Source organism: Oryctolagus cuniculus, chromosome 7 (assembly GCF_051225735.1).
Source record: "Oryctolagus cuniculus isolate XC-2025 breed Fujian yellow rabbit chromosome 7, ASM5122573v1, whole genome shotgun sequence".
Lineage (NCBI taxonomy): Eukaryota > Metazoa > Chordata > Mammalia > Lagomorpha > Leporidae > Oryctolagus > Oryctolagus cuniculus.
The window spans coordinates 54028144-54171236 of NC_142873.1; the positions used below are offsets into that span (position 1 = coordinate 54028144).

At 50.4% G+C, this 143093-nt stretch overlaps 1 protein-coding gene, 1 long non-coding RNA gene and 1 other non-coding gene across 3 annotated transcripts; 2 read left to right on the forward strand and 1 right to left on the reverse strand.

The window, feature by feature from the left end:
* Window positions 1–990: 990 nt before the first annotated feature.
* On the reverse strand, window positions 991–80276 carry PTGFRN (prostaglandin F2 receptor inhibitor). The gene is made up of 9 exons (XM_008264605.5): window positions 79937–80276; window positions 47220–47588; window positions 44187–44600; window positions 37123–37503; window positions 23895–24320; window positions 19135–19554; window positions 11021–11128; window positions 6600–6905; window positions 991–4415 (listed from the first exon to the last, which is right to left on the reverse strand). The coding sequence occupies exons 1-9, from the start codon at window positions 79983–79985 to the stop codon at window positions 4249–4251; spliced, it is 2640 nt and encodes an 879-aa protein (XP_008262827.4). The 5' UTR covers window positions 79986–80276; the 3' UTR covers window positions 991–4248.
* On the forward strand, window positions 80214–81343 carry LOC138850566 (uncharacterized). The gene is made up of 2 exons (XR_016237101.1): window positions 80214–80372; window positions 80928–81343. It is a non-coding gene; the product is annotated as an uncharacterized LOC138850566 (transcript).
* An 8278-nt stretch (window positions 81344–89621) lies between these two features.
* On the forward strand, window positions 89622–94882 carry LOC127493687 (uncharacterized). The gene is made up of 2 exons (XR_007924137.3): window positions 89622–89869; window positions 93857–94882. It is a non-coding gene; the product is annotated as an uncharacterized LOC127493687 (long non-coding RNA).
* Window positions 94883–143093: the final 48211 nt, after the last annotated feature.

Here is a 143093-nt window from a genome sequence, read left to right on the forward strand (position 1 = left end):
CACGGCGCAGTCTAAGAATCACATCGTGAGCGACTGTCACAATTCCGCACTGGGGCCTACCCCCATGTTGGTTTCTGGCTATGAGATCATCTTACAGGTATCTTCATTTAGCCTAGAAGGGAGAGAAAGTCGGGGGGTTGGGAGGAGAGGGCCTGAAAGAGAAGTACAGGCAGACAGGTAGAAAGAGGCCCCCAGGCAAACAAAGGGGATGTGCCAAGGCCTGCAGGCAAGTAAGTGAAGGTCACCTGTGCCTCACAGATTGTGTGCAAGTAAGGCTTTGTGTTGCCATTTAAACTGAGGCAGGGATGAGTTACACAACAGGCAGGGGATTGCTAAAGACCAGCTCTCTGCATCAGCATTTCAACACAGACGGAAGCCTCACGATGCCGGTCAGGGTCATTTCGCACAGCAGGGCACTACCTGTGCGTCTGTACTGTGCAACTGCTTCGCAGTTACCGACCCAGACAGCCGGGACACAAACGAGGCCCAACAGGAGGCAGCGGGGAGCTGGGGCTTGGGCACCCACTCCTGCCTGGACCGCTGGAGCCAGCCTCCTGGGGAAGAGCCTTGGTCTTCCTGGAACAGGGGCTGGAACCTTCCAGACCGGTTTGGCCCCAGCCTGCACCAAACACCTTTCTGTCCCACTCACGGAGCAGTCATGGAACCTTGAGATTTGCTTACTCCTCTATTCAAGGGGACAGTATCGAACTGCTCTTTCCTGGAAGGAGGCCTACCGGGTCCTGAGAATTCTGACAGACAGGGAATCTTCCCGGAGCAGCACCCTCCCAGCCCCCACCTTTCAGCTTGGTGGGGACTCCACCACCGATCCCCCCGAATGCATTCCTCCTCTCATCATGAGCACCTACAATTCTCCCACAGGGGCTCAGGGGGATCAGGAGGTGCTAAGGTGACACCTGCGATTCAGCCACCACCACCCCCATGCTGGAGACCAAGGGATAACAGGTGCCAAGATCAAGCTCCTCACACAGGTTCGATTTAAATTAAACTTCCTTTAATGAAATAAAAAACAAATGGTGCATTGCATAATATCTGTGGTCACAGTATAAAACAATACAATTAGTTCATATAACATCGGATATGGACAAAAATCCACAAGACCCCTTCTTTGTCTACGGAAAATCCTGCAGATCCTTATGTGCCACACTAAAAAAGAAAGCAAGTCAACCTTTTTCTCCTTGTGATCTGCACACAGATTTCTCACTGAGAATTTGGTCAAACAGCAGAGGAGAACTTACCCAAGTCCCAGCTCCCTCTTCCTCTGTTGTCATCGGTGAAGCTAAAAAAACCAAACACCCAACTTTTCAGAAAGTAGCAAGTTACGTAGTATTGCTTATTATTCCTGCCAAAAAGGCTCAGTCTTTGGCTCACAGATGTCGGTGACAAATCGTGGTTGCAGGCAGTCTGCAAAGCAAGAAGCAAGAGCCACCAGGGAAACAAGGGTCCGGGCAGGAGGGGCCTCCTCTACCCCAGAGCTCAGGGAGCCACGTGGCTGGGGGGGGAGGGGAGGAGGGAACACACAAATAAATACATTTCTAAATTAGGATTTAATCCAGCTGGTGAGTCAGAGTTCCACCGATCCATGAAAAATCTGCAAAGTTGTTAAAAAGTCAGTTTGCATTTTTCTTTTTGTTAAAAAGTGAAACGTGGATGTAAACATCGTAAAGTAAACAATTTACAGTACAGTCATGTGTCGCTTAACGACGGGCGCCCAGTCTGAGACGCGCGGGGCGCTCGCCCAAGCTCGGACGCCACGGTGTCACAGACGATGCCAGCACGCGGGGCTGCCCCGCTTCCCCGCGGTCAGGGACCCAAACGTCGTTACGAGGAGCATGACTGTCGTTTTGAGGCTTCTATCTGAACGTGGGTGAGGGTCTTTCTGGAGGGGAGGGGAGATATTTTTATGATTAGAAAAAAACCCCAAGCTTTATAGATAAAGTTTCTTTTCGTTAAGAAGTGCAATTTCGTCGCGTGAGGCCTGGCCAGGTCCATCCTGCATTCACACCAGTGCCGCTGGCCTCTTCCGGAAGAGCACTTTGTGGGGGGAACCCTATTTGGTACAACGAAAGAGTGTCACACTCACACATCCCAGGCCACGTCCCTGGAAGGGGTTACATCCTTGGCACAAAGCCCTGGGCTTTCTCCCCTTTGCCTCCCAGCCCCCAGGTGACTCGCAGTGGCCACAGACCCAGGCTCAGGGTGGAGGTCCATGTCTCCACACCTCTAGCCTTGAACTGTACCATGTTTGCAAGAAGGTACACACGGCGTGAGCACACATCACTTTCACCATCCAGAGTGCCTGGTGCGACTCTGCCTTCGGATCTACCCACACCAGGGGCCGCCTGGTCCCAGCCAAGCGGAAGTACCTTCTAGGATGGACCTGAGCTATAACAGTCCTGAATCTCCTTTTACCGGAAGTGTGGTAACAGGGCCCCGGCTGTTACTGATAGGGCACCTGTTGACACCTGTCCTCTCACCTGGGATGTACCTCCTCCCAAAAAGCGTGGTTAGAAAATGCCCAAATGTGCCACCACTGAGGCTGCTGCCTCCTCCTCCTGCCGCCACACTCCGGGCCTGCAGCGCCTCTGTGCTGAGCCTGAGGCAGAATGTAGAATTTCCAACCCACGTGGGCATCTCGGTGGGCAGAGCAGGGGAGCCCCGGGGGAACTCTGCCTCGGGCGGTAAGTGCAGAACCAGTGGTGGCCAGCAGAGAGGGGCAGGGGCAGGAGGTGGCGAGCCCAGCAGGGAGCTTGGTTCATCCAGCCCCGAGGTGACAAGGAGCCACCCGTGAATGGCCATCATGTTGCATTACTTTATTGCTCAAAACAAACGGACTGGGTGGCGCTAGATGCTCTGGGGCCAGGATGACAGCTCAGAGGGTTGCAGTCAGGCACCAGCGAGCCTCAGAGACCCTGCAGGGCCCCCAGTGTGGGACAGCACAAGCCGGGGCCTGGGAAGGTGCTCCTGCCTGCTGCCCTGTGCCTGGCTGGTACGGCCGGGCCGGTCGGCCTGCTCTCAATCCCACTTTCCAGGCTGGTCATGTGCCAGTGAATTGCTGGGTCTCCCTCGTGCTCCCAATAGGGAAGCAAACACGCCGCAGAGTACACCCTTCCTCGCTAACCCCTGCGGGGGATCCTAAAGAGCCCTGAAGGGCAGAAAAGGTCGAAGAAGACGTGGTTCTTCCAAACAACGCCAGATTCCTGGAAGCCCGCAGTTTTCTGCCTTTGTGCTAAGGGGCAGCGCATGCGGGAGCTGACCCACTTGCAGTTCCTCTGCCTCCCACAAGGGGCACCCGAGGGGAACTCCAAGGTGCCCCCACACTACTAGGCCTCTGCTCAAGCTCCCGAGGGTCCCCCCTGGCTCCCCTGCAGGCTCCCCCACCCCGGGGCCCAGGGCCTCAGAACTGTCCACGTTGGGTAGTGTCTGCTCCGCTCCTTGTCTCCAACCTGCCCTTCCTCGCAGACCTTCTTCCTGCCCTGGGCAGAGGTGGCTGCGTATTTGTCTCCATTCTCTTTCTTAAGGCTAAGGTGGCAAGATAAGGTGCTCGGTGGAGAGCCAAGTTCTGGATTCCAGGGCCGCCGTTTCAGCACTCGCACAAAAAACAAACACAAAACGAGTGGCCAAGGGGCAGAGAAGCGAAGGGGTTGAAAAAAAAATGCATTTGGGCTCAATGAGAAGTTACTTACTCCAAGTTTAGATTTCCAACGTTGTCTAAACCCCTGAAAATAGGGGGCGGGGCGGGGCAGCACAAGCCATGCCTCCAGCTCCGTACTGGGTGGAAGCCGAGCCCCAATCCAGCCCCCGCCGCCCCCACTGGACGGCGACTCTCGGTGGGCAGGTGCCTTCCCACCCGAGACCAAGAACTCCCAAGGCCTTCACCCCTTCCCTCACCGCCACCTCTCGCAACGAAAAGCTCTAAACACGCACAAGTCAGCGGATCTATAAACCAGTAGGAGAAGAAAAAAAAAACTAGACGCAGGTTAACCATTAGAAAGCCGCGCTCGGGAAACACACTGGACTCTGTATTTCGGAAAGTGAAAGTGCCGTGGGAGGAAGAGCTGTGTGCTGGTAACCATGTCTGCGCTCAGAACTTGACATGCGGCAGAGAGCGCGCGCGAGTCCCACCTGAGATTAGAGAGGACTGGTGTTCCGTGTCACACGCTTCGTTTTCCCAGACCGCGGTCCTCTTCTCGCCCCGCTGCGCCCTGAACGTCCCTCCCTCCCCGCAGCCTAGTCCATCTCCATGGACATGAGCCGGCGGCGCTCCCGCCGCGTCTCCTGCACCTCCTTCTTGCAACACCAGTGCGAGCTGCAGTACCCGATGAGGCAGGACAGGAGCCCGATGACGGTGGACAGGCCCACGCCGATCAGCAGCGGGTACTTGAAGGCGTTCAGCACTGGCAGGGGAGAGAGCAAATGGGGAGCCGGTTAGTGGGGCTTGCATGCCCCTCGGCCTCCCTCCCTCCCTCCCTCCCTCGGGAGTGGGTGCTGAGCACCTAGCACGGCCCTGGAGCAGCTCAGCCTTTATATGAGCAAATGTCTTCCTACCCAGTTCTCTGTGTGTGTACGCAGTGCGAACCCGCTGGGGGAAGGGGTGGGGAAGCAAAAAAGATTCCACTCGAAGCCTTTGAATGTCAACCTGCTTTTTAAGGTTTTGGCAGGAGATTGATTTTTAAAAGTCAGGATAAGGGCACCGCACATTCGGCAGCAGATGCATCCTTTAAAAAACTGCATAAATCAATTCTATGCATCAAATAACTGAAGTGTACTAAGGGAGCTATTTTAAGTAACACTATAGTAAATTATCTAGCAAAGTGAATAATCACTCCCCTACTTGTTTGGGAAATCTGGGCTCTCATATGGAGTCGCTTCAAGCAAGGAATTTCTCAGATGCAAATACGGTATTATAGTCGAGTGGAGTTTCAGAGGCACAGGATCTTTCTCGGACAGGTGCAGATTCCACCCCCGAAATCCCGTCTTCCTTTCTCCGTATGGACCAATGCTCCTGCTCCCTGGGTGATCACTGACCTGTGCTAAGTGCCTTGTATTTACTATGGCTTCATTTTCACAGCAGCCCAGGAGAGAGGACTGTACCAGAGGAACCAGATCAGAAACGCGAAGTGGGGGCCGGCACTGTGCCTCCACCTGGGCCGTGGCATCCCATATGGGTGCTGGTTCATGTTCTGGCTGCTTCTCTTCTGACCTGCCCTCTGCTTGTGGCCTGGAGGGGGCGGTGGAGGACGGCCCACGTGCTTGGGCCCCTGCAACCATATGGGAGACCAGGAGGAAGTTCTGGCTCCTGGCTTCAGATGGGCTCAGCTTTGGCCATCACAGCCATTTGGAGAGTGGGCCAGCAGATGGAAGACCTTTCTTTCTGTCTCTCCCTGTCTATAACTCTGCCTTTCAGATAAATAAATAAATAATCTTAAAAGAAAAGAAAGGAACACTAAGTGACCCATGGAAGAGCTGAGGCTCCAACTCCCTTCTGCCCTAAACTGACAAATCATTAGAGAAACAGACTGCAAAGGCCCTGGTACTCCTTGGAGGCACCTGGACTTGAATTCTCTCCGTGAAATTATTTCAATTCACATTTACTTTCTTTTTTTTCCTTTTTCTTTTTCTTTTCTTTCTTTCTTTTATCTTTCTTTCTTTTTTTTTTTTTTTTTTTGAAAGGCAGAGTGGAGAGTGAGAGAGAGAGACAGAGAGAAAGGTCTTCCTTTGCCATTGGTTCACCCTCCAATGGGTGCTGAGGCTGGCGCGCTGCGGCCGGCACACCGCGCTGATCCAAAGGCAGGAGCCAGGTGCTTATCCTGGTCTCCCATGGGGTGCAGGGCCCAAGCACCTGGGCCATCCTCCACTGCACTCCCAGGCCAGAGTAGAGAGCTGGCCTGGAAGAGGGGCAACCGGGACAGAATCCAGTGCCCCGACCGGGACTAGAACCTGGTGTGCGAGCGCCGCTAGGCGGAGGATTAGCCTAGTGAGCCGCGGCGCCGGCCACATTTACTTTCAGAGAAGGCATGTTTCTCGGGAACCAACAGCTGTCCCCACCCTGGGAAGCTCTGGGAACAGAGCTGGTGGTCCGTGTGGGCCAGCAAGGCCGAGGGTCACCCTGCTGTCTCTGGCTCCATGGAGCCAGACACCCACATCTGCACTAGCGACCGCAGGAGGAGCCGCCCTTCTCTAAGAAGCACCGCCATCAGGTGCGCATGAGGGGCGGGTGTCTGAGCTTCAGCCCTGCCTAGAGACCTGTGCCCTCCCTCTCTGCCCTGTTCTCTGCCTGCCCCGAGGGATCTGTGCCAACCCCAGGACACAGCAAGGTGGGCTTCTCAAACACTCTTTGCAGCAAGTCTTAAAAAATCCTTTCCAATGGTGCCTGCAGCACACAGTAAGAAAGGCAGGGAAGACAGGGAGAGCTGCCTGTGCCCCTTCTGGGGACAGGCGGAGGCCAGGCCTAGAGAGCAAGCAGGACGGACTGTGGTGCCTTCTCAATGCCCTGGGAGCCGGGCTTCTGCCAGCTGCAGCAGGGTACACAGAGACGACCCCCGCAAACACCGAGAGGCCGACGTGCGTGTGGCGCTTACCGTCCATCTTCACGGTGATGAAGATGGGCTTGGACTGGATCTCTGCCTCCTTCTGCCAGGAGCCCGTGGGCGACTTCACCCACGGCGTCACGGAACAATAGTAGTTGCCGAAGTCCTGGTCCTCGGAGCCGTGCACCTGCAGCAAGAACTCCAGCGCGCTCACGCGCTCCAGGCTGAGGTCGCTCTTCCAGTCCCTCCGGGCTGTCGTCACAATCCCCTTCCGGTCCAGCGAGGACAGCAGGATGGGGGCCTTGTCCAAGCCGAAGGAGTGCACAGCAAACCAGGACACGTCGAAGGCCATGTCATCTGCAGGTTACCAAGCCAAAGGCCTGGGGTCAGCGCGGTGGGCAGCGGCGACACAGACACCTCCCACGCATGAGATTCCTGCTCCAGGCCAGTGCCAGCGCCACGCCTCAGCCTACAGTGAAGGCGCTGTTGCGTTCCCTCCTGCCCCTGGGAGGGCCTCGTACCTTCCTCAAGGCTGCACAGCCCAAGGAAGCCAAGGGTACAGCTTGCCCCAGAGATCTGAGCCCTCACCACTGCACCACCACCACCCGTAGCCTAAGGAGTCACAGGCAGTCAGGGCAGAAGGGGACTCCCACAGAGAACACCGATCATCAGGCTGCCATGAAGTGATACTGCAACTGACACCTCAGGCAGAGGAACCCAGACTGGAAGGATACTAACGCTGTGCAGGACAAGCACCGAAAATGAATTGCACAAAACTTACAGTTACACTTTATCATTTACTGTGGTTTTTTTTCCCCTCTCCTTGCCAAAGTGCTTAAGTTCAAAACAAAAGAGGAAAAAAAAATGTCAAGCTGAGAAAATTGAGCACGGTTTAATAGTCCCAGAGAGTAACGCTGCTGAATGGCAAAGTGCTCTGTGAAATTAAAGATTCCAACAGCCGCAAATAAATTTGTATGGGCCTGAGAGAAGGGAGACTTTGGCACAAGCAGGGACTGTAGAGGCTGTGAAAACGGTGCACAGCACAGGCCCCGACCCCTGCTCGGGACCAGGGTCAACCACGTTCAGCTGTGTCAGCTCTGGGACTGCCGCAGTGGCCAAGAAAGGCCCAGGGCCACAAGCACTGTTTTACCCAAAATCCTCCCAAGAAGGGTTTTTATGTGAATGTTTGATGAAACAATTTTTCCCAACAATGAAAAACAAACAAAAAAAAAAACCAGCATTCATTCATTTAGTAAAAACCCACTAACAGCCTCGGAAAGCATGTCACAAATGAATTATGCCCAGATGCTTCCATATTAAAAAAAGAATGTCTGTTAAATGAAAGCAAGAATTAACGGAACCATCCAGACGGTAATTCCTTTTCGGCTCAGTCTAAAAACCATCGTCTCTTCTTTCTCTCCCCTTCAAGCCACTGTGGCCCTGGAACATGTTTCTTCTTCCCAGAGTGAAAATCCTCTCGCTCCAGGAAGAGCAGCTCCCCTGGGGGCAGCGGGGCCGAGTGGGCACCCCGCTCACGTGTAGGTTCGCCGTGAAGGCCCCACCCAGTGCTGGTGTCTGCGCCCAGCTGCTCCCGGAAAGCACAAAGTCACCATGGAAGCCCCTTCCTTGTGTGAAGACTGTGGCCCCTGATGCCAGCTCTGCCTCCCGTGTGGTGCTGGGCACCCACTGCCACGTGACCCGGGTGAATCACCAAGTTCTCTGGGACTTGGTTCCCTCCTCCGTAAAATGAAAACAATAGCACCCACAAGTTAAATGTATTATAGTTACTAAGAAAAAAAAATGCTTAGAACAGGTCCTGGCGCTTAGGAAGTGCTCAGTAAAAGTAGGCCAACCACGCACTTTATCATCCCTACACTTCAGCATCTGTGGTCCCATGCAGATGCCACGCATGGGAAGGCCACGATGCTGTTGAGGCTCTGTCTGCACTAGCTGGTGCACTGGCCTCTGCCTCTGCCCCTACAGGCATCAGCCACTGAAACTCTCACTCCTGTCCCTTTCTCCAGGGGACTGGGGCTGCCTCAGGCAGGCCATGAAGCACCCTAGCTGCTCGGCCCTCCCGCCTCAGGACAATGACCCCTGAGGGGCTGTAAAAGCCCAGTGCCCTCAGCTCTGGGTGGACCACCCGCATTCTGCGACAGGCCTTGCGCTGCAGCACCCGCCTGGGGAGGGAGGCTTGCTCCAGATTCACTCTGCCTGTCCTGCAAGGCTGCTCCACTGCCTCTCAGTGCTGGGTCTCCGTGAACCACTGGCAGGCTTGGGTCAGGCTTCGTGTCTAGGGAACCCGACCAAGACGCCGCCTCCAGAGGGCCCCTGCCCCACCCTGGCTGCCGTGGCCTTGGCCCTTGGAGCCCAGCTGCACTGCGTCCTTGCCAGGGGAGCACTCTCCAGCCCCTAGGAAGCATGAGGACAAACTGAACCACAGCTGTGTTTAATTATTCAGAATCTTCTCCCCTGACATAGCCCAAGAGTGCAAAGTTCTGGAAAATTGTGATCTGCAAGATAACAGCCACCTATAGCTTTGAAATTACTCTGGAGGAAAAGACTTCCATATTGAGGGCATAGCCGGTGACCCGTTAATTTACCGAGAGGCAGCACTTAGAGGATTTGGTTGTGCGTATCATACGTGAGCTTTAAGGGTGAAAATGGCATTACCTTATACCGGCTTTTGGGGAGCATGTCCCGCCCCTTTCCCGGGCGGTCTCTTCTGCTGCCCCTTCCATTTCACTTCTGAGTGCTACCTCCGTGTCCTCCATCCATCTACACAGAGGCAGCTGAGTACAGGAGTGGCCGCTTACTCAAGACCCAGGCTCCGGGGGCCGGCACTGTGGCGTAGCAGGTAAAGCTGCGGCTTGCAGCGCCAGCTTCCAATACAGGCATTGGTCTGTGGCCTGGCTGCTCCACTTCCGATCCAGCTCCCTGCTAATGCGCAAAGCGGCAAAGGATGGCCCATGTGTTCGGGCCCCTGCCACCCACATGGGAGGCCCAGAAGAAGCTCCTGGCTTTGGCCTGGCCCAGTCCCAGCTGTTGCAGCCATTTGGGGATTGAACTAGTGGATGGAAGATCTCTGTCCTTCACTTGCTTTAACGCTTTCAAATAAATAAATAAATACATCTTTAAAAAAACAAATCCCCAGGCTCTACATTTCTTTAACTAACTTGATGGGTTTGATGAGTTTCTTTCGTTACATCTTCCACAAATGCGTCTTATTCCCACCTCTGAAGTGTATGCATGTCCAGCTTCCCGAAGACAGTCATGGTGGGTGTCACTCAACAGTCCAGGCATCAGCCAGCTGCAGCCCTCAGGCTGGACCCAGGCCGCCGTGAGCTTCTGTAAATAAAGCCGCGCCGGAACGCAGCCCTGGCCGTTGGCTTATGTTATTATCCACAGCCGCTTTCATGCTACAGTCAGTGCGAGGCGGAGTCCCTGCAGAGCCTGCCTGGCCCGCACAGCCAAAAGTACTTCCTGCGAGGCCCCTTGCAGAAGACACTCGCTGGCCCCAAACCGGCGGCCTCCCTGCCAGAGCCTGAGCGATGGGGCCACCCAGGCCTCTGCTGCCAGCCCCCGGCCCGGGGCGCTCGCTCTGATTTCACCGCTGGCCATTTGCCCCACGCTTTCTATGCTCTCCTCGCCTGGGCCACACCTCAGCCGTCTCTACACAGAATGCTGGGACCAGGCACAATGTTCAAGGTGCCACCTGCTGGAAGCCAAGGCTTTGCCTGTGACAGGGTGGGGCGGTACAGAGTGCTCGGGGTCCGAGTAGCAGAGGTGAAAAAGCAGCCTGGGATGAGCCAGGTACCACGTGAAGCCCCTGGGAAAAGGCAGAGGTGGGCGCAGTCCTGGTTGGCAACACACAGACACCCTGAAGGTGGTCAACATTCTTGCAAGCCCTCGGGGGTAAGACCGACGGGTCCCCTGGCTCGTGGGCATCCTGTTGGGCACGGCTAATATTTTCTACAAAAGAAAGGCCTGCAGAGATTTCCTGAGAATTCTAATGGCAACAGCGCCCGGGGCGCCCCTCTGCTGCGCTCCTTCACCACGCTCATTGCTAAGGGATGCTACACGCTTAGTTCTGGCTGGTGTCTGTAGCTGGCTCGCAAGCTTCAAGCGCTCCGCATGGCACCGTCCCCAGCATCTGCAGCCGCACCTGTGCATTGAAGGGGCTCAGGTATATCTGAATAAATGAACGAGGCCCACAGGTCAGCAGTGGGACCTGGCGGGCCGAGTCAGACTAGCCCAAAGCAGGCCCGGAGGGACCTGCTGGTCACCCCGACAGCTCATCCATCCAGCAGCTATGAAACCCCGACACGGTACAACGTACAAGCCAGGCAATCGCGGGATTAAAGAGACCATCCAGTACCTGCCCCTGCCATCTGTGTGACACAGTGGGGATGAGATGGGGGAACAGTCATAGAAAGCCACATGGGGACAGGGTGTGGGGGGGAGATAGGTACCTGGATCCAGCACGGCCCCCTCGACGGTGACGATGCAGAACAATCTCACCAGGTCTCCCCGGGTGACTGACGGTGTTTCCGAGTGCACAGAGGCATTAAAAACTGGACCTGGAAGAAGGCACACCAGCATCATGACCCTTTGGCGCTTTTCTGAGATTTCATCACTGATGCTCGTGTGGGCATCGACACGTGGGGACTGGTCCAGACACGGACAGGAGCCGTGTTCTCCGGCCGCCTTCTGCTCCTCCGAGACAGGGGCGTTGGGTGCCTCCATATGAACTTCCTCTCAAGAGTACAGCAAAACAGAACCATCCCAAGGAATTACTTCTACTTCTGGCTTTTTTCACCTGCCCATCTGAAAGCCGTGGTCACCAGGGGAAGGCCGCCCCGACCCCGGCACAGCCTGGCTTCGTTCTGGTTCAGTGTGGGGACTGCTAGGCCAGGGCGGCTTGGAGATCAGCCGGACAGGGACTGGCCCAGGGATGCTTTTGGTCCCAGTGAAGCAAGTGGCCTCATCATGCTGTGCTGGCTGATGGGCACAGAGGCCTTGCTGTGTGTGGAGAGGCTGAAATGCACGGAGACACTGCTAATGTTCCCATAAGTGCAGGGGAGCACAAAGCATGGCTCCAGGCCACCAGGCCCTACTAAGGCAGGCTGGCTGCTCAAGTCGGGGAGGCTGTGCTTATGCGGTCAGGGAATGTATGGGAACACTGCACTTTCTGCCCACTCATCTGCAGTAACTTAAAACTGCCCTTTAAAAAAATCTAGGGACTGGCACTGTGGTACCGCAGGTAAAGCTGCTGCCTGCAGTGCCAGCATCCCATACGGGCGCTGGTTCGAGTCTCGGCTGCTCCACTTCCAATCCAGCTCTGTTATGGCCTGGGAAAGCAGCAGAAAATGGCCCAAGTCCTTGGGCCCCTGCACCCACGTGGGAGACCCAGAAGAAGCTCCTGGCTCCTGGCTCCGGCCATCTGGGGGAGTGAACCAGCAGATGAAAGGCTCTCTCTCTCTCTGCCTCTCTTTAACTTCACATAAATAAATAAATCTTAAAAAAAAAAAAAAAAAAAGTCTAAAGCTGAGCAAACAAAAATCCTCTATCCATGTAGAACTTGTCTTGCATTCCTCCCTGAGAACACTATGGACATCATACCTATGCACGGGGAGCATTTCATAGCTTTAAGCTAAGCGCATCTAAGAGTTCAAGGTTTAATTGATCCCAACTGGGTTTCCTGGGTAGCAAAGAGAGATGGATCTGGGCGGTGACTGTCAAGTTCATTAGAAGAATTCAGGTGTGACTACTTTCTCGTTCAGCTCGCCAGAAAGGAAAAAGTACCGCAGTGCACTTTTTATAAACTTGCAGATGAAGTGACTATGAGAGAGACAGAGAGAGGGAGGAGAGGCAGGCAGGCAGGGAGTGGTGGGAGGGGGCGGACACAAGGCCATGGCACTCCCGGAGGGAGTCACTGAAGTGCCTCATTTCCATTTCACCATGATAACTACTAACGGGTACCCTTACTGCATTGCTTTCCCTACACCAAGTATCTGACAGATTTGTTTTGCTGGGAGAAAGCTGAAGGGTGGTTGTAGAACATGGAACCCTGTGGGGTCAGGCGGCCCTGGGTGGGTCCTGCTGAGGTTTCTGATTAGCCCTGGAGCGCGGGACTGGGGGCATGAACTCCAGGCAGAAGGAGAACACAACAGTCCCAGGAGACGCAGAGAGGGACGGAGCACGAGGGCAGGGCATCCTGAGCCACTCTGGACACCTCCTTCAGTGCGCTCAGCTCTGGCCCCAGCTCCTTCGGGCCCCACCACCCAGACCTGCCCTGCAGCTGCTCTGAGCCGGCCGGGCACGGGTCTCCGGGTGGTTCTTTATGCCTCTGATGGCCACCTGGGAGTGGGTGCAGGATGGCAGCAACAGGGTGTGCACAGTATTATCATGGATTACAGATGTCACATAATAAACAGAACTACACCAAGGCCCTTTCTTAAGAGAACACAAAATGACAAAAGATTAAGAAATCTTCGGGGCCAGCACTGTGGCGTAGCGGGTGAAGCCACCGCCTACAGTACCCACACCAGTTCACGTCCTGGCTGCTCCACTTCCAACCCAGCTCTCTGTTATGACCTGGGAAACCAGTGGAAGATGGCCCATGTCCTTGGACCCCTGCACCTGCGTGGGAGACCCGGAAGAAGCTCCTGGCTTCAGATCAGAGCAGGCCATTGCACTATCTGGGGAGTGAATCAGCAGATGGAAGACCTCTCTCTCTCTGCCTCTCTAATAAATAAATAAATCTTTAACAAAAAAAGTAAAAAAAAGAAATCTCCATAATGGATTCTTATTTTTTATCAAGTTAATTTGAAACAGCAAAGAAAGGCTTACCCAGATGGGCTATAGTTCACTTTTCCTTTATGTTCCCAAAGAACACCAGTGCCTGTTGGGTCACGAGTGACAGTTCCTATACTCCCTACCAGCCGTGGCTGTGGCAACCAGGACAGTGTCCGTGCTGTGGCCCAGAAAGTGGACATGGCCAGGACGAGGCCTTCGTGTGGTGGGCCCTTCACAGCAGGGGGTTTCCTTCCAGCACGGTCACAGCTTGCTGGGTCGCTATCCCAAGCTCAGCAATATTTTCACGACGGTCACTCTCTGTGGTCGTGCTGCTACTGTGAGGGGATCTGTCTGGTCAGCCCCACAGGTGACAGACAACGGCACACAATGTTTGTGACCAACCAGAGTCACCAAGGGTGCCCGATTCCCAGCCTGCAGAGTGCACAAGAACCCCTCAGCTTTTAAATACGAATGCTGACACAAACCATGTCCTAACCCAGCTTCTAAAATAAGTGTCTGTCAATGGCAGTCTTTTTATGAAAGCAAAAATTGTAGATCATCTGCCTGTTTGTTAAGTAGCGTAACAATTCAGCAAATCCTAGTCCATGGAGTCACTGAAGCTGGTATTTACCTAGAGTTTATTCTAACACCAACACTGCTTATCTTATAACATTAAGTGGGAAAAAGCAAGCTATGAAACAGTGTATATGTTCTAATGTCAAAGTCATGAGGAAAACACACCCAGGAAATGAACACAAAAGAATCATCTCAGTTTGCAGGATTCTCTTCTTCTTCCTTTTACTTTACTCTATTTTCACATTTTCTGTATTAAGGAGAAAAATTGCACTTTTATTCTATTAAAAGGCCCAAGGTTACATCATTACCTTTCTGATTTCCTAATTTCCTCCTGACACTGGACTCCATCAAGAGGCCAGGGCCCTGAAATCGGGACGGGAGGGTGGACACTGCAAAGACCTTCTCATCCTGAGTCTTAAAACATGCTGCTGAATTTTAGGAAGCAAAGTCTCTGCTTTCAAGTCCATGTTTGTTGGGGCTACTCAGGGCTACAGCGTTGTGCTGGGTGAATGTGATGGCAGCTTCTCCTACTTAAAGTGTGAACTGACCATGATAACTCCACGGATTAAATAAAATAAAAATCTTAGGCAGTCCATTCAATCTGGAAGCTGCAGGCAATTTATCTGTTAGGCTAAGATTTTGAAAACTGAAAAATAAGATTCAATATGCACTCTCCACTCAGAAAAGCTTGGAAAGATTTCATGTCTTCCTTCTTCTATGTAACAGATTAAAAGAAAGATTAAATAAAAATGTAAAACAAGATGGAATTGATGCCTTTAGCTACACAAATTAAGGATATGAATCACATCATCATCTCATCTCAAGGAACACCAAAGCAGAGTCAGACAACACCCAACAACTCTCCAGAAGAACCCTCAGTAACTTCGGAATCAAAGGAAGCTCCTTCAGCCTGCTAAAGGACATCTATGACAAACCCTTGTCTGATATGATACTTGGTAGTAAAAGACTGAACGCTTTCCTCCTGCCATCAGCAACAAGCCCAGGATGCACACTTGTGCTGCTTCTATTCAACACAGTCACGGAGGTTCCAGAACCTAGCGCAGTTAAGCAAGAAAAACAAATGGAAGGCATTCAGCTCAGAAAGGAAGAAGCGGAACAACCTCTATTCACAGGTGATATGATGTTGTCTTTAAAAGCCAGACATCCGTAAGACAGTGTTAGAACTAATAAATATGATACGGGGCCGCCGCTGTGGTGCAGTGGGTTAAAGCCACCACCTGAAGCACTGGCATCCCATATGGGTGCCGGTTCTAGTTCTGGCGGCTCCTCTTCTGATCCAGTTCTCTGCTGTGGCCTGGGAAAGCAGTGGAAGATAGCCCAAGTCCTTGGGCCCCTGCACCCGTGTGGGAGACCTGGAGGAAGCTCCTGGCTCCTGGCTTTGGATCGGCCCAGCTCCGGCAGTTGCAACCATCTGGGAAATCAATCAGTGGATGTAAGACCTCTCTCTCTGCCTCTACCTCTCTCTGTAACTCTTTCAAATAAATAAAAATAAATCTTTAAAAAATGATATAAGACCAACATAGAAAAATCTATTGTGTTTCTACATAACTGCAATGAGCAAACTGAAATGTAAATTAAGAAAGCAATCTAATTTACAATAGCATCAAAGAGTCTAAAATATTTAAGATAAATTTAACAAAAGACGTGTATTATTTCCCAGTGTACACCACAAAACACCACTGAAAGAAATTAAAGAAGTCCTAAAGAAAAAGAAAGACATCCCACATTTATGGATTGGAAGATGATACCGTTAAATGACAATACTCCCCATATTGTTCTATAGATTCAACGCAATCCCTATTCAAGTCTCAGCTGGTTGGTTGGTTTGCTTGATTTTCTGCAGAAATGAGCAACCTGATCCTAAAAGTCACAAGGAAATACAAGGGATCCAGAATGGTCAAAACAATTCTAAAAAGAACAGAATCAGAGGGCTCACACATCTTGACTTCAAAACTAACTTACAGAACTCAAACAAAAACTGATATTGGTATAAGGACAGAAATACAGATCAGTGGACTAGAACTTAGAGTCAAGAAATATGCAAACCCTTACATTCATGATTAAATGGTTTTTTGACAAGGGTGCCAAAGCAAGTCATGGGGGAATATGGACTCTAACAAACATTGCCAGGAGAGCTGTATACGTTCATGTAAAAGAATAAAGTTGGACCCCTTCCTCACAGCACATACAAAAATCACCTCAAAGTAGAACAGAGCTTAAGAGTAGAGCTAAAACCAGAAAATCCTTAAAAGAAAATACAGGTATAAGCTTTGCTGACCTCAGATTAGACAATGATTTCTTTGGACACCAAAAGTACAAGCAATCAAAGAGAAAAAACAATAAACTGGACTTCATCAACATTAAAAACTTTGTGGCTGGCATTTGGCCTAGTGGTTCAGATGCTGCTAGGGAGGCCTGCATCCCCTAGGGAGTGCCTGGGGTGGGGTCCTGGCTTCACTCCATTCCATTTCCTACCAATGCACACCCTAGGTGGCAGCAGGCAATGCCTCAATCCTCCAGCCCATGTGGGACACGTGAACTAACTTCCTAATTCCTGGCTTTGACCTGGCCCAGCCCTGACTGTTGTGGGCATTTGAGGATTAAACCAGCAGATGGGAGGTCTCTGTATGTCTGTCTCCTCTCTGCCTTTCAAATAAAATAAATAACTTTTTTTGAAAGAAAATTAAAAATTTTGAGGCCTCAGGGGACAAGAAACTTTGATACTTCAAGGGACAAAGAAGTGAAAAGACCACCCAAAGAATGCGATAAGATATTTTCAGATCACACACATGGCAGCATTATTGTAATAGCCAAAAAGTGGCAATAATCTACATGTCCACCAGTGGATGAACAGAAAAACAAAATGTGCCATGCTCGTACAGTGGAGTATTATTCAGCCATAAAAAGCAATGAAGTCGTCATTCATACTGCTGGACCTGGAAAACATTATGCCAAGTGAAAGAAGCCACACACAAAAGTCCACGTACTATATGGTTTGACTTGTGTGAAATGTCCAGAAGCAGCAAATCTTGGGAGATAGAGTGGGTTAGTCTTTGCTAGGGGCAGAGGGGCGGGGCTCGGGAGTGGCTACTCATAGGAACAGTGATTAAAACTAATGGAGTTAGCAGGGATGGCATGCACTAAAACCACTGAACTGTATGCTTTAAATGAGTGGCTTTTGTACTGTAGGCACTGCATCTCAGTCTAGTTCTTACTGAAAACAAATAGAAAACATACACAGCAGAAAAGACCTGTTCTCTCTGCTCTTCCCATCTCTACCAGCGTAAATCAATATTCCCCCTGTAGCAATTTAAAGGTTAAGAGAGGCTGGGAGACTTCACTACACGCTATAAATGGTTATGATAATATAAAATAGTACTAATAGAAAACAAACTTCATTAGAGTCTAGTTTAGCTTTAATTTAAATGCCAGTAATCCAACAAATATTTGCATTCATCACACTGATTCAATTCATACCTGAATTTTTATAAATAAGTATAAATTTATACATTCAGAAACTGGAAATAGTGAAAATATTTACTCTTAAATTCACAAATGATAATCCTTTCTACTGATATTCTAAATAAGGCTGGGGATTAAACTTCTCAATCAGTGTCCTGCTGGAACACACACAGTCTGTCTGAGGATCTTAATGAATCACAAGATGAGGAGGAAATACTTCTATTCAGGAATGTGTCTCTGTACCTGTACCATTAAAAAAGTGGACCTTTCCGCCTTACAGCGAATAAACATCCTATTTACCAAATATAAACTAATTTTAGAACAGACATACAAATGTGCGTGTTTTAATTAACTTTCCCATGGATGACTACCACTAATAACCATTCTTAACGAATTGAGCCAACAGATATATTCATCCATATCATGGCAGTTCTGGCTACTTGACTATTTAACAGGGAATCTTTTTTCCATTCCACACGCACGGTGAGCAACAAGGTTGGGATGATCACCCCTCTATGGAAACACGGCTCTCGGGGGCGGGGCCAGGAACAGTCGCCAGCACCTTCAGTCCTGGAGGTTCACTAGGGTGGAGGGGTCCTGTGAGTGGGTAAGGCCGGGGTCCCAGCTCTCATCTCCCACTGCTGACAAGTCATGCGGGCCCTCGGTACGCTCACGTCCCTCCTCTCTGTCCTCATGCTCTGCCATGCTCCCAAAGGATCTGAAGTAGCTGTTTGTTTATCTCTTAAAAATGAGGTCAGAAAGGAACATCTATGTGCTCACACAAGAACCTGTTCACAAATGGTCACAGCAGCCTTATTTACAACAGTTAGGAACTGGAAATATCCATCAAGCGATGCATGGATAAACAAAACGTGGAGCAGCCACACAACTCAATGTTAGTCACAAAACGGGGTGGAGGGGTAGCTGGTAGAGCCGCCACTCGTGATGCCGGCATCCCACACGGGCGCCAGTTCCAGCCCTGGCCGCTCCACTTCAGACCCAGCTCCCTGTAAATGTGCCTGGGAAAGCAGCGGAAGACGGCCCCAGTGCTTAGGCCCTTGCACCCACGTGCAGAACCTGGAAAAGCTCCTGGCTCCTGCCTGGCCCAGCCCTGGTTGTTGCAGCCACCTGGGGAATGAACCAGGAAGTGAAAGACCTTTCTCTCTCTCTCTCTCTCTGACTTTCAAATAAATAAAGTTTGGAGTGCTGCTTCAAGTCCAGGCTGCTCCACTTCCAACCTAGCTCCCTGCTAAAGCACCTGGGAAAGCAGCGGAAGATGGCCCAAGTACTTGGGTCCCTGCCACCCATGAGGGAGACCCAGGTGGAGTTTCAGGCTCCCCCGTAATTCTGCCTTCAAATAAATAAATAAACCTTAAAAACAGGCCAAAAAACCCCCTGGGGTCAGGGCAGGGTTTGGCCTAGCAGTTAAGATGCCGGTTACGATGTCTACTTTCTGTATCAGAGTGTCTGGCTTCAAGACCCGACTTGGCTCCTGATTCCAGCTTCTTGTATTACAGACCCTGGATGGCAGCAGATGGCAGCTCGAGGAACTGGCTTCCTGCCACCACGTGGGAAATCTGGACTGAGTTCTCATCTCCCAGGTTTGGCCCCAGCCTGGGGTCACTGTGACCATCTCTGGGGTGAACCAGCAGTTGGCAGCCGTCTCTCAAATACCTAAAACTTCAATTCCATGAACCCCTCTCCCCGAACCTGATTCAACAGGGCTCACCTGAGGTTTGGAAGTCAATCTCTATGGGATTGGAGAGACTGGTCGCTGCTTCTCGCCACAAGCTGCCACCAACGGGGGACCAGGCTGTCACCACGCAGCGGTACAGCCCCGCATCGGAGACCTGAGTTTGGTACATTCGATAGCGAAATTCATCCTCTTGCACTTTCTCTAACACGACGCCGTCCACCCGCGCGGTGTCTGTCCAGTTCTCCAGCTTCACCACAGAGTCCTGGTTCAGGGAGATGATGTACCTGGTCTCATTGGCACTGGAGAGGTCCCCCACGGGCTTCTCGGCCGTGATGAGAACAGAGTAGCGCGGCGACCTGATGTTCTTGGAAGACACTTTGCAAGTCATCTCAAACGTATTTCCTGCAGCAAAGAAAGGCTTTGGCTGCCTCGCCTTCACCACGAGCACCGACTCTGGAAAGAAGTACAGAACGAGGTGACTTCCAAGAGGATCCGTGGAAGTGGGTATGCACCTAAAGACGAAACGCAAGGAAGCAGGGCTGCGTCTGCAAACTGCCCCACACTGGCACCTGGGGGCATCTGGAAACTCGGAAGAGAATCATGTGCAGCCGTGATCAGGCTGGGAACCAGCATCCTGGGAGACGCAGTCAGAAAGGATTTCATGGGCAGTGGGCGTTTTGCCTTGAAAGGCCCACATTCCTTATCGGAGTGCCTGGGTTTGAATCCCGTCTCCGCCTCTGATTCCAGCTTTCTGATAACGCACACGCTGGGAGGCAGCAGGTAATAGCTCAAGTAGTCGGCTCCCTGCCACCCACACCAAAGACCTGGAGTGAGTTCTTGGCTTCCAACTTGGCCTGGTCCAGCCCCAGTCATTGTGAGCATTTTGGGAGTGAACCAGTAATGGGAACTGTCTCTCTCTTTCTCTCAAATAAACAAAAACTTTAAAAAAAAAAAAACGTATTTAATGGGTACAGGGGGAGAAGGAATTGATGGTGGAAACTTGTTGGTTTTTTTTTTTTTTTTTTTTTTTTTAGGACTTTCAAGTCCTTGAGAGGTTTCACTAAGGGAAAACACTCGAGAGGCTACTGGGCCCCAGGGATGCGAGGTGGAGCCCACTCGTGGTGAGCTGGGGAATGCAGTGCTGAAGGTGGCAGGCGCCAGCCTGCTGGCCAGGCCACTGCTCTCCTGCCGCTGAGCATCTGCTGAGTGCAGACAAACGACTGACTGCTAGCGAGCCCAGCCTGCCTGGAGGGGCGGGGATGGGAGCAGCGGCCTCTCCCTGTTGAATCACGTGAGCCTAACACCACAGAACAGATCTACTACTGAGAGGTCTGCAGCATTTGCATTTCCACTCGGTTTCCACTTTGGAGAGCCCGACTGAACATTGTGAGCAAGTGTACACAGTAGCATAACTTCAGGTCTGAGCGCATTACTCTGCTTCTCTGTCAAAACAGTAGCCGAAGCACACACACACTAGAAGTCCCCTATTATAAGGGCTCAGTGTCACTCTGAAGCTACTTCAATATTTGCTGAACAGAGGAATACAAGAATTAGACACCCTTCTTTCCTCCTTTGGTAAGACAGCTAATCCTATAATCTGTCTTGGAATACAGGAGATTTGGGCGTTGGGCTTTCCCCCCAAATCCGCCAGTAGAACGGATCTGCTACGCCACTGTCTCTCTAGAACCACTTTTTTCTGACGTTGCAGTGAGCCAACCACATCCTTCCTTGATTGTCCGGCGAGACTGCACACCCAACTGTTGATTAAACAGCTACTTTCTGAATTTCTAAATTCTAATTTCTAAATTCCAGGACCTGGGAGTACAGCAGTAAACACAACATCCAGGAGAGGAAGACAGAGTATAGCAGGTAGGATGTATGATATGGTCAGATGTTGATACAGGGCGCAGAGAAAAGAAACCAGGCAAGGAAGGGAGAAAGCGTGGGGTGGCGGTGGGGTGGGGAGTGTTATGACAACCCCAGACAGAGTGGCGAGTGAGGGAGGGAGGCCCTCATGGAGAAGGCAGTGTTGGAACAAGGACCTGAAGGCAGACAAGGAGGCAAAGCACGCCAGGCAGAGGGAACCACGAGCAGAGCAGAGGCCGTGAGGCAGGAGCAAGCCGGGGGCACATCCGGGGAGTGGCTCAAGCAGAGTGGGCGTGGGGTGAGTGGCAGGTGAGGCCAGAGGCAATGGGGCCAGCTGGCGGAGGGCACCCAGCACTCCTGGAAGCCCTCTGCATTTTGCTCTCACTGAGAAGGCAGCTGTGAAGGTTCAGAGCCAAGGAGTTTCATGAGCTGCCTGGTGATGCCCAGGGTTGCTCTAGTTGCTGTGTGCAAGGACAAAAGCAAGGAGATGGGTTAGAAAATTATGGTCTACAAGTAGCACAATGGTGCCTGAGAAGGTTGGGAGAGGAGAGCTGGCTAAAGCTGGAGAGGCCACTTTCAAGAGAGGTTCCAATACGAACTGCCTCAAATACTTTGGTCTCTGCCACTCCTGGAGGAGATCCCGGCTCCTGGCTGCAGCCTGGCCCATCCCTGTCTGTTGCAGGCATTTGGAGAGTGAACCAGGGGCTAGAAGATCTCGTTCTGTCTGTCCATGTCAACTCTCTCAAATTCATTTTAGAGGAAAGAAAAAGACAGTATAATAATATTGTATCTCTGGAAAGAGGTTAGGGTCAGAATGTAAATTTGGGAGTCACTGGTGTCTAGATGATATTTAAATTCACGCAATTACCAAGGGAATAAAGGTTAAATAGGAGTATAGGACTACATCCTGAAGTGGTCTAATGTTTGAGGTCAGAAAATGAACGTGAACTAGCTAAGGGGCTGAGAAGTAGCAAGTACGGCTGGAAGAGAGCCTGGTGAAGGCAGCGTCCCATAAACCAAGGGAAACACCAAAATACCTAGGCGACCCCTATGAAGTCAAGTGAGACAACTGACACCTTGACACTGGATTTTGCAATGTGTGGATCACTGGTCATTCCAACATGAGCAGTAGGAGGAAAAGACCAGAGGAAGTACCAGAGAGTGGGGGAGAGAAATTGGAGACATCAAGTATAGATAATTCAAATACTGTGGCTCTAAATGAAAACGAACAAGAGAAGATGAGGTGGGCAAGAGGAGATGCGGAATAGAAAAGCAGACGAGGAGGTGGGATCAAGATTAGGTGAGCTTTAAAAACCAACACATAAAACGAGACCTAACAGAATGCTGATGGGCCAATGGAAAAAATTTAGAAGAGAGGCAACCACTAAAGACTTAGAGGAAGAGCTGGGTGTCTGAGTGGTCAGAGGAGCTGGCTTTGCCAGGGTATCAGATGAGCAACACGGGCTCAGCTACTGGGGGAGAGTGCGGGTGAATTTTCCTGATTCTGTTTTTCTTGAATGGAAATTGGAAGAAGGACTAAGAGTTGCAGGGGTGGGAGCTGCTGAGAGAGAAGGCCCCGTGGGTAATAATCATTCAGGAGCACAGGCAAACAGATGAAGGAAACGCAGTGCTCAGAGCCCACTGCACATAAATGATCACAGACTCAAAGGGAGACCGGTCAACATGCCTGAATGTTTCTTTCTCCAACCACATTTACCTCTATAGATGCAGGCAGGGAGGCAGCAGGGAGCTGGCTTTGAACTACGTTGTGGTTTAGGTGGAGTATAAACGCAAACCAAGGGCAGGACAAGGGAGTTACAGGTATGTGCAAGGGAGTGATTATGAATGACGGGGATCTGGAAAACACGTACTTGATCCCCACCTCCCACTCCTGGACATATGTAAGAATGAAAGAGTCCGATGGCAGGCACGGCAGGACGAGTCTAACACTCTCCTGATAAACGATCACACTGGGAAGAGAGAGGTGAGCGGACAGTGGGGGACGAAGGACAACAGAAGGTGGTGGGATGAACTGACCATTAGCCCGGCAGGGTTGAAGGGCGGTTGCTGGTGTCCTAGGGGACTAATCTAGGAATAGGAGATGTTTAGGGAATAGGATGCTTGGGAGTGGCTCCAGTTATTAGAGCGACATGGTCTAATGAAGGGTCTAAGCATGGGAATAAAGCAGATGGGATAAGGAACACAATGACTGGAGAGAGGCCGACAAGAGACACAGGCTTACACCTACAGCAGGCTAGGTGCACCTGAAAACCGCCACAGGAGCACTAAAAAATTCCAGTGTTCACACTGAACATGGAATACATCGATTAAAACAGAATTTTAGTAGGACCCAAGCACCAGTATTTTCTTTTTTTTAAGCTCCTAGGATGATTTCAATTGCAGCCCAGGGCACTGCCTGGATACTGAAGTCAGGGAGATAGGAGCAGTACTAGAGAGAGTGGCCACGAAACAAAAGCTAACAGCTGCCAAGAACGGAGGACGGAAGAGGTCTGACGACTCGAGAGTCTAAGATGGAGATTTTTCGGGGTGAGGGAAGCGATCTGCAAGCTGCGTGAGGACTCAGGAGAGCACCTGCCCCCCACCTCTAGGCCTGGTTACGGCAGGGAAGAAAACACCACCACTTCGGAGGGCTCCAGGAAAGCTGGTCTCAGCAAGCGAGGTTGATGATGTTTAATGCGAGATAAAGAAAGAGGAACTGTTCAGGGAACAGGGGATTCTGGTGCTGGCAGTGAGTTCCAGAAGGTTCTCCAGGGCATGGGGTATAGGGGTAGTGGTGCTGAGTACAAAGAGGGTGTAGAGGATTGTAGAGTGGCGAATGGCTTCCTAACGTGACCTGAAGGCACGCCCTGGGATGACTTCAGCAAAAACCATACCAAAGCAGATCATGAACGGAAGGAAGCGCCTACCTTCTGACGCCCAAAATATGTTGACAGGTTTGGAGAAGACATCCTTGCTCTTCACCCAGCTGTTGTTCCGCTGCTTGGTCCAGGCAGAAACAACACAGTAATAATTGCCCCTGTCTTCCTCTGTAGTCCTTTGAATCCGGAAATTGAACGTGTCCGTGTGCTCCTTAGAGAAGATGAACTCTCCGTCCTGGGCCCGCTGCCTGCTCTTCTCGCCGTATTTCAGCGTCCAGTCCCCGTCCATGACTGCAAGCAGCTCGCTGGTCACCACGTCGTCACTGCGGCGGTTCATTCTGTAGTACCACGAGACCGTAAAGCGGACGCCCGCCTCGGCGCTCCTCGCGTCCACCACCCGGCATTCCAGCTCAGTGGGGTCATCTGAGAACCCGGGGACCTTGGACGCATTCAGGTATACCTGATAGCTTGGTTCTGAAGGGGTCAGGGAGAGAGGCCAGGATAAAACACAGTCAGACAGAGCAACACAGCGAGACTTTGCAGAAGCAGCGAGACAGATCGTGCTCTTGTGCTGCCAATTAAACACCTATCCCACTGACAAGAGCCCGAAACCAGAGTCCTTGTAGTGGATGGAACACGAGTCCACTCTGTCGCTCTAACAAAACACCAGAGGCTGGGTACTTTAGAAAGGAAAGAGGTCTATTTAGTGCACAGTTTTGGAGGCTGAATGTCTAAGACTGGATAGCCCTATCTGCTGGGCCTCTGCTGGGGGCTCCCTTGGCCATGTCACACATGGCAGAGAAGGAGAAAGAAAACCGGAAGTGAGCTGAACAGACCAAGTGCGTGGGGCGGCCTCATTTGCTAACAACCCACTCACTCACTTCAAAGGACCAGTGTTCCTCCCTTCCAAGGGCAGTGTCTCCTGTGACCTCATGGCCTCTACCAGGCCCCAATCTTAAAGGTAGACCACAGGGGCTGGTGCTGTGGCGTAGCACCCCATATGTTCATGTCCCAGCTGCTCCTCTTCCAATCCAGCTCCTTGCTAATGCACCTGGGAAAGCAGCGGAGGATAGCTCAAGTCCTTGGGCCCCTGCACCCACTTGGGAGACCCCAGGTGAAGAGCCTGGTCACTTGAGGAGTGAACCAGCAGATGCTTCACCCTACCTCTCCCTTTCTCTGTGTAACTCTTTCAAACAAGTAGATAAACCTTTAACACCCCCCCCCCAACCCTGCCCCAACTCAGCCTCACCACGGTGGGGACCACGCCTCCAGCCCAGCAACCTGTAGGAGACAAACCACAGCAGACAGAAGGGGTCCCAAGAGGGGGTCTCTGTAAAATGCGCTTCCCATACCCCACCAAGAAAGCCTCTCAAGGCCAACGCCAGGAAGCCACTTCCGGCTGGGGGTGGGGTGGGGGACTGTGCCGTCAGTTTTCCCAGCAGGCTGGAGTCTCCTGCGAAGGACCTGTTGGGAAGCTGTGTTCACACTTTGCGGAGACCGTCTACCATGCCAAGCAAGCCCGCAGCCCTGCAGAGTGCCCAGGGGAGCAATGCTGGAAACCCTACCCCCAGCACATTCCAGGAGTCCAGGCCCGTGGATCCCACAGCGGCTTGGGTCCCTGCCCTCCCTGGCCACATTCCAGAGGCAGGCCCTCGGGCCATCGCTCCCCCTGCATATTCTAATCTGCACCCCCCCCCTTTTCTCTATCTCTATCATTTCGTTCCTGTGAGGCTCGCTGCATCCACTTCTGCACCTCCACGTTTCTGTCCTCACTGGCAAAGATTTCCTGCACACTTGCCGAGGAAAACCAGGGGTGGATCCTCTCCGTAGCCTCCTTTCCTCCCCCAGTCTCCTCTGTGGGTTTCGTCTCATGACCTGAGGTTCCCAGGCCACGGCAGCGGCTGAGTCACCCAGGTGCTGAGTCCCAGGGGTGACGCTCTTCCTCCGTGCTCCCCTGAGCTCTGTTTTCTTGCATACCAGCCATCCACTCTGGGGCCTCCTCCCCGAGCTCCAAACACGCTGCCTTCTTTGAGGCAGGCACTCAGTACGTGTCTGCTGCCTCCCTGCTACAGCCTTTAGGAAAGACCCCGTTTCCCTTCCGTCCCACTTAGCCTTCTAGGAGAAACACAAGTTGACCTATCAGAGCTTCCCATTTGCTAACACCGTCTTTATCTGCATCACCACTTAGTTTTATTTAGCGTTGCTTTTATTTATGACTCACACGGATGATAAACCGCTGAGATCAAGGAACTGTTCTGGTGTGATTTACACTCCTAATGGAATTTATAACATCGTGACTTCTCCAAAAATGATTCACTGGGCCGAGATACAGAGAGAACTCCAAATCCTAATTCCCTCCGATGTCATCTTTGCAAGCATTTAATTACAAGCGAGCTTGGACTCTGTGCCACAGAAAGTTAACCCAACGCAGCCCCTGCCTGCCCACAGGGGCACACCCTGCTGGAGAGAGGCCCCCGGCTGCTGGGGCATCCAAGCTGGAAGGGACCTGAGCAGCCATCCAGGCGCGTGTGCTGAGGTCGCCCCGCTGTGGGCACGGTGCTGACCCTCCAAAGGCCCCCTCCCCAGCAGCAGCTGACTGTGGGACACACATTGCCGAGATGTGCTTATACCAGCAAGCGCACAAGACAAGAGACATTCAAGCCACCCACACCCAAGCTGCAGACTTGAACACAGACCCTGGACAACCAGGACAACCACAGGGGAAGGGTGGATTTGAACCAGCTGTGCGCGAAGCAGGCGCACTCTCCCTCGGTCCCGCCCAGACCGAGCTGTACCGGCCCCACGCCAACCGCCTCTTTCATAGTCTCAACTCCATGTCAGGCAGTGTCAAGACCATGAACTTGCACATGCTAGGATGCAGAGGCAGCAGCAGGCAAGAGCCAGGGCTCTGGAATCAGACGGTGTTCCAACCTGGCTGTGCCTTCGGCGTGCTGTGTGACCCTGGGCCAGGTTAACCACTGCAATGCTCCACCAGGAACAGCGGGGATAAGAGCAACTGGCTCAGAACATTACCGTATGTAAGGAACTAAAACAAACAAAGTTCCTGGTGTGCGTCTGGATTCCTATCCACACACCTCCACAAGTGCTTGGGAATTACCACTCAGGGGCCCTGGTGCACTCTAAGGAGAAGGAGCTTCAAAGAGGTTGACAAGTTGGCCACACAGCTGCAAAGTGGCGGCTCTGAATCTAGGGCCGCGTCCTTTCCACCACCTTCCCAGCACATCCTCATCTCTCGGATGAGCCAAATGTACTGCCCTCTAAGTTCTGTGTTTCCCACGTCCCACTGACTGCCAGAACGCCTGTTAGAAGGCTGGGTGCAGTGCTGGCGGTGACACGGCTAAGTTACTGCATGGGACTCTGGCCCAGGAGACGGGTCTCTGTGGGCCATCACCTCAGCCTGACCAACCAGCGCAAATGGAAATGCCGGGAGTCCTCTCCTATCACCTCCCAGACGGACTCTTCCATCCGCCAAGGGTTACTTCTACCCCCGGGCACATCCTCCCAGAGCTGTACCCTCTTAAGGGTGTTTTGTTAAAATCATGATGAGGGGCCGGTGCTGTGGCACAGCAAGTAAAGTCCTGACCGAAAGTGCTGGCATCCCATATGGGTGCCGGTTCAAGGCCCAGCTGTTCCACCTCCAATCCACCTCCCTGCTAATGCACCTGGAAAAGCAGTGGAGGGTGGCCCAAGTGCTTGGGCCTCTACACCCACGTGGGAGACCTGGCTGAAGGTCCTGGCTTCAGCCTGGCCCAGCCCTGGCTGTTGCAGCCATTGGAGAGTGAACCAGCAGATGGATGATCTATCTGCCTCTGCCTCTCTGTAACTCTTTCAAATAAATAAATATTTTTTAAAGATTTGTTTTTATTTATTTGAAAGGCAGAGCTACAGAGAGGCAGAGACAGAGACAGAGGTCGTCCATCCGCTGGTTCACTCTCCAAATGGCCGCAATGTGCCGATCCAAAGCCAGGAGCCAGGAGCTTCTTCTGGGTCTCCCACATGGGTGCACGGGTCCAAGGACTTGGGCCATCCTCTACTGCTTTCCTAGGCCATAACAGAAAGCTGGATTGGAAGTGGAGCAGCCAGGACTTGAACCGGCGCCCATATGGGATGCCGGCACTATAGACCGGGGCTTTAACCCGCTGTGTCACAGTGCTAGGCCCCTAAATAAATTAAAAAAAAATAAATAAAATTATGATGGAAGATAGTGGCTGTTTACATTATTGACAATAGCCAAGAAAAGGAATCAACCCCAGTGTCTATCAACGAGTAAGAAAACTTGGTCTAGGTGCACACGGAATATGATTCCAGCATTAAAAGGATGGAGACAGATGAACCTAGAAGATGATATGTGAAATAAACTAAGCCAGGCACTGAAAGACATCAGATACCTGATGATCTCACTTATAAGTCAAAGGACCTCAAGATGTCAAACCTGGGCTGGCGCTGAGGTGTAGCAGGTAAAGCTGCCGTCTGCAGTGCTGGCATCCCATATGAGTGCCGGTTCAAGTCCCGATTGCTTCACTTCTGATCCAGTTCCCTGCTATGGCCTGGGAAAGCAGTAGAAGATGGCCCAAGTCCTTGGGCCCCTGCACCCACATGGGAGACCTGGAAGAAGCTCCTGGCTCCTGGCTTCGGATTGGTGCAGCTCCGGCTGTTGTGGCCAACTGGGGAGTGTACCAGCAGATGGAAGACCTCTCTCTCTCTCTCTATCTCTGCCTCTCCTCTCTGTGTAACTCTTTCAAATAAATAAATAAATCTTTAAAAAAAAAATGTCAAACCTACAGGAGCAGAGAGTAAAAAAGTGGCGATCAGAGCCTAAGGGTTGGATGTTGGTCAAAGGACATAACATCTCAGGGCAGCCAAGTTCTGGAGAGTTGCTGTACAACAAAAGTGACTCTAATCAATGACGACACATTGTATCCTTGAACACTGCTCGGAGATTTTAAACGTCCAATTAAGTCTTCAATGCTCCCACCACAAAAATATATGTCAGGCAATGGATATGTTAATTGCCTTAATTTAGCCATTCCACAAAGTATGCACATATCAAGACATCATGCTGTATACCATAAATATACATAATCTTAATTGTCAACTAAAAATAAAGAGGAGGGCAGAGAAGTGATGACTTGATTGACCCATTAGCAAAAGGCAGGCAAGGTGAGGGCCCATGTCAACCCCCAGGGCAGCCTCCCCACCTCATGCCCCACAGCCCAGACATTCGAACCCAGTGGTCCCACGCTGCGGTCCAAATGCCTCCTGAGGCTCCAGACCCAGCAGAGGCCCACAGCTGAGTTCTTGGCATCTGACTGGTGTCTCCATAGCACCTCAAGTAAGGCACATCCGCAGTGCAGCACCCCTTCCTCCTCCACACCAGAACCAACTCCAAATAAACCCACTCCACTGTCTGTTCCTGCAGCCACATTCCAGCCCTGCAGACTCCTGGTCACCTCAGCCTGAAGCAGGTGCCGTCTCCCACTGTCCCTGTCCCTTGCTGTCCACCCTCGAGGTTCCTATCCTCACACATCCTACCCCTCGGTGTCTTCATCTCTCTTGTTCCCAGGCACTCTAGAAACACTTGGGAACAGAAGTGAAAACTTCACAGACAACCCCTTCACCCTGGCCCTTACTGCCTGAAGCCAAGACAACCTCAATGCCACCCCTGGGCTGATGGGACGGCCTGGCCACCTGTTCACTTGACCTCCCATGACCTTTCCTCGCTGCCAAAACTAGGAGCACAGCCCCACCCTCCGCCACGTGGGCCCAGCCCCGCTGCCCACTGCCTTCCCCACATTTGGGCAGCACCTCTCACTCTCAGCACCCCTTCACCGCTAGGCCTCCCTTCCCGCTGGCCCCTCAGCCTCAGCACGTGGTACACCTGCCCAGCTGCTAAATGACTGAGCAGATTCTCCTGATCTACTCTATCTATTTAAACAGTGGATCTGTTTAAACCCAATGGCTCCAAATGTAGAGACGCGAGAGTCCCAGGGAGCTGCACACTGTGCAGTCTCCCCAGTCCGGCAGGGGAGAAGAGTCTCTGTACGGACTCCACTGGTTTGGTCTCATCCTGCTAAAACCAACTGCAGACCCCAGGAAACAAGGCCTCAGTTGCAGACAGACAGACAAGAACAAGTGGATTCCTAGCTTGTGAACCGACCAGCCTGGTGGGTCAACTTTAGACTTAACACCCCTAGAGCAGATAAGATTCCACTGTGTCAGACTGGCCGGAGTATGGGTGGGTTCTTCCTTATTTCTGTTCAGGCGCATGTGCAGAAATGATCCTTTAAATGCTATTTTTACCATTTAAAAAAGTGGTCCTCAAGGCCCATCACGCGGACACCTCTCTGTGTAGCCTTTGCTACTTAACAAAGAATGCCTCCTTTGAACTCGCTCAGCATATCACACCTCTACTTGTTATTCAACACACGTGCACAGCGCTCCTACTACCTGCCAGGCTCCCTGCTCTCCAAGGATTTTATCTGAACACTGCCTTGGACTTTGGTTATTTGTATGGATGTCTTATACACCTCTACAGGACTCTGTCCAGAGCCTGGGACTTTCTATCTCATTCATCTGCACCTGCTACGCACGCAGTGCCTTGTACATGAAAGACATTAACATACTTCCTGAACTAAGTTTAACGTTTTGCATAAAAATTTGCTCATCTTTGGCACAAGCATTTCACCACTGATTACCACTACATTCTGCTTGATCTCATCAAGAAATCAGCTAAGAACGCAATGGTGGTTATGCTTAAAAAAAGGCTTATCAGTCAAAGATGCATACTGAAGTTTTGCACAATGACAAGACATGATGTCTGGGTCATGCTTTATACTCCTTCCAGAAAGAAAGAAAGTGTACGTGTGTATTCAGGAGAAGGAAGAGAGACAGTGAGATCAGTAAAATGTTAGTAATTGTTGAATTTGCTGGTTATTTCTCCTACTGTCATTGAAAGCTTCAAGCTGTAACATTAAAAACCAACAACAGTCTGCACCGTAAGCCTGTTCACAGGACACTGAAGCTGGGCCCGGTGCAGCGTCACTGGTGTTCTCAGAAACAGGGATCCGCCCCCGAATCTGCAGCCCGGGAGTGTCGGCTCAGGAGGTGACCCTCTCCAAATGCAAGATTTTTTAAACACTACAGGCCTCTCAACTCCTCTGTTAGAATTTTCCAGCCATGAAAAGCTTTCAGAACCCTTAGCTCGGTTGTAAAAACAAGGATTATGTGCCCTCTGTGTGCAGGGACCTGACCCAGAGGTTTCCACACAGATTCCTCCCCTTTCCTGACAGCTCTCCAAAGAGGGTACCACTGTCCCAGTGTCACAGAAGAGGGACCACACTGGCACTTATGGAGGGCTGTCTACATGTGCCAGGCCATCTTCGCTCCTTGTTATTTTCTCTTAATCTGCACAACAACCCAATGAGACTGGCAGTATTTTCATGTTGGTTTCCTAAAGGAAAAAATACAACAAACAAACCCCAGCAAAAAAAACACAGCCCAGCAGAGCTAAACTAGCAGACTAAGCCCCTGCGCGGCACACGTGAGCAGAATTACAGGAGGCTACAGAGCCACGGCCTGGCTCCCACTATGATCAAACTGCACCACCCTGTTACACACCCAGGTTATTAACCCTTCCTCAAAGTCGGGGACATCTGGGAAGACAAGCGGGTGGTAAAAGCTGGCGCCTGGGTTCCATGCGGTGCGCAGCAGGGCTGTGTCCTCAGCTCTTCTGAAACTTAGTGAACCTGGGGCAGCTGGTTAGGTGAGCGGGCTGCGCGAGAACTTACAGGACACAGGAGGGCGCCGTCTGATGATGACAACGGTGTGGTTTATGATCTTTAACAGGGCAGGGCCTTTAGAGGCAGCTGAGTGTAATGACTAATTGTCAAAGGGTTGCACGAGCTTGCACAATTCGATATTCTCCAATATTTACACAGGGAGAGCTCTAACTACGGAGCTATGTTTGGACCCAGCTTGCAGAGTCATTACAATGAGAGTGTATCCAGCATGAGCCATTCCAGAGCAGCAGACATACCAGGAGAACACAACACCTATGCCCACACCCCGAGCAGCAACACTCTGCGTACTCACTCCGCCCAGAGAAGGAGGTGGATCTGCAGGCTTGGGGCAGGCGCAGGTGCTTCCAGGACACACATGCTCCAGTTCCTCACCCCGTACCCTCCGAGTAGGGTAAGAACTCGGTGAGGAAGGGCCTCAGCAGTAATAAATTATCATCTCTACCAAGAAAATGTGCCGGGCACTTGACAGGCATCATCCCACTAAATGAAGCACACGGAAGCTGAGGCGCGTGACGTGACACACCCCAAACACAACCAGTTGGTGGAGCAGGACTCAACACGGGTCTCCTTGCCTCCACCGCTTGGCCACACTCTCCTGCCTTCGGGAATAATCCTGGACACACGGCTGATGATAATCTCCCTACAGAAACCTTCAGACCTAAATTTTATCTCCAATACGTGGCATACAGAACCCTGCAGTTTCTACCAAGTACTTAGCAGATTAACAGCTCCTTTTAAAGAAAAAATAATTACCTTCCTCAACAGCACACTGCTGGAGGAGGGGCGGGTCCTCCAGCAGCAAGGAATGCAAATCAGGCTCTCAAGCCTGAAGAGAACTCAGCCCTGCTTCCTCCCGAGCCTGCAGAACCTTCTCCAATTAACACCGCAGAAGTCTGATACTCCGGGCAGAGAGCTCAACCATGAACTGATTAGTATCCAGCTCTTGCCAAAGGCTCATTTAAGACATCTGATAGCAGGGAGAGATGGCTTAATATGCAGATTAACGAGTCATTCCGCTAGACTCTCTAAGTTTTCGCCATCTACTAGATTGGTTCAACACAAAGCAACATTTGTCCCCTACAGTAATTCAGCTTCTTACAGAAACTCCTTCACACACTTAAGATTTATGCCCACAGCTTTTATAGAGAGTGGATCTAAGAAGCATCCATTTAAACAATCACGGAGGGGCTTTTGTAAAACGGCGGCTGAAAGCACTGTCCATTATGTCATCCAATGCCCCTAAAATAAAAAGCACATGATAAATTCAGTGCCAAGAAAAAGTTTGTGTCTCTGCAGTTTGTTTTCCCTCCTCGGTGGAGAAGCTGTAATCTCAGCTCTGTTTAAACCTCTCTTCCACTCTTCTTAAACCTCGGAGGCAAACTCAGTGCTCAAGGGCAGTAACTAATTTGTCCCAACCACCTTGCGATATCTAAGATTTTTCTTTACCCCTTTTGATCTTATTTTTATGACTCTTGCTTTAAATTGTGCTCCATTTTGCAAGCCAACTTAAATCTGTTTGTTTTCCCCTCTCCTTCAAAGTAGGACACAAATCCTAAGTGGAAGAGACTTTTTCTCAGCCTCTAAAATTTTTTACTCATCACGAAGCTCCTGACTGCTGTGCGGGCTCCTGGATTTGCCAGCCACATTCACACCCCGGCCCTGATGTTTTCCGGGTTGGTGCAACAGGCACTGGAGAAGACCCCAGTCGGCTTCAACACACTCGCCTGCCTCCATGCGGCAACCCCAAGCAGAGGAGGACAAGAACTGCCCGGCTTCTGCGACTCTGTGCTCTGCAGTCTCCTAGGTGAAGCGGATCCCCAAGGCTGAAAACACTTGACCTAAGATGACAACAGGGTGGACAGACTGGATCCTGGGCTGTCATTCTCTCCCAGCTGTCCTAAATGTCAAACCACAGAATCAGGCATTAACCTGTAGATTCTGTTTTCCAAAGACGGCCATGGCCTTTCCCATTCCATGTGCCCGTCTGCGGTGTGACCTTGCTGCCACAGAGGGGGCTTCTTTCTCCACTCCTTTTGACCCTGAGTGGACTCCAGACGGATAGGACTGATAGAGACCAGCAGAAGTGATCGTGTATTGGTCCCAGGCACAGTCTGTAAGTGGGCCAGCAACTTCCGCTTCTTGCCCTTTGGGAGGCACCTGCCGTGTAAGATATGGGACCATCCTGAGAAGATCGTGCTGGGAGATGCCCAAGCCACGGAGTGAGGGCCTGGGGGAGGAGATGCATGTGGGGCAAGGGAGGCCTGGGAGCACAGTGCCAGGTGCACAAGAAAGCCATCGGGTAGGGGCATCCGCAGCCCCAGTTGTCCCCATGTGTATAAGAGATGGGGTCCTTTCTTAATTCCTGACCCTCAAAATCATAAGCAAAATAAAAGATACTGGTTCTCAGATGGGGACAGAGTTGGTACCGGACTCACAGGGTTATTTATTTAGGGCAAGTCCTGAGCCTAGTGCCTGGCACACAGTAAGTGCTCAGGAAGTAGCCTACCAAGTAGCAACATCGAGTGGGTGTGTCACACCTGCCTCCTTCTCAAGCATTCTTCTGTGACAATATTCCATAGTCGCATAACCTAGCATGGCACACGACCTACACAACAGAGTGCTTGGCAGGTCACCTGTCTTTCTGCCATTTTTTACCTCTTCTCAGACACTGCCCAGAGGCCCCACGTTGTGTCTGGCCTGGGATTCACACGCACATCCATATGTTACACACTTGGAGGCCGCAGGCTAGTGGCAGGCCAGGGCCCTCGGTCTCTTGGGGGGCCATGCAGCAAGGTCTGCTGATGAGCCTCCAGCCAGCGCAATTGTGCGAGTCACAGGCACGAGCAAGGAAGAGATTTAAGAGGAACGGAGGAAAAGAAAGCAGGTTTTCCTACCACACACACACACTCCTGGAGGGTTTACCCACGGGCCAATAGCTCTGAGTCATCTACGAGTCAAATATTCCTGCTTTCTTCATAATTCCGGTTTTCCTACACACACATCTTACAACGCAATGCATGTGTCGATTCTGGCTGATCTACCCATTCAGCCAACACCATCGAGTGCCTATTCTGTGCAAAGCACCAGGGAGCCAGGGTTCTGAGCTTGGCAGCCGCAGTGAGAGCCAAACACATGGGTGACTGGCACCACAGCGAGCCAGGAACTCCTGGGGAAACAAGCCACGGGGTCCTTAGGATGGGAACGGAGCCCCTGCCACAATTTAGTCTCTCCATTTCTTTCCACTCTCTGGAGAGCACAGCCCCCGACAAACCCCTTCTAGTTAAAAGAGCCCACCCCCTCCCAGAGCCCCCCGCTGCTGACAGTCCCTGCATCTCCCCCAGGGTACGCCCCGATCAATGCACCAGTACTTCAAAGAAGCCCTCAAATTGGAGTGCAGGCAGCACTTTCAAAAAAAAAAAAAAAAATCCTGGAGCTGGGATTCGGAATTGACGGCGGAAGGGTGCGGGGAGCCAGCGCTGGGCTTTGACAGCGCCACACAATGCACAGAAGATCAGAGCTGTGAGGCAGATTCAGCTCCAGAGATGAAAACTCCTCTTTTGGTGCTGACAACATCTGTTTTATTTTGAAGGTTGCTAAGGAGAGTTCTGGCTGGGCCAGCATTGTTCCAGTTCAGTACTTCATGGTGAGTCTCCTGCATGGGATTTAGACGGCAGGAATAAAAGCTCACCAGACAAACCCGCTCCTTCTCCTTTCCACCTATCAAAGGATCACTTTGCTAACAGGAACCCTCACATCCTGCCTGGTCTCCACTGCAAAACGGGCTGTCTCTTCTGCTTATTTTTTTTTTAGAATTTGTTTTTATTTATTTGCAAGGCAAGACAGACACTGGTAGATCTTTGGCTTATTGGTTCACTCCCCAAATGCCCACAACAGCTGTGGTTGCACCAGGCCAAAGTCAGGCCTCTAGAATAGTATTTAAGCGACCACCTGCTGCCTCCTAGGGTGCACAGTAGCAGGAAGCTGGACTCAGAAGTTAGGCCAGGTCTTCAACCCAGGCACCCTGACAGGGGATGCAGGTATCCCAAGGGACAGCTTAACCTATGTGCCTGCCCCACCTGCCTTTTTTCCCCCCTTTTTATAATTTATTTCCTTGAAATGCAGAGTTACAAAGAAGGAGAGACAGACAGAAACATCTTCCATCTGCTGATTCACTCCCTAGATGGCTACAACAGCCAGGGCTGGGCCAGGCTGAAGCCAGGAGCTTCTTCCGGGTCTCCCATGCGGGTGCAGGGGCCCAAGGACTTGGGCCATCTTCTACTGTTTTCCCAGGCCATAGCAGAGAGCTGGATCAGAAGAGGAGCAGCTCAGCCTCAACCTGGCACCCAAATGGGATGCTGGCACCGCAGATGGCGGCTTAGCCTGTACCAGCCCTTCCACTTGCCATCTTACTGTTCCTCTCCCTGTCCCCTCTGGTCTTACTTGCAAACTCTCCATCGTTGGCAAACCAAGGCTGACTAGGGAGAGCCGGCCAGATGGGGCAGACACTATTATCTCCTCAGCACAGATCCCAGTGCAGAGGTGAGGCAGAGCTGCGGATGAGCTGGAGTTCACGGTGGGAGGTCATTTACCATCAGAGGAGGAAAGGCCTTCAAGATCTGTTCGCCTCCCAGTACTCAGAGCAATGCCAAACGCCTTCCTCAGGGAAGACAGAGGAGTGCTGATTGACAGGCCTGTCCCATCCCCACAGTACGGCTGGTGGGAAGTGAAGCTCTCCTCACCCCGCTGGACCCCAGCCCTCCTAAGTCTACTCACAACGACACAAAACAATTAGGAAAAGGTGGTGACAAGCTTGCCCAGTGGGCAACCAAGTGGGACAGAGATGGGAAGACGGGCGTGGCGGGGGACAGAGCAGCCAGCCATCTTCACAGACACGACGCGCTACCGGGCGGCTAATCCTGAGCGAACCCCTGCTCCTCCCCGGGGATCATGTCCGGGCTGAGCGCACCCAGGAGAAGAGGCCCCTCCCCACAACTGGTGTCTGCAAACACAATCATCCAGGGATTCCAGGGTATTAGTGGAAAAAATTCCATCAACCCAAGGAATTCTCTTTCCGAAGCGGCCTTGGGAAAAGCACCAGCTCTGGTCAGGGAGCAGCCAGGAGTCTAGGAAGAGGAGGGAGGAACGGCAGATTCTCTGTCTAACAACAATCCATTCCCCAGGGCTCCGAACCTGCACATCTCAACAACAAAGGATGCTATATCCTCTCAGATGAGGGTGTTGAGACAACTAAGGCCTTCTTATCTGAACATCTCCCTTGCCTGCCGGACTCCGCTGCAGCCGGTTTCACCTGGGATTCAGCTGAGCTAAAGAATGCTCATCCTGATAGAGCGAATGCCCAAATAACACACAACGCTGAGTGCCCAGAGTCCTCCGGAAAGCACAAAGGCCAGAGGCAACTGGCGAGGAGGCCAAGAGCCGTGCTTCGGACCACTCACCTAGCCAGGTCACGCCCACAGCGGCTGCAGCAGACATGGCCTCTGCCACCTTGTGCCAGCTCCTGTTGTGGCCTGGTACCCAGAGTGCCACATGGCAGAAATAGTAGCCAGAGTTTTCTTTGCTAACATCTCGAACCAGTAAATGGTAGGAGCGTGCGTCCACGTGACTCAAAGCAACGTGAGGGGAGCTGTGCGCCAGGGAGTCGCGGTCCAGCCGGGCCAGCACGCGGGGCCCGGGCAAGGTGCTGTCCGGCGTCCTGCTGTAGTACCACGTCACCTCGGGCCGCACGTCGTCTGCTCGGTCCGTGGTGATGTTGCAGGTCAGGTCCAGATCCTTGCCTTCAGCCACAGACACGTTCCTGGGCACCGATGTTCGGAGAACTTGGAAATGAAAAACAAATACATCTAAATGATTGGGACGACATTTTCCCCACCCACTTTCCTTTTCAGTTCCTGTTCCTGGCACCAACATTAGAAGGTTTTGGACAGCTGTATTTGCAAGATATTTAATGAATAAATTCATGAAGCATATATTTTTTTCTCAAAAATGCTAACAGCAGCATACACTTATATACACCTACTTTACGCCAAGCAGTATTCTGAGTGCTTTAGAACGATCAACTCTCAAAGTGACCTTTGAGGTGGGAACTATCATCGTCTTAAAGGAAACTGAAGCACAGAAAAGCTAAGTAACTTCTTGAAGGCGACACAGCTAATACACGGTAGGGTTGGGGTCCGACTCTAGGCTAGCTGCTTCCAGGAAATATGCTCTTGACCTTTTTTGTTTTTTAAGGATTTAATTTTTTTGAAAGACAGAATGACAGAGGGAGCGAGAGAAAGAGAGATCTTCCATCTGCTGGTTCACTCCCCAAATGGCCGCCAGCAGCCAAGACCGGGCCAGGCTGAAGCCAGAACCACATCTGGGTCTCCCACGTGGATGGCAGGGACCCAGGCACTGGGCATCCTCCACTGCCTTTCCAGGTGCGTTGGCAGAGAGCTGGATGGAAAGTAGAGCGGCCAGGACTTGAACCAGCACTGTGGTGTGGAACATGGATGTCGACGCTGCATGTGGCTGCCTAACCCACTGCACCACAACAGTGGCTCCTGCTCTGCCCTGTATAAGTCTGCCGAACATCACGAAACTGAAATTACATTTTCTCTGTGTGCATGATCAAAGCGGGTGATTTTGCAGGAAAAAAGGGCAATGCAGTTCTTTTAAAAAATGTTTTTATTTCTTTATTTGAGAGACACAGGCCCAGACACAAGGAGAGATCTTCCATCTGCTGGTCCACTCCCCAAATGCCTGCAGCAGCTGGAGCTGAGTCACACTAGAGCTGGGATCCTGGAACTCAATCTGGGTCTCCCATGTGGGTGGCAGGGACCCAACTACTTAAATCTGCTGCCTGTCAGGGTGCACGTTAGCAAAAAGCTGAAATGGGAGGCAGAGCCAAAACCAGGCTCTCCAATATGGGATGTGGGTGTCCCAAGTAGTGGCTTAACTGCTGTACCAAACACCAGCCCCGACAACTTAGTTCTGACTGTGACCCACACATGGTGTCTGCTGGGGCCTGGAAAACAGGGAAGGAGGTGCCAATGAAACCAATTTACGCATAAAAAGGGAAAAGTCCTAAGAGAAGGGCCAGGAAAGTAAAATCAAACAATTTTCCTTATGAACAAGTCTTCAACATGTAATGTATTTGGAATACCATTTATTTCAATAGACATACCCACCTAAAAGTCAAGCATCTGACATACATCCTGAAACCAAAACACAATGGTCTTTGGATTATCCATGCTACTGCTCTCTCTCATTAGCGTGGATAATTAAAAGCCAACTATATTTAGACAAAGCACTGAAGTGTTTGGTGTCAGAGACTCAAGGCAGATCTAGTTTCAGCATTCCCCTGTTGAAGCTTTTTACATGGAAACATTTTCCTCTATTCAGAGGGTTTTGAAAACGAAGTTGAACATCTGTAATCAGAGTAGAAAAACATTCAACTCGTGATAATGGTGTGGGAACAATTACTTAGGTGTTGAACAGCTAACACCTCCCAGAGGATTTAGGTGGAGGTGCGGCCCTGGCCTTCCAGCAAGAGCGGTCAGAGTCAACCACTGCTCCACGGTGGCCCAAGGACAGAGGCCGGAGCCCAACTCAGAAAAGACCTTTCACCTGCCTGACAACATTTCAAGCCAAGTTCAAGAATGCCCTTGAGAGGTAACAGAAAATGCAATGGACAAAGTATTAGAGAAAGGAATTTAAAAGTCCAATCTCAAAGTTGGTGCTGTGGCATAGGTTAAGCCTCCGTCTATAGCACCAGCATCCAATATGGGCTCCAGTTCAAGTACCAGTTGCTCCACTTCCAATCCAGCTCTGCTAATGCACTTGGGAAAGCAGAGGAAGATGGCCCAAGACCTGGGGCCCAGTAACCACGTGGGAGACCCAGATGAAGCTCCTGACTCCTGGCTTCAGCCTGGCCCAGTCGGGCTGTTGTGGCTGTTTCGGGAGTGAACCAGGGGATGGAAGATCTTTCTCTCTGTAACTCTGCCTTTCAAACAATTAAGTAAATCTTTAAAAAAACAAAGCCTAATCTCTCCTTTCACCCACCCTCCAAATACTTCTTCCTCATTCACCATTTTCAAGGGGCCAAAAGTAACCTGATGGTAGCTTTTGAGAAGATTCAGAATGGAAGCTGCTGCCCAGAGCTGGGTTCTATAGCTTGAACCACTCTACACACAGCCCCTGTGGTCACGTTGTGGGGTGGCTGGGTCCACATTCTTGTCTTTGATGCAAGAAGGAATTCAAGGATGAGACACAAGTAAAGGGCAGCAGAGAAGCAAGATTTATTCATGAGAGCAAGAGCGAGAGAAAGAGAGAAAGAGAGAGAGAGAGAGAGAGAGAGAGAGAGAGAGGCACTCAACAGGGTTTAGATCCATCCCTTTAAATCACTGGGAGGCATAGAGGGTGGGCGGGGCTTAATTGAATATTCAAAGGGCAGAGTTTGGCATAGGGCTCTAGGGCTGCCCATTTCCTTGCCTTTCTTTGGAAATCTCATAAGTTTCATGGCATCAGGTGCATCATGGGAGCGGGAGTGTCAGCCAGGGTCACTTTAGTAGAGCAACATTAAATGAACTAAAGGTCACTGCAGGGAAGCAACTGGCAGCCATAAAGGATATTTTTAACCAGTGAAATTGCAGAAGATGCGGTTTTCTGCTGCATGGAAAGAGGTGGGTCTGGACAGGAAAGGCAGGGCTGCAGGTGGGGGCCGGCCACCTCAGCTCCTTCCTAGCCACCTCCCTGCCTACACCAGAGCCCCCTGGGGTCCTTGCTGGAGTCACCTCTACTGGGCTGACAGTTTATGGAAGGAAAAGATCTTGGGAGGGAGTGGGGCCAGTGAAGAAGCCGTCAACATGCAGCAGTGGCCTGTGAGCTTGGAGACAATAGTTTTCAGGTTCTAGAAATACAGGCAAGAGAGTCTCTAACCATGTAGTGCACCTTGTAATTTTCTCTGTACAAGTGGCTACACATCTGCTGCACCCCTAGCCATAGGTCCCACACATCCTGGATTCAGGGGTTTACTGGTAGGGGACAGGATGGAGCAGGCTGAAGGGTAAAAAAAGAACCAGTCTAAGGATCTGTAAATGCAGCAGGGGCATGAGACAAAGGCGCCAGTGGTGCAGGCTTTCTCCCACGGACTGTAACTGAATTCATAAATTAGGCAGCAAGGTCTGCAACACTCAGACCACAGGTAACACGGCTTTGTTGTTTCAGGGGCTCTGTGCTACTGATCTTAACAAAGCGGTCAGGACACAGGAACAGCAAGGTAGAGACGGTGCAGACGCTGACAGGAAGAGAACACCATAACCTGGTCCACAAAGAGAATGGGGGGAGTCTGTGATCTTCAGTGGACGACACATAGGATCCCACCTTTCTCTGCATTACCCTTACCTGCAATACAGCATCTGTTCTCACTGTGAAAGCAAGAACAAGCCAGTGTAGCGTTACCTGTCTCTGGGACTCTGTCCCCAAAAGAAATCACACACATCTTCTCATCACATCATAGCTGTTGCAGACGCCCTGAAAAGGCGTTCCCATTCCCTGCTGCTTAGAAATCCCTCTGGTGGTTAGGTCTGCCACTGTATCTTATTACGAATGCATTAACAAAGAAGCATAACATTACTAAAAGCAGATTTGTCTTAAAATATTTTGAGAGCTAGTTCAACGTGATTGCTCTCCTTTGCTGGCTGTGTATTGTGCTTTACAAACTACAGCATGCTTACTCTGAGACAGGGTCTGTGGGCCTCCAAAGACCATGAAAGAAATCCATGGCACAAAAGAATTGGGAGCCCCCCCACCCCCCCACAGGTCTCGGGTGAGAGCCAGACGCCGTTGCCTGCCTACGTGTTGCCCAGTGCCCCAGTCTTACAAAAGGATATTATGGGCTTTGAGGTGTGTTCAAAATGGGGAAAAACAAAACAAAACAAAAACATCTTTACGACTGAGATTCCTGCACAGGAAGACAACGCGCTGCAGAGCTGCAACTCTGAATCCCTCCACCTCACTGAAAGCGTCTCACGCAAGCTGAAAAGCTGGAGCTTTCTCAGGGCGGGTTCCAGGCACATCACCATGCCAAGACAGGCAGCCTGAGCCCACCGGCCAAGCGGTTTCTGCATGTGGGGCCAAGACTGACCGCCACTCTCTGCGATGACCGAGCACTTAAGAACTGGCTTTCAGCACCCACTTCTACCAGATACAGCTCCTGTGCGCGCAGGACGGTGCAGCCTACAGAGACCAAACGCTCGCTGTGCACACTGTTTCTGCCTTTCTTTTTTTTTTTTTTTTTTTATTTTTGACAGGCAGAGTGGACAGTGAGAGAGAGAGACAGAGAGAAAGGTCTTCCTTTGCCGTTGGTTCACCCTCCAATGGCCGCCGCGGCCGGCGCGCTGCGGCCGGCGCACCGCGCTGATCCGATGGCAGGAGCCAGGAGCCAGGTGCTTTTCCTGGTCTCCCATGGGGTGCAGGGCCCAAGCACCTGGGCCATCCTCCACTGCACTCCCTGGCCACAGCAGAGGGCTGGCTTGGAAGAGGGACAACCGGGACAGAATCCGGCGCCCCGACCGGGACTAGAACCCGGTGTGCCGGCGCCGCTAGGCGGAGGATTAGCCTAGTGAGCCGCGGCGCCGGCCTGTTTCTGCCTTTCTTCCCATCTGGGCAGCAGAGCAGCCACACGCACATTCCTCTCAGGAAGTGAGTCCAGCCAAGGTCTTCCCAGTTGCAGATACAGGAGGCAGCCGCAACGGCAGCAAAGTACTCTGGGAGCTGAAGAGACTGGACTCCCAGGACACCCGGCTCATCCACCCAGCCCCAGCAACGACACTGCCCTGCAGTGGTCTCGTCACACTTTGTCTCTGCTGAAGCTGCAAGCTCCATGGGGCCTAGGAATGAGACTCCAGCTCCTGGGATCCCAGGGCCCGGCACAGAGCTGAGCCACAGGAAGTTCTCCATCAATGCCTACTGAACAGTGAGTCCACAATGGCTTCAAGTTCTTATTTGTTTAAGTGTGTTTTCTAAAATGCATTTTCTACTTTCTTAATTACTTCTGCAGCTGCAATGGGGGGGGGGGGGGTTTAAAAAAAAAAAAAAGACTGAATCCCAAGACAAAGAACTTCTTGTAGAAACCCCAAGCCCTGGGGCCAACACTGTAGCACAGCAGGTTGAGCCGACGCTTGAAATGCCAGCATCCCCTACAGGTACCAGTTCAGGTCCGGGTTGCTCCACTTCCAATCCAGTTCTGTGCTAATGCACCTGGGAAAGCAGCAGTAGATAGCCCAAGTGCTGTGTCCCTGCACCCTTGTGGGAGGCCAGGAAGAAGCGCCTGGCTCCTAGCTTTGGTTTCAAATAAACAAAATAAATCTTTAAAAAAGAAAATAAAGAAACTCCAAGCCCGGATGCCTCTGGGGTGTGGATGACACAGCAAAGCACCAAGAGGCCCAGCCCTAGACAGCACCTCACCCAGCAGGGGAGGGCACGCCTAAAGGGCCCCAAAAGCCAGCCCAGAGGATCTTGGTCATGTGAGAAGCTTTGCAGTGAGCACGGATCAACCAGTGGCTGCGGGCAAAGGCAGATGCAGGGACTAAGGACAGCAAACAGATAAAGTTGAGGGGACAGCGTGTGAACAGACACACCTCAAAGCCCCTCTGTGCAGCAGGTGGGACCTCACTCTGGTGCAGGGACTGATGGACATGACCTCTGGTGGAAGGCACTGCCACAGGGTTACCGGGGCACTGCAGAATGTCTGCAGAACACGGAGTTAAAGCAGCAGGCAAGGGGCAGCAGTGAGGCTGCTGCTCGGGACGCCCGCAGCCCCCGTCAGAGCGCCTGGCTTTCAGCACCAGCTCCTCTGCTTCTTATCCAGGTTCCTGCCCCTGTGCAGCCTGGGAGGCAGCAAATGATGGTTCAAGTACTTGGGTTCCTGTCACCTGGGCTTCTGGCTTTGGCCTGGCCTCATCCCAGCTGTTGTCATTTGGGGAGTGAATCAGCAGATGGAAGATTTATGTCTTTCTGAGTGTCTCTCTTTCAAATAAATAAAAATGAGTAATCTTTTTTAAAAAGGCAAGTTTTTTTTTTTTGGTTGTATAAAACAATTTTCAAATCCATGCATTCAAAGAATTCAAAAAGTTGATGGAAGTACATGTTATGAAAAAATTACGCATGATTTCAAAAATTTCACACCAAAACAAATGTACTTTTTAATTACATTTTCCATGAACTTTCTGGCATACTTTCACATATGAGCTACAGCTCCCCACGGGCACAAATTCAGACAAAAGCAGCTGCAAAGCAAAACTGAGCACATAGCACAGAACAACATGCCCCTCACCAAACTGCAGAGAACAAATGCACCCTTCACCAAACTATCAGTACCACCCGGCTCCTTGCACTGTCCACCGGAAGTGGAAATAATCACTGTCAGAAAAAGATGGAGCTCCCTGGCTAGTTCTTCACCCCATCCATCAGTGTCACCAAGCAACACACAGTCTGCAGTACAGCCTTCCCAGGCGCTCACCTGTTGGCTGCATCACCACGGTGGCTACCTCCACGGCCTTTTCCTGGATTTCTTGCCAGCTGCCCTGCTCTGCAATCCACTCGCTGACAACGCACCTGTAGGTGCCCTGATCGGCGGACAGCGCTCGGGACACGGAGAGGCGGTAGGCGTCGCTGCCGGCGGTGTCTAGGCGCACGTCCCCACTGTGATAGCGCTGCTCGTAGCCGGGGCCCGGGCGGAACCTGCCCTCGTGGGTCAGAGCCAGGACGCTCCGATGGGCGGGGCCGCGGTGCAGCTCCCACAGTACCGCCAGGTGCGTGTGCAGCGGCGAGGCGGAGGAAGCTGTGCAGCGCAACTCGAAGGGCTCCCCTTCCCGCAGGCTCAGGCTGGGGGCGGGCCTCGCGCTTGGGCCCAAGTGCAGGGCGTCGGGTAGCACTGCGGGGAGAGAAGAGTATGAGCCAGCTGCTCACAGCACCCCTGCAGCAAGGGCCACACCTGCCAGGACGTCCTGGCCGTCAGCTATGACCACGGCTGCAAACGGAGACAGACTCCTCCTCTTCTACTCATCTGTGATCTCAACTGACTTTCTGACTTGAAGCAGGACCAAAAAAACCAGACGCTAATAAAACCCCCTGGCAGCACAGGATGGCAAAGACTTCTTTTGAGGACGTCTCTTCACCCCTGTGCCTCACCCCCGTGCCTCAGTTTCCTAAAAGGGACTTGACAGCCGGACAGTCCTCAGGGAGCTGCTGTGAGACTGGAGGGTGTCAGAGGACAAGGTGTCAGGATGGTGGCCGGCACCTCGCAGTCATGATAAAATGACAGGGTGGGACAGCCAGACACCCCTTGTGTGAGGACACAGGACTGCGGGAGGGAACCTGCCCGGTCTGCAAGTCAGGAGTTAGGACGGCGGGAGCTGCCCGCGGCTGGAGGCCTGGGGCAGGCACCCGCGGGGCAGCGGCCAGCCAGGGAGAGCACAGGACTCTTCGGCCTCAGAGCCTGGGGAAAGGCAGCCTCAGGGAGAGCTATTAGGAAGAGAAGTGGGGGCCGGTGCCGTGGCTCACTAGGCTAATCCTCCGCCTTGTGGCGCCGGCACACGGGGTTCTAGTCCCGGTCGGGGCGCCGGATTCTGTCCCGGTTGCCCCTCTTCCAGGCCAGCTCTCTGCTGTGGCCAGGGGAGTGCAGTGGAGGATGGCCCAAGTGCTTGGGCCCTGCACCCCATGGGAGACCAGGAGAAGCACCTGGCTCCTGCCATCGGATCAGCGCGGTGCACCAGCCACAGCGCGCCAGCCGTGGCGGCCATTGGAGGGTGAACCAACGGCAAAGGAAGACCTTTCTCTCTGTCTCTCTCACTGTCCACTCTGACTGTCAAAAAAAAAAAAAAAAAAAAAAAAAAAAAGGAAGAGAAGTGGGAAGTACCCATCCTCAGACAGCCAGGGAGGGGGCCTCTACCAAGGGCTGGGAGGATCTAGGGGGCTGGCCTGGCAGCAGGGTGAAAGACTCCTCAAACACCGCTAGCCGCTACCTCTTGGGTTGTTCCCCCGTTCCACCCCCAGAAACCATCTCAGCGTCTGGGCAAGAGGAGCAGTTAAGACCCATAAAACTTGGGACCATGCACAGAGCCTGCCAGAGACTCCCCCTGGGCAGCCAGCCAAGCTCTCTCATGATCACCCACCTGCGTTCATGAGCTAAGCCTTGCTCCTCCTCCTTCTCCCAGAGACTGCAGAAGAAATGGAACCACTCAAGGGGTGGGGGGAATTCTGCTGCTACTCTCCCCCTCCAAAGATGGAGATCGCAAGGGAAGACAAAGGCACATCTGGCCTAATAGAGGTGTGACATGTTGCATTATTTAACGCCAATGTGAGCAGGTCTTATGGGACTGTTTTATTAAAAACATACTCAGGATTCTCTACAGCTGGGAGGGAGCAGTCACAGAGGAGATCTGAGGTTTCCAGGTTTTAATACCTACTGAACAGACGTGGCCACTCTGTCCCCTCGCCTGCCCAGTGAGCGAACAGCATCTGAGAAATGGGAGGGTTCAACAAATCGCTACAGAGGGAATGAGTGCCCGGACCAGCACTGTCTTTTTATATCATCATGCGCGTTTTCTGCATTCCTGATAATTATATCCATTGCTACCCAGATATAATTTTCAGGGGGAATACGGCAAGGCACAAATAAATGCATAATTGGGTAATAATAATAATCTTCTATTTTGTCAGCCTCCAATTAAAATTCTTTGTTCTTGCTCATTCACTAGTTAGCTGTGTGATTTTGGGCAAGTAATTACTCTATGTTCTTTCATTTCCTCGTGACTAAATCATGGAATATCCTGACCTTACCTTCTTTACAGGGGTTTAGAGAACTGAATGTGAACTGAACGTTCAGAGAACTGAAAGTAAATCTTAAGAGGACACGGAAAATGGCAAAACCAAAAGCAAACCCCAAACATCCCGTACACATAGCACGGTGAAGACAGCAAGCTGGCCATGACCATGTCATGCTCTCTCTGCAGAACACATACGACATCTGGTAGAAACAGGTCCTTAAACCAGGAAGGTCACAAAGACCTGCACTTCAAAGCATCTGTTCTGCCCATGAACCTGAACATCAACCTGGGCACCCCCTCCATCAACCTGGGCACCCCCTCCTTGTCACCCCTGAACACTTACTAGGGCTCTATGCGAAGGCTTTTGCACCTTACCACTTCTTCACAACCTTGAAGGTGGACACGGTGGCACAGGGAGGAAGCTGAGGCTGGTCATGCTCATGGCCACACAGCTGACAAGTAGTCTGGCATGCAACTGGACTCAAGAGCATGAACTACCAGAGCTGGGCTCTCCAGCCCCACCCAGGCTATTTCACTCCTTGGCTGTGAGAAGCTGCGGGGTCACACCAGGCCCTCAGAAGTCACCTGCCTTCAATTAGGCAAGCCACTGTGACTCCATCGGACACGGGGAGGGGACCCAAGCCCCAGAGGAGTTCAATCAGCCGTAGGCAAGTGGCAGAGGGAGACCTGGCCCTGGGCACGGAGACCCCTCTATAGTACTGTACCTTTAACCTGCACGGTGTCCTCATAGTTGCCCTGGACAGTGGCATCCGTGCTGGGCGTTGAGCACTTGTAGTGGCCTTGGTCCGGGGTCTGGACGTTCCGTATGTGCAGCTCCACGGCGTCATTGGCCGTTCGCCTCAACAGGATGTCGCCCCTCTGCAGCCGCTCCCGGTACGGCTGGGCTGGGAAGCCCGCCTCCCAGGTGCTGGCCAGCTCCACAAAGCTGCTGCCCGAGGACGAGAAACTCCAGTCGAAATTCTGCTCGCTGGGGCCGTCATAGTCGCTGACGTTGCAGGGGATGATGAGCTCGGTGCCCACCACCCGGACCAGGGTCCCCGCAGGGACTCTCACCACGCGCCCCCGACACAGCGCTGCAACGACAAGAGAACAGAGGCGGGTCTTCCGTCACAGAAGGGCTTCCCAGGATAAAGGCTGCGGCCCCGTGGGGGCTCCTGCTCACAGGCACAGAAGCACAGAGGCGGCCGGTGGTGTCTGTGCGGGAGGAGGCTAGGCCCGTCCCTAGGAGGATGAGCCGGAACACAACCCTGAAATGAGCACCTCTCACTCAGCCAGCTCCCTGGGATTGAAGGGGAGGTCGGTGAGGTATTAAAACAGGCAAAACAAAAAAACCTGGCCAGCCTCTCCTTTCTGCTGCTGTCCAACACGGCACATCACTTGGGCTGATGGAGAACTGCGTGTGCAAAAGGAAAGCACACAGCTAATCCAGGGGTTGCATGTCTGCCCACCCTGCATCAACCCTCAACCCTACAGACCACTCCCTGCGACCTGCGAGACCAGATTCACAAGAATAGTCGCCAATTCCTAAACCCCAGAGTGGCTTGCTGATAAAATGATTTAACTCCTGTTATCTGACATTGCCTATAAATTACTTTTAAAATATGATGATTCTACCAAGTATTAATTCTCTATTTTCTGGCTCATTTCCTTCTCTCTACTCTTCCCTCTGATCTAAACTCAGAGGGAGACGGGGCAGTACAAAGGGAGCGAGCCTGGCTGGCCGCTGGGCCTTGTGAGCGAGGCAGTGCTGGCTCCCGGGTGTTCCCAGGCACAGGCCCCTCTTGGAGCCCTGGGGACTGGTGACTGCGAGTCCTTTAAGATGTCCTCACCTCACGGCAGTGAACTTCAGAACAATGTCACGGTGCAATTACTGCCTAACTTTACATTTCAGTTAGGACCAGAAAGAGCACTGTGGCTCCTTCTTGATGCTCAGTGCACACCCGGAGCGATAAGCCACCCGGGAGAAGGCGTGGGCTCCGACACCAAGGAGACCTGTGTTTCGATCAGACAGCTTCCTCAGCTCTAAGACGGGGCAAGAAGGCTTCATTTTATGAATGTAATAAAGTGCCTAATTGAGGTTCTGCCGCGTAGCAAGGGTTCAATAAAAGAGGAACTTTCTTTTCAGTCTTGAGTTTTTTTTTTAAATCATTTATTACAAATGCAATAGTGTCCCCTACCCAGAATTCAGACATGGAAGCCCAAGCCCCAGGACCTCGGAACGGGACGTTGGGAATGGGACTCTGAAGGTGTAACTGGCTGTGATGAGGTCACAGTGGAACAGGGTGCGCCTCTAATGCAAAGTGGCTGCCATCCTTAAACAGGGTGTAATGGGCACAGACATGCACCCCAGGAGAACACCTGTGAGGGTGAAGGCAGAGGCGGCGAGGAGACTGCAAGCCAAGGAACACCAAAAACTGCCCCTGCCGCCACCAGGCTCTGGGGCGGGTAGACTGCCGACTCCACCATCTTCAACTGTACAGAAACAGAATTCGGTCCTGTATGTTCCCCTTTTGTGGGACTTTGTTGTAGCAGCTCCAGCCAATGTCTTAATGCTGCTTGGTTTTTTGTGGGTTATATTCATGTTTTTCAAACTCTGGGTCGTCACCCTTCTGAGGGCTGTGAAATGAATGTGTAATGGTTGTGACCAGCACATGTAAGAGTTCCAATGAAACTAAATAGAATGGAAAGTGTTGGGGTGCACCGCCCTTAGCAAGGGGTACATGCTGTTTCATTATGATTTATTAAGTAAAGAAAACTATGTGTGAATCGGATTACCATGAAAGAAAACCTCATATCTTGATTTGGGTCAGGGTTAAAAAAAAAAAAAAAGTTGAGGAGCACTTTCTTAAAGCTATTTCTGGCTTTCTTCACCCATGGCCATTCACCTTGAGAAGGGAAAGGAAGTGGCCATGCAAGAAAAGAGCGTGGGAGGATCATATGCCTGCTGAGCATGGGGCCCAGCTGGGGCCAGGGCCAGCCTGAACTCCAGTTCTAAGAAAAGCTGCAGAACCCTGCATCACAGGCCCTCCTTACAGATAGTTGCTGCTGGTGGTAACACCGCTTGTGTGTGCAGGCCTATCTCCCTGCAGAAAACGGAGCAACGAAGCCCATATACTGTGGGAGAGCTGCTGGAACAGGCTACTGCTCCCTCCCCTCCCCTCAAGGCAACACCCCCGTCCCCACGCCTCCCATTCCCACTTGTACCCTGCGACAGCACTCCCTGTCCCTCAGGTGGGGCTGACCCTACACCTTCTATCCCAGAGCCAGAAGCCAGGAAAATCAGACATTCCCCAGCTCATATATGCTGCAGCTTCTGGTCCAGACACCTCCACTTCCGCTAGAATTGAGGCTCACTCGGACCACGGGAGCCATCCACATATCAGAGACCCAACAGGGCCAGAGAGGGGGACGGAGTGCAACCCACTGACCCGATGCAGCTTCTGAGCTGCGGGACCCAGCCACTCCTTCTGGACCATTTCACACACACACACACACACACACACCCTCTTACCAAGGACACTTCAGTTTCTTCCAATTCTACTCACACCCACCCTTCCCGCTTCATATTTTTAAAGCTCATTTCTGTCACTGGTATCTCAAAACAGCACTGAAGTAATATGACAATACCTCAAAAAGTTTGTGAAAAATGGTAACATAAGATATATCTGGGGCCGGCGCCGTGGCTCACTAGGCTAATCCTCCACCTAGCGGCGCCGGCACACCGGGTTCTAGTCCTGGTCGGGGCGCCGGATTCTGTCCCGGTTGCCCCTCTTCCAGGCCAGCTCTCTGCTGTGGCCAGCGAAGGCAGTGGAGGATGGCCCAAGTGCTTGGGCCCTGCACCCCATGGGAGACCAGGAGAAGCACCTGGCTCCTGCCTTTGGATCAGCGCGGTGTGCCGGCCGCAGCGCGCCAGCCGTGGCGGCCATTGGAGGGTGAACCAACGGCAAAAGGAAGACCTTTCTCTCTGTCTCTCTCTCTCACTATCCACTCTGCCTGTCAAAAAAAAAAAAAAAAAAAAATATATATATATATATATATATATATATATATATATATATCTGGGAGAATTAGCAACGTGGCACAGCAAGTAAAACCACTGCACTGGGAGGCTGGCATCCCATACTGGAGTGCCAGTTGAGGCCTAGCTACTTCATTTCAAACCAGCCCCCCTGCTAATGCATCCGGGACAGTGGCCCAAGTACTTGGGCCTCTGCCACCCACATGGGAGACCAGGATGATGCAGTTCCTGGCTCCTGGCCTTAGCCAGACCTGGCTATTGTGCCTATCTGGGAATGAACCAGCAGATAGAAGATCTCTCTCACCCTCTCCTTTTCTCTTTCACTCACCTTCTCACCTTTCAAATAAACATATCTTTAAACACACACACACACACACACATACATTTGGGATGGACACTGTGGTACAGAGTGAGTTAACACTGCTTGGGATGCTTGCATCCCATATCAAAGCGCTGGTTTCAGTCCCAGCTCCTCTGCTTCCGATCCAGCCCCCTGCTAATGTGTCTGGGGAGCAGCAGACGATGGCTCAGTACTTGACGTGCTGCCATCCATGTGGGAGATCCACATGGAGTTTCAGGTTCTTGGCTTCAGAGTGGCCCAGCCTCAACTGTTGCAGCCATTTGGGGAATGAAGCAGCAGATGGATGATCTCTGTCTCTATCTGTCATTACACCTTTCAAATAAATACATCGTTAAAAAAAACTGGTACAAAATGTTGCAATTCATGTGTATAGTTTTTTCATGATACATATTTTCCACACCCTTTTTGAAGACCACTCATATGAGTACTTAGCACCAGCAGTGATCACCTCTCTGAAGTCATCATCATCATGATTCACAAAGAGATGAGCACCTATTTTACATTTCCTTTATTTGTAAAGCAGAAAGAGAGAGAGAACACTTCCATCTCCTAGTTCACTCCCCCCAAATGCTGAAAATCGCCAGGGCTGAGCCAGGCCAAAGCTGGTAGCCAAGAACTCGACCCACGTCTCCCGCGTGGCTATGGGTGACAGGAATCCAGTCCCTTGAGCCATCACCTGCTGCTTCCCAGCATCTACTGTAGCAGGAAGCTGGAGTCTTGAGCCAGAGCCAGGCATCAAACCCAGGCACTCCAATACTGGTCGTGGGCATCTTACCAGCAGGCCAGACCCTGCCCCTGCATTTACTTTTAGAGAGGCCTAGGCAAATCAGTCTCCCCGGGAGACAGCCGGGAGCATCGTGGTGGAGCTGCTTCAGAGGCCACACGGCCCAGTGTTTCATCTCCTCATGCGTGAGTCTCCTCGGCTGGGAAACGCAGACCTGCCGGGAAGATGGAGGCAGCTACTGCGCCGACAGCACTCACGGCTGAGCCCGCCGGCACGTGGCAGGGGTCTGCAGCTACCCGCAGGGAAGGCTGTCCCTAGAACTAACCTGTCCGCCACCATTCACCCTGCTTCCTGGGCCAAGGTTCCCAAAGGAGTTTCCCAGCAGGTGAATCTGCTCAATGCCCATCCCTTGCCAAGACGCTGGCGAGGGTCGATGAGACTGCCTGCAGGACCTCCAAGCGTCAGCCAGTGCAGCTCTCGTACTGTCTCCATCTTTATTCTTAGAGACCGCAGCTTTGGGAACTGACCCTGCCCCTTGTCTCAACTCTTCAATCCTCCTTCCACGTGGCTGCCAAAATCATCTTCTTAACACACAAATCCTACATCGCTCCATGGACCAAGCCTTTCACAGCTCCTTCCTTGTCACCTGTGGGGTCCTCCAGACCCCTGACTCAACACCCTGGGCCAACCTCCACCCTTCGAGTCTGCATGATTTCAACAGCCCTCCTCACCACTCAACACAACAAAGTCATCTTTTTATTCATATCTTTGAGAGACAGAGAGAAAGAGAGAGAGAGAGATCTTCCATCCACTGGTTCACTCCCCAAATGGCTACAATGGCCAGAGCAGGGCTGATCCGAAGGAACCAGGAGCTTCTTTTAGGTCTCCCATGGGGCTGCAGGGATCCCAGCACTTGGGCCATCTTCCACTGCTTTCTCAGACCATAGCAGGAGCTGGATTGAAGTGGAGCAGCCGGGACCTTAACCGGTACCCCTATGGGATGCCAGCATTGCAGGAGAATGCTTAACCTACTAAGCCAAAGTGCCAGCCCCAACAAAGTGATCCTTTAAAGACATGACTCCTGGGTCAGAACTCTCCAGTCACTCTACATCTCATCCAGAAAGAACCCACGATCCTCGCAGAGGCCACCAAGCCCCAGAGGGCCAGGCCCCCTTTGCTCCTCTCTCTCTCTCCACTACACCCAGCCATATTTTCCTCCTCTGGGTTCAAGGAACCCAGAGGACCCACTCCAACCTCAGGGCCTTTGCATATTGCCATATTGCCTCAGCCCAGGACATTCTTTTTTTTTTTTTTTTTTTTTTTAATATTTTTACTTATGTATTTGAGAGGTAGAGTTACAGACACAAAGGGAGGTCTCCCATCCACTGGTTCACTCCCCAGATGGCCGCATCAGCTGGAGCTGAGCTGAAGCCAGGAGTTTCTTAGGGGTCTCCCACATGGTGCAGGGGCCCAAGGACTTGGGCCATCTTCCACTGCTTTCCCAGGCCATCAGCAGGGAGCTGGATTAGAAGTGGAGCAGCGAGGACTCAAACTGGTACCCATATGGGATGCCAGTGCCACAGGCAGATGCTTAACCCATCAGCACCAGCCCCGTGCCCAGGATATTCTTAAGACATCCACCCCACCGTCTCCGATCTTTATTCCCAGGCTGTCTGCTTGGAGAGGCCTTTCCCAACCATCCTAAAACGACAACCCCCCTCCATTCTTGCCCCTCTCGAATTTTCTTATCATTTATCACCCATATACTACATGTGCATTTTGGTATTTTTACTATTATTGTCTTATTTTTCCCATTTAGAATATAAGTTTCATATAAGCAGTGACTCAAAAAAAAGAAAAAAAATGTTAGCCAGCGCCGCGGCTCACTAGGCTAATCCTCCGCCTTGCAGCGCCGGCATACCAGGTTCTAGTCCCGGTCGGGGCGCCGGATTCTGTCCCGGTTGCCCCTCTTCCAGGCCAGCTCTCTGCTGTGACCTGGGAGTGCAGTGGAGGATGGCCCAAGTGCTTGGGCCCTGCACCCCATGGGAGACCAGGATAAGTATCTGGCTCCTGCCATCGGATCAGCACGGTGCGCCAGCCGCACCGCGCTGGCCGCGGCGGCCATTGGAGGGTGAACCAACGGCAAAGGAAGACCTTTCTCTCTGTCTCTCTCTCTCACTGTCCACTCTGCCTGTCAAAAAAAAAAAAAAAAGTTTTCATTTTATTTGAAAGGCAGGGAGACACAGAAAAACATCTCCCATTTGCTGGTTCATTCTCCAATGCCTGCAACAGCAGCACTTGGCCAGCACAAAACCAAGGACTTGGAACTCAAATCAGGTCTCCCACAAGGATGGCAGGAATCCAAGCTTGAGCCATTACCTGCTGCCTCCCAGGATGCAGATTAGCAGGAAACTGGATCAGAAGAAGAGCCAGGACTGGAACCAGGCACTCCAATATGGAACGTGGGTGTCCCAAGTGGTGACTTAACCACTGTGCCAAACACTCGCTCCATATATACTGGCTTTTATCTGTTTATTCACTGCTGAAGTCTGCTGCTTGCAAAGGGGCTTGTACAAAGTAAGTCTACATATTTCAGTAAGTCCTTACTAAAGGAATGACTAAAAGATACACACGATCGTCCACCACCTGGCCCACGGCCACGCTCACAGCCAGCATCCTGCCACTCCCTCCTGCTCATACTTGGACAAAGGGAGCCCTTCACATTCTGGAAACACCATGCTCCCCTGGGCTTCCTTCAACTGGCCTAGCCTCCCAGCACTCCCTCCTCTGTGAAGCCTCCCCTCTCCCTTGGGATCATTTGGGTGCTGCTTCCTCCACGTTCCAACTCAGCCTGCACAAGTACCTCCGACAATGGCTACATTATAGTGCCACTGGGAAAGTGGAGCAGATATGAACAGATGCTTGAAAGATCAAATTCTAATCGGAAGACATAAACCTGAGCAGTGTCTTGCATGCAGAGCGGGGATGCTGCCTCATCCATGCAAATCAAGAGTTTAAATTTTGGTAACAGAATTCCAGTTTGCCACAAACAATCTGGTATTTAGCGCAGACTTCCTTTAATATGGTTAAATAAGAGCTAATGATACTGAAAAATAAATATAGCTTATAAAAAATAAAGCATATGGTTCTTTTCAAATCAAAAAGAATATCTACATAGTCACACGTTGCCAATTTTTTGTCAAAACCTTTTGTAACAGTTGATAACTGAGAAAAAAAGGAAAGGAAAATGTTCCTCTAGTTTTTCAAATACTCCCAGTGTTTGAAATGGAGAGCTTAATACATTTCTGTACCTAAACTGTATTAGTTTAGCACCCCATAAAGATGTCTTTAAGCAACAATTTAATACTATGACTTTATTTGTTTTCAGGGGTCAATGTTACAAACCTTCATACAAAAACCACTTCTCAACCAGCCTTAAAAATACTATTGAAAATACTAGTTTTGGCGGCCAGCACTGTGGCACAGCAGGTAAAGCTACTGCCTGCAGTGCCGGCATCCCATATGGGTACCTATTCAAGTCCTGGCTGCTCCACTTCCCATCCAGCTCTTTGCTATGGCCTGGGAAAGCAGTAGAAGACAGCCCAAGTGGGTCCCTGCACTTGTGTGGGAGACCCGGAAGAAGTTCCAGGCTTCTGGCTTTGGTTTGGCACAGCTCCAGCCATTGTGGCCATTTGGGGATTGAACCAGCAGATGAAAGACCTTTCTCTCTCTCTGCCTCGGCCTCTCTGTAACACTGCCTTTCAAATAAACAAATAAATCTTTTTTTAAAAAAACACCACTATGTTGTTCAGTGACACAAGAATCCATGATAAAATCCATTAAAATTTAATACCAGAAGTGCTGATGCTGTGGCATAGCAGGTAAAGCTTCCACCTGCCGTGCCGACACCCCATGTGGGCACCGGTTAGAGTCCCAGCTGCTCTACTTCTGACCCAGCTCTCTGCTATGGCCTGAGAAAGCAGCAGAAGATGGCCCAAGTCCTTGGGCCCCTGCACCATGTGGGAGACCTGGAAGAAGCTCCTGGCTCCTGGCTTTGGATCGGCGCAGCTCAGGCTGTTGCAGCCATTTGGGGAGTGAACCAGCAGATGAAGATCTCTCTCTCGCTCTCTCTTTCTCTCTCTCTCTGCCTCTGCCTCTCTCTGTAACTTTATCAATAAATAAATCTTTTTAAAAATGTAATACCAGAAAACATTACCTGTTAATGAATCATTGTACATTCTTTCCCCAGAAAATAAGAGCCATTTAGACGGGCCGGAGTTACAGCGCAGCAGGTTAAACTGCACTTGGGCACCGCATCCTCTATCAGTGTACCTGGGGTGCAGTTCCACCTCCACTTCTGATCCCAGCTTTCTGCTAGTGCACACCCTGGGAGGCAGCAGATGATGCCTCAAACACCTGGGTCCTTGCCACCCGTGTGGGAGACCCGGATGGAGTTCCTGGCTCTGGCTGGCTCAGCCCTGGCTGAAGTAGGCATTGGGAAGTGAACCAGCAGAAGCAAGACCTGCATCTGTCACTCTGCCTTTTGCATAAATACAAATAAATTTTAAAAACAAACAAAATAGTTTTAAAAAAACAGCTATAGGGGCCAGCACTGTGGCTCAGTGAATTAAACTGCTATCTGCAGCACGACATCCCATGGGCACCGGTTCCAGTCTTGACTGCTTCACTTCCAATCCAGCTCCCTGCTAATGCACCTGGGAAAGCAGTAGAAGATGTCCCAAGTGCCTGTGCCCCTGCAACCATATGGGAGACTCAGAAGAAGCTCCTGGCTCCTGGTTTCAACCTGGCCCAGCCCTGGCTGTTGCTGCCATTTGGGGAGTTAAGGAGCGGATGGAGGACTTCTCTTTCTCCCTAACTCTGACAGAAGAAGAAGAAAGAAGAAAGAAGAAAGAAGGAAGAAAGAAGAAGGAAGAAGGAAGAAGGAAGAAGGAAGAAGGAAGAAGGAAGAAGGAAGAAGAACAACAGAAAGTTACTATGTAGGCAACTATTGAATACTGACTAAACAATATAAACAATGTCTTCAGGAGTTCAAAACACACATAACTAAAATACATCATCAATAGCATAAAAAGTGAGGGCAGGGGTAGAATAAACTGGACCTCAGATATCCAAGGTCTTTGATTATCCAGGAAATGGTAAAAGGACTACTGGTGGACACTAATAAGTGGGCAATGCATGTTCTAATGTCTAGGGTAACCACAAACAATGGATAGCAAACTGATAGGAAGGAAATGGAATAATAAGAAATATTTGATTAACTGGATAACCTAGAGGAGCCAGCATTGTTTGTACAGAGGGTTAACCTGCTGCCCATGATGCCAGCACCCAGTATGAGCATCAGTTCAAGTCCTGGCTGAATCCAGCTCTCTGTAAATGCTCCTAGGAAAGCAGCGGAAGATGGTCCAAGTAGCTGGGCCCCTGCCACCCACGCGGGAGATGTAGATGGAGTTCCAGGCTCCTGGCTTCAGGCTGGCCCAGTCCTAGCTGCTGTATCCATCTGGGGAATGAATCAGCAGATGGAAGGTCTCTGCCTTCCCTCCACCCTCCACAACCCTGTCTTTGAAATAAGTATATCTTTCAAAAATCTACAACTTTAGCTAAAATCATAAGCATTTTTCATGTATTTATTTTGTAATATATTCAGTTTAGTTTATTATCAAATATCCAGGTCTCTTCTCAAAACCAAGACTGGGCTAGAGTGAAGAGCAGCAATGATAATGTGCTGTTGGTCTCTTACACGCCACGCACTGAGCCAAGTGCTACTCGCCAGTTACCTTAATTAACGCCCAGAACACATTCGTCGGGTAATATTGCCACCCCTGTCACTTGTATGAGGAAAACGGAGACTGAAGAAGTTAAATGGCCTACAGGCTGTTGTTAACAGCCATCAGGAGAGGGATTCAAGCTCAGGCTCATGTGGCCGATGCACTCATCTGGTTCCTTGCCACCCATCTGGAAGACTCAGATAGAGCTCCGGGCTTCTGCCTTTGGCCTGGCTCAGCCTAGGCTGTTGTAGTCATTTGGGGAAATGAACCAGAGCTCTCTGCCAATGTCTAAGCCTCTCAAATAAGCATGATAAAATATAAAATTTAAAAAGGAAAACAATTTTCAATTTCTTCAAATGTTATCTGATGTGTTAACCTTCACATTTTACACTCACACTCAAAAATGGTGAAGGGGACTTTATCCCAAAATCCTACAAACCCTGCGCTCTGACTTCTCAGCACTAGTTACTTAAAACCCAAGAATTAACTGTGTCCAGATAACCACTTCCCTACCTTTGCAATACTTAGAGTAATTAAATGCCTGAGCTTTCCTCTATCACAGGGAAGGGGTGGGGACAGGCAGGAAAAGTCATACCAGGTTTTCAAGGTAAACATCTACTCCTGGAATGTGGATCACATAGCGTTATTGGCAACAATGAGGACTCATTTAAGAGAGACAACCAATAAGACTAAACGTTATCTGCCCCTTGCACCTCTTCTTGATATCCACGGGAAATAATTTTATTTCTCAGATTATCGCCAACATGATTCTAAGTCAAGACTTATGAAGTTCAGCATCTCTGCCAAGCAGTCTTGCAGTTGTTTCTATTATTGCTCAAGTTTATCATCTCACTGAGCCGCCGAGACACACACAATCTGACTCTCCAATCTGAACCATTTGGAAGATAAGAATCGGCAGCTATTGAATCCAGTGGTACAGGTAGCACTGAAAGATTGAAACTAAAGGGCTTATGGTATCTCCGTTTGCCTTGTAAAAGGACAGCTAAATCCCTCTTCGGCAGGCCATATAAGGTCCTCAGGAAGCGGGGCCCATAGCGCTCCCAGTGCACACAGGTCAACCTGCACACCCTTACGGTGCCTTTACCAGACCTCTGCCTCCCCAAGTCTGCCACCGAGAGGCCTGGCAGGGAGGGACCAGGCCAGCTTTCATCTAGGCAGTCCCTAAGTGATGAAAATGCAGCAATGTACACATTAGACAAGCTACTGCCAGCAGAGAATGTGTAATGAAGTCACATATGGCAGTGCTTCAAAACCCCATCAGAAAGCAAATATGGTTATACTAGAGCAGCGCTTAGACTTAAGGAAGAAAAAAAAAAAAAAACAATAAAAAAGCCCAGCAAGGGCCTTCCTTAGACAAGCCTAAGACAACATGCATATTACTCATCCAACAGACAACTATTGAACAAGAAGCCCCCATGCCAGGTGACACCAGAGAGAGGAAGGTAAATCAGGATCTTCTAAGTCGCCTGTCCTGTGGGGAGAGCAATAACGTGTGCAGGAAAGCTGTCACACAGGGCGCGTGTGAGCTACTAACAAGGGACACAGCACTCAAAAGGAAAAGAGGGCATTCTCATGGAAGGCCTTATGCAGGGTCGATATTCAAACTGGACCTTTGAAAAGTGGCTGGGAGAGGGGAGGCTGAACAGGGGACACAGAGCAGGAAGGTGGCTGGAGATAAGGGGGGGCAGCCAATGCACAGCCCTAGAGGGTTCACGTGGGCACACACTGGAGCCGTGACAGGCAGGGTGATCAGAACAGGATCTCCAGGGTACACGACAGTGCAGACATGGAGGTCCAGGGAGCATTCGGGAGCCCACTAGCCAGCTGACAGGGGAGAGGCAAGAGGAACCAAACAAGGACAATGCCAGGGGTGGAAAGGCAGCTGTGTGAGAGGAAGGGTCAGCTGGCGGCAAGAGAGAGGTCACAGGAAGGTCAACAGCTGGTGAGAACTATTTTCTAAAGGAAACAGGATGGAGAAAGAGTCTGGTGAGTTCTGCACAGCTCATCGGGCAGCTGGAATGGCAGTCCCTAAAAAATGCGCGTCTAACCTGAAGGTGGAATCCCACGTATGCAGGGAGGTGGGCAAAAAGAAGCTGGCCTGCAGGTGACAATGTGGGAGTTAAAGAGGTCACCAAGAGGCGAGAACAGACAAGAAGAAAGGGACAAGACCACGGTCAACTCCAATAGCTGAGACACACGCATAGGGAAGTCAGCAGCCGGCTGGGAAGAAAACTAGCCGTCAGGGGATGAAAAACTTCAAGGAGGATGGGTCGGGAGCAGCATCTACTGTCTTACTCACGGACCTGCCTGTCGACTTCAAGGTGACCTCAAGCTCCTTCAAGGCAGGAGCTGCTTCCTACGCTGACCTGCGCTGCACAGTATCTGTAGAGCACTACCGTGTTTCTGTTTGGAAAAGAAAATGACCAGCAATGTCAAACACGCAGGAAAGCCACGGAGGCTGGCAGCCAAGTAGACAAGCAAACGGACGCCTGGGCGATCGCTAGGAACTCACAGTGGTGGGGGGCGGGATTCAGAGTGCGAGCCAAGGGAGAAGGGGCAGCCAGAGATGCAGGAAGAGAGGGCACACTGCAGGAAAGACAAGGGCAGGCAACAGGAGACCCAGGGCACAGCTGGGAGGTTTGTCCTGGGAAGGCAGCTACTCAGCCTGAGCACCTTGTGGGCACTGCGGGCATGAGGCCAAGAGTCCTGCTTGTGGGGCTGGCATTGGAATACAATGGGTTAAGCTGGTACCTGTGACATAGGTATCTCATATTAGCTGGTTCGAGTCCTGGCTGCTCCATAGCCGATCCAGCTCCCTGCTAATTCACCTGGGAAAGCAGAAGATGGCCCAAGTCCTTGGGCACCTGCACCCACATGGAGGACCCAGAAGAAGCTCCTGGCTCCTGGTTTCAGCCTGGCCCAGCATGGGCTGTTGCAGCCATTTGGGGAGTGAGCCAAAGAATGGAAGATCTCTTTGTCTCTATCAGTCACTCTGCCTTTCAGATAAACACATCTTTCAGAGAGAGAGAGAGACAGAGAGAGGGAGAGAGAGAATACAGGAGTCCTGCTTAAGAAGCTTACATTCCAGTAAGGAGAGAGTGAGGAAACAAGGCCACCAATAGAGCCCATCGAGTCCCAGTACGGCAATCCAGCAGTGACCAGGGCCAGGTGTGGTCAGGAAAGGCGTCTCTGAGAGGGTCAGGTTTGAGTTCAATCCAACAGGAAAGAGACAGCGGCTGAAGCTCTGGGGTGAGAGTGCTCCAGACAGCAAGGACAGCAAACAGGAAGTCTCCATCCACAGTGGCCACGGCTGGTGAGTTCCAGGGGCAGAAGAGATGAGAGTGACTGCACCATAAAGAGCGGCGGGCAGGGACCTCGGGTTGTGGCTGAGCCGAGGATCACACCAACAGGGGAATGGGAAAGCCTGGCCGCTGTGTGGAAGATCGCAGCCGAGCCACTCTGGAAGCAAGGTCACCAACCGGACGGAAACGACGGAGGCCAAGCAAAAGCTGGCGGACACCAGGCCTCGGGATGAAGCTGGCGATGCTCAAGGGTAGGTGGGCTTGGGACAGAGCTGGCGTATAAAGGGAAAGACGCACTGGCCTCTTGAACACGGGGAGTGAGGAAGACAGGAACAGAGGATGATCTACACTTGTGGCCTGAGCACCGCCGTGTGCGGTGAGGCCACTTACAGAGACACCTGGAGCAACCTGCGGGAAGCAGGCCTGCACCGGGCAGAGCCGGGCTCTTGTCTGGGCTATTGAAAAACCAATTATTTTACTTATCCATTCATATGTATTTGAGAGGGAGAGAGAGAGATCGATCTTCCATCAGCCAGTTCACTCCACAAATACCTACAACAGCCAGGGCTGATCTAGGTTAAACCTGGAAGCCCAGAACTCAGTGTGCATCTTCCACAGGACGCAGGCATCCCAAGTGGCATCTTAACCTCCGTGCCACACACTCAGCCCTCTTCTGGTCATTTTATACCTAATGTCTCTGTTAGACTCCACAGGGAGGTGCAGTGGAACAGGCAATTGCATAGTTAAGTTGGAGCTCAGGGGAGGTCCAAGCAAGAGTTACTCATTGAAGAGTCATCAGCAGACAGGTAGTATTTAAAGTCATGGGTCATATAGGGAGAGAGAAGCGTGTCAAAGACAGAGCCTGTACTTTTTCCAGGTTGGAAGGAGAAAAGGCAGCAGGTGTCACTGCTCAGCAGGTTAAGCTTCTCCTGGGAAACCCGCATCCCATATGGAAGTGCCAGTTGGGTCCTGGCACCTGCACTTCTGATCCAGCTTCCTGCTAATAAATACATCCTGGGAGGCCCAGGATGATGGCCCAAGTGTTTAGGCCTCTGCCACCCATGGGGGAGACACAGATGGAATTCCAAGCTTCTGGCTTCAGCCTAGCCCAGCTCTGGCTTCTGTGGGCATTTGGGGAATGAACCAGCAGATGGAAGCTCACTCACTCTCTTTCTCTCACTCTGCTTTTCAAATAAATAGGTTTTTTTTTTTTTTTTTTAAAAAAAGGAGGAAAGAATGAGTAAGAACAGAGAAGTTTTGCAGTAAAAAGCTTGAAGAACTCTTGGTTGATCTCTGCTGGCTCAGGAGAGTAGTGGAAAGGGGTCCGATGCTGAAGATCACAAGAAAGGTTTAGATAAAGCATCAGAGGCAACAGAATAAGATGTCGTACTTTGTTAGAAACTCAGCGGGGTAGGCTTTGAGACTCCTCAGCAAGACGATGAAGCTCAGGCGTACCCACGAAGACTGGTGTGTCACTCAAACACAATATGAGCACTGGCAAAGAAATATGGCCGAGAGCCCTAGAAGGTTCACAGTTCACGGCTGACGACCAGAGACCCCCCAGGATGAGGAGTCAACTCGAGTGAGAATGGCCCAGTAAAAGAGGAATGCAGAAAGTCAGAGGATGAAGAGTAGGTTCAAAAGACAGAGGGAATATGAAAGGTATAAAGGCAAGAGTTTGCAGCCACAGACGGAAATATCAGAGTTGACAATCAAAAAGGTGAAAGGACTCTGAGTGATGATAAAGTCCAGGTGTGGCCATTAGATCTCACAAAGTCTTTTATTTTTCCCAGAGGCTCAGATTACCATCAAAGACGCTCCCTGAGTCCTTGCTAGCCTGTGCCTGGCTACAGAAACACAAGGGAGAAGCAGCATAACAGGATGGAAAGGTGAAGGTGGCCCAGAGGTACGCCTTGTTCTCGCTTAGCATGCACCTGACAGTGTCTGGCTCCACTGCCCTATCTATAGCCATTGCTAGGCAGAAACCTTCTCAGCCTTCGTAACGCCCCCTGGGGAAAACACGACAGCAAGGAGGTGACAGGAAGCAGACTCCGCGCTCCATCGGAACTGATGGGCTCTTCACAATCAATGCAGCTTCACTCTGCTGCTGCTGCCAGATCATCATCTTCTCCTGAATTACGGACAAGAATGGCCAGGAAGACAGACAGAGATGCAGTGGCACTGGCAACTGAGGAGCAAAATCCTAAGTTGCTTCTTAAACACTAGGTCAGGGGAGGTGTGTGGCACAGCTGTTAAGATGTAGCTTGAGGGGGTCGGCGGCATGGCTCACTTGGTTAATCCTCTGCCTGCGGCACCGGCATCCCATATGGGCACTGGGTTCTAGTCCCAATTGTTCTTCTTCCAGTCCAGCTCTCTGCTGTGGCCCGGGAAGGCAGTGGAGGATGGCCCAAGTGCTTGGGCGCCTGCACCCGCATGGGAGACCAGGAAGAAGCACCTGGCTCCTGGCTTCTGATCAGCGCAGCACCGGCCGTAGCGGCCATTTGGGGAGTGATCCACAGAAGGAAGACCTTTCTCTCTGTCCTCTCAGTCTCTCTCTGTCTACCTGTCAAATAAAAAAAAAAAAAATGTAGCTTGGGGACAGTGCTGTGGTATAATGGGTGAAGCTGCCGCCTGCAGTGTCGGCATCCAATATGGGCACCGGTTCGAGTCCCGGCAGCTCCACTTCCAATCCAGTTCTCTGCTTATGGCCTGGTAAGGCAGTGGAGGATGGCCCAAGTCCTTGGGCCCTGCACCCACATGGGAGACCCAGAAGAAGCTCCTGGCTTTGGACTGGTATAGCTCCAGCTGTTGTGGCCAGCTGGGGAGTGAACCAGCAGATGGAAGACCTCTCTCTGCCTCTCCTTCTCTCTGTATATAACTTTTTTTTTTTTTTTGACAGGCAGAGTGGACAGTAAGAAAGAGAGAGACAGAGAAAAAGGTCTTCCTTTTGCCGTTGGTTCACCCTCCAATGGCCACTGCGGCTGGCGCACTGCAGCCAGCGCACCGCGCTGATCCGAAGCCAGGAGCCAGGTGCTTCTCCTGGTCTCCCATGCGGGTGCAGGGCCCAAGCACTTGGGCCATCCTCCACTGCACTCCCAGGCCACAGCAGAGAGCTAGCCTGGAAGAGGGGCAACTGGGAGAGAATCCGGCGCCCCGACCGGGACTAGAACCCAGTGTGCCAGCACCACAAGGCAGAGGATTAGCCTAGTGAGCCACAGTGCCGGCCCTGTATGTTAACTCTTTCAATAAAAAAAAAAAAAAAAAAAAAAAAAGATGCAGCTGGGGACACCCACATCCCACATCAAAATGCCCGAGTCTGAGTCCCAGCTCTAATTCCTAGGCCAGCTTCCTGCATGCAAGCACCCTGAGAAGCAGCAGGTGATGGCTCAAGCACCTGGGTTCTGTCACCTTCATGGGAGACCCAGACTGAGTTCTTGGCTCCCGGCTTGGGTGTAGGTCCCAACTGTTGTGGGCATTTAAGGAGGGAATCAGTGGAGGGGAGATCTCTGTCTGCCTCTCTCTGACTTCCAATAAAAAAATTTCAAATCAAAGACCAAGTCACTGGGGGAGGCATTTGGCATACTGGTTATGACATTGCATGGGATGCTCACATCCCATTCCTGGGTTTGAGTCCGGACTTCCCTCCTAATCCAAATTCCTGCTAATCCAACCCTGAAAGGCAGCAGCTGACGGCCCAAGATGGGCTGCTGCCATCCACGTGGGAGACCTGAATTGAGCACTGGCCCAGACCTAGCTGTTTTGGGCATTTGGGGAGTGAGCCAATGATGGAAGATCTCTGTGTCTCTCTCCATCTGTCTCTGTCTCTCTGCCTTTCAAATAAAATGAAACTAAATAAAAAATAATTTAAAAACAAAACAGCAAAGAATCAGACTGGGCATTAACCAACTGAATTCCTTCTTCCTAGCAGCGTAGCACTAGGCCATAAAACCATGACATCACTTCAGGAGATCCCAAGAGGTCAGAGCCAGGTCAAGTCTTTAATTCTTTCTTACTACCACTATTTTTTCATTAGAGAGACAGAGAGAGTTCGCATCCACTGATTCATCTCCCACAAAATGGTGGCACTGGGCTGGGGCTGAAGCCAGGAAATGGGGATTCAACTCAAGTCTCTCCGACTGCTTGAGCCATCACTTGCTGTCTGTCAGGATGTGCAAGAGCAGGAAGCCGGAATGAAGAGCCAGAGCCGGAATCAAGCTCAGACATCTGAGTGTGAGATACGGACATCTCAACCACCAAGCTAAATTGCTTCCTTGAATCCTTCATTATGAACTAGTGGGGCTTTGTGCAGTGTCAGCTTCACGAAGCTGGAACTGCATGTCCCAGGATTCTCATTACGCAGTTCCAGGTTAGAGGGGGGCAAAACAGAACTTCACGTGGGATGTGGGACGTACAAGTGAAGCCACAGCCGTCAGACTCTGGCGGTCGATCGTCCTTGACCGTTACACTTCTGTCTCCTCCCAGATGTGCTCTTACAGACCAGTGACCCCAGGACCAACAGATGTGCGGCTGCAAACTCAGAGGGAGCGAAGGGGCAATCCTCTCTCTGCCTGGCTTCCGGCTGCCTCTGCAGGTTTCAGTTTGTCCACCCACTTCAGGAGGGCTGGCTGGTGACTCTGCCCTTTCGGGCCTTCACTCCCCCAGCTCCTCCCATAGTTGTGGAAGGTCTAATTCCTCTAATAAATGCCTTATTCCACAATATTTATATACCTCTGCTTCCTTGATGGAGCCTAACTAATACAGTAAACCAAGTACTGAGCAGACAGCTTTGCCCTTAAGGACTCAGTAATTGACACAAACCACCTTACATTTATAGCATTGCTTTACAGTTTCCAAATCCTGCTCACATGATTTAGTACTCAACCTGGAGAGGATTAAATAAGGAAACTGAGGTTCCCAGAAGTTATGTGATCAAACAATAATAATAAAAAAAGATGCAAAAAAACACTTTGAGGCAATCCATACTGATGAGTAACCAAAATAACTCAATAAGCATGAAATGATTTACACAATTCTCTGTCTAAAGGGCAGACCAAAAAAGGCTGAGGCACTATCTATCTATCAAATTAACAGCTGCTAGAGGACCAAGCACTGCCCAGCATTCCTCACTACCCAGCCATGTACACACTGGCCAACCTCATCTGCCAAGTGCTGTGTGAACACCTGGTCCTCCCCAAGCCTCTGGTTTAAAGAGAACGGGGGATTCACACTGGCTTTAGAAGAGCAGTCAAGGCACCCAAGACCACTGGTAACGAACTCTCTCCTGCTCCTCACCTTGGACAGCTTCCTCCTTCCTCCCCCATCCTCCTGCTCACTATTCCCATTTGCAGCTCTTCCTTTGTCTCACCCATCCCTCCTCCCCAGCAGTGCCTTAGCCTGGCTATGCCAATCACTGATGCCACAGGTGGGGGGGGGGGCGTGCCCAGCATCCCCAGTGAGGCTCAGTATGGAGCAGGGTGTGACAGTAGGCTTGCAAGGAATTGAACTCTGGGTTTCCGTGTTCTTTAAACAAAGGATAACTACATCAATCTGATTCCGCATTCAGCGGTCCTTTGTTGCCCACCCCCTGAGTGAACCACATCATCAGGTAAGCGTGATGAGCCAGCACCGAGCCAAGTGTCAGAATCAGTGAGGACAGAACAATGGCAGCTTCAGAGAAAAGCTGGGAGGAGACCAGCCTCCAACAAGACAAGAATCCTTTGAAACATCAAGTAAGTAAAAGAAATGAGGGACCTGGGGCATCGAGGGGGAGGAAGAACCAGACAGAAAGCAGACAAAGTCACCTGTGATGTCAGGCTCAGACCCCATCAGGTGGCACGCGAGGCTCTTCCCAATCTCCCATCACAATCTTCTGCCACTGAAGACCCTACAGCCTCACCCTCCACTCTGGCCACTAAATAAGTTGTCCTCATTCATTTAAAACTGATCTGCTGAGTGCAGGCATTTAGCCTCGTGGTTAAATGCCTGGTTTGAGTCCTGCTCCAGCTTCTTGTCAATGTGCTTGCTAAGAAGCAGCAGCGAAGGCTCAAGTAACTGGGTTCCCGCCACCCATGTGGGTAACGTGCATTGCACTCCTGGCTCCCAGCTTCAGACCAGCCGAGCCCCTGCCATCTGGGGCATTCAGGGAGTGAACCAGTGAATGGGAGTACCCTATCTCAAATAAATAAATAAATTTTTTGAAAGCACCAACCTGCTCTTGTAAACAGGTGTATTTCCATCCACGGCCATACCACCCGGAACACGCCCGATCTCATCTCATAAATAGGTGTGTTTCTTTCCCTATGCTCTTTCTTCAGCCCAACAAATTACCCACCCATTCCCCACCAGACCAAAAACAAACAAACAAACAAAAAGCAACAACAACAAAAAAACCACCTACTGATCAAGATTTAATGAGCTCAAATGAGTCTACCTTCTGAAGCCATTCCAGATCCTTCTCCAGCCTCCGCCCTGAGTGCAGGTACAGTTCAGAAGGTACCACACACCCCCATGCTCACTCTGAGCCTGCCTGCTCGTCTGATCACAGCAAATGCCACACATCCCTCAGGAGACCGGTTCTTGGCTCAGGAGACCGGTTCTTGGCCCAGGAGAAAATAACACAATCCCAGTATTACAAAGGCCAAATTCCACCACACTGGTTTCATTAACACTCTTCCTCGGGGCTAATAAAAGCTAATAAAAACCTAGGCTGTCTGGATCCTTACAAAAGGTTCTCAATCCAGGCATGGCACCAAGGCCTTTAAAAACACATGCCCAGGTAGAGAGGACACACAGGTGGTGATATGTGCAAGTACAAGGGATCTTGTCAATCATGTTCCTCTTTTCTTTGCCGAAAGCAAAGGCTGTTCCTTCTCTCTAAACTTTCAGCTTCGTTTTTCCTTTGTCTCTACCAACCCTTGATAGTTCTTCAGTGCCACCTCTCTTCCTCCAGAGGTACCATGCTTCTGCATCTGGAACCATGCTTTGTGTGCCCTGAGCTCTAGAATCAGGCTGGCATGGGGTAAAGAGCAACCAGTGGCCATGAACCAGGCAGAGAGTGAGCCGAGGCACATGCTGCACACAGCAGCCCCACTGCCCTGCCGGGGCTCCGAGTTGGCTGCCTGGCCAGCTGCTCGCTAGACCAGTGATGACAAGCGGATGGTCTGTGGCCTGGACTCACCCAGCCACAGTGCTGGCAGGACGCACTGGGCCTGAAGGAGTCTACATCTCTGTACTGTGAACACCAGGGTGAAGCCCCGGAAGGCAGAGATAGTTGCCTTTCGGGGATGGGAGCGGCTGTATCTACCCAACAAAGGCAGGAAGGGGTGGAGGGAGTGGGGAGACAATAATGTGAACCCAAGAGCCATTGGCCTTCCACACGCACTGCCAAGGGAAAATCTGAGCAAACCCACAGCAGGAAGCATGCGAGACCCTTCTCATCCCTCTTTCTCATGTGTGGACTCCAAATTTTCCCTACTCTACTGCAAAAACCTCCCTCAGAAATGAAGTCATAAGCAATTCTTTCCTAAATGCTATGGCAGTAACAAAAACAGACAGTCAGCACACATACAAAACAGTAAGTCCCCTGCTCCCCTCTGTGACTGGAGGGCCACAACTGTATACATGCTCTGCATACATGTATTTTATTTATTATTTATTTTGACAGGCAGAGTGGACAGTGAGAGAGACAGAGAGAAAGGTCTTCCTTTTGCCGTTGGTTCACCCTCCAATGGTCACTGCGGCCGGCGCACCGCGCTGATCCGAAGGCAGGAGCCAGGTGCTTCTCCTGGTCTCCCATGGGGTGCAGGGCCCAAGCACTTGGGCCATCCTCTACTGCACTCCCGGGCTACAGCAGAGAGCTGGACAGGAAGAGGGGCAACTGGGACAGAATCCGGCGCCCCAACCAAGACTAGAACCCAGTGTGCCGGTGCCGCAGGCAGAGGATTAGCCTATTGAGCCGTGGCGCCGCCCTGCATACATGTATTTTAACACATACAAAAGCACCCCCTAGAGGTCATGGAAAATTTGACTCAAAAGATTAAGTCTAGGGGCCAGCATTGTGGTGCAGTGGGTTAAGCCGCCATCTATGACAACGGCACCTTCTATGGGAACTCTGGTTCAGATCCTGGTTGCTCCACTTCCCACCCAGCTCCCTGCTAATGCAGCTGGGAAGACAAAGAAGATGGTCCAAGTGCTTGGGTCCCTGACACCCACGTGAGAGATCCAGATGGAATTTCAGGCTCTTGGCTTCTGCCTGGCCCAGACCCCATGATCATGGCCATCTTGGGGAGTAATCCAATAGGTGGAAGAATTCTTTCTGTCTCTCCATCTTTGAAACAAGTTAAATGTTTTTTTAAAGTGTATTTATTTATTTTTTTTGCTGAAAAAACTTTCAGACTCCACATATGAGGGGTCTTCAAAACGTTCATGAATTCTGAATGGATAGTGAGTGTTTCCTAGGTCCATAAATTAATTCGATTGTTCAAAGTCTCAAGTTCCCACACACTAAGGCAAGCAAAGTCAAGGCCCTGCTTTCATGGCGCTGATGGTCCAGAGTGTGACAGACGACACTCACCACAGTAAATGAATCATCATGATCCGATGGCCATGACCTGGAGGAATGTGGCGCCATGAGAGCCCACGGCCAAGGTGGACACGGGCCATGCCGTGGAGAGCAGTGACACTGCTGCATCCAAATACGTTCTCATCTCCCTGGGAAATGCAGGCTTCACTTGCAGTCCACAGAGTCTAGCAACTGAAAATTATTCTAAGGCAAAGAAAGGCAAGGCGGGCACATATTTTACAGTCATTTCTAAGGGCCCGGAGCGAGAGATGCCTGGGAAAACTGCACGAAAGTCACCAAAACTCAGTGCTCAGGTCTCTGGTGTTTGTGGCGAGGCCCCCACGCCTCAATGGATCGCACGGCATGAATGCAGAGCGCGCCTCCTCCTTGCCTCCGAGGCCCTCACCCATCCTGCTGTGTGCTGGCAGGTGGTATGAGCGAGCTTGGCACGGGGATCCCCAAGGGTGCACGGGGCCTCCCCAACAACCCAGAGATGTGCTGGCAGCCGAGGCGCCTCCCCCAGTTCCTCATGAGCCGAGTATGACACTAAGCTTCCTGGGACTCACACTGAAGGTTTCGGGTTGAAATGTGTCTGCGGGCTGCATCGTTATTAAAGTGAGACCCCGGTGACTACAACACACGATTGTATAAACCTTGTTTCCGTACAAAACCAACTAAAGTCCCCCAGCCCTCTTTGAAAACCGGCCTGGGTTTGCTATCAGGTGTTGAAGAAATGCTCCACAGAACTACCTAAGGGGAACATCAGTAACTGTTCTGTGAGCCGTTTTCCTTGTAAGAAGCAAGCAGAAAACAGGATTACAGCCTGACTGATCACCTTCATTTAGCAGGCAAGCTTCCTCTGAGCCCCTTGCCAGCCCTGTGCACGCCGGCTCCCAGCTGCTCCAGGGGCGCTGATGGCGCGGCCAACGCTCCTTGGGGTGGTTTGGCTCATATACTTTCTCTCCCCCAAGTTCAATATCCACGTGCCCTGAGGTCTCTCTGACTTCCCCAGCTCAAGTCGGCTAACCCACAGATGGGACAACCACGCATATATTCAGCTACTCCCACCTGGGAGGAACACGCCCCCCACTCCGGGCTCCCCACTTCCCAGCCCCACTTGCTCCACAGAGCTTCTCCATAATGACAGTCACAGCCCTCAGCTTCATCCCTGTTATTCTCCCAGCCCCACATGCACGCACAGCATCCTAAGAGCTCATTCACTCAGCCCCTTCACAAGCACCTCTGATCCATTCAGCTGTTCAGTTATAACCGGTTCCATTGCTATTGTGGGCTTCATTTCCTAATTCTTTTGTAATCTCCCACAGTGTCAGAAACACAGTAAATATTCCCTAAATGCTGCTCAAGTACTAAAACACAAGACTACAAGGGAAAGCAGCAATGTCGTGCATCGCAGCAGAGAATAGTAACTGAGCGCAAATGATGCCTTCAGGGTCACAGCCGTGTTGCCTTCGACTCAGACAACCAAGAGCCCTCCGTGGGCCAGACGCTGGCATAGGCAGCAGGGTCTTAACTCAGCACTTACTGTATGGATTTTCTCAACCAAAATGATGGACTATAACATCTTCTAATAGATAAGAAAACATTCGGAAGTGCCAGCTTTCAGAAAATGGAGAAATGAATAGCTGTGCCAAAGGTGGTGCCTTTTTTTTTTTTTTTAACTCCTCTCTGCAACATAAGCAAAGTGGCAGTGCGCTGGACAGATGCCAAATCAGCTGATCCTCCACTTTCTGTTCACTGGGGAGGGCCGACGCATTTATAAAGCACTCTGCCCTTTCACCTCTGGAGGAGCACAAGACACCAAGCTGCTTCCAACACGGCCCAGAATACACTCCTGGAGGATTCTTGGTAAGCCTCAAAAATACGTGCATCAAAGCCAAGTGAGATAACATCACTGGGTTTAGCAACAGCGTGGTGTGCAGCACCGCAGAGGAGCCAGGGAGGGCTGGGCAGCAGCCAAGACACAGTGAGCACGGAGGTCCCCAACACGGGCTCCCACCGGCAATGTGTACGTCTTCTAGGAGGGACCCTTTGGGTCAGTGATGGGCAGCATCACTGTGAACCCATCCCTTTCCCATCCAGAGAAAGATAAGGAAGAAGTCCCTAAACACCAGGACCGCACCCCTCAGCCAGTTAAGTCTATTGATTGGAGACAATTAAAGCTCTCCTGTCTTTCAGAAAGGCTATAAAACCCACAGCACTGTCAACATTTGGACCCATCTGAAGACGCCTGCATCTGTTCAGTTCTCTGCGGTCTGGGATGTATGGGGGCCGGGGGTGGGGTGGGGGGGGGAGCCTGGGAGGCATAACTGTCTCCAAGGCTCCTCCCCAGCCTTGCAGGCTAAACGTGGAAGAAAACACAAGTCATGTTTCCGAAGGCTGAGACTTGATTATTCAACCCCACTTATTCAGGGCTGAGATTCTCAATCAAAACGTGCAAAAAGAGAGGGGTAAGCATAGTAGCACAGTATGTTACGCCTGCATCCCATGTTGGAGTCCCAGTTACTCCTCTTCAGATCCAGCTCCTTGCTAACGTGCCTGGGAAAGCAGCAGAGGACGGCCCAAGTACTCGGGTCTCTACCACCCCTGCAGCAGACCCAGCTGAAGTTCTGGGCTCCTGGCTTCAACCTGGCCCAACCCCAGAAGTTGTAAGCATCAAGGGAGTGAATCAGCAGATGGAAGACGCCTCTCTCTGCCTCTCCCTTTCTCTCTTAAGAAAAAAAAAATCAAAAGAAGCAGCAGTCTGTGATCTGCAAATGCTGCTTTGGTTTTGCTGGTTCTGTGACCTTCCCTGGAAGTCTATGTGAAAGTCCAGTTAGCCAAGCGGTGAGGGCATCTCCCTACCTCAGGGAGCCCCAGCCAAAGATCTCTAGTTTCACAGCACAGGAAATGAGCTAGAATGAGGAAGCCGCTGCTGACACAAGCACAGAACAACAAACAATTCCTAGAGCCCTGGAGGCCGGGCCAGGCAGGTGAGAGACAACAGCCACTGGCTGCAGCCCCAAGCAGTGCTCAGAAGACGGGCACAGAGCCAGGGCAGCCAGGCCCAACCAAGAGGCCCATATGGCAACAGCAGGGGTCAGCATGAACTCAAAGATTTCTGAAGACAGAGTGGGAGACCTCTGGGATCAGCTATCCCAATCCTTAATTTACAGGAGCTAAAAGCTCTTCAGAAGCTAGTTCAAGGTCACAAAACGCGAGTGCAAGGAAGCATGGGGCCAGAATCTTAAAAGACATGGAAACAAACATCACTTTTCAGCTAACCGAATCAATTTCTTTCTGTGTTTTCAAAGACACATTTGACTCTGAACGATCTGGACCACAGAAAGAGGGAGCCGTGGACTGTGGTGCTGAGCCCAGACAGTCTGGGGTTGAACGCTAGCAGCTCTACCACCTGTGATGCGATGTGATCTCGAGCAAGTGGAGTTACTTAAATCTCTCTCAGTGTCCTCAGCCATCCAGAGGCAGCACATCACAGCACCCAGCGCAGGAGGTCACAAAGCCTACCACAGGGACTTATACTACGCGGAGAGCACGGTGCCTGGCAGCATGCTACATACACACCACAGAGAAGACAGGGAGGCGTTCATTAGGAAGCAGGGAACTCTTGCATTGGTTCCTCCCCAGCATACCTGCCCCCTCACCTCCGATTTGTCTCTGTTTCCTACAACACCTGGCACCGATGTCCCTCACATGTCACACCCTGCTGCCTGCTGATCCGATCAGCCCCAATCCCATTAAGAAATTCGAGTAAAATTGGCCAAAACAGTGCAAGAGGCAAAAACTCTGACCACCTGCGTGTATGACTACTGGCCACCCAGCTATCACCGCTCATACCTCTACTTCCAAGAGCCTGTCTCAGAAGCAGCTGTCGGAGAGCAGAGAGTAAGGCAGCTTCACAGATCAACACGGAGAAGTCACCCCGGGAGACACGGGGGAAAGTTTAAATGTGTGCAGAGAAGGACGGGAGACTGCAGGTAACTTGAGCTGGCATGTCCGGGCCTCTGGGCCCAGCATTAGGGCTGCAAGGGCAGCGCACACAGCAGAGACCACACTCTGCACCACCCCGTTCCTGCCACGGCCCCTCCATCTCTCTCTTCCCTCCTGACTCTGAGGCCAACCCCACTGTCTGCTTGACCCAGGCCCTGCAGTCACGCTGGCTCACGCCACCCCGCCCCACCCGGCCAGCGCCTCCCAGCTGGCCTGCTGGAGGTCAGAGTCTCCCGGAGGCCTCTCTGCTGGGCCCCAAACTGCCGCCTTCACAGTGGCCCTGCACTCAGCACCACCGGAAAAGGTTGGCGCTAGTCCCCGACTCCGAGTCCCTGCCCCACCTCACCCACTCCTCCTGCTCATGGTTCCACTTCTTCCCTGGCTACCGGTCACACGCCACAGCTTCCAAACCCCAAGGCCGCTCTTTGCCAGCTTTTTTTGGTGTGGCAGCAGCATGCGACCAACGCTCTCCAACAAGTCCACTCACACCCATCTCTGCCTGGCCTCCGACAGGGTGTGCTCTCGGCTTTTCTCCCACCCTTCTAGAAACTCTCCCTCCTGTTTGCTGCCCCCTAACTGCAGGCAGGCATTCCAAGAACCTGTCCACTTTCTGCTGATGGCACCAAGCGCAGGTCCGGTGTGTGCTGTCACTCCCTGAGAACAGACCTGAGGCTGACCCACCAGGGCTCAGACCGGTACCTGGCGGGCTCAGTGTTTGCTGAATGGATACAGGAGCTGCTCACCTGACCACTGGGCTTCTTAACTTCTGTCTTCCGACAGCTCTTCGCAGGTTCAAAGGCTATGGTTCATCAAGTGAAAGGCAGGCTAACCTTTGTCAGGTCACAGCACACACAGCAAGTGAGAATCTCTGTACAGCTCTCTGGGTAAACAGGCCCTAGGGTGGCCTCTGACCTGGGAACCCTAGGGAGCCAAGGCATCAATATCATGACACATCTCCAGCCCAGTGGGAACCCATGTGGGATCCTTGCCCTGGCCCATATGCTAGGACGTTCTGGCTTGGTTCAGCTCTAAATAAGGACACGGGGAATCCATTATCAAGACAGTCTTGGCTCAGTCTCACTTTTAAGCCTAGAGAAATGACCCATCTGTCTGCACACCGTCTCTAATTCTTTAGAATTCCAGGTAGCATCCATCCTGAATCCTGAGACACAATTCTGCTTTGCGCCGTTCTAGGCCAGCGTCATCTGATCTGAGACAGAGCAAGACTAGCCACAGGTACTTCCTGCTCTTCTGAAATATCCCGAGTGATGTAAAGGCTTTCTCGTTCCAGCTGCTTATCAAGGTGTGAAACAGGATGCAGCAAAGGCCCCGGACGTCATCCTTAAACTCGAATCATGCTGCTTAGTGACTCCATAATCTAGCACAAACACTTAGGGAGTACTGAGGGGAAATTGGATTTGAGGCACACACACACATGCACAGGGCCATTATCTCTGTCTACTGGGAATCACATTGCTGGTACGCGACAGCCTTAACCACACAGTCTATGCTCCTGCTTTCCAAAGACTACAGTTGGTGTGGAGAGAAATACTCCAGCGTCCAAGAAACCACTGACTGTGCCAACCGCAGCACTTTGCCTTTTCCAGAAGATGAATTATGAAGAATTTTTGCCAGTTCAAGTTATTTTCCCAAAGCAGAGTCAAATGGCCTTGCAACCTCGCCTTTAAGATACCAATGCAATTAAACCGAATGGCTATGGACTGCCCTGACAGCTTCCCCCAGCTTCACTTGATGAAGTGAGACACAGACACACACCGACAGACAAGCCCGCACCTTATTCCACTGCCAAACACAGCGCCCTTATGAAAATGTACTTTCAATCTACGGGGGGAGAAATCAGCTCCACCGCTCATCCCTAAAACAAAATAGCCTATAAATGCCGACCAGCCCCACTGCCTTGTAAGGAATGATCACTGACAACTAGAGTTCCTATTCAGCAGGCTAATAAGAATAATTATAGCCAGGGCAGGCATTAATCAGCTTGGCAGATACAGGAATTCTGTTAACAAGGCTGAAATGAGTGCCAGGGAATCTCTGAAGGCCACAGCACTTCAAAGACCGTTAAAGCTGGATGCGTTCACTAGGATTCCTGCTGCTGTGTCCCCCTCCAGTGTTTCCTGGAGGAGGCTGCTTTGTGGCCCCTGTCCTCCGAGCAGGCACGGTGACCTGCCGGGGGCGCAAGGCGGCTGCGAGGTGCATGCTGGCACAGCCCCTGCCTGCACTCTGCTCACCCCACATCTTCCCCTTCCTAACACTATCAGGCTTGTTCACCTGAACTAATCTCCAGCAACACACGGCCCCAGGTGGCGGGGCCCATCGGTCCATTCTCCTTAGCAGAGACAGAATGCAGTGGCGATCAAACCCTGGCTCTGCTGGGGGGATCGGTAAGGTCTGTTAGGTGACTTTTCTGCCGGGGGCATCGGTAGGGTCTGTTAGGTGACTTTTCTGGGCATCAGCTTCCCAGTCTGTAACGAGGAGATAACGGTGCCTTTCTCAAAGTGTTGCTGTGTGGAAGAAATAGCAGAGTATGAGGAAGAGCCTGATGCTTGCCATTCACACTATAAATAGCAGCGACTGCTACTCTGGGCCTGTTAGGTGCGGAGCCCCTACAGAAGCTATGAGAAAAGAACAAAGAGTCAGAACCCAGGCAGACACGCGTGGTACCTAGGAGGCGGTCACACCTGGGCAGGAGGGCAGGCACATCACCCTCCATCCTTCATCACTCACACGCAGACTGCCAGCCGGCCCCCTAAGTCCCTTCTTCCATGGCAGCTGGCACATGGCTGCCAGGCTTCTCTGCACCTCCCAGCTTCCCTTGCAGCTACTGTGGCATGGGACAATGGAGCAGGTGCAGAATGGATGTGCGCCACTGCCAAGCGTGGGTCACGAGCCACCATCCAGTTTCCTCCACACTTCCCCCCTTCCTTCTTCATGGTGAGGTCAATCCCCAAAGAGATCTTAGAGAGCACGGCCCGAGACAGCACCACTGCTGGCAGCCTGGGAGCCAGCCCAGCCACGTGTGGCAGGGGCCCCACCCAGCTCTCCTTCTGAAGCATCCAGGTGGCCATGTTGTAAAAGACACTTCTATCATCTGCACCGCTCTGCTTTGAGGCTCAATGTTAGGCCACTCTAACCTCCCTAAGCAATAAGATACCCTTCTACAGCATTTGAATGTTAAAAATATAAATGTAATGCTTTTGTCATTAATGAATATTTTAATAGATTTGCAGAACAGAATAGAAAGACATGAAGAGAATATGCTAATCCCACTCCACAATTCCTCTTCTTCTCTCCAGTTCAGGCTGCACCCCAGTTGGGGACTTAATCCTCTTCAGATACATCACCCTGGTGTGTTAATCTCATCCCCCTGCAAACTTTTAGTGGCTACCCATTTCCCACGGACAAAAGGACACCTTTAAATGGATTCAATCAGCCGATAGCTATCAAGCACCCACTATGTGTTACACATTCTATTAGTAACAGTGAGTCCATGAGCCCAACAAGGTTCCTGTCCCCAGGGGAGGGACTGAGACCAAGAAAGTATACAGTGAAATAAATAAATGCTATGCTGAGAGAAGCACAGGCTGCCCGACAGCACCCAGCGGGCCAACAAATCTAGCCCGCGGTCCAGCCTTCTCAGCTCAGCCTGCAAAGCCTGCAAGACGCCCCCCACACCAAACCCACCTTTCAGTTTGCTCCCCCATTGTTCCACCCGCCCCCACCACCTACCTCCAGTTGCAAGAAACTCACTTGCCATTTCTGAATGAGCCCAGCTCTTTCCCTCATCCACACTCCATGCTTCTCCCTAGGGACCAGAATGCTCTTCTATCCGTTCTTTCAGAATTCTAATTATCCCCAAGGCTCAGCTCAAATGTCACCCACTCCAGCATAAGCAACCCCAACCTCCCAGTCACAATGAATCATCCTCTTCCTTGCCTCCTCCCCACACCTGGTTTCTACGGCAGGTGTTTCATTCCGTCTTAGAGTCAGTGGTTTTATTACCTGTCCATTCGTCCCCACCCACCACTCAGTGAGACACTGTGTGTGCCCTGCATGTGGCTGGGACGCCCAGGATTGATCACATTGTGGCGGACGGTCATTCAAATGCCATACTGAATGCACGGACGGCACAGGCAAAGAGAGAGTAGACAGGTCACTCAGAATCACCTGTCTGAGCCAGAGAGGACATAGGGGCAGCATCTCCTTGGAGCAAAAGCTTAAGAAACCTGTGGGCAAAGGTGGGAGCCCCAACACGACCCTCTAGAGGGAAAGCAACAACCTTAGAGGGGAGACTGGAGGGAGACATCCACCAGGAAGACGTCAGACCCTGTGCGAGTGAGTGGGTCCCCACCAGGACCTGGGCTGAGAGAGCCCGCGAGAGAAGCAGAAAGGATGGGAGCAGCCACAGAACGGAGAGACAGGGTGAACTCACAGGTGCAGGAGAGCAGTGATACTGGGCGCACACCCAGGTCGCACCACAGGAGGAAAGATGATCTGGCTTATCAACATTTTAAGTTGCAGGAATCAGTACAGTGCCAAGGCGGTACACAGCAGGGAGCCGTCCCAGGGGTCAGGCTGAAGCCAGGGCAAGTGAGACTGAGAGACACCAACAGGTCAGAGAGCCCGCCGGTGAGAAGGCTCTGGCTGGTGACACCAGACAGCCCCTGCGCAGCCAATAGGAGACGTCCAGCCAGCCAGAAGCACTGCTGTACAAGGCAGATTTCTCCACTTCTGCTGGCTTCACCAGCCTCTCATTGCCCCACTCCCATACCTCAATTACCCATTCTTCTCCAACTCCCACCTTAGCCCACCTGCCTTCTTTCATGTTGATTTGCAGCTACCTGAAAGGTGAGATCTTGCATCCACTGGTTCACTCCCCAAATGCCCACAATAGACAGGGCTGGGCCAGGCCAAAGCCAGGAGCCCGAACCTACATCTGGAACTTCCACATGTGCGCCAGGAACACAAGCACTTGAGCCATCTTCTGCTGCCTCTCAGAGTGCATTAGCAGGGAGCTGGATTGGAAGCGCAGCAGCCAGGACTGGAACTGGCACTCTGATATAGGATGCAGCTGCCCCAGCGGGTAGCTTAACCCACTGTGCCACAACACCCAGCCCCTATCACATCCCTTAACTGGTGTGCAGGCTGGGAACTTCACCACCCTAGGGGGACTCATTCACCCAGGCTATAAACTCCTAGAGTTGCACAGTATACAACCTGTGCAACCATGGGTTGCAGACACAAAAGCTGATTAATGGGTACAAACTATCACCAGCAACATGCAACAAACGCAGAACTTAGAAGCTTCCCGACATGAAGGAGAAAGATTAAAAGCTCTAGAATCAGAGACCACAGACAAGGTGCTATGAAACCAACGAGAGATCTCAAAGTTTTCTGCACACAGGTTGCTGGATGAATTCTCTTAGGGAGTGAGTTCCAGAAAACGGCTCAGAGGCAAAGGAAGAACACACAGCAGCAGCCAGACAGGCTGGTGGCAGGCAGCAGGAGGCACAGCCCGGGGTTGGGGCAGGGTGGGTCCTGGTGCCAGCAGGAGGGGAGGGGCTGTGAAAGCTCTCCACTGGGCCCCTGGGACCCTAAGCCATTTAGCATGTGCTCAGCTGGGAAGACACCACCCGCCATGCAGTCTGTCACAGACTCAGACCTGCCCTCTCTGGGGGCTTGGAAGACACCCACCGACCAGGTCACAGGATCTACCTCGCCCTGGTTGCCACTGACCACAGGGATTCAAGGATGTCACAGAAATGGCAGGGTCAGCCACAGCTCAGGTAGGCACGTCCTAGGCGATTTCTGTGGCTGGGACCGAAACCCACGCTATCCACGTGAAGATGGTGTCTGTGCAGAGAGGGAATGGAAAATGGAGAGGGGAAAAGCCCACGAAAGATTCCTTGGGTGGGGGGAGGGCGCCGGGCCGAGGCGTCCAGAGGCACCAGGGGCTTCCGGAGCGGGGTGGGAAGGCAAGGGACAGTCAGGGAGGAAAAGTAACAGGTAGAAAAAGTTGGAGAGGCCGGGCTCTCCTTGGGTCTTTGTGTACAAACACGCAGCGAGGCAGCTCCAAGAAACGCTCAAAGGCAAGGCTGAGGCAGAAGATCGAGGCGCGCCTGGAATGACGGCAGGGCTGGCACAGCCACCGTCCCCGCACGCTCCGGCCGCCGCGACCTTCGCAGAGCAAGTTGGGGACTCTCCGGCTCGCCCGGAGCCCGCCCCTCGGCGAGGGTCCGAGAGCGTCCGGGGTGCTGCGCCCGGCGCGCCCATGGCGGGCACACCAAGGGCTCCGATTCCCGCCCCCCCGTGCCGGGGACGCGCGCTGGGACCGCGGGCACCTTCCGGGCCACGAGTTCAAGGTGAGCCGGGCTCCCGGCGGCCAACAGGTAGGGCGGGCAGAGTGAGGGCCGCCGGCCACGCGCCGCTCCCCGCGGTGAGGTGTGGGGAGGCTCGGCTCAGCCCGGTCCGGCCCGGCCCGGCCCAGCGACGTCGGCCACTCCCCGCCCGGCCGGGTCTCCCGGGAGCCGCCCGGGCACCCTGGGCGCCCCAGGCCGCGCGCCGCAGCCGCGCCCCGCCAGCCCCGGTGCCCCGCGCCCGCCGAGCCCGCGCGCACTCACCCAGCCACAGGAGCGCCAGCAGCAGCGGCCTCGGCGCCAGGCGCCCCATGCTCGCGCGGCGGAGCTGCTCGCCCCCTCCTCCTTCTTCCCCGCCGCCTCTCCTCCTCCTCCTCCTCCAGCTCCGGCTGCTCCAGAGTCGGCGCTCCTCCGCCTGGGCCGCGCGCCTGCTCCGCTCTCCTCGCGAGCCGATCAATCCCGGCGCCGGGGCGTACGTGCGCCCGGGGCTCCGCTCGCGCCCTCCCGCCTCTCACACGCCCGCCGGCCCTCCCTCCTGCAGCCGGCCGGGCCCGGGAGCCGGCCCGCCGATCCCAGTGTGCAGCCCCGACCGCTCCGCGAAAGCAAAAGGGAAGAGCCGCAGCGCCCGCCCGCCCGCGCCTCCCATCCGGCTCTCTGCCAGCAACAAACACAAACTTTCCCAAGCCCCTCCCCGCTCCAGGTAACGGAGGAGGCGCCGGGGCCACCCGCTTAAAGGGGAGGAGGCGTCGCAGCCCACCCAGCCCTCCCCTCGGGCCCCCGCCCCCACGAGAAACTTTCCTCCGACCTTTAAAAGTTGGTCTGGGCAGCGTCGTCTGGAAATCCCACTGCCCCGGCCCCAACCCCCAGACGCCCTGCGTACCCCCTCTGAGGTCACCCACGCGTGTCGCCATGAGCCCCCCAGCTCCCGCCCCGAGCCGGCTGCTTAAAAAAAAAAAAAATTCCTAAGCCAGGACTGAGAGGGCGGGAAGGCCTCGAGGGCAGGGCCACGGGTGCAACCTCTGTGTCCCACAGGGCGGTGCCCAGGGACTGGCTTCGAAGGGGCAGGGGCGAAGTCGGAAAGCGCTCTCCGTGCCTGGGCCCCGACCCCGTGGCGCTCCTTGGACCAGCTTCCCACAGATGAGCGCTCCCACGGAGCCCGCGTGTCCGCCCGGGCTGCGTGTGGAGCGAGCTTCGAAGACTTCGTGTGTGTTAAGTGGACACAACCACTTGCCAGAAGTCTCTTTCTTACCCACAGTGGAGTTCTGTGCTTCTGGTTTGAATACAAAAGACCCCGCGGTATTGAGGTTCCAAGTTCAAAACTTCACAAGGCTGATTCAGCAGGACAAGGAGCAGCACTGGTGCCCACGGTTGGAGTCATCACAGCTTTTATTAATGTGAGGGGAAACAAGTCACAGATGCCCTCCGCCCCAACTGGCTGGGAACACGGCTTTCACTCTGAGGCATCCTTTTCCCACCAACAAGCCTTATCTGAACCAACAAGTGCGTGATTAGCTGGGTGTGAACCCTTCGGAGAGAGACTCGCACAACTTCATTTCCGGTGGTGCCACAGTGTTAATGTACCTAATGCCACTGAATGGCACACTTTAAAAGGGTTAAAATGGTAAATGTTGACGTTGTGCATGTTTTGCCACAGTAAAACAAGACTTTCCTAAGACTGTTCACCCAGGCTGTAATTCCTTTTCCCTTCCCATCCTAATTCTCTCCTAGAATTTCACAGGGCAGTTTTTATTATTTCATTCCATCATCCTCGAATGCAAGCCGTATGTTAGGCCTTGCAGGGTGCTGGAGCTACAGAGAAGCTTAAGGCCTGGCCCTGTGGAAGCTCAGATTTCGGCTCGTCCATCTTTCTCTTTCTTAACCACCCGGAGTGCTTCACGTCTGGGCTGCACATTTGCGCACTTGATCACGTTCAGTTTAGCATGGCTCAAATGCTGCTCTCATCCCACGGATAAGGCAAGGGCCTAACAGTCTGGCACACTCATCTCACATCCCTCGTGCTACTGCAGGGTAGATCTGAGAACAAAATAAATGCAAGGCTGGGAGTATGAGTATGACTGGCACATAGTAGGTCTTCAGTACATGTGTATAGAATGCATTCACGCTGGATGCTGGTACTACAGCTGTGAGTCAGACCATTCTTGCTCTTCAGGTGCCTGGAGTTTGTGAATCATGACTTAGTAGTATGACAGCATGTTCCAAGCACAGGCATGACACAAGGGAGTGGTTGCCAAAAACAAGAGTTTCACAACGAAAATGTCTTTAAAGATCAGTAGGTCAAGGCAGACATTATGGAGTGTCAAGGTCTTTAGCTGTGGTATGAATCTAGGGATGAGTTCACAGTCGGTGTTGTATATCTAATGTGCTAGGGATTCTTCTCTTCGCCCACTACTGTCCCCAGGTGTTATTAAATTAATGGTGCATCTTACAGCCATGGAAGTAACAGTGGTTAACAGTTGAAATGGTAAGAATAAATAAGACTATCCAGGCAAGGCAAATAGAATGAGGCCTGAAGTGGATACCTGTTGGTGGCGGGTAGTCACCTGTGTCGTGAGTTAAGCAAAAAGCCGTTTTTGTAGCAGAAGACAAGCATAAATGAGTAACCCCAGACAGCCGGCCACAACCACCATACCTTTTGCGTAGCCTGGACTGCTAAAGGATAAAAAATGCTTCTACCTAAAGAAAGAGGGCACCTGCAGCAGTGCGCCAGTGCAATTTGTTAATTCATGATTCTGGAATTTGATGAAGCTTTTATTATGAGAGAGATTCATTTGCCAGGGTGAGTAAACTCCTATACGGGTCAGACTTTTGCCCCAACCAATTGTTCTCAGTTTGATTAGTCTGCGAGCTTGCCAGGAGCAGGAGAACTCACTCACTCACTCTCCAATAATTCTTACTAACCCACACCCACTCCCCAGGAGGGTGAATCCCGACGATTTTCTTTAGGGGTGCTGGTCAACCAGCTGTTATTGGCGCTTGCCTACACACATCATCTGTCCATCTACAGGTGTTGCCTTGAAAACCCCATGTGGGTCCTCACACTCTCACTCTGAACACGTTTTCCTGCTGAGAGCAGACAAAAACACCACATTCTTTAACTTTGAGAATGGAAATGTTAAAAGCTTCCCAAGGAATGAATTTGCTGATTGTTCTAAGGTTAACCCAGGCTTAGTATGTTGGAACTGACAGTTCTACCAATGGCCCTGACCCCTGCTTCAGCAGATTCTCAGAGGAAGGACTGTGTTCCCAGCAACATTTCATTTCATCAATCATTTTTAAGCAAAGTATCCTTTGTTCTGTGTACATAAATATGTATACATATATGAAGGTACTTCAAAAAGTTCATGGAATTATAAAAGCTAAGTTTGATGCAAAAAAAATAAAATCTATGCACAGTTCTTTCATGAGACATATTTTCCATGACCTTTTTGAAGATTCCTTGTATGGAAGGATTTCAAAAATTTTGTGCTCCCCAAATAAACATCTTTTAATTCCATTTGGTCACAAATTTATTGAAGCGCCTTCATGTTTCCCCTAGTAAAGTTAAATAAGGATTTACTAATCACAAGGAAATTTAACACTTAATATTAGAATTAGAGAATGAGACTAAGAATTGAAATGGGAGAGGTGGGGGGAGGAAACTTTGATTTCCTGAGAGTGAGAGTCAGTCTGGTGAGGCCACAGAGAAGGTAATGGAATGCCCATCGGACTAGCTTCAGAACAGCAAGGGGCCTCATTTATTCTGAATTGGTTAGGCAGGCCTCTGCTGAGTGCTGGCGCTGCTCTGTGACCTCCCAACTACCCATTCTTTTCATCCGTTCTTTAGCCTGAAAGGGAGATCGTGGGGAAAAAATGTCCTGACAACTGCCTATGATGAGCCCACAGTGTCTCCAGAGCATCCACCCACACTGCAGGCACCCACTTCACACGGGGCTGTTGCTGCAGCCATACAGGGTCGAAGCGTGAAAGAGGAAAAGCGGGGACAGGGGCCGGCGCCATGGCTCACTAGGCTAATCCTCCGCCTGCAGCACCGGCACCCCGGTTTCTAGTCCCGGTCAGAGCGCTGGATTCTGTCCTGGTTGCTCCTCTTCCTGTCCAGCTCTCTGCTGTGGCCAGGGAGTGCAGTGGAGGATGGCCCAAGTGCTTGGGCCCTGCACCCCATGGAGACCAGGAGAAGCACCTGGCTCCTGGCTTCGGATCAGCGTGGAGTGCTGGCTGCTGCGGCTGGCACGCTGCAGCCACTGGGGGGTAAACCAATGGCAAAAAGGAAGACCTTTCTCTCTGTCTCTCTCTCTCTCACTGTCCACTCTGCCTGTCAAAAAGAAAAAGAAAAAAAAAAGAAAGAAAAAAAGCGGGGACAGGATGAGATGAGGTCTTTGCAGTCAAAGTGTTCTACCAGAGCAAGGCCACGTTATTAGGTGGGAAATGCCCTTGGCCTTGCCCTGGGGGAGCTTGTCTTCGAATGCAGTGTGTCCAAAGAGCTGCGAGATGCAGAGGCCTGGGAGAAGACTGACGCCGGAAGAGCAAAGGCAATGGAAAGGAAGGTGAGCAGAAAGGGAGGCACTCGCCACCGCCATCGTGCGTGGGCATCGCTGGGCTGAGAGAAGCTTCTAAAATGAATAGAGACGGCATGATCCACTGTGAGAAGGAAGGGCTGCCGTGTCGCCGAGGTTAGCAACGGCCGGCAAGGCTACAGGAGGTCCATCTGATTCTCCACCTGCCCTGGCACCCAGCTGGTTCGCTGGGCAAGAGCTCCATCCTGGTTTTCACAAGCAAGCTGGAGGGCAGGGGAATGAGAAAGAGGAAGGAGAGAGTGGGGCGTGTCCTCATCGCCCCAGCCAGACTTTCTCCCTGCCCTCGAGCTGCACTTGGGGCTTCAGCTGGAATCTTAAGTTCTCAGCACCTTTCAAAGTCAACCTTTCAGTCTAAAATGCACCTACCATGGGCTTGCTGGGTAAAATGCAAGATGGCCAGCACAACTTGAATTTCAGGTAAAAGAGGAATCCTTTTTCAGTATAAGTATGTCCCAGATACTACATGGAGCCCACTTTTACGGAAACCACGTTCCTTGCTTATCTGAAACTCAAATTTAAGTGGGCATCCTATGTCTTTATTTGCTAAATTTGGCAACCCTCATCCAGAGAGGTGTTCCTTTATGGAAATAGGTTCTTCCGAAAGAGGTGGAGAAGAAAACGCTGAGTAAGCTATTTTCAGGTTGTTGTGAAGCTTTGCATGTTGAATGCAGTATGGGGCGGGCATTTGGCACAGCACTTAAAGAGCTGCTTGGGGTGCCTGTATCTTATATCTCAGGGACTGCTTTGAATTCTAGCTGCTCTGCCTCCAACCTAGCCTCCTGCTAATTTGCTCACTGTGAGGCAGCAGATAATGGTTCAAGAACTTGAGACCTAGAGGGAATTCTGGGCTCTGGAATTTGACCTGGCCCAGCCCTGGCTATTGGGGAAATCTGGGGAGTAAACCAGTGGCTGGAAGATATTTCTCTTTCTCTGTCTACCTTTCAAATAGACATGAAGAAAAAAATAAAAATTATAAAGGAGATGTAGACTTGAGTCACTGGGTAAAAATTGCAGGAGATGGAATTGGCCTAGTTTGCAGGAGGTACGTTATTCAAAGGTCTTCAAAAAAATTATGAAAAGTTTGTATTATGAAAAAACTGCATGATTTCAAAAAATTTTTGCACCAAAACAAGCAGCATAATTCCATTTTCTCATGGCCTTTTTTTGAAACACTTATGGACAGTGGTATCGTGGTATCCTCTCTTTTCTGGAAAACATTTAGCCAGAGGTTAAATACCTCCCTTTAAGGGAGGCCATCAAGGAGTAACTGCACGGGTTGGGGGTGGGGGTGGGGGTAGGGAGTGAGGCACAGACAAGCTGGCCTTGAAAAAGGTCCTTTCTAATCTCAAGATTGTGTGATTTATCTACATCTACCCAACTCTCTTGTCTCATCCCTCTTCCAAAGTTCACTGTTGGTCTCTGCTGTGCTTCCCCATGCCCCCATCTAGGGCTGGGCTAGATGTGCGCCGCCTACCATCAGAGAACAGAGAAGCTCATATGTAGATGTTGTGGTCCATTGTGAAAAACTGGAATTACCACTCCTGCTGCCTACTGTCCATGGAGAGGGCCCGGATCAATCACAGACGGTCCCTGACTTATGGCAGGTGGATTTGAGATTGTCCAATTTCGCTATGGTGTGAAAGACATTCGGTAGAAACCACATGGGATGGGTCAGCGCATCGCGGGTAAAGCCTATGACGCCAGCATCCCATACGGGCACCTGTTCATGTGCCGGCTGCTTCACTTCCAATTCAGCTCTCTGCTAATGGCCTGGGAAAGCAGTGGAAGATGTCCTGAGTGCCTGGGCCCCGGCACCCACATGAGAGATCCAGAGGAAGCTCCTAACTCCTGGCTTCAGAACAGCCCAGCTCTAGCTGTTGCCACCATCTGGGGAGCAAACCAGTGGATGGAAGATCTCTCTGTGTCTTTCCCTCTCTCTCTCTCTCTGCAGCTCTGCCTTTCAAATAAAAAAAAAAAAAAAACATGTAGCACTTCAAACTTTAAGTTTTGGTTTTTTACCCCCAGGCTGATGATGATACAAGATACTCCCACAGCTCTCCGTCAGCCCCACGATGTACTCAACACTTGACTGTAAAACAGGCTTTGTCCAACTGTCGGCTAATGTCAGTGTTCTGAGTATGTTTAAGGTAGCTAGGTTAACCTATTGCAGTTTTGATTTAAGATATTTTCCGTGTGTGCTGAGTTTATGTCTGCTCATCTTACTCCATTGTATACTGAGAAACATCTACATTCCGGAACCGGGCTATCATTTTTTAGGAGGCATCTTCCTGTTTGGATCCATTTCGTAGCTCAGTCTCCTTGAGCAAGTCACTCAGCTGCAGGGTGCATTTAGCAGCGTTGTCTGTCTTGCAGGATGTACATTTTACAGCCACTTCATGAGTCTTTTACTGAACGCTTTTTACATCTGCTTCAGCAGAAGCAGGATTGTTACCCTTGCATTAATTTTTTTTTCCAGCCTAAAACTACTGCACTCATGCTCTATGACGAAGCTTGTGAGGTCTCCATGACCCACTGACCTCCACATTAGATAGCAAAATCACCTTCTGAGCAGAATCCTGGGTATCCCTGAAAACACTGGACGTCCACTTCTGACCTGTCCTGGTACAGCCCCAGCGCGTTCACAAGCGGATGTCAGAGATCTGCCCCAGCTGGGCTGATTGATGGATAGAGCAGGTGATTTTGTGCTTAAGCAACCACCTGGAACAGCTACCCTAGATGATGAGTTCCAACTTACTGCCCTTCCGTATTTTTTAAAAGCTTAGCTGAGGAAAAACAATATTTATGGAAGACTAACTGAAATAAATACAGTCTGAGCATTCTTCCAGCTCCCCTCAGATCTACCACTGAATGATGAATTCAGTAGACCGTCAGTGAGCATAATGCCCGAATATAGCCCACCCGCACCTCTGCAAAGTTGCTTTCACGGAATTGCATTTTGTCATGATGCCATCAGCCTGTCTCGAGGGCTGTCCCGAGAAGCAGCCCGCTGCGGTTTGTCATTGTGCTTCTCAGAAGGACAGGGTCACAGAAGCTGTTCATTGCAACGGCGGCAGCCTCTCTCTTAGGACTTAGGCACACAAACGTGTGCTCTTCCTTAGCGACTGCTTTCCTTTTATTTTCAGGTCTCTGTAAATACTATAATCACTGGTATTTCCCTTTTCATAGTGCAGCACTGGTTAGAAAGCTTGTGGCCCAACCTGCGGCTTCTGTCTAGCAATGAATAGGACTTAAGCATAAATTTTGTATAACCCCCCTTCTAGCTCCTTTTTACCTTGCTACCATTGTTTGCCCTCTCCCTCATTTTCCTTCTCCCTCATTTTCATTTCTTTTTTTGTATTCACACGGTTTCAATGTAGGAAGCATTCTTTTCCCACCATCCTCCCTATTATAAAATTCTAGTCCACACCTCCTGCCCTTCAAGAGGCATTTTAAATTCTACCTCCTCATTTGCAGATTAAATACAATGAGGTAATAATCACAATGAGTTCTGCTTCCAGAGAAAGGCTGGAACGTGATTCGGCTGCATCAGCCCGCAGGACTTGAGGCCCCGTGTGAGGAGGGCACTGCCATGCCCCTCAGGGCACAGGAGCCCCTGGAGAAGGGCACGGTTGCCAAGAGCAGCAGACACTTCACCGTCCCCCCTCCTAACCCTGGAAAAGTGCACCGTGCAGCTGGCTGCACGGGTTGGCAAATATTAGAAGCAGTTTGCTTTCTCTAAGCACACAAGGTTGAGGCGTGGGAGTGGTCTGAGAGTGTTGGGGCAGATGGATGGGAGTTGACCTTCAACTCTATACAGTCAACTGCTCAAAGGGGCTGGGCCAGCCAGCTCTGAGCTCTTGCTGCCTCCACAGAGTCTCTGCTGTCTCCAGGCTCCCAGGGATGCCCTCCACGCTTCTTCACATGGCCAGAGATACTGATTTGGCTGTCAGCCCTGTAGCTGGAACAGGATCTCAAAGAGCAGCAACAGGGAAGAGGGAGAAGAGGCCAGGGGCCGAGAGAAGGCCAGCGAGGTGTGTGTTGTCCAGGTGAGTACAGCCATGGGCATACGGTGGAGGATGTGTCTCAGGTTGTCCCCGGGGCTGTTACTCCCTGACTCTCCCCCTCAGCAACTGAGGTGGCCCCTAGCAACATTAACTCCTCCATGCCTCCAACTTGCACCTGTTTCAGTCCAGCTCTCTGAAGGAGACAGGTACAGAAACCCATGTGGTTGTGTGGCAACCCCAAGCGTGGCCAAGACACAAGTGGGGGCCTCTGCTGCAGTGGCTTGTGACGCCTCTGGGGGCTCCCCCTGTTTCCTCAGGCTGCCATCCCCCCACGCCTTGTGCGTGCCTCTGGCTCTGCATCTAATGCCTGCGTCTAGCAGTGATGCAGCTCCACTAAGCTTCGGGTCCCTAGCATCCAGCACAGTGCCCGACACACAGTAGGTCCACTCAATAAGCACTTCAGCTCCCATTAGAGTAGTTCTACTTTGATCTCTTTTGTACATTGGAGTCCACATATAATTTTATTTGGGGTAAAAAATGAATGCGAAACCACTCACTTACCCCAAACCCCCCATTTCACATAGGAGGCACCTGAGGCTCAGAGAACCTAAGTAACTTGTCCAAGATTACATAGTGTATTAAGGCGATTACGGAATATTAAAATGAGTCCACCAAGTACAGCAAATACAGACTTGGGAGCCGACTAGAGTTACAATGTGAATTATTAGCACTTCAAATGGAGGGTATGACCACCTCTGTGCTGGATTTTCAGCAGGAAATTGCTTAAAATAAATTAACTTGGAAAGTTCCTGAGCTCTGATTAAAGAAGTGAATGGCTTGAAAGAAGCTCTCTCTCTCTTCTAGGGAAAGAAAGTGGGGCTCAGCGACACATTTCAGGCAATGCACCGAGGACTGTGTATCAGAATGAACTCACCTGACATCTCTTCCTCCAACCTGGTCCTCTGGCCCCCACAGCTGTAGGGAGCGTGGTGCATTTGTTTTTAATGAAAAGTGAGGTCTGGAAAGTACCACAATCTCAATAAATTGTAGTTGTCCTCTGCCAGCCCTCCCTTCTGCCTGACTGCTGCCCTGCCTCCATACCATCCTTTTGCTGCAGCCTCTTGCACGTGTGTGATAAACAGGTATATGTATATAAGGCCAGGACAGTGCACGGTTATGATAAAAAAAAAAAGTCTACCACTTCTCACTGCATGTTAAAAAGCCAGTGAAGCACTTGATGTTGGCTGGGGCAAGAAGTACTGAGAGTCTTGGGAAATAGTGATTCCTGACAAATGAGAGAGAACCATTCATTTGAATAGACCTACTCATACCAAGCTTTTCTTATTTATCCAGACGTGGGTCAAGAGAGGCTGGGGTAGCATTTCTATGGTCCGTGGCACCATGGCGAAAGCAGACAGCTGCTCCTCATCTGTGTGGCCATTCTCAGACATTTTCCTTCTGACACTCACCTGAGCCAAATGACCAAAGCAGTGAACTTTTCCATCAAGCAACACAAAAGAGCAGTGAAGAGAACCAGACATGGCGTCGCCATATGGGGGAACATCTTGGCTCCCCCAGTTGTAAAAGCTCTCTGGCCTCAGGTAAGTTGATTACTTCTCTGGGCCTCAGTCTCCACATCTGCAAAACGGGGACAATAATAACGCTTCTGGCAAAGATGTGCCTGGAGATGGCTGAGAAAGGAGAAGTGTTTATGTCACTGAAGCTGCTGGATTGTCTCTGGACCTTTACTCTGTCAGCCCCACCGTGGCAGACGAAGAGACGTCTGCTAGAACATGGCCCCAGCTCCACAGGACGCAGTCATCCCTGGGATCAGCTGTCTTGCTGGGGGCTGTGTTTTCTGCATGACTCATGCACGCTGTGGAGTGCGAGCAGAAATGCCAGGTGTGAATTCAATAGGGGGCAAGTTAAGAACAGTTGTGTGGCTTTTTTGTACTCTCTTCCCTGTCGCTCCCCCTCTTTGTGGAGGAACGACACAGGACCCTGCACTGTTCTTTTGTCTGCTCGGCCCTTCCCGGGTTTGCTGCTGGTCCTTCCCAGGTTGGCTGCTGTCCCTCCACCTCCGTGGAGGGGCGGCTCCCCCTGCCACTTTCCCCACTTCCTCAGGGGAGCGGCACACCGCCGGCCGGCTCTCTCGGGGGCTGCTCAGATGTTATCCGGATGTTCCCCTTAGATGTTCCTGGTGCATGTTGTCTCTCTCCTCCTTTATAGTCCTCTTCCACCAATCCCAACTCTGCTACCCACACGCCGAGTACGCTGCTCTCCTCCAATCAGGAGCAGGATCAGCTCCTGCAGGTCATCACTCAAGTTGGCGAGAGGCAGCTGCGTAGAAGCTGTTTACTCCTCTCCCAGCGCCATATTGTGGGAGAGCAGATGCATAGAATAAGTCTTAATTCCAGTAACTTAGTCTAGTCCGAGTTGCTCCCCACACTTCCCCAGGCCGCTAGTTGGGGACTGAGGCCTGTGATGACAGAGCTGCTAGCTAGGGGAGAACTAGGAGCCCTGCATCTCCACGTGGAGGAAAGCCACCCTCCACCCCAGCACCTGCCTTGTGCTGCTATGGCGGGAAGAAGTAAGCCTTGATGGTGCTGGGTCACCGAGAGGTGACACCTACTGTTACCTTCAGGCACACACCCCGTGTCCTCCTTTTTAATGGAACCTCAGTGGCATTCAGGGGTCCTCCCAGCACTGCTGCATGAGGGGTCTCAAAGGAGGCTGGCTCCACCCTCTGTCCCAGTGGATGAATCCTGATTGCTCTACACCGAGCGCTCAGTCTTTGCCACTGATTGGCTTAAGCATGACCATATGGAGGAAATTCTGGCCCATGAGCTGTGAAGAGGAGTTTTATGTAGGAGGGATTCTTGGGGAAGTCTTCTGTCTCTTCTATAAATGCAACCACTCCAGCTTCCTCATTTATGGATGTATGCACCTTCAAATAAGCTTATTACTTATTTGAAATGCAGAGTTACAGAGAGAAGGGGAGAGACAGAGAGAGAGAGAGAGATCTTCCACCTCCTGCTTCACTCTTCAAATGGCAGTGATGGCTGGGGCTGGATTAGGCCAAAGCCAGGAGCTTGGAACTCCATCTAAGCCCACCACGTGGGTGCAGGAGCCTAAGCACTTGGACCATCTTCCGCAGCTTTCCAGGTGCATTAGCAGGGAGCTGGATTAGAAGTGCAGCAGCTGGGACTGGAAACATCTCTCACATGGGATGCTAGCATTGCAGGCAGCGGCTTGACCCCCTGTGCCGCAATGCTGGCCCCACCCAGCTTTCTTAACATTACTCATTTTGGGGTTGCTTTGTTTTTTAATTTTTAAGATTGATTATACTTTACATATAATAAAACTCAGCAGTTTAAGTGTATGGTTTGATGGGGTTTGACACATGTGGACAGTCATGTAACTACTACCTCACTTATGATAAAAGACTCGCATCTCTCCAGAAAGTTCCCTGGGCGCCTGTGTGGACAGCTCCTCCCGCACACCCAGTCCCAGCCCACCAATGACCTGCTTTGAACCACTGTTGTTTTTCTTCTCCCAAAATCTCCTAAAAATTGCAACGTACAGATAGGTGACTTCAATCACATAGCCCAGTGCTCTTGAAAGTCAACCTTGGTGTGCTCAGGATCATTCCTTCTTCTCCCGCTGGGGGACTGCAACACAATGTGTTTATCTGCTCACCCGTTGACGCACCCTTGGGTTCTTTCCAGTTTTCGCCCATTAGCAGTAAAGGTGCTATCAACACTTGAGCGTGTTTTTCTGTGGACATGCATATTCATTTCTCTTGGGAAAATATCTGGGAGTAGGATTTTTAGATCATGCAGTAGAGGTATGCTGAAGTTTATAAGAAACTGTTCAACTATTTCTGGAAGTAACAGGCTGGGGTAATGTTATCTAAAATTTCTAACGGAAATGTAAGAGAATTTCAGTTCCTTGTCAATACTTGGTGTTGTCAGACACTGACATCTCACCAGCTGTTCGAGTGGTGTATCAGGATCTCTCATTGGGGTTTTGATTTGTAGTTCCCTCGTGATTAATTGTGCAGAGCATTCTCCCAGGTGCTTATTTGCCATCCGTGAGGAGACTTCAGACAGTTCTTGAAGGAATAGGCCTTTAGCCATGGTAAAGATACTCATTTTCTGGGGCTGGCATTGTGATGCAGGGGTTTAAGCTGCCACCTGTAACACCAGCAGCCCATGTTGGAGAACCCATTTGCATCCCATCCAGCTCCCTGCTAATGTGCCCAAGAAAGCATCAGAAGATGGCATGGGTGCTTGGACCCCTGCACCCATGTGGGAGGCCTGGATGAAGTCCCAGGCCCCTAGCTTCTGTTTGGCCCAGCCCAGGTTGTTGTGGCTATTTGGGGAGTAACCCAACATATGGAAGATCTCTCTCTCTCTTTCTCTCTCTTACTCCCTCTCTCCCCTTTCATTCAAATAAAATAAATAAATCTTTCTAAACTTTAAAAATAAAATACCTATCTTCCATTGAAATACCTAGGTTTGATTTCTGACTCCAGCTCCGAACTTTGGGTTTCTGCCATTGCAGATTGTGAGGAGAGAGCGGCGATGGCTCAAAAATTGAGTTCCTGCTGCCAGTGTAGAAAACGTGGGCTGCATCCCAGCCTCTGGCTTCAGGCCTGCCCAGTTCAGGTCCTTGTGGGTACCTCGGGAATGAACCAGTGGATGGGAACTCTGCCTTTCTCTTTCTCTGCCTTTCATATAAATTGATTTTTAAAGAGTTTTTTAAAGTTTCTGAAAAATACATATTATGAAAAACTACAAGAATACATGAATTTCAAAATTTGTACCAAAATAAGCTTGTTTTTTCATTCCATTTTTCTGTGAAATGTTGGGAGTACCCTACTATATATCTTTTTTTGGTGAGATGTCAAAGTATTTTGCTCATTTTAAAATTGAGTTGGGAGTGAGGCTGGCACTGTGATGTAGTGGGTAAAGCTGTTGCATGCAGAGCCAGCATATCATATGGCTGCCAGTTCGAGTCCCGGCTGCTCCACTTCCAATCCAGCTCTCTGCTGTGGCCTGGGAAAGCAGTAGAAGATGGCCCAAGGCCTTGGGCCCCTGCACCCACATGGGAGACCCAGAAGAAGCTCCTGGCTCCTGGCTTCGATCGGCACAGCTCCAGCCGTTGCGGCCATCTGGGGAGTGAACCAGCAGATGGAAGACCTCTCTCTCTCTCTCTGCCTCTTCCTCTCTATAACTCAGCCTTTCAAATAAATAAATCTTTAAAAAAAAAAAAAAAGCTAGTTATTTACAGCCTGTCTCCCTGCAGTTTTAATCTGAGTCTGCACAGCTTAGCATCCTCCAAAGACTCGAAGTTTCCCTTTATGCATATTTCGGGCAGGGAGGGGTCTTTGCATCATTTTCTCCTCTCCTGTACCCTGCCCCATACTTTTCAAGCCCCACCTCCTCAACTCAGATCTTTGCGCCCAAATTCAGGGGGTCTGCCATGCTCTGCTTGGGTCTCCCCACTGCTCTTTGGTCCTGAAAGCTCCTTAAGCAGGAAGCCAGCAGTTGTGTGACTCATCTAATTTGTTTCTCTTCCTTCAGGGATTGCCCTGGACTGCAAATGGACAACCCTGGAAAGCAGTTGCTTCACGCATTGTGTCAAGTTTTCTAGTTGTGACAAGAGAGCAAGAGTGATGCCAGCTACTCGTTCAGGGCCAGAGGGGGAGATTCTCTTTATTGTTAAAGACATTGACACACATGGTCTCATCTTTCTTGGATGCCATTGTGCCTGGTTGTGATGCTGACTGTGTGTAAGCCAAGGTATAGACATAAAGAGAGCTAGTCTCGGGCGCAGTAGGTTAATCCTCCACCTGCAGTGATGGCATCCCATATGGGCACCAAATCCAGCACTCTGCTATGGCCTGGGAAAACACTGGAAGATGGCCCAATTGCTTCAATCTCTGTAAGGAGAGACGCAGAAGAAGCTCCTGGCTCCTGGCTTCAGATTGGCACAGCTCTGGCTGTTTTGGCCCTTTGTGGGGTGACCCAGCAGAAGGAAGACATTTCTCTCTGTCTTTTCCTCTCTATCTCTCAAATAAATAAATAAATAAAATATTGAGAGAGAGAGAGAGAGAGAGAGACTGGTCTGCAGACAAAGCCACTGGGACAAATACAGCAGGAAGCAAGCATGGAAATTACTTGGGTCCTTAATGGGTGATGATACACTGAACTAACCAGCCCTGGATCTGTCCATACCTTGGAAAATTGTTGCTACATGAGAAAAAATTTCTTGGGGCCAGCATTGTGGTATACTGGTTAAGCCACTGCCTGCAATGCCTGAGATGGCATCCTATAAGGGTGCAAGTTCTGAACCAGCTGCTTCTGAACCAGCTCTCTGCTGTGGCCTGGGAAAGCAGCAGACGATGGCCAGAGACCTTGGGCCCCTACACCCACATGGGAGACGCAGAAGGAGCTCCTGGCTCCTGGCTTTGGCCTGGCCCAGCCCCAGTGATTGTGGCCATCTGGGGAGTGAACCAGCGGATGGAAGAGCTCTCTCTGTGTCTTCTCTCCCTCTCTCTCTCTCTGTAACTCTGATTTTCAAATAAATAAAATAAATCTTTAAAAAGAGAAGCAGAAGGGAAAAAAAACTTTGTTTAATTTTAAACCAACTACGTTGGGGTTTTGCAGTTAAAAAATCATTCTAATTAATACAAATTAGAGAACTAATACAAAAATAATGCTCAGTAATTGTTATTTTAAACCATAAGTGTAGAGCATTGGTGCTGCAGAGGCGATGACATTTTCTAACTGAACGTCACAGCAAATGTAGGAGGGAGGTGGTAGTAACAACTCCTGCTTACAGATGCCAATGATGAGGCTGAGAAAACAGCCCATTTTCTAAGTTTATAAAGTTTAATCTCTGGCACAGCCAGGATCAGTCCCAGCCTTCTGTGACTTCAAAGTTACACTGCGGTTTAGTTCACCCAATATTGGTTTTCAAATCCCTGAGCTTAATCTAACTGTGCTGCTCTTCACTTAAAAGAGAAAACTGATCAATGAAAGCCAGTACCTTACAGGAAGGGGATCCGGGGCTCCCGCGTGCTAGCTCACCCAGACTTAGCAGGGGGTGGAGGGATTCCGGTCTGAGTCCCCATCCCAGCCTCCCCTGCATGCCCACTCCTGCGGAAGAGCAGTGAGCTTTCTGGAGAGAGTGTCATCAGGGCTACCTGTACCTGTACCGGGGAGCATTCCAAGTCAGAGTCGGTGACACGGGAGACAGGAAACCAACATTGCAGGAGAAAAGCCCCCAAGGACCAGTGTCACTGTCCAGACAAGATCCTAAGCAGTGCTAGTTTAGAGGTGCTAGAAAGAGCCTGTGGTCCTCCATCTGACCCAGTCTCTGCTTGGAACACCCAAGTCACAGCTGCAAGACTGTGAGAGATGGGGCCGGTGCTGTGGCACAGTGGCTTAATGCCCTGGCGTAAAGCGCCGGCACCCCATATGGGCACCGGTTCTAGTCCCGGCTGCTCCTCTTCTGATCCAGCTCTCTGCTGTGGCCTGAGAAAGCAATAGAGGATGGCCCAAGTCTTTGGGCCCCTGCACCCACGCAGGAGACCCAAAAGAAGCTCCTGGCTCCTGGCTGTGGATTGGTGCAGCTCTGGCCATTGTGGCCAACTGGGGAGTGAACCATTGCATGGAAGATTCTCTCTCTCTCTCTCTCTCTCTCTGCCTCTCCTCTCTGTGTAACTCTGACTTTCAAATAAATAAATAAATCTTAAAAAAAAAAAAAAAAAAAAAAACGGCCGGCGCCGCGGCTCACCAGGCTAATCCTCCGCCTTGCGGCGCCGGCACACCGGGTTCTAGTCCCGGTCGGGGCGCCGGATTCTGTCCCGGTTGCCCCTCTTCCAGGCCAGCTCTCTGCTGTGGCCAGGGAGTGCAGTGGAGGATGGCCCAGGTGCTTGGGCCCTGCACCCCATGGGAGACCAGGAGAACACCTGGCTCCTGCCATCGGATCAGCGCGGTGCGCCGGCCGCAGCGTGCCGGCCGCGGCGGCCATTGGAGGGTGAACCAATGGCAAAAGGAAGACCTTTCTCTCTCTCTCTCTCTCACTGTCTAACTCTGCCTGTCAAAAAAAAAAAAAAAAAAAAAAAAAAAAAAAAAAAAAAAGGACTGTGAGAGGAGAAACCTGCGATGTGTGCTGTTAGTGCACTGACACCGTAGATCTGCTAGTAAACATGCTCCTTCGTCATTCAGTCCAAGCGCAGTTTCTGAGAGCTGTTCGCAGTGAAGCGGAAGGGAGAGCGAGAACTCGGCAGCAAAACGCCCGGGCTGGCGTCCACCAGCAAGCCCCGTCTATGCGTGCCTTTGCACTGCTCAGCTCTAGTCACCTGAAGACCAGGACAGGCATACAGCTGAAAGGGCCCGTTTCTGTTCCAAACGGGTGCCTGCCCGCACAGATGCTACAGAAGAAACTGCAAGAAGTGAATGAAAACATGTTACCTACCAAGAGAGCACCTGGAGGGAGTGTGTGTGTGTGTCTGTCTGTCTGTCTGTCTGTTTTGAGAAGGTGGTGAGCCCAGAGACACAGGGAAAGAAGGAGACTCTCTCTTCTATCCTCCAACGCCAGCAACCATTGTCAGCAGCAGGAAGGAGACAAGGAGAATCTAGGCATGACGGATGGAGTAAAAAGAGCAATAAAAATTGCATCAGCTATGGACGAGAGCATGGAAAAATGAAACATTGAGTGTGCTGTGGTGGTGGGGGGTGTGAATGATTTTTTTTAGAAATCTGTTATTTCAATGAGCACTTAAAAAAAAAAAAGAGAGACATCCTGTGTTTGAAAGTCAGGAGTCTGTCTGGGTATTCCTGAGTTTCCCATTCCAGGAATTTAACTCCCTGCCCTACAGGCTGGTAGCCCTTTAAATTGATCTGAGAACAAAGAAGGGAGCCTTTGCCACATTTTAATGGCCTCCAGCTGTGGACCAGCCCTTTCCCGCCTTAGCCTCAGCCAGCCGCACCCTCAGAGCTCTCTGCTTTTGGGTGGATTGTGCTCCCTGAGGTTTGGCTGCCTCTGAGTTAGATCAGCTCCTGGAAAAATGTCACCGCGAGTGTCACCGTTGGCGGAAGCCATCTCGCCTGTAGCAGGAGGAGCCAGCCAGCTTTGCTCTGGAGGTGCTCCCCTCTGGGGAGAAACCCACGCAGCACTGGCCACACACTGTGCCATCTCTCTCCTCTGCAGCTGCGGGCTGGGCGAGGACCTCCCCACGAGGCCTGAGCTGCTCTGTCCGGAAGTCCCAAGGCCTGACAGTCCCATCCAGTGGCCTACCAGGCACAGATGAGATGATGGGACACAGACCACCCTGCAGCTTGCCCTTCCCAGCATCTGGTAGGGAAGGTAGAGCAGGGATACCCATGTCAGAAATCACCAGATTCCAAGGCCTCCCCACCATGCCTCAGCAAGGAGAATTTCCATGCTGAAATTCTTATCTCCTGTATTACTCAAAGAATTAGCTATTGAACATCTAAAACTATATGAAATGTTAAGGCAGTTTCTCAAAAAGTTAAAGATTCAGTGACTGTATGATGCAGTAATCCCACTTCTGGGACTATACCCAAAGATTTGGAAATAGGAGCTCATTCAGAAATTTGTTCACCCATGTTCATCGCAGCAGTGTTCACTAGATGAAATGGAAAAGGCAGGGGGCCAGTCTTATGATGTAGCTGTGACCCTGGCATTCCATGTTCTGGAGTGCTGATTTGAGTCCTGGCTGCTCCACTTCTGACCCGCCTCCCTGCTAATGCACCTGGGAAAACAGCAGAAGATGACCCACGTGCTTGGGCCCCCGCCACCCATGTGGGAGGATAGGTATTTCGGGCTCCTGGCTCCAGCCTGGCCCCACCCCAGCTGTTGAGGCCATTTAGAAACTGAGACAGTTGATGAAAGTTATGTCTCTCTACCTTTCAAGTAAATAAAATAAATATTTTTAAATAAATAAATAAAAGGCAGAGGCAACACCAGTATCCATCAAGGGATGAATGGATAAATAAAATGTGATATATCAGGGGTCTTCAAAAAGTTCATGGAAAATGTGAATTATGAAAAAACTGCATAGATTTTAAAAACTTTTTGCACAAAAATACTTTTTAAAAATATTTATTTTACTTATTTGAAAGGCAGAGTTTCAGAGAGAGAGAGGGAGATACACAGAGAGAGGTCTGCCATCCACTGGTTCACTTCCCAAATTGCTGCCAACAGCCCAGGCAGGGCCAGGCTGAAGCCAGGAGCCAGGAGCTTCTTCAAGGTCTCCCACAGGGGTGCAGGGGCCCAAGGACTTAGGCCATCTTCTGCTGCTTTCCCAGATGCATTAGCAGGGAGCTAGATTGGAAGTGGAGCAGCCGGGATTTGAACTTGTGTTCCTATGGGATGCCGGCATTTCAGGCAGCAGTTGAACAAATACTGTGTGGTTCAGTCCACTTGGTGTAGGTACAACAGTCAGACTAAGAGAAAGTAGAATAGGATTAACAGGGGCTGGGGTGGTGGAGAACAGGAGTTTCTGTTTGGGGGAAGCACAGTGGTGTTTTGGGGTGAGACAGCTCTGGCAGTGGGCATGGTGCTGGCTGCACAACACTGAATCTACCTAACCTCAGCAAATCGCACACTTAAAAGTGCCTAAATAGTACATTTGTGTTATATATGTCACCACAGTAAAAATGAAATGAGTAATTGATTCACTCATTCTGTCCACCAGCATTTATGGAGAATGATTACTGGACACGGGTGCTAGGCAGAACAACGAGAGTGAGGGGGAGGCCGCCACGCCAGGCGCTAAACAGTCACGCCGCGGTCTCCGAACTGGACCCAGAGGACCCACAGACCGGAAACCCATCAAGCTCTGCCAGAAGCCTTGGAGCTCCCTGGTCAGTCCCCCACCCCCACACCCACCCCCACCCCCCCGGCCCCAGCTTCTCCACGCAGGCATGTGCCTTAATGAACACTGTGACGTCGTCCTATAATCACGGGCCCCTGTGTTCAGCTCCTCTTCCAGAGTGCTGATCTTAATCCTGACCTGCCCCTTCTTCTCGACCCTAAAGCATCAGGTGGGGCACTTGCTGCTCCAAGCGTGGGCTGAGGGCCAGCAGCTGTGGCGTCCCTGGAGCTTTGCAGACTCTCAGGCCTCGCCCAGCCCTGGGTCGTCAGAACCTGCGGCCTCACTGGAGGCCGGGGAATCTGGTGAGCACATTCCGACTTGCAACGCCCTGGCTTGGCAGTGCAGGCGGAGGGGGAGCCTGGGTTTGGGATGTGTGTCCACACTCATGTTTGTGGAGTCCTGACCGCCCCTAGGAGGAGGCCCTGGGTGACAGCCTGGGGACCGTCTGCTCTGATTGCTCCGTCTGGCTCCAGTCTGGCCTGCAGCTTTCCTCCAAAACAGTGGCTGAACCGGGCTTTTGTGAGGAGTAGAGGAGAATGAGCTGGGCTCCAGAGAGGATTCCAGCCTGCCTGGGTGGGGCGCTTGAACAGTTGCTGCTTCTTCACATCAGATCGTATTACCAAAGCAACACTGTCACGGCAAAATCCCTTACCTGGCGGGTTTCTGCACTCCAGCCAACTGTCGACTTCTTTCAAAGAACTTCAAAGACTCGTATGATTTTAAAGGTGCTTGGTTCACAAACATTTGTCAACCTTCTACTTTAATTCATTTCATGAAGAGCAAACCAAACACGGGGTGTGCTGGAGGAATCTGCTCTGCTTTGCCACCTAGGGAAAAGCCCAACCAAAATGTTGGGCATTTTGGCAGCCTAAAAAGCTTGTGCCTATTCACATTGATCTATACATATTTTAAGATCTGTTTATTTACTTATTTGACAGGCAATGTAGCAGGGGAGAGACAGAGAGAGAGAGAGAGAATCTTTGATCCAGTGGTTCACTCCTCTGATAGTAACAATACCCAGGGCTGGGCCAGGCCAAAGTCAGGATCCAGGAACTCCATCCAGGTCTCACACATGGGTAGCAGGAGCTCAAGGACTTGGGCCATCGTCCACTGCCTTCCCAGGCACATTAGCAGGGAGCTGGATTGGAAGCCAAGCATCTGGGACTCGAATGGGCGCTCACATGAGATGCCAGAGTTGCAAACAGGATCTTAACTGGCTATACCACAACACTGGATATGGATAGATTTGAAATATTTGGTACAAATTTAGTGATTTAAAGAATACACTGAATTTTCTATTAATAAAAATTCTAAATGGAAACAGATTCTCATTAATTTGCTGCCACTTCAAAACCAACTCGGTACCAGTAATGTGGCAAAATATTTTCCTCTTTTCTGATGTTCTTGTTTCAGCTTTCTTTGACAATTTTCTAAACAAAACAATTTCCTAAGATGAATATGAAAGGGTTTAACATGTAAATGAGTGGTGCCCACATCCTCCTGGGATCGAGTCCTGCCCATTTCTGATCCATATGCTTTCTGATGGGAGCCCCATGATAGATCAAGTACTTGAATCCCTGTCACCTAAGTGGGAGACATAAATGAATTCCTGATGCCAGCCTGGCCCAGTCCTGGCTGTTTAGGGTCTTTTTAGGACTAAGCCAATGGATGGAAAGATATCTTTCACTCTCTCTCTTTCTCTCTCTCTCTCTCTCTTCCAAATAAATAATTCTTTTTTAAAAAGTAAATAAGTATAAATGAGAAGAACTAGATTACTTGATCTTTGTAATCAGTTCTGTAACTCCCTGTCGAGGTTCTGAATTTATGTAATTGTGATTCCAGTATCAGGTATAGTTGCACCAAGCCACTGGCACATGTGCACAGCATAGCTGCATGTGGCCCCCAAAGGTAGGTCAATCCTGGTAATGAGTTTTTGCCTTTTTTTTTTTTTTTTTTTTAATTTACCACTCAAGGATGGTGAGTGCTTCTGGGAGAGAAACCAACATTCCCAGGCCTGGAGGGAGCCTGGGTTACGTGGCAGTTATTCCAGTTCTTATCAACACTGTTCGGCTTCCTTGGGCAGTATCTTGTCCAGGTATTTTTGTAATCCAGCTCTGGGTGCAATTCAGATGATATAGGCTTATCCGGAGGATTAAAGGGATAGGCCACAGCAGACTGTTTACATGAAGGGTCAAGGAAAGTTAGAGAAGAAGAGACTGTTGGGAAGGAGTCATCCTAAAGAGAGAGACGCATAACTTCTCTTGAAACCTTCCTTTCACTGTCGGCCCCTCTGACTGCACTAGGCCACGGTAGTGGCTGCTGGGACATTTCCTGGCTTCCTACCTTCCCCTTCTCCCTGGGGAACAGGTGACTTGACCCTGAATGGCAGATCTGGCACTGCGGGCACCAGCAAGGGGGCATCAGGGGCCTGATGGGAGCCAGAGATGAGGGGGAGGAGAATGGAAGACATCACACGTCAGCTGGAGAGACTCCTGCGTGGGCACCCGCGAGCCTTCCTGGGGTCCTGGAAATGCGTAGGTGAGGCTGAGGCTGAGGCTGATGAGAGAGCCGGCAGGAGTACTACCAGGCGATTCTGTTTAGGTCCCAAAGTCTGTTTGTTCTGGTGGAATGAGCAATTGGCCAGGAGGCAGGGCCTCTACTCTTTCTTCCATGGACGATCATTGGCAAGTCAGGGACCTCTGTGGGCCTTGGTTGCCTGGTTTTGTAAAATAAGGCAATAATCACTGCCGCATTCCCTTCCCCGGAGTACTGCGTTTCATATGACACAAAGTACTTGAAAGTGTTTTGTTCGCTGGGAGTAATATTGTTTTTAACTAGAAGAAAAGTCAAGTCAAATGTCAAGTCAGAATCTAGGGAGCCGCAACTGTAGATGAGCGAGACCACTGGGACACTAATGTTAAAGATTTTTCTGTTTGTGCCAAGAGAACCAAGAAGCAAGGCCAGACAGCCACCTGCAGCTTCTCTGCGAGGCTGGTTAACAGCCCTGTGTGAGTGAGGCCCCGGAGCTGTGAGACGCACGGCTCAGACTCCTGCACCCCTGTCACTCCCCCATTCGAGGAGGAACGACACAGGACCCTGCGCTGTTCTTTCATCTGCTCGGCCCTTCCCGGGTTTGCTGCTGGTCCTTCCCGGGTTGGCTGCCGGCCCCTCCACCTCCGTGGAGGGGCTGCTCCCCCTGCCACTTTCCCCACTTCCGGGGGGGGGGGGGAGCGGCACACCGCCGGCCGGCTCTCTCGGGGGCTGCTCAGGTGTTCCTTCAGATGTTCCTCGTGCTTGTTGTCTCTCTCCTCCTTTATAGTCCTCTTCCACCAATCCCAACTCTGCTACACACACGCCGAGCACGCTGCTCTCCTCCAATCAGGAGCAGGATCAGCTCCTGCAGCTTATCAGTCAAATTGGCAAGAGGCAGCTGCGTAGAAGTTTACTCCTCAGCGCCATATTGTGGGAGAGCAGATGCATAGAATAAGTCTTAATTCCAGTAACTTAATCTAGTCTCAGTTGCTCCCCACACACCCCTCCTTCACAGGGTGCTGAAGCTTGGTTGTGAGTGTTTGAGTCTCCTCTACTGGACTGCACCATGTGGGACTCGGTGGAGGATCTACCGTGGGAAAAGAACCTCAGGTAGGCGTAGGAATGGCAGGCACAGACAGTGAAGGGACACCCTGAGTGGTAGCAGAAAAACAGTAATCTTGGAGCTCCGGAACCAGCATGTTGTATCCTGCCCAGAACAGGCCTTCCCAGCAGGGAGGAAACCCACTGGGTGTCCTCAAAGTTACTGCCATTGTCTCATAGTCTCGGGATTTTCTGCCGACAAGCAACACACCAAGAAGCATCGGTTATGGCACTTGATTCTCCAACAAAGTTCTGGCCACACAAACCAAGGTGGAGCCTTGGGTGCCAGAAACCCTTCTGTGGGAAATTGCTGTCATTCTCCCACCCCTCCTCCCTCTGGGCCCCATCACAGTGGAAATTGGAGGTGTTCTCCCAGCCTAAGCGTCATCTGCTTTCCTCGGAAAGGACTATCACAAAATGCTGTGCTAATCACTTTCAGACAAAAGGTGTCGCAGGTATTTTCTTGTTGCATACACAGAAGGCCTTAGCTGTTAAAACCTTGGCAGGGCTGGTGGGGTGCCTGGAAAGCCATTCAGTGCAGACACCTGGGCCCAGATCCTTGGGGGAACAGCAAGGTATTCCAGTCTTCTGCCCTCCAGCTGCTTTGTGGCCCATTCCCCCTAAGTCCTAAATGACTCAGTTTTCTATCAAACAATTTTCACTCACTAATGAGGTTCCTTTCAGTTCTAAGTGTGAAGTAACTAAGGCTTCAAGGCAGAGTCCTTGGGACTGTAGGGGTGATGGGTTTTCTTACTGCCATCCCCTGACCTCCAAGAGCTTATCTATTTGCAAGGCCAACAGAGAAAGTCGAGAACAACATCGTCACTTATTTAGAATCTTCTGTTAAAGCAACACAAGCAAATTGTTTTCCCAGATAACTGGAGCTTATTCCATTAAGTGACCAGGTTATTTTTGAATCTGTTTTCATGGCGATCTTTTCAAAACATTTTACACAGCTCTGTGTCTTCTGAAAGTGGAGAGAGGGAGTGTTGTTACCTTTCTTTCATGGTCTATGGTGCTGTTCATTCACAGACATTTGTTCAGCCAGTGGACACGGCATGGGCATTATTGGCTGGACTCTCGGAACGAGGAGGAATTCCATGGTGCAGGTTACATAAATCCTGCCTTCCAGGAGCTTCCAGGTGAGGGAGGAGTGGAGAGATTAGCAGGCAATGGGCCTGTGGTGAGTCACTGCCATGATAGGATGAACAGGAAGGGACCTTTGATCTCACCTTCAGGTCAACAAACACTTCGGGAAGGTGTAGCTGCAGACTGAGGACGGAAGTGCTGGCGAATTAGCTGAACGGGGAATGAAGACTTGAAGGGAATCTGCCAGGAGGAGGGAATGGCAAAAGCAAATGCCAGGAGGCCGTGCGGCGTTTGAGAAAAACGCAGAGACAAGTGGGGCAGGGGCCAGTGGAGGAGGGTCCCTCTGGTAGCTCAGAGCAGGCAGTAGGTACACGCAAGACTGGAAACATTACTAGAGCAGGGACATGAAGAGCCTTCTATGCTACTGGATACAGAGTGGATTTTCATTTCCATTTCAGTCTAAGTATAGCACAATTTGGTTGATCAGTGAACAGATAATAATTTGCCACCTACCAAACATAAGTGCTTGCTATGTGCCAGGCATAATGTTACACCCTTGTACGGATGACCTTATTTAATCCTCGTGAAATAGGGACTAATATTATCCCCATCCCGTGGATGAGGAAGTTGAGGGTTCAACAACATAGGCAGCTTGTTCGCAGAGCTCACCGGGTGCACACTGTGCTAGATAGCAGAGGTGATGAGATATCTGGGACAGAGCCCTGTGGAAGAGCGTGACATTCTATGGCTTAGCCTTGGGAGTCACAATACATCATTTCTGCTATACTCAACCAATCAAAGAAGTCACAAAGGGGACTGGCATTGTGGCAAAGCTAAGCTGCCACTTGCGACATCAGCAGCCCATATCAGAGTGCCAGTTTGAGTCCTGGTTGCTGGGCTTCCAATTCAGCTTCCTGCCTATGCACCCTAGAAGGCAGTGGAAGGTGGTCCAAATGTTTGGGCCCGTCACACCCATGTGGGAGACCAAGTTGGAATTCCTGTCTCTTGGCTTTGTCTTGGCCCTGCTCTGGCTGTTATGGCCATTTTGGGAGTGAACCAGTGGATGGAAGAGCGCTCTCTCTCTCTCTCTCTCTAACTTACAAATAAATAAATGAATCTAAAAAAGGAAGTCACAAAGATCCACCCCAATTTAAAGGGAAAGGGTGGAGGGTCAATGTCACATGTTGGATGAACTTAAGGAATGGGAGTTATTGTGGATACCATCTTTAGTAAATACAAGTTACTTCAAAGCACTTTGGGAAAAATACCACCTGGCACCTGGGCACCACTGTGCAGTACACAAACTGCAAGGCATGAAGCTCCCTCACTTCTGGAAGTTTTGTTTCAAGAGGGCCCTGACCAAGTCAAGCATAGAGGCAGGGAGTGTTTTCTGGATCCCCATACTGTAATTCCTGGAATCACTCTTCCCTTGTGTTGCCAAGGTCTTAGCCTCAACACTGGTGTGCCTGGGTGCACAGTTGGCATTAATTCCAATGATGCTGATGGTATCTAATCTGCCAAGCTGCAGGGACAGCTGCCAGTGGGGGAGACAGCAGTCATGTTGGTGAGCACTGGTTTCAGCTGAATCACCACCTTTCCCCCTCAGACAACGATAGGCTGTATTCCACCGAGAAGTGTGAACCTGATAGTTACCCCTGGAGTGCTGATCTGGGAAGGGTGTCATACACAGGACTGGAATTCCTACTAAGAAAGTGGTTGGAGCCTCAGTGTATCCTAGCGGATGGGACCTCATTTGCTGGTGTTCTATCAAACTAGACATAGAGGAGGAAAGTATTAAAAAAATAAAGAAAGAAAGAAAAAAAGAGGAATTGCTGGATGACCAGATTCATTTAATTGCAGTGGATGGTCTAAGAAGCGAAAAAGCAGAAGGGGTTGAATAGTTAAATTGCAAGGGACCTCAATCATCAGGCTAAAGGTTTTCATCTTCTTACTTTTATCATACAAGCCATTAGTACCAAATTTCTGAGTTCTCCCTGTCAAAACGAATATCCATCACTACTGTACTAATATTTAAAAAAAAAAACTATTCAAGAATAGAAATGGAGGCAGGCAAGAACAAATAATTGTTAAGTACCCCCAGCAGACTCATGCACACACATCCAGTGTCGGTTGGAGCCACTGGCTCAGACAATGGGAAAGCCTTGGAGGGCCTTGCCCCGGGCATGGGCACATTGAAGGTAGCCTACAGGGAAATCTAAGCTGGAGCGACCAGACCTGGGCAGGCTCTAGTGCTCTCTCTGGTTTTGTTACCAGAGAATCTATTATTTAAGCATGAACTCACCTGGTTCCCTCCTCATTTTTCACATCTCACTCCTTTCCCAACTGCTCAGCGCTGGTATACTCACCACATTGTTCCTGCACTGAACAAATTGTACCAAGAACTGTGGACCTACACTACTTCCAATAAAGGAAAATCATGTCTCATTCTGTCAAAGCTTTTTGTTGATCCAGCCTGAAAAGACATCCGGTCTGTCTTCTGTGTTCCCAAGTGCTACAATTTCCCTCATCACCCACATCTTGGGAGCTTCTCTCTCCCTGGCGGCTTGTGTTGGAACCTCGTGAATCACCCAACGGGCCAATAATGCTGCTTGCGTAGGAGAAAGTCTGATAATATTGTGTAATATGCGCTCGTCAGTGTGAGTACACACAGCTGTGGAATGGTAATTCTCTCAGCAGGCTTCAACACACAAGTGCTAGTCCGTCCTGAAGCCATGGCTCGTGTTGTCTGGCCCAGCAATTCCCGGCTGGCCCTTGGTTAGAGTGCACAGGCTTCCTGTTCCCAGCCGGTCCTCAGGAGGCTGTCAGCCCATCCCCTGGCTTTCCTGCTCCCTGCCACTGTATGTGGCTTATTTTTTCACCTTGTTGTTCAAAGCCCAGTGGAGGTGAGGGCTCAGTGTGGGCATCAATGGCCAGGCCAGGGTCTTGCTGTGACCTCAAGTCAGGACCAGGACTGGCGTGAGGCAGGTGAAGTGCATGGATCATGAAGTTTACAGAGGGCTGCGTTCTCAGGGTTACGCAAGTGCACGGTCAGCAGGTGAGAGTGATGCCTCCTTATATGTTACCCACCAGGCCCCTGACCGTCTCCACTCAGCCCTGCCTATGCTTGAACTTCACTACCTCTCTAGACTTAGTGCTCAGAATGGAGCATTTGGGACATGGGGAGATGAGTCTTTTTTTTTTTTTTGGACAGGCAGAGTGGATAGTGAGAGAGAAAGAGAGAAAGGTCTTCCTTTGCCATTGGTTCAATGGCCACTGCGGCCGGCGCACTGTGGAAGGCACACTACGCTGATCCGATGGCAGGAGCCAGGTACTTCTCCTGGTCTCCCATGGGGTGCAGGGCCCAAGCACCTGGGCCATCCTCCACTGCACTCCCTGGCCACAGCAGAGAGCTGGCCTGGAACAGGGGCAACCGGGACAGAATCCAGCACCCTGACCGGGACTAGAACCCGGTGTGCCAGCGCCGCAAGGCGGAGGATTAGCCTAGTGAGCCGTGGCGCCAGCTGAGATGAGTCATTTTTACTAGGGTTAAAGCTGAACCCCATCTGGTCCTAGCCTACGTTGGATTTTGAGGCATTTCTATGTGTCCAGAGGGGCTGAACCCGGATGAAATTGACAGTGCAGTCAGTAGCGAGTCAGATTTTTGGAAGTCTCTATCCGAGCTGGGAAAGATGATATGGCAGAGGTAAGAGGAGGAGAAATAATTCACATCTCTTGCATATTCACACATGTCACAGCAGCGCTTGGCAGGTGGATTTGTGTTACTGAGGGCATTCGGATCGTATACTTGTGTCCTGTTGGTTTGAAGAGCCCTGGCCTCTAGAACTCTGACCAGCGGGCCATTTGTTAAGTCAAAAATATTGCCTGGGCTAGTCTGCTGCTCAGCCTCCTTGGCCCGAGTCTGGTGCCTGCGCTGTTTCTGGCACATTGGCAGCAATATTTTGATTGTAATTCCATTCGTCTTTTCACTCCTTCCGAGTCCTTCAGCGATGAATAGCACCTAATGAAATCCTTCCAGCTCACCTACTTCTAGCCTTTGAGTAGACCTTCAGTATGGGCCAGAGGTTATCAAAATAGCTCCAATTGCATGGGTTAAGTGGCTCTGTTCTGTCCAGACAGAATCAAGACATTCAATAAAAGGAAAAAATGGATGACTTTTTTTTTTAACTTTTAAAATAGTGACAAGCTGGAAACAATCCAATGTCCAAAAGAGGGGACTGGCAGAGCCAATTATGGTACATCAACTTGAAGGCATGCTATACAGCAATTAAAATAAGTAAGAAAACAACCTTATGAAAACATGCTTGTAATATAAGGCTGTAGAACCAGGAAAAAAAAACAGAATACAGAATTATATTCCACCAAATGAAACATGCAAGTGCATGGATAGAAAAAACTTGCATATGTAAAATCAGTTGCTTTGGGCTGGTGAGTTTAGCAGTGGCTTCTTTTTCTCATTTGAATATGCTTTTAATGATATGATTTACATAATGGTTATATAATGGATTTTTTGATGTTCAGGACATTTCTAAAGACTTCGAAAAAGATGGAGATGAACTGATGAAGCCCGCGGTTGGTTTTTGTCCAGTGAATGGGCTAATCCCACTCGGAGGTGGGCGGGTGGGCTCGCCATTCGAACTGTGTGGGTTGAGACCCTGCTCTGCCCTTTTCTAGCTCTCTGGCCTTGAGAATATTCCTGTCTCACCTGTCAAATGGAGAGAAGGAAATGATCAATTTCATAGACTCTTGCAGGTCTAGGTGAGTTCACCGAGGCTCAGGCCCAGAGTGAGCGCTCAGCGAATGTCAGTTCTTGTGATTCTGTGGTGGGTAAGCCACGTGCCCTCAGGCACCTCAGCCTGGGCAACGTCACTCACGTCCTCGGAATGCCTCTGCCCCTGACAGTGACCCATTCGTGTGGGGTGTCCCTGATCGTGTCCCAGGAGGGCTTGGCAAGCAAGGGGTCCCTGCTGCCTCAGCTGTGGCAGGAGGGCAGCCTGACTGTCCCTCCCAAGGACACGGAGATGCCCACTGTTGAGGTTGCAGGCTGGAGGTAGAGGTGGTGGCTACTGTGGGCAGCACCGTCTCCTGCAGATGCCTCGGGTCACATGCCAGCTGCCCTGTGCCAGCCTCCTCTGGGCCCTGCCACCCTCACCTGGGTGAACACGTCTTCGACTTTCCGTGTGCATGAAGTCCATCGTGCTCAGTTCCCTGGACAGAAGGCAAGAGTGAGTGACCAGCCCTGAGTTCCCTCTGTCCTGCTGAAACAGTGCCTGGGTTGAAAGCCGTGGCTGACTACCTCCCCCTTTATTCCCAGGAAGCCCCCAGTCTCCCCGCCACCAGCCTCCACTTGTCAGAGAGACAAGCTCAGACCTGAGCCAATGCCCAAGTGAGGGCGATTCTGCTCTACCTGGGACCCCACGCAGCACAAAGCCAGACTGACAGCCGACCTGGATGCAGGAATGAGGAGCAGGTGCCCAGAAAGCCGGGGAGCCAGAGCGCAGGGGGAGAGTGGGAGGGTCCGCAGCTGACTGGACACTGAAGGTGGGGGCAGCAGGATGGAGCAGAGGCAGCTGCTGGGAAGGGAGAGGGGAGGTCCCAGCAGAAGCTAAAAAAAAAACCCTGAAGCTCATTTGCCCAAATCGTCTGCAACCTCCCCAGAGTGTTTTCCTCACCACTCCTTGCCCCTCTCTATCCTGGCTTCTGATCTATCCACGAAAGTGTCTGGGGTTGGGAGGTGGGTTGTTCACGAGTGCAATCGACTCTCACACCTCCCCCTGGAGACGGACCTGTTATCTCAAATGACACTTTCTCTCCCTCTCACCAGAGCAGGAGGAGAAACGGGGACAACTTTCATTAATAAAGCAGGGTTGGGGTGGGGGTGGGGGGGAGTCCTCAGGCAAACTGGATGCTGTGTACAGGGAAGGAGATGCAAAGTAGAAAGCCCTGGTGCAAATAAAGTGCTCAAGCAGTCCGGTGTCCATTAAAGAAATAACACCATTGCGTGGCAGGTTTATCGCTCCCTTGCAGCTCCTCGGCGTGGGAGCTGTGGTTCTTTCTAAAAATGAGAACACAGTTGCTGCTGCTCCAGTGTGCAGGGGCAGGGCTCCCTGGCCCTCCCCCTCCCGCTGCCCCCGGGCGGTCCTCTTTATATGCCCACCCCAAACGCTGGACTTCTCCCAGCCTCCAGAACCATCACTAAAATTCATTTCACTCTTTAATTAGATTTCATGGAGTAAGGGATTGGGAGGGGTGCTGGGAAAAGCGTTCATGTGCCCTCTTTCCGCCGAGTGGGGTAATGCTGTTGATAGGGGAGGTGGGACAATGGTTGCCATGGAGACATTCCCAGACATACAGACACACACTCATTTTAATGCTGTTTTTTTTTTTTTTTTTCCCCAAGCAGGGGAAGGATCCAGTGGCCTATTTTTAGTGTCAGATTTCAGCAAAACAATTCACTTTCATTTCATCACACACACACTGCTGGGTTTTAAAGTAGGTCAGATCTCCTCACTGTATCGAGAGCTCTGATCTGTCTTATTGGAGTAGCGCAGGTTCCATGGAAGATTCTCCTGATTGGGAGGAAATCAGACTTGCCTTGGTGCAGCTTTCTTTCATCTCGGTTTGACAGGCATTAGAATAGGCAGAAGGAATAGCTGTAAGTAAATTCACATTTTAAAGACTAATGCAAAATGTCTAAGCAGTGATAACATTAAGGGGAGGTAGAGAAATTAAAAATGACAAACTCATCTGTTATTCTGTTATCAGATTATCACTGATTATTGCAAAACTATTCCTTGAGTGCCCATACTAAGCAAGCCCATTGGGGAAGAAATAAGTGCTGACTGATAGCTGTCCAATTTAAATTTTGGACGCATGTTTCAGATCGACTGGGTATGTGAGAATATGCGAACCCAGAATCTGGGGTTTTCCTTCTGCCCCACCCCAAGTTGCAGTTTCTCAGTGTTTCTGTCTGCACTTCTTGTCTTGCGATCTTGGCCAGATCTCAGGATCCCTCTGTGACTAGAATACGCTATTGATGGGAGTGAGCACTAGACGTTCCCCTAGCGGATGTAGCCCAGGGCAAGACTGGAGCAGCTGAGCGGCCCTCTGCAGGGGCCTTGACTCAGACGCCCAGTCTTCCAGTGTCTCCTGCACCCACAGTGTCAGCATCTCTTCCCAAGATGGAAGCAACCTTGACTGCTTGAGGAGAGGCTACCCCCCTGCACGTGAAGCTCGGTGGTAACAACTGGAGCCTTCGGGCCTAATGGGGGAGTTTTGTCCACATGGCAGAGACCTCCAGCTTCCCTTTTATAACACAGGGAACTCCCTGTGTATAGAACCAAAAGTTCCACGGCTCGAACCATAATAGCCTGATGGAAAAAGACTGCCATGAAATCACTGAGATGTAATACTGTGCACTCTGGGTAGTAGATGTTCAGTAAAGTTTTATTTTCTCCTTCATAATTTTTTATATTTTCAAACTTAATTGAGCATACATTGAATTCTTAACCAGAAGGGAAGTAATAAAAAATGGAAACTTCATGGTGAATGACTGCTATAAGCTCAGGGCTATGCTAGGTGTCTTTATGTGTAACCCCCCCAACAGCACTCTGCACAGGCATTTGTCATCTCCATTCAACAGTTCCAAGAAGGAACTGATAAAGAGAGTTTGCCCATGGTGACACACTGGCAAGGGGCAGAACCCAAATACACTTTGTCCACATTAAAATGCGTGCCCTAACGTCCTAACCATCTGCTCCTCAAATACTTACTAAACATGGTCTAAATGCTAAACAGTACATATTATATATATATATATATATATATTTGATATGAATCAAATCTCCACAGAATGGGTAGGTTTGTTTTTTAAGATTTACTTTATTTATTTCAAAGGCAGAGTTACACAGAGAGAGAGAGGGAGAGACACAGAGAGGTCTTCCACCTGCTGGTTCACTCCCCAAATGGCCATAATGTCCAGAGCTAGGCCAGGTCAAAGCCAGGAGCCAAGAGCTTCTTCTGGGTCTCTCACATGGGTGTAGGGCCCAAGCACTTGGGCCATCTTCCACTGCTTTCCCAGACCATTAGCAGGAGGTTGGATCAGAAGTGGAGCAGCTGGGACTCTAGCCAGTGCCAATACAGGATGGTGGCCCTACAGGTGGCAACTTTACCCACTAAGCCACAATGCCAGTCCCGGAAGGTTTATTTTTAATGCAAATTAAAAGAACTGAGGTTCAGAAAGGTTAAATAATTTGCTTCAAGTCACATGGGTAATAAGGAATGGGTACTGGGGGTATTTGAATACAGGTTTGTGTCAATCTCATAATAGAGGCACAGACAGGGTTGTGAGTTCAGACTGGGGGAATTAAGAAAAGCCTAAAAGGGCTTTCTCTAATACAGATGTCCTATTGCCACATACACAAAGCTCTATTAGTTAAAAACTCTGAGTTTTGACAACCTAGCAAAGTTTATTTTCCTGCTGTGTAGACCACAGATCTATACTTGTTAATAGGCAAATGTCTAAGGCAGGAGGTCTTACAGAGACCATTCTCCAGTGTGGGAGCTCTGCTTATGAAGTCAGACTCAGGTAGTCTGGGTCTCTGAATCCCTGACACACCTGTTCTGAACAGTTTCGTGAGAGGGAAATAACCTTCTCTTTTTCTTGTTAAAGATTTATTTATTTAGTTGAATGGGGCCAGCGCTGTGGAGAGTGAACCAACGGAAGGAAGACCTTTCTCTCTGTCTCTCCCTCTCACTGTCTATAACTCTACCTGTCAAATAAAAAATTTTAAAAAAAGATTTATTTATTTAGTTGAAAGACAAAGAGGCACAGAGAGAGAGAGAGACAGAGAAAGAAATCTTTCATCTACTGGTTCACTCTCCAAATGTCCACAAAAGCTGGGCCAGGATGAAGCCAAGAACCAGGAACTCTCTCCAGGTCTCCCACATGGGTAGCAAGAATTCAAGTACCTGAGCTTCCACTGCTTCCCAGGCATATTAGCAGGGAGCTGGATCAGAAGCAGAGTAGCTGGGGCTCGAACCAGCACTCTGAAAGGGGATGTAGGCACTTAACCGGCTGCACCACAGTGTTTGCTAGGAAATACATTTCTTTCATATTCAAGTGTTTAAATTCTCGGGTCTGGTGGCCAGCATTGTGGCACAGTAAACTAAGCTGTGGCCCACAATGCTGGCATCCCATATTGGAGCATCCATCCAAGTTCCAGTTGCTCTGCCTCAGATTGAGCTCCCTGCTAATGCACTAAGAAAGCAGTGGTTGACAGGCCAAGTATTTGGGCCCTGTCACCCATGTAAGAGATCTGGATGGAGTTCCAGGCTCCTGGCTTTGGCCTGGACCTACCCAGCCATTGTGACCATCTGGGGAGTGAACAAGTACATGGAAGATGTTACTCATTCTCTCTCTCTCTCTCTCTGCCTTTCAAATCAATAAATACATCTTTAAATAAATAAGTGAATAAATAAATTCTTGGGTCTGTCACTAGTAGCGTTTTAGCCTACCCTAAATCAAACATAAGTTGGTACCAGGAGTGGAGTTAAAGAATTGATTACAAAATACTAAAGTCTACAGAGGAAAGTAGAAAAGTAAAGCTAAATTTACCCAATTTTAAGATGGTAGGGAAAAGGTACAGGTTATGCTGTCTGCTTTTGGTCTGTCATCTAAATTGATTGATAGCTCAGCATTTGGGAACTTAAAAGTGAAAAAAAAAAGTTCCAAACCCCCAAAAGATATCCATAGGCAATGGCTCCAAAGTTCCATTTAGGTGCCTTTCAAAGGGCTCTGCTTTGGCGACTGCTGAGTGGTTACTGTCCGATGAAGGCTGCTACTTTCCTTCTAACTCATGTTTCAGACGGCCTCAATTAGCTGCCACGGAAGTGGGGGCAGGAGCAGGCCAAGGACAAAGGGCTACAACTAAGAGATCTGTGTCTTTGAGTGTAAAAATTCTTTTTACCCAAGATCTCTGGCTGTTGTTAATCATGCATGCAACTGACAGAAGGCAAATGGAAGAGACACCTATTGAACTTCCGAGGCAATTTCACTGCCAAAGGTCCATAAGTCTTAGCTGCCAAAGCCTGCGAATATTCAGTGCTAAAAGCAACCCTCATGCCTCCAGGGCTGCATCTGCAGGAAATAAACAATGACAGCTGGGTACCCCCAAAAAGGAGTCTTCACCACTGCCTGCTTCAGACACCACCATGGAGGATGACGGACGCCGAGGCACCTCCCCAGACAGCTGACCCCTTCTGCTGAGAAAGTCCCCTCCATTCTTCCTCAGCAGAACTTGACCACCGTTGCAGACTGGCTCCTGGCGCATCCCATTTTCCGAATGGGTGCTGTAGCTATGGTGTTCCTGTTCTTACTGTGTAGTAGTGGGCTGGGAGGCAGATAACTAGTCTTTCAGTTTGTGGTTTGAATGAATTCCCTCCAAAAGCCATGGGACTGAACCCTGAAGGTAACAGGATTAAGAGGTAGGGTCTGTAGGAGGTGAAGAGGTCTGAGGTTCTGCCTTTGCACTTGGGAATTGCGTCCTTACAAAAGGGAGCCTGTTTGCCCTTGGTTGCCTTGCAACACGTGAGGACACAGCAATGGATACCATCCTTGAAGCAGGGAGCCCCCACCAGACAACACACCTGCTGGCTCTTTGACCTTGGACTTGCCAGTGTCCAGAACTGTGAGTGATACGTTTCTATTATTTATAAATTATCCAATCTGGGGTATTGAGTTATACAGTCCAAATGGATGAAGATAGTTTGCAAGATTGTGTAACATTGCAGCTGGGGTCACATCATCCGGAGATCATCATTTTGAGCAGAATACAGTCCCTTGGGAAGATTTAAGGATGTCTTCCCTTGGAGAGGGAGTGGATCCTATGTGGAAGAAGAGGGGTGCACATATATTTTGAAGAGGTCAGAGGAATAAACCATGGCAGAAACTGTTGCATTGTCCTACCACATTTATCTTCTTGTATTCTAGAATATTACAGCCCTTAATATTCAGCCAGCCCTGTGTTGCTGGAAAAGACCCAAGGCCCAGTCTTCCCAAGTCCCTCTAAGCCAGGGAATAGCAGAGGTTTGCATCACGGTCAGTTGGGTGTAAGTAGACGTAACATGAGCAACTTCTAGCAGAGGGGACAGAGAGAAGTTTTTCCATCAACTGTTTCAACCTCCAGATGCCCCACAACAGTCAGGCTCCATCCTGGATTGCCATAAGGGTGGCAGAGGCCTAAGCAGTTGAGCCATCACCTGCTGCCTGCTAGCATGCATTAGCAGGAAACTGGAAGGAAGCAGAGGTGCTGGACACAAACCGGAACTCTGATACGGGATGCAGTGGCCTAACCCACTGTCCCACAACACCCCACCTCCCCCAGCATGTGTTCCCTTTTCCCCCTGGATAGAATAAGGTTACAGAGGCTGGAGCTGAAGTGGCTGTTTGGGACAAGGAGATGATTCAGGAAATGGAGATCGTGCAGACAAGGAAGAAAAATTGGGGGAAGGAGGATCTGAGTGAGTGTCTGCCCCTGTGAAACTTCACACTCTGGGGTCTACCTACGCAGGCTTGTGTGAAGGAAAAACAAACGTTGATGTGGAGGGGTGCGGAAAGTTCAACAGCTTACATCCAAACCTAATCCTAATATGTGAGAAGCTGCTTTTTTGAGTTATTCCAACTTCCCTAAAATGAGCAGATGTGGGAGGTTAAAAGGGCATTCGAGAAACCAGGAATTGAAGTAAATAAACAGGATGCCGCTTTAACCTGGGTTACATCAGTTATTCCGAGCTCAGGAAATGTGCGATCTATATCTTTATCAATATCTCTAGGAAAAACAAATTTCCATCTGTCTTGGAATTGAGACACTGCAGCTTCAGAAACCTGAGGTTTTGCCCAGGAGTTGGCCTGTAAACCCCCTTATTAGGCAAGTGTTTGCTGGAGGTTTCGGAACAGGTGCCCACCTGGCACAGGGCATCGGGGGTTCTGGGACTGAGAAGTGACTCCAAGCTCTTTCAAGGTAAGCCCAGTTTCAACACCCTGGCAACTGTTGAAACACTGCTCCACCTCATTGGGTATAAGGCTATTTTTACTCTCTAGCATCTTACATCCCTCACTGACTTCAGTTTTTAATGTGGAAATTTTGCTTCTTATTTCTTCCAAATGACATTTTATGAATTGGACGCCGCCGTAGCCTGCCTCTGATTCCAGCTAATTACTTAACCACTTCAGTATAATATTGATTCAAAGATTTTGTTATTGGTTATCCAAATAGGACTGGTTCGCTTCCGCTTCCTCTCTTGTACAAGGATAACGCTTGCTTATTTATAAGCGAGAGGAAAGAGCAACATCAAGATAAAGTGCTGTGTTGTTCTTCTCTTGGAATCGTGCCTGGGCTCCAATTTGAACTTGGGGCATACACTGTGAAAGATTCTGCCAAGAGTACTCCAGTTCTGATAGGCAGCGTTAGATGAATTTCTGTTGCCAAGCCAGGTCATTGTGCAACTTGGAGATGGGGAAGGAGGGGCAGGCAGGAAAAGGACAGGGCATATTCTGGGGCCATCACAATGCCGTTGTACCCAGAAATCCATGTCTCCCCTTCTTCCTCTTCTCCTCTTCACCTTCTTCATTTCTTTCTTTCTAAATGTTCCAATGCCTTCTTTCCTACCACCACCCCTCCCTTACAGTCCTCCATCCTCCCACAAACACTCACTGACTGCAGTGGTGCCCAGTGAACTTGGAGGGGTCACACGGGGCACTCCAGACAACAGTCCCACTTGAACTCCTAGCCAACAGCCTGTAGTACCCCATGCCAGTGGCTTGATTCCCATCAACCTGTGGGATTGTAACAGTATAATCAACTGCTGCTTAAAGTCACTGTTTTAGGATGGTTTGTGATACAGCAAAAGATAATTTAGGCAAGCATTTACCATGAGCCACACACTTTTCTAGAATCTGGACAGTGAACAAAACAAATACAAATGGATACCTTCATGACCCCATGTGCGATTGAGAGAGACAGTCAATCAAAAAGATAAAATTTACACATGGAGGCCGCGGCTCACTAGGCTAATCCTCCACCTTGCGGCGCCGGCACACCGGGTTCTAGTCCCGGTTGGGGCACCGGATTCTGTCCCGGTTGCCCCTCTTCCAGGCCAGCTCTCTGCTGTGGCCAGGGAGTACAGTGGAGGATGGCCCAAGTGCTTGGGCCCTGCACCCCATGGGAGACCAGGAGAAGTACCTGGCTCCTGCCATCGGATCAGCGCGGTGCGCCGGCCGCAGCGCGCTGATCGCGGCGGCCATTGGAGGGTGAACCGACGGCAAAGGAAGACCTTTCTCTCTGTCTGTCTCTCTCTCTCACTGTCCACTCTGCCTGTCAAAAAAAAAAAAATTTTTTTTACACATGGAAATGGAGGCCAAGGAGAGAAAGTAAGGAAGAAACAGGGACCATGTGATATGGGGGCGATGGGGCGGGGAAGTCTTGGGTGGCCAGGGAAGGGCTCACTGAGTGAAGATGTCTGAGCCAAGGGCTGAGATAAGTGGGGAGTTAGGCACGTGGCCACTCAGGAATGAGCACTCCAGGAGGCAAACTCGCTGCAAAGACCCAGAGGTGGGAGTGTGCCTGGTGCAGTCAGCGGGCAGCAGAGAGGCTGACGGACTGGCCAGAGTGCACCAGCGAGATGCTCAGCAAAGCGGTTATAGAGGTTGGGGTGCACATGAATGCCACAACACTGGTCCCCAACGATACTTTCCAAACAAAGTCAGAGGTAATCTCCTCGCCCGAGCCACCATGCGTTCTCCCTTCTGCATTGTCACAAAAGCTCCTATGGACCCTGGTTTTCCCTCGCCTCCTTTTGTTAAATCAGAAGCCAAAGAATGCTGTTCCTCCGCTCGGAGTCTTCCTGTGACCCAGCAGGGAGGCCAAAGCCCTTCCTACAGGGCCCTGCGACCCTGGCACCGCCTGTGAGCGCTACACTTCTAACTTTGTACCTTGAGTTTCGGTCCCTTCCCTCCCCGGAGACGCTGGGCTCTCAGGAAATTAGTTTCCCCACTTCCAGAGGGCCCAGCTCTGCCTAGGAAAGACTGGAGGAGGTTTAAGGACCAGAGAGAGAGAGAGAGAGGGAAGGGAGAAAACACCCTGTCACAGCTTCTCTGAGACCAGGGGCCTCCTCGCTCTGCATTTGCGGAGCTGAGAGGGACTGCGCATTTTTGTCACTGAACAAGAACATCTACTCCCAGGTGACTTCCCCTTCTCCAGGACAATGGGCCCGAGCCGCGACGTTTATGTAAGCAACTACGGGAAGCACTTCAGAGATGCTTCACAGAACAGCGAAAACACACTTCAATGTGATTTTTTTTTATCCTTGACTATGGAGGAAAGCCACTACAAATACAGAAAAGAAAAACACATTTATTCTTGGTGCATTTCTTTGGATAAGCCTCTGGCCCCTCTATCTTGTCTTCTTCTCCAACTCCCCTCTCTTCTTCCTTCCCTAAACATTGGAATGGTGCCTTCCTCCAGCATGCCACTAACACACGAGGGAGGCCAAGATAAGCAGGAGGAGAAGCCACTCACGCTCCCCTCCCCAGTCCTCCCTCCTTCTCCCCTCCCCTTCCTTTCCCATCCTTTCTCTTTCCTATCTTTAAAAAATATTTACTGGCTCCTTTGCTCCCTTTCTTCATCAAAGAACCTGAACAAGGTAGGTAAGCAGGCCCAAGGAGGGCTAAAAGCTGGGGTGTGACCCAGCGGTGTTGGGAGTTAGGCGCAACACAGGCAGATTAGGATAGTAGGAGCTAGGGGTAGGCGCTGTGGAGCCCGCACCCCATACCACAGTTCCGGCTGCAGTCCCAGCTACTCCACCTCCAGACCAGCTTCCCACTAATACATCCTGGGAAGGCAGCTCAAATTCCCGGGCCCTGCCACCCATGTGGGAGACCAGGATAGAGCTACAGGATCCTGGCTTTGGCTTGTCCCAGCCCTGGCTGTTGTGGCCACTTGGGGAATGAGTCAGTGGATGGGAAAATGAATCTCTCTTCATTTCAGGTGAATGCAAATAGATAAATAGACCTTAAAAAAGATAATGGGACCTAGGTTTCTCACCACTGGAGAAGTGAGGCACAAATATGGGAAGGGGAGCTCAAGTAAAGCTCATGGTGCTGGACTGAAACTGCAATGATTATTATAAACTATAGCTTGGAGAGACGTAAACAGAGAGAGTACACACAGAAACAAAAGACGTGTGTGTACACACTCAGTACATAAAACACATGTGTGTACACACAGTGCATACAGAAAAAAGACATGTGTGCACACACAGTACATGCAGAAATAAAGATATGTATATACACATAGTATATACAGAAACAGAAGACATGTATGTACACACACCTAGCACACAGATAGTGTATGCTATATAGTACACAGAGGAACATGACATATACGCATATACACAGTATACACAGAAACAAAAGATGTGCACATACATAGTACACACGGACACAAGATGTGTGCACACATACAGTATACACAGAAATAAAAGATATGTATGTACACACACATTATACTCAGGAACAAAAGGCATGTGCACACACACACACAGCCTAGAGGCACTGACCTCGCTGGGGCAGGGGCACTGAAGACTAGGTGCACTTGGTGCTCAGAGCAGATCCCCGCGCCACTCCCTGGACAAATGGTTGCTTCCAGAGTGAGTCAGGGAAGGGACGATGGAAGACCGGAGTGTCTTGCTGTGCTGCAGGGTAAGAGGCTTCCCCAAGAATGAGAAGGATGCGTCCCAAAACACAACAAAGCTGTCCTGCAGGGGCTTCCACTGACTCAGGCTGGAACCACTGGAGACTTGAAATAAATCATGATGATCCATGGGATCCAGCGGAAGTCTGGGTGTTCACGCAGAGATACAGTTCCATAAATGAGCATATGAGTGTGAAGAAAATTGTTTCCTAGTATAGAAAGTCTGCTAATAAATGCAGAACAGATAGTTGTATGAGAAGACGCTATTAGTGTAATCGTTAACTTAGGCAAGAATCGTCACAGGTCGATGGTGAATGTGGGTCAGTGTGGTTGAGGACAGAGCCCAGGACACACCCACCTTGTTTTGGGGCATCTCCAGACCAGGGTGAGCAGCAGTGCTGTGACGGACACCCCTCAGCTCTGCACCTGTGTGGATACAGCTCGCCTCGGGGCACACACCTGTCTGACTCCCTGGTCTGTCTCCTCATCCCGCATGACCTGTCCAATTCACGGACCTGAACAGAGCTTTATGAAGAACGTATAAAAAACCATTTATTTATTTTTTTAGTTTATTTGAAAGGCAAAGAGATAGAGACACACACACATGCAGAGAGAGAGAGAGAGAGAGAGAGAGAGAGACAGACAGAGATCTTCCACCCACTGATCTACTCCCCAAGTACCTGCAACAGCTGGAGCTAGGCCAGGCCAAAGCCAGGAGCCAGGAACTCCATCCAGCTCTCCCATGTGAGAGGCAGGGACCCAGGCCATCTGTTGCTGCCTCCCAGGGTGTGCATTAGCACAGAGTTGGAACTGGACGCAGAACCAGGACTCAAGCTCAAGCACTCCAATGTGGGATGCAGGTGTCTTAACCACTGTGCCAAACATCCATCCCTCAGGGAAATATTTTTTTAAACTGTTCTTGGACTTACACATGATATCAAACATCTTCTAACACAATGATGATATCATCACAGCAAGCATTCGTGTTGAGTGCTTGCCATGAGCCAGGTGCTTTTTGTGTATTCCCTGATTTCATCCTTACAAGAATCCTTCCAGGAAAGAGTATTCCTACCCATGCTTCATTCAGAAGGACACTTAGGCCCAAAGATACCAACTGAAAATTTGGTGAGACAAGGGAACAGGCTTACAAACACTGATAATCTGGCTCTAGGACCTGTGCGTGTCTCTAGGACCACATTTTTGTCTCTGAATAAATTCACTTTTTTTTTTTTTTTTTTTGACAGGCAGAGTGGACAGTGAGAGAGAGAGAGAGAGAGAAAGGTCTTCCTTAGCCGTTGGTTCACCCTCCAATGGCTGCTGCGGCTGGCGCACACGCTGATCCAAAGGCAGGAGCCAGGTGCTTCTCCTGGTCTCCCATGGGGTGCAGGGCCCAAGCACTTGGGCCATCCTCCACTGCACTCCTGGGCCACAGCAGAGAGCTGGCCTGGAAGAGGGGCAACCGGGACAGAATCTGGTGCCCCGACCAGGACTAGAACCTGGTGTGCCAGCGCCGCTAGGCGGAGGATTAGCCTAGTGAGCTGTGGCGCCAGCATAAATTCACTTTTAATGGGAGCACTATGTGGGTGGGGTTAGTGTCTCACACAGGCCCCTAAAGACCAAGTCTCAGCACTCAGGCTGGCACTCACCAGCCAGTGCAACACGAGTCTGCTTAGGCACGAGGACTTGTCTTCCAGAGACATTGAGATCTGCAGATGCCATTTTTTTCCTCTGTTACTTCCTCAAAGTACCTGTGATGGCATCAGCTTGGAGGAGTGGCAGATGGGGAGGGGGTCCAGGGAAGAAGACAACCCAAGTACAGGCAATAAGGGATGTATGACTGTAGAGAGGTTAAAAATGATAACAAAACCAACCAAAATCCATCTGGCTTGTATAATCACCGTGTTCCGTGGCAATTCTAAGCAACGCCAGTGGCAAAACGCTCCTCCCAGCCAAGGACAGACTCTTCCACCCTCTGCCCCCTTGGAAAGAGATCCATCTTGTTAGACTGTGAACTTCGTCCAGTTTCAAATTCCCAGAATATGCCTTGGACATAATAAATGCTCAATAAGCATCAAGTTTTTAAAAATAACACAAAATTGAGCTCAGATATGTGTACAGCTCTTTAAAATTCAGGCTGGAGCTCCCCCAAAGACTTGCCTGGGAATAGCCTACTACAAAGGAAACTTGTAGCAGCGCAGGCCCCCTGTGTGAAAACACAGAGGAAAATTGAGGTAATTGGCCAAGGAACGCAGGCAAGGCTGAAGCAGTGCCAGATGTAGGCAGCTGCCTTCGTTCCCCACTCTGCTCCGGTCATGGCAATCAGGCACGCCACCAGATGATTTCATTTCTATATATTTTATTTCCTTTTTTGGGAAAACCAGCAAAAATCACCTCATAATTTAGAATATTAAGGGATTCATTAGTCCTACTTGGGCTTGGGGGTCCTAGGGGAAGAGGCATGCTTAGAAAATACTCCTCCTACTGCACGGACACCCTCCACTCTCAAATTACCCAAACCAGCTCGTAATTGGGACCAGCTGGCAGCATGAGCAAATGAGGCCCTGCACTGAGCTAGGAATCATGTTTCAGATTTCATCCCTAGAAAGAGGCCGGTCCAGATCCATTAAGGGTTAAGATGTGGGAGGTCAAAGGAGTAGTGTTTAAGAGCTGGAATGTAAATTGGCTAAACAGAACCCAAAAATAAAGAGTTGTGCTCAACAGCCACGATCACTCTTTGCTTTGTCTAGGGCAGAATGGATGTGAGCTAACCAGGCACAGGGCTGCAGCCTCTGCTGCATTGCACTTTATGGTTTGTCTTTCCAGAGCTGGCATAGCTGATCTCATACCCCACCCCCAACCCCAACCCCCACCCCATACCAGTCCTTCCCCTAAATGTTGCGTCCCCTCAGCTTGGAAATACAGATCTTTCCTTCTGTGACCAGGAGAGAGCAGGTTCAACATGAGGAGCATTGGCCTGGTTCCATACCTGGCTCTGGCTCCTCATTTCGACTTCCTCCTAATGCAGACCCTGGGAGGAAGCTGTGCCGGCTCAAGTAGTGAAGGTCCTGCCACTCAGGTGGGAGAATTGGATGGAGTTCCTGGCTCTTGGCTTTAGGCCTGCACCAGCCCTGGGTGCTGTAGCCATTTGGGGGAATGAACCAGTGGATGAGAGCCCTATCTGTCTTCCTTTCTTTCTCTCTCTCAATCTCCAGTAAATAAATAAATACACAAAACTTTGAAACAGGCAGTATCTGTGACATCTGTGCTCACGAAGCTCCAGCACTCCCTGAGCTCTGCCTTTTCCCGCACTCCTGGTAGGCCGCGCCAGCACCTTGGCCTTGGGCCCTCCAACTGCCTTGGCCTGAGCCAGAACAACAGCTCTGCTCTTGGAGAGCAGCTCCCGAGGCCTGCCCTCCCAGTGTTAGCACTGGGCTCTCCAGTCTGCATGGAAGTCAGCAGGAAGGAAGCAAACCCGCAGGAGCATGCACGGCCTGCCCTCCCAGTGCTGGCACTGGGCTCTCCAGTCTGCATGAAGTCAGCAGGAAGGAAGCAAACCCGCAGGAGCATGCACGGGATGCCAGAGTCAAGTGGGAGAGATGGTCCTTAGCAGCTGGTGGCCGTGGCGCCGGTGACTGTCCCCAACCAAGCAAGTGGCTTCTGTGGTGTGACCTTGGCTGTTTACTCTGGTGCCAGCCCCCTTGGTTCTCGCCTGTTCACTGAGCCAGATTTTCCAGGCTTCCTGTCGATTCTGTAAACTATCTGAATGCTCGCCAATATTTTTTTTTTCTTAACAGAGTCAATTTCTGGTGTCAGAAACCAAGAACCCTGACTGGTCTAGCATCTGTCCCTGCAAGACTTAGGATCACAAGACCAGTGTATAAGCCGGAGAGGGGGAGGTGAAGGAAACCAGGAGAAGAAGGAGAAACAGAGGGAACTGGAAGGCTGAAAGAGATGAGGCACGGTGCAGGTGTGGTGGGGGGAGAGGAGCCCATGTGGGGAGACAGCGAAGGGATTGGCGGGTGAGGCAGATCAGCCTGGGGGGGCCTACACCTTGTTCCTGCTTCTAACAGGAGACTGAAGGAAATCACCCAAGTGGCTTCCCTGTGGTATTTCTGCACTTCTATTTCTGGCAGACAATGCGGTTTAAATGGTTTTATTGTGACTGTTTTAGAAACACCAATTCTTTGATTTGGATTTGCTTCTGGAGGTAAATGAAGGTGTTAGCTTTTACTTTCTACATCTGTCAAGTGTCCTGCACGCTTGGAAGCACACAGATATCTGGACACGCATGCGCCTAGAATGATGTGATAAATATATGCATGAGAAAAATGGGTCTTGGGCTAGTGATGTAGGTGGAGACATTTTATGTAACAGGCCTGTTTAATATCTCAAAGGGAAAACATTACTTACTGTGCCATGTTAGCAAAGCACCCGTCTTACTGGGAAGGCAGGATGAAGAATATTTGACAATTAATAGAAATCATAACAAAAATTATGAGTAAGTGCCATCTGCTGGCTTCTGTGGATTTTATTTTTATGTAGTTTCAAGCCCGTCCTCATAATTATCGAATGTTGCTCTCTTGCTGAGGGTACACATGCTCGTTCCTTATTTGACCTCCTAATGAAAGGAGTCACACGTGTCTGCACGTGTGAGTGTGGCGCATGTGTCCATGTGTGTGGATGAGACTAATCTGGGAGCACAAATTCACCTTCCATAAATCCAGTTTCTTCTCAATTCTGATGTGAAGAAGTAGACCAAGGTGTATTTTAAAATTCTGTTTCCGTAGCAGATTGCCAAAGCTCTGTGTGCTTAGCATGTGTATGGGTGGGGGGGGCTGGTTCTTTGAAAGTGACTTCTCTCTTTGCTTTCAATGCTCTCCTCTGAGAGCGTATATGGTTTGCATCTCAAAAGCTCTGTCTGGCTTGTGGCAGGTGAGGAATCTCCAAGTCTCATTGTGATGACATTGCAACAGGGAGCCTCTTGCTGGCAGGAGCTCAGGCTCCCCTGGAGCACACTTGACCTCTTCCTTGGTGTCTGGAGCAGAGCCTGGCCCGGAGTGCTCAGCCTGAGACAGGTCTTGCTCTCGGTCAGTTGCCAGGACTTGTGTGTACATAAGGCCTCACAGGGATAGGTCAGCTCCCCTGCCACCAAGTAGACCCTCGAGCAGGTTATTGATCTGGGAAACTCACATCCAAATGCATTGTGGGCTGTGATTAGTGAGCCTGAGGTTTAGTAGTTCCTGAGTCCTAGTAATAGTTCCTATTTGCCGTGTGTCCACTGTGGAACACTATTTAAAAATCTGCTTCTATTTATTTACATATTTGAAATCAGTCTGGAAATTTCAAAATGTGGTGTCAAAGGAATGACCTTTATTTATGATTTTAGTGTTATATGATACACAAGAAGAATACAGGGAATGTGTTTGTTGTAAATTATAATAATAAAATGAGTGAAATGAATTGTGGAAGCTCTGTTTCTTTCATTTGACTCAAAATTAGTAACTGAACATCAACTGTTGTTTCATTATCATAGATTTTTTAATAGCTTTCTTTCACTTAAAAAAGATTTATTTGTTTATTTAAAAGGCACAGTGACAGAGAGAGAGAGAGAGAGAGAGAGAATCTTCCACCCCCTGATTGACTCCCCGAAATGGCTATAACCAACAGAGCTGGGCCAAGCCAAAGCCAGGAGCCAGGAACTCCATCAGGGCCATCCAAGTATTATGGGCCATCTTCCACTGCCCTCCAAGGCACATTAGTTGAGAGCTGGACTGAAATGCAGCATCCAGGACTTGAACCTGTACTTCGGTATGGGATACTGGGTTGCAAGTGGAGGCTTAACCTGTTGTGCCACAACCCGGGGCCCTATGGTAGATTCTTAAGGTGCACTAGATGCATTTCTCACACTTTACAGATAAGTAGATTGAAGCTTACAAAGATAAAGCAACTTCTGAATTTAGTCTTTCTTCCCTGAAGCTATTCATAGAAACCAGAATTCCTCCTCCCCAAAGCAGATCATAGAAACTAGAGCCCTTCGCCCCCAACGCAAGCCATATCTCCTAGAAAGGTCACTCCCCCTTCTCCCTTCTTCTCCTCCCCGAACTCACTTCCATATTCCTAAACAAACCACTTGTGCTCACGTCTCCGTCTTGCAGCTGGAATGTGTCCCTAGGGTTCAGCTACATATGCTTAGGAACCTCCACATGTGACCTTGTGTCCCTTTCCATGAAGGCTGTATGGTCCCAAGGACCAGGAGTGCTGTCCACAGGTGGCCGCCAGCTGTCAGGCTCTGTGAGGTTGCCTCAGCCACAGAGAGCCGCCTTGCCCGAGGACCACCCCTGATTGGCTTGGGGGCATGAGGCTCCAGCTGCCTTGGCCCCACTGAGGACAGATCTGGAGGGCTGTTCCGTGTACAGAGAGCCCACAGGTTAGGTCAAGGCTGGCACTGGACTTACACTGCAGCTCAGCTTCTGTCCCTGCTCAGCCTGTTTCCTTCTGCTTTTGCACGGGTGTCAACCCAAGGGTGCAGCCTCACAAGCGTCATTCATATTAATGTTAATGTTTTCTCAGAGTTTGCTTTTGGGGGATCCCTGTCTGCCACACTCCATCTAGGACGACTTCTGGGGCGCTGAGCAGAGCAGGAGCCGCGTGGCCATGGTGGACCTGTCCCGTAAGCAAACGCTAACCCGGTGTTGTGATCCCGGGGCTCATTTGTTACAATAGAAGAACCTTGTGAATCAAATTCTGCCTGACTCCAAAGCCTGCATTCTTTCCAGGTGTCATTCCATTTCCTAAAAATGATTGCTCTTCCTCTGGCGTTGGCTGGGTCGGGGCTCAGGAACTGATACTGCAAAGTGTGGCACTTCAGCACGCGGAGCCCTTTGAACCAAAGGACGTGGGAAGCCCGCAGAGGCGGCCTCAAAGGCAAAGTCTCTCTGACCTTCTCCCGCCCTCCTGTCTCCTGCCTGTCTTTCTTCCCCGAAGCTATTCATAGAAACCAGAATTCCTCCTCCCCAAGGCAGATCATAGAAACTAGAGCCCTTCGCCCCCAACACAAGCCATATCTCCTAGAAAGGTCACTCCCCCTTCTCCCTTCTGCCTTGAAGATCCTCTTTCCAGAAGGGTCCAGCCCCATACCTGGGAGGCAGGGTTGCTGCCCAGGGGCCGAGAAGAATCTCGACAGGCTTGCTGGGTGCCCGCTCGCTCTGTTTCGATTACATCATACCCTTTGGTCCAATCACGTTTCTACGTGGCTGTCCATTCTTCATCAAACCTACACATAAGAACAGTTTTCCCTGGATCTTTAGGTCTTTACTTCTTTTTTCTTTGTTTATTCGTTTGCCTAATCTATTTGAAAGGCAGACACACGTACAGAGACTTGTTTGTTTATTCATTTAGTCTATCTGAAAGGTAAACGCACTTAGACACTCAGCATCTCCTATCCACCCACTGGTTCACTCCTCAAATGCCTGCAACAGTCACTGCTAGGTCAGGCCAAAAAGTAGGCCCCAGGAGCTCAGTCTGTGCCTTTCATGTGGGTGGCAGGGACCCGACTACCTGAGTCATCACATGCTGCCTCCCAGGGTGTGCGTTAGCAGGAACCGGAATCAAGAGCAGAGTGGCAACTCCAGCAACCCAGGAATTCCTATATGGGATGTGGGTATCCTAAGGGGCATCTCACCTGCTGTGCCAAATGCCAGCCCTTGGTCTTCGTTTCTGAAGTCTCCCATGTCATATAAAACCTGAGTACATACATTTATTATTTTTTTTTATTAGCCTACCTTTTGGTATAGAAATGTTGTCTGTGATCACCAAGATGGATGAGGAAAAACTGCTCATCTTTCTCGCCATACAGCTAGCAACTTAACATCTGTGTCCTGTCTGCACTGGGGCTTCTCAGATTCGCCATGTCCTTTGACCAGCCTGGCTGTCCTGGCTGACGCTGACTTTGCAGGTTTAAATGTGAGGTTTCGGAGGGTGCGGTGAGTGGGCTAACTTCACACTGCAGGTCGGCGTGCTGAGGACGGGAGTGTGAGCTGTGGCCTGCGGGCTTTCACGCTGCCGGAGTACTTGTTATTCCTTTTCTTCGTAGCTGGTGTGTTAGAAGAGGAGAAGGCGTGATGGGCACTTATCAATACACGTGATACATTCGTGCCACAAACATATTTCTATGCTTTTAAAAAAGTTAATTGATTTCAAAGACAAAGAGACAGAGATTTTTCCATCCATTGGTTCACTCCCCCAAATGCCTGCAACAGCCAGGACTGGGCCACACCAAAGCCAGGAGCTAAGAACTCAAAATGGGTCTTCCACATGGGTAACAGGGACCAACTACTGGAGCCATCACCTGCTGTTTTCCAAAGCATGCGCTGGTAGGAAGCTGGAATCAGGAGTGGAGGCGGGATTCAAACCCAGGCGCTCTGATATGGGATGTGGGAATTCCGCACCATGTCTGAACCACTCTACCAAACACCTGTTTCCCTCCCCCACCACCCCCATTTTAAAGCACCTCCTGAGAGCCACACACTAAGGATGCACTGACAGGAAAGACACAGCCAAAGTTCTCAGCCTTGTTGTAGACATAGGCAGGCAAGTGAGAAATTGCAATGCAATGTTGTAAGATTAAATAAAAGATGGGCCCTGCGCTGTGGCATAGCAGGTAAAGCCGCTGCCTGCAGTGCTGGCATCCCATATAGGCACCGGTTCAAGTCCTGGCTGCTCCACTTCCAATCTAGCTCTCTGCCATGGCCTGGGAAAGCAGTAGAAGATGGCCCAAGTCCTTGGGCCCCTGCATCCATGTGGGAGACCCAGAAGAAGCTGCTGGCTCCTGGCTTCGGATTGGTGCATCTCTGCCCATTGCAGCCAACTGGGGAGTGAACCAGTAGATGGAAGATCTCTCTCTCTCTCTCTCTCTCTCTCAGTCTCTCTCTCTGCCTCTCCTCTCTCTATGTAACTCTGACTTTTAAATAAATAGATACATCTTTAAAAAAAAAAAAAAAGAATAAATAGGCCACAGAGCAGATGCCTGGGAAACTGGAGGGATTCAGGGTCCAGATGGTGGTGAAAGTCATTTAATGTAAAGATGCCTCTAGAAGAGTAGGAGGGGAAGGGAATTCCAGGCAGGGCGAACGAGCTGTGCAAAGGCTCAGAGACAGAAGTGAGGAATTTGGATGACAGGAACTGAGGGTGTGTAGTAAGAGCCTAGGGGGCAGGGCAGGGCCTTAGAAAGTCTTTGGACCTTTAGATCTTACTGCACTACAGGAACTTGCATTACCAGATTAACTTTGTCAGAAGAAGGAAGCGCTAACATTTATTGAGGAATTAGCATGAGCCAAATGAGGTTGCTTCAAAAACATAGTGGAAAAATAGAACTAGAAGATAAGTTCGTTTTGGTGCAAAAAATTCTGACATTCATGCATACTTTTTTATATCACCCATTTTTCATGGCAAAATCCCTTGTGTATTTTATAGAGATTGCTTCACTTATTCTTTCTAAGAGCCTTATAAGATAAAGAGCATTCTCTTCCTCTGTGGATTTAATATTATGCCTATTGGAGAAGCCGGCTCTGGCAGCCGAGTGGGAAAGAGCTAGAATGTGGAGGGTCTGAGGGTCTATTCCGGGCCAGAAGCAATGGGCTCTGAGCTGATGGGGAGGCAGAGGGAAGCAGAACGGGCTAAGCTGCCTGGCCTGGGGTCCACAGGCCCTGGTGACTGACTGAGGCCAGGATCATTGGGAAGGCGGGTGCACAGTGAGCATGATGCCTCTGAGGTTCCTGCAGCTGTCCAGGTAGAGAATTGTTATGGGGGCCTTGGAGCTCAGGGGAGAGGCCTCAAGTGGTGATACAGATTTGGGATTATCTCCCTGTAGATTGTGAGTGAGGCCATGGCAAGGTGGACCATGGAAAGAGCCCTGTCATCCAATCCCGGCTCTTTCGCTTCCTGGTGACGCTGTGACCTCAATTCCACATTTGTAAAACTGGAGATGATAACGCTGACTCCACAAGTTACCACGAGAAGCACTTAGCACACCTGGCAAGACATCTGGAACATAAGAGGTCAATAAAAGGTGACTACAACAGGGCAAGTGGATGAGATCACAGGGAAAGTGGGTGCAGTGGAAGGGACCCCTGAGGGACAGCAATGTTCTGGAGACAGGGAGACACAAAGAAGCCAGCAAGACAAGAAAGGTGCCCCAGGAAATCAGGAGACGGACACACCCTGGGAGCAAAGGGAGAAGAACCTTCCAGAAGGAGAGGGGTTTCCTGCGGCCAACACTGAGAAGAAGAACTGGCAGTTAGAGGAAAAGAAGTGTGAGGGGCAGGGGCTAGCTCTGTGGCACGGCAAGCTACACTGCCGCCTATGACGCCAGCCTCACATATTGGAGGAAGGAAGCCCTAACATTTATTGAGGAATTAGCATGAGACATATGGCTGCTGGTTGGAGTCCCAGCTGCTCCACTTTCAACCCAGCTCCCTGCTAATGCACCTGGGAAATCAGTGGAAGATGGCCCGAGTACCTGCACCCCTGCCACCCACAAGGGAGACCCAGATGGAGTTCTAGGGTCCTGGATTCGGTCTGGACAGCCCTGACCATTCCAGCCACTTGGGGAAGGAGCCAGCAGATGGAAGATCTCTTTCTCTCTGTGTCTTTCCCTATCTCTGTCATTCTGTTTTTCAAGTAAACAAATCTTTTTCTAAAATAAAGATCTATGAGTGGCAAATAAATAGTTGCAAAATATGATACATTTCTGTAATTACATAATTTTCATATTACAGAAAAAGTGTTATTTGCTATATAGACTTCATATATGTTCACAGTGTAGATAGTGATTAATTCCACTCATCATTAAAGAAATGCAGATTAAAAGAATAATGAGATGCTACCTTTCACCATGAAATTGGTAAAGATGAAAAGGTTTAGTAAAAATTCAAAAGGAGAAACCCCGTGTATGCTCCCATGTCCTGTGGGAATGAACAGTCTGTCATTTTTTATGGAGCAGGTTGTCAAAATACATGTGGAGTGTGAATGCCTATGTCCTTGATTTGGACATTGCACTTCTCATAATTTACCCAACCGCCACATCGCAAGCATACAGAGAGGATCTTCTAAGACACTAATAACAGATTGCTTAACGCATTTAAAGAAAACCAGAAGCTGCCAAGATATCTACCCTCCAAGGACTGATGAACGAAAATGTGCCTTCTTGCAGCTAGGGTGGTTGGCAGGGAGTGGGGTTAAGGAAAGCAACACGGAGATCTCGGCCCAGGTGTGACAGGAAAGACTGAGGCCGTCTGCGTGAGAACCTGCCGCACCACAGCCAGGAGGAGTGCACCCAGGTCGTGGCATGGGCTGCAGGTCCAGGGAGGGGCATGCTCAGCCCAGTCCTGCTTGGTGTGGTTTGAGAGAGAGAGAGACACTGATGCTGTGCAATGTGACCCTTCTGTCCAAGCCCATCAATCTTTAACCGTGCTTTAAAAAATCAGGATATATTTAGTGTGATTGGATTTCTTGTAAGTGCTGGTCAGAGGGCTGAGTTTTGTGTCAAGCCTGGCCTGGGACCAAAAGAGAGCCAGCCAAAGAGATGAGATGGACGGCCAACATCTGGGTCACACATGTTTGTATATGGGCAAAAATGTTTTTAAAGGGGATGCAGAGATCTGTTACCAAGGTGACCCTGGGAAACGAGAGATGGGGGAGTTGTGGGGAGGTGGACTTTGACTTTAGCTCATACCCTTCCAACCCACTGGCATTTTTTATTTTTGAAGCTAGTTTTTCAGAATTACAGCACTCACAGGATGCAATCGGAGAACAGTAACGACTCCTAACCCGTTGAGTGTAGCATCTCAACTTTGCCCCAGATTTAATACCTGCACGACTGTGAAAATGATGGTGATTCTTGAAGGGATGTGCAGGGGAGGAAAAGATTACTCTTGCAACATGTGAACAGTTCTGGAATTACATAACTCACCTCACACAGCAAGATGGTTATTTTCTATATATTTGCATTGCAGATAGTGAGTTCTCAACAGATGCTTATTGTCCTCAGTAAGATTTTTTTTAAAGATTTATTTATTTGAAAGGCAGAGTTGCAGAAGCAAAGAGAGAGGGTGGGGGGGGGGTCTTCCATCCACTGGTTAACTCCCCAAATGGCCACAACAGCTGCAGCTGGGCCGATCCGAAGCCAGGATCCTGGAGCTTCTTCTGGGTCTCCCACATGGGTGCAGGGGTCCAAGGACTTAGGCCATCCTCTGCTGCTTTCCCAAGCCATTAGCAGAGAGCTGGATTGGAAGTGGAGCAGCCAGGACTCGAACTGGCGCCCATATGGGATGCTGGCACGCAGGCAGCGGCTTTGTCCACTACAACACAGCGCTGGCTCCCTCAATAAGATTTAAAACATTAAGCCTTTGTCCAGGGTCCAGGTATATCCATGTATCCTGTGGTTTGACGAAATTTCAAAGGAACTATAACTGTAACCTGCTACTGTGCGTAGCAACCCCTCCTCTGTCTGACGTAAGTACCGCACGGTGGGTTCCTATCCCGAGTTCTGTGCAATCCATTAAACCACAGCAAGAAATGGAGCTGCGATGAATCATCTGCACAACACTGGGTAGTCACGCACTTGCCATTTTCAGGCCCTCCGAGACTCACTGTTACCGTAATTCGGAGCGTTTGCCATTTGACTCTGCTCCGAAGAGCGAGATGCGTTTCTGGAGCTCCTGATGTTCCTGTTGAAATCCTGGGACTGGATTTTCCATTTGGAGAGCAGAGGAATTGTTTATAGCGCTGCTCCCCGGGCGGGCTGGAAGCAGGACTGGAAACCATCACTGCTTGTCTGGCGGAGAAAGTCCCGCGCCCGGTCCAAGCGATGCAGACGTTCCTGGCGGCTCGCATGCGCCCTGCGGACCGCGGCCCCAGCGCTCCGTCCACATCAGCAGAGGGCTGCTTCCTCGACCTCCCCCACCTTCTCCTCTCTCTCCCTCGAATCCATTTAGTGAGTTTATAGATCTGGTCAATGATTCCCCACTACTCTGAGAGGCTAACCACGGCTGTGCAGCTTGGAGGGGCCACTGGATTTTTTTTAAACTTTTTTTTTTTTTTTTTAAGGTTTGATTGATTTATTTGAAAGGCAGATTGGGATAGCAGGGAAAAGGGAGAGAGAGATCTCCCATCCTCTGGTTCACTCCCCAAATGACTGGGCTGTGCTGTGCCCAAAACCAGGCTCTTGGAACTCCACCTGGTCTACCATGTGGGTAGCAGGGGCCCAAGCACTTGGGACACCTTGCCATTGCTTTCCCAGACACGTTAGCAGGGAGCTGGATTGGAAGTGGAGCAGACAGGACTCGAACCAGCATCCATATGAAATGCCAGCATCCAAGAGGCAGCATAACTTGTGCCACAACCACCTCTACTTTAAATTTGATTTCCTAACATTTTATTGTAACAAATTTCAAACATTCTGAAGAAAATGTACAGCAATGCTCCTGCATGTACTCACCACTGATGTTCTGAACTTGCTGTTCTGTTCTGATTTGTCACTGAGCAGGAACCAGCACAGCCTCTGTGTGCTTGACAACCATACCCAGGCCCTGCTGTGTCCACACGATTCTGTCTCAATCCTCAATCCACATAAATCTCATTCTAATCTGAATGCCTATGGTGACCACAGACTGAAATGCACAATTTAAAAAAAAGATTTATTTATTTATTCAAAAAGCAGAGTTACAGAGAAGCAGTGGCAGGGGGAGGATCTTCCATCAGCTGGTTCACTCCTCAAATGACCACAATGGCCAGAGCTGGGCTGATCCAAAGCCAGGAGCCAGGAGCTTCTTCCCAGTCTCCCACGTGAGTGCAGGGGCCCAGGGACTTGAGCCATCTTCTACTGCTTTCCCAGACACAGTAGCAGGGAGTTGGATTGGAAGTGGAGCAGCCGGGACTTGAAGTGGCACCCATATGGGATGCCAGCACTGCAGGTGGAAGCTTTACCCACTATACCACAGCACTAGCCCCATGAAATGCACAATTTAATAAATGTAGCTGCCCCCTCTCGATCTATGGCTTCTACATCCAACATCAACTCAGAGCAGGTTGGGCACACTGCAGTGAAGGAAAGGCGTTTAACTCAGCTCAGTTAAGATGCTGCTTGGGATACCCACAGTCCATATCCAAGTGCAGCTTCAAGGCCCTGCTCTGCTCCTGATTCCAGCTGCCTGGGAGGGAGCGGGTGATGCTCAGATATCTGAGTCCCTGACACCCACATGGGAGACCTTGACTGAGTTCTTGGCTCCTGCCTTTGGCCAGTTGTTGCAGGCATTTTGGGAGTAAACCAGCAGATGGGAGTCAGTCGCGCTCTGTCTCTCTTTCTCTCTCTCTCTCTCCCTCTTTCTCTCTCTTCCTCTCAAATAAATAAAACTGAAAATATGACCGGCGCCGCGGCACACTAGGCTAATCCTCCACCTAGCGGCGCCGGCACACCAGGTTCTAGTCCCGGTCAGGGCACCAGATTCTGCCTCCGTTGCCCCTCTTCCAGGCCAGCTCTCTGCTGTGGCCCGGGAAGGCAGTGGAGGATGGCCCAAGTGCTTGGGCCCTGCACCCTCATGGGAGACCAGGAAGAAGCACCTGGCTCCTGGCTTTGGATCAGCGCGGTGCGCCGGCCGCAGTGTGCCAGCCGTGGTGGCCATTGGAGGGTGAACCAACGGCAAAAGGAAGACCTTTCTCTCTGTCTCTCTCTCTCACTGTCCACTCTGCCTGTCAAAAAACAAACAAACAAAAAACAAAAACCTTAAAATATGAGGAAATATTTCAACACAAAAATGGTGTCTCTACTAAACACATACAGAGTTGTTTGGGTCATTATTTCCTAAAGAATACACCATAACAACTACTTCCATAGCATTTATGTTGTTTTAGATATTATAAGTGACCTAGAGATGATTTAAAGTATACTAGCGGCAAGTACATAGATTGTATGTAAATACTATGCTATTTTGGGGACCATGGTTGTGGCCTAGTGGGTAAAGCTGATGCTTGCATAGCTGGCATCTTAAATGGGCAGTTGTTTGTGTCCCAGCTGCTCCATTTCCAGTGCAACTCCCTGTGCATAGCCTTGGAAAAGCAGCAGAAGGTGGCCCAAATGCTTGGACACCTACACCCACTCGGGAGACCCTGAAGAAGCTCCAGGCTCCTGGCTTCAGATCAGCCCAGCTGCAGCTGTTGTGGCCATCTGGGGAGTGAACCAGCAGATGGAAGACCTCTCTCTCTGCTTCTGCCTCTGCCTCTGCCTCTCTATAACTCTGCCTTTCAAATAAAGGAATGTATGTTTTTAAAAATACTGTGCTATTTTATAAAAGGAATTTGAGCATCCATGGATTGTGGTATCCAACGGGGGTTCCACCCCCCCTCGGATCCCAAGAGACAGCTGTGTTTGTATCCATAGTGATGCTACCATTTAGTATCTGCACTGGGTCAAGCCCTGAGAAATGAGGGCATGCCAAATTTTTACACATATGATCTTGTTACAATTTTTTTTTTTTTTTGACAGGCAGAGTGGACAGTGAGAGAGAGACACAGAGAAAGGTCTTCCTTTTGCCGTTGGTTCACCCTCCAATGGCCGCCGCGGCCGGCACGCTGCGGCCGGCGCACCGCGCTGATCTGATGGCAGGAGCCAGGTGTTCTCCTGGTCTCCCATGGGGTGCAGGGCCCAAGCACTTGGGCCATCCTCCACTGCACTCCCTGGCCACAGCAGAGAGCTGGCCTGGAAGAGGGGCAACCGGGACAGAATCCGGCGCCCCGACCGGGACTAGAACCCGGTGTGCCGGCGCCGCAAGGCGGAGGATTAGCCTAGTGAGCCGCGGCGCCGGCCGATCTTGTTACATTTTAACCCAGGAGCTAGATGGGAGTGGTATTATTTTTTCTAATTTATGGCTAGGAAAATTGAGACAGAGAGGTAAAGAGACTTCCTAACTTCTCGAGCTACTACTGTACAAGAAATAAAACAAATGCGAATCTTAATAGCTGACCTGTTGAAAACAAAATCTGGAGTGACATTTAAGTGCTCCTGTCAGCAGTCACCAGTAGTCTCACCTTGCCGTCACGGAATGTGGGATTCAGGGCCAGGTGCCCGAAGTGGTTGCCTGGATGCTGCCTCTGGACGGGGCTGTTGGGATGTCCGTACCCAGTTGCAGGGAGGCTTTTGTTTGCCAGGTGTTCCCTGATGAAAATTCATGGAACCAATGCCTTAATGTAAGCCATCCAGTAGAGACTCCTGACAAGAGCAGAAGATACCAGGCAATCCCACACTTACTGTAGCAACCCCAAAACAAGCCGTGGAGCTTCCTGTTATAAACAGCTGTGGGGTGCTCCAGCAACACAGCACACCAGGGACCAGGGCAAGCGCTCAGCTACCCCGCTCAGAAAGCTTCTTCAGCATTAGCGGTTCATGGTGACCAAAGGGTTGGCTTGAGCAATGGATGGGGCTCTGCAGAAAGGGGACGCACAGATCACCAGGGGCAAAGTCTGCATTGCCCACCACCCATCCCCAGAGCAGCTCACCTGCCTCCTTTGTTGTGGCAGCCCCTGCTGGAAAACTAGCTGTGTGTTAGCTGATCTGAATTGCCAAGGCACTTTATAATCTACGGAGCACTTTCCCAGAAATTATCTGACTTTAGTTTCCTAGTAACTAGGCAGAAAGCAAGCTAAGTATGACTGCTCTCATTTTTCTCAGGCTTGGAAGTCCAGGGACTTAGCCAGTGTCACCCTACCTTTCTTCTACCTCACCAGGCGGAGCATGGAATTCAGAAATCAAAGACTTGGATCTGAGTGCCATTTTTGCTTTGTACTGGCTTCTGGCTTCTGAGCCATTGACTTACCATTCTGAAATGGTTCCCTGTGAAGCGAAGATAATGAAATCTACCTTGTGGGCTTGAGGTTAGGATTACATTAAATTATGATGCAATGGGCCAACACCGTAGTGTAGCAAGTAAAGTTGCTGCCTTCGTCACTAGCGTCCCCTATGGACACAGGTTCAAGTCCTGGCTGCTCCACTTCCTATCCAGGTCCCTGGTAATGTGCCTGGGAAAGCAGTGGAAGATGGCCAAGTACTTAGGCCCCTGCACCTGTGTGGGAGACCCAGAGGAAGCTTCTCCTGCACCCACATGAGAAACCCCAAAGAAGCGTCTGGCTTCAGCCTGGCCAAGCCCTGGCTGTGGAGGCCATTTGGGGAGTGAACCTGCAGATGGAAGACCTCTCTCTCTGTTTCTGTCTCTCTCTCTCTCTGTAACTCTGCCTTTAAAATAAATAAAAAAACCATTACAATGCAAAAGGCTCTGTAAACTACAACATATTATGTGAATTTTATTATTAGTAACATGCAGATAATATGCCATGTATGGTAACAGGTATTTTATATCATTAAACTCTTTACTGTGATTTTTTCAAACATACACTGAAGTGTGTTTGCATAGGATGAGTGTATTTACAGTGTAAGAGCTCCCATATATGCACCACTCAGCTCCCCAATTTACCAACACAAAGCCAATTTCATCTTATTTATAACCCACACTACCTTACCCTTTGCTAGACTATTTTAAAAAACAAATATAGACTTTATATCATTTCATTCAAAAATATTTATATATCTCTAAGAGATATGGACTCTCTAAAAATCTATCACAATGCCATTACATCTAAAAGAAATCAACAACAATCCTTAATATCATCTAATATCCAACAGCATAAAAATTCAATTTCTCATACATGGTTATCAGCCTGATCAGGATCCAAAGAAGGTACACACATTGCTTTTGGCGATACTTCCCAAGACTTTTTTTTTTTTTAAGGTTTACTTATTTGAATGTTACAGAGAAGGAGAGGCAGAGGCAGAGAGAGAGACATCTTCCATCTATCTAGTTCACTCTCCAAATGGCCACAACAGCTGGAGCTGGGCCAATCTGAAGCTAGGATCCAGGAGCTTCCTCCAGGTCTCCCACGTGGGTGTAGGGGCCCAAGCACTTAGACCATCTTTCACTGCCTTCCCAGGCACATTAGCAGGGAGCTGGATCCAAAGTGGAGCAGCTGGGACTCGAATCGACACCCATATGGGATGCCGGCAATGCAGGTGAAGGCTTTACCCACTATGACACAGTGTCGGCCCCTTCTCATTACAAAGCCCCCCTTCCTGCCCTAACCTTTTTTTTTTTTCTTTTAACTTTCCATTTATCTTTTGAAAATGCTGGGCAATTTGTTCTACAGACTCTTCCATCTTTTGTTTTTGGCAATTGCATTCTTGTAGTGTCTTTAACATGTTCTTCTATCCCATGTGGTTGTATAAACCAGCCACTGTATCTAGAGGCTGGATCAGTTGGAGGTTTTAACTTTTGGCCAAAGCATTTGCTGGCTGGCACTTCTCCCTATTGAATCGGATAAGCAGGCTGAACCTAAAATCAATGAGCCAGTTCACACAGTGGCTGGATCCAGCTTTTGTGCAGACTGACTTCTGTGTAACTTCAGGGGCTTTCTTCAAGAGCAGGGAATCAAAATTACAAATGTAAAATCAGGTCCTAGGTCTTGGGCTGGCCTCATGCCAGCGGGAGTTCTAAAACTCACACAATTAGCTCATGGCAAATCCACCTCTGAGTTCTGGGAAGAGCAATCGGGTCTATCCACAAAGTCTCCCATCTTTTACCTAATGGCTTTAACTTTCCACAGCTTATGTTTGCCTAGATCTATTTTTAAACAGTATCTATTTGTTTGAAAGGCTGAGAGACAGAGAGAGAGAGGGAGAGACAAAGAACAAGAGATCTTCCATGCTCTGGTTCACTGCCTAAATAATTACAACGGCCAGGGCTGGGCCAGGCCAGAGCTGGGAGCCAGGAACCCCATCCTGGCCTCCCACATGGATAACAGGAGCTGGGGGACTTGAGCCATCGCCCACTGCCTTCCCAGGAGCATTCTAGATGGGAGCTGGATCAGAAGCGAAGCAGCCAGTACCCTAACCAGCACTCCGACAGGAGATGCCAGCTTGCGAATGGTAGCTCAGCTTGCTGCGCCACAGTGTTAGCCCCACAGACGTATTTTTTTCACTGTAAAATATACTAATTACCTCATTCCTTACACTTTTATTAGGTGGTCTTTTTGAATTATAGAAGAACTTTCCCTCATCAACTATTTGACTACCATGTGACTCAGCGTACAGACAGCAGATACAAACCACACAGTAATTGCAACAGGAGACTTTTTAATATAGGAAAATATTAACTGGGAATTAAGAAATGCTAAAGAACTTAGGAACAGCAGATATAGGGAGCAGACACTACTTCTGGAGCTGAGACAGTGTCCCCAAGGAAGTGACAACCTGGAAGGGGGTCTCCGCACACCCACAGACGGAGACAGGTGTGACTGGGCTCTCAGGATAGTGGAGAAGTTCACTGAAGTACTTCAGGCTGGGGCTGGCGTGCAAGAAACTGCCCCTCACAGTGTTAATGATGCTTGATAGAAAGCTACCCACAGGGCTGCTGCTAAGACACAGCGCTTTGTGGGGAAAAGAAGGAAAACACACCAAAGCCAGAAGAGACACTGCCTCTTCCTGCCACGTCCTCCAGCACCCTCTACTGACCACAGCTTGACCACATGCCAGCTGGGGACCCGAGAACTGTTCCCAGGGTCCAGCACCAGAATCGCAAAGCAGAGCAAAGAAAGGTGGTTTCGGAGCTGAGAGGCAGCGCCTTGCTCATCGGCACCCCGTGACACGCAGTTCCAATTGCAAAGGTAACAGAAATGCTAGGTCCTTCCCAGTTGTCTGCATGAGGTGGTGCCTCATTGCTGTCATGATTCTATTGTTGTCACTGTTTTGAAGTCATTAGGAACTCATGAATTTTAATGTATTCAAATTGTTCAATCAACTGCAGTTATTATTTTTGATCAGTAGCATACATTTTAGACTGGCCCAATGCATGCATAATGCACCTTTTCTCTCTCTTAGAGCTCAGGAGAGATCGGACGCAAAGCTGTCTCAAATCGTGTGGACAGAAAATCCTCATAGCAGAGATACCTTAAGCACAGAGGGATCCGAGCTTGGGAGTTTCTTTTCTGTTGGCTGATTTCAAGAATCGTTCTGAAATATGTGAGAAATCTTGCCCTTGAATGCACACCAGCTCTATAAAGAAAGGGAAGGAAGCTTCCTTAATCAAAGGCAGTTAGCCTAGCAGGTCCTCCCAATTGGTTTGTCAAAAGCCAAACACACACTCATGCTTCCACTGTGCTATGAGGTGAGCAAGACTGGGAAGCATTGGATCCAATGGGGGAGGCAGACTGTGTCTTTCAGAGGTGGGTGAAACAACGTTTGTCAGCCCATGTGCTCTTTCCCAGTGTGACCTTGCCCCTCCTCCATGGAGAGGTGGAACCCAATGCCCTTGTCCTTGAATCTGTCTGATGGTTTATCTGTAAACCGCAGAATGCAGGGGAAATGTGCTCAATGACTTAAGCTACATTAGACTGAGTGTGCAGTTTGTGCCCGGTTCTTCCGAAATGCTTGTCCTGGGGGAAGCTAGATGTTAGGCGTGAAGTCCAGCTGCCCTGAGCAGGCTGTTTTGGAGAGGCTGTGGGCTCTCTGGTGGACAGCCCATTCAGCCAGCCTCATCCAATCCAGGTGAGCCTTAGATGATGGCAGACCTCAAGTGAGCCATGCCCATCCCAATCTTTTTTTAATAAATTCACAGAGGTGGATGAGCAACTGCTGGTTTGCACATTGATGGAACACGTGGCAGAAGGCCCTGACCCCAGGGGGCAGGCCTTTTTATATTTTAGGAGGGCTAGGGATGGGGTTGGGGATAGGGAGCAGTAGGCGGAGGTGAATTCTTAGAACTGGTCTTTCAGGTGGCCAGGTGGGGCCTTGGGAACCTGGGAAAGAATGTGGGGATATAAAGGCAATAGGGTGTGACCCATGGGCAAGGGATAAATCCCAGTGTTTATCTTTTGGGCAATGAGCAAGAATGGCTGAGGCTTATGTCTTTGTTCCATCAAACCTGACTCTGAGTATAGATAAGGAGAGGATTTCTCTCTGGCTGCTTGCTGCTGATATAGGGCGTAGACATGGAGACAGGACTTGAGCAGGGGTCTATACTCAAGATCGGATTGATGGAGAAGGAAGAGCAGTCTTGTGTTGCTCTTGCGAGATTGCCTGAGGTATAGCAGTTATTCATTCCTGCAAGAACCTTTGGAATAAGTTAACTATACATGACAGAAATAGGAGCACTATGATTATGAGGATAAAAGGAGGTACTAGAGCCATTGCCCACGGTGGAAACGATGGCCAAAATGAGGCAGAGTTGTCTTGTGGCCACCTCTCGAAAGGGAGTCAGCCTGAGAGAGGTGGGTCCTATGGGAGTAGACTTCTGTGAGGGAGATGTTAAAGTTTTAATGAAGTAAAATGTACCCAAGGGCAGTTTGGCTACAGTGGGAGTAGTCAGTATAACCTGGTTGGGCCGCTCCACTTTGGCTTCAGAGCAGCCTCATCTTGTTTTAGAAAAACCCAGTCACCAGGTTGAAAGGTAGGAATACAGTCGGGAGACGGAGCGTGTGGTTTGGGTGGGTGTGTGTCTGCATAGGTCCATAAGTGAGAGCGCATTTCAGAAAGAAGAGGGAAAGCGAGAGGAGGAGGAATAGCTTCAGAGCTCTGTAGGGGGTGAAGTTAGGTGAAAGGAGAGGCCTTCCATAGAGAATTTCAAATGGGCTACGCATTAAGGGCTTCCGGGGAAGAGATCTGATTCTTAACAGAGCTAAAGGGAGGGGTTTCACCCAGTCTAGGTGGACCTGGGCGGAGAGTTTAGTTAGAGCCTGTTTTAAAATTCCATTCATCCATTCTACTTTTCCTGAAGAAGGGGGACGATAGGGAATGTGAAAACGCCATGAGATATGAAGAGAGGTAGATACTATTTCAGTAAATGGAATGAGAAACTCCGGTCCGTTATCTGACCGAATGGAAGCAGGTAATGCAAATCTTGGGCTGATACCATTTAATAATATAGTGGAAACAGCTCTTCTATTAGTAGTAGGGAAAGCTTCTGCCCAACCCCTCCCAGTTTTTTGAACCACAAAACCGTGATGAAATCATATAGTTGTTTTAGGGTATTAAGTTTGGCTTAATTTGTAAGTCAGCAGTAGCAACTAGAATACAGACCTTGAAGGCGGTCCACCTTCCCTTTGCGAGTGAAAAATCAAGGCTGTGTGGAGACGTGTGCGGTATGCGTGTTCTGCAGAGGACATTTAAAGTCAAGAGCCTACTTCCAGGCTCTGATCTGAGGATTCGTGGAGCCCACGAGCAAATCCTGAACATCACATCTCTCAAGTCACTTCTCTCCTAGTCTGGTGTGGTCCAGGTCCCATTCCTGGTCACTCCCTGGAGTTTACAGCTCTGTTACTGATTCTGGCTAACAGCAGGAAAGGGCCAGTGGCTTTCTGTCTGATGTCTAGTTCTCGGAAAAGTAGAAGAGTCAAAAGATCTGAGATCAAGCCCAGGTTCAGGCCTGCTACTGTGGTGCAGTGGGTTAATGCCCTGGTGTGAAGTGCTGGCATCTAATATTAGCTGGTTCTAATCCTGGCTGCTCCACTTTTTTTTTTTTTTTTTTTTTTTTGACAGGCAGAGTGGACAGTGAGAGAGAGAGAGAGACAGAGAGAAAGGTCTTCATGTTTTGCCGTTGGTTCACCCTCCAATGGTCGCCGCGGCCGGCACACCATGCTGATCCGAAGGCAGGAGCCAGGTGCTTCTCCTGGTCTCCCATGCGGGTGCAGGTCCCAAGCACTTGGGCCATCCTCCACTGCACTCCCAGGCCATAGCAGAGAGCTGGCCTGGAAGAAGGACAATTGGGACAGAATCCGGCACCCCGACCAGGACTAGAATCCGGCCACAGGCGGAGGATTAGCCTATTGAGCCGCGGCGCTGGCCATGGCTGCTCCACTTCTGATCCAGCTCTCTGCTGTGGCCTGGGATAGCAGTAGAAGATGGCCCATGTCCTCGAGCCTCTGCACCTGCATCGGAAGCCCGGAAGAAACTCCTGGCTCCTGGCTTCAGATCGGCGCAGTTCCGGCCGTTGCGGCCAATTGGGGAGTGAACCGTCAGATGGAAGACCTCTCTCTCTGTCTCTACCTCTCCTCTCTCTATGTAACTCTGACTTTCAAGTAAATAAATAAAATCTTTAAAAAACAAAACAAATCCAGGTTCATTCAATTCCTAGTGTGTGACTTTGAGGAATTTATTTAACAATTTTTGCTTTAGTTTCCCCATCTCAAAATGAGAAAAATAATCTGTGTCCCACAGAGATGAATTAAATAAATTATACTTATGAAACTCAAGGTGTTTCAACTCATTTGTTTGAGCCAGTTATTTGTATGCTCTTCAATTTTTTTTAAATTTAAAAATATAGAAAATAC

Bases quoted from the DNA above. Each gene is read 5' to 3' on its own strand.
- PTGFRN (XM_008264605.5), bottom strand. From the start codon at position 79,985: ATGGGGCGCCTGGCGCCGAGGCCGCTGCTGCTGGCGCTCCTGTGGCTG. The intron at 37,504-44,186 runs GTGAGCGCCTGG...TTCATTTCCAAG, and splicing joins CGTGGTGATGCAGCCAACAG to TTCTCCGAACATCGGTGCCC. The intron at 4,416-6,599 runs GTAAGCGCCACA...CTCCCCTGCCAG, and splicing joins CATCACCGTGAAGATGGACG to TGCTGAACGCCTTCAAGTAC.